The sequence below is a fragment of the Diadema setosum genome, chromosome 13 (assembly GCF_964275005.1).
Source record: "Diadema setosum chromosome 13, eeDiaSeto1, whole genome shotgun sequence".
NCBI lineage: Eukaryota > Metazoa > Echinodermata > Echinoidea > Diadematoida > Diadematidae > Diadema > Diadema setosum.
The window spans coordinates 32064768-32196165 of NC_092697.1; the positions used below are offsets into that span (position 1 = coordinate 32064768).

The 131398-nt window shown below is 38.4% G+C and overlaps 2 protein-coding genes and 1 long non-coding RNA gene across 3 annotated transcripts; 2 read left to right on the forward strand and 1 right to left on the reverse strand.

Moving 5' to 3' along the window:
• Positions 1-2504: 2504 nt before the first annotated feature.
• On the forward strand, positions 2505-100956 carry LOC140236591 (uncharacterized). Its single transcript, XM_072316517.1, has 56 exons — positions 2505-2596; positions 3518-3626; positions 4183-4192; positions 5058-5084; positions 16087-16215; positions 17897-18010; positions 19755-19880; positions 20866-21159; positions 21780-21968; positions 23772-23828; positions 25680-25787; positions 29884-30045; positions 31431-31560; positions 32400-32548; positions 33435-33518; positions 37610-37897; positions 38694-38713; positions 41018-41174; positions 42472-42492; positions 44235-44360; positions 44954-44965; positions 46425-46727; positions 48273-48467; positions 49488-49511; positions 50211-50372; positions 50758-51042; positions 51314-51575; positions 52192-52343; positions 53573-53760; positions 54789-54872; positions 59726-59849; positions 60970-60999; positions 61362-61838; positions 62835-62858; positions 63289-63626; positions 64256-64394; positions 66424-66543; positions 67031-67245; positions 69144-69251; positions 71067-71222; positions 71997-72135; positions 72959-73138; positions 74623-74825; positions 75738-75912; positions 77148-77701; positions 77810-77969; positions 79565-79779; positions 80421-80537; positions 87050-87202; positions 88422-88572; positions 89505-89684; positions 90139-90353; positions 90850-91027; positions 91680-91885; positions 96701-96913; positions 98719-100956. Exons 1-56 carry the CDS (start codon positions 2505-2507, stop codon positions 98923-98925), a joined length of 9036 nt encoding a protein of 3011 aa, XP_072172618.1. The 3' UTR covers positions 98926-100956.
• Positions 33523-36765, forward strand: LOC140236815 (uncharacterized). The gene is made up of 3 exons (XR_011901794.1): positions 33523-33593; positions 36039-36059; positions 36659-36765. It is a non-coding gene; the product is annotated as an uncharacterized lncRNA (long non-coding RNA).
• A 5163-nt stretch (positions 100957-106119) lies between the features above and the next one.
• LOC140236399 (uncharacterized) lies at positions 106120-116447 on the reverse strand. The gene is made up of 4 exons (XM_072316329.1): positions 116368-116447; positions 111283-111717; positions 108244-108343; positions 106120-106317 (listed from the first exon to the last, which is right to left on the reverse strand). Exons 1-4 carry the CDS (start codon positions 116426-116428, stop codon positions 106281-106283), a joined length of 633 nt encoding a protein of 210 aa, XP_072172430.1. The 5' UTR covers positions 116429-116447; the 3' UTR covers positions 106120-106280.
• Positions 116448-131398: the final 14951 nt, after the last annotated feature.

Sequence of the window (131398 nt, forward strand, 5' to 3'; positions counted from 1 at the left end):
CGAATTACTTTTTTCATCATTTTTCAAGCTCAAATTACGCTATGATATTTTTCATTCACAATAATTTGAGTAACATGTGACGATAGTTTACATATTTTCCTTGAATTTGATACCAAATTTGTGAACATAAGGTGTATTTTTGTTGCCGAAAGCCCAAGGACAAAATCCCCTTACGCAGCTCATTACGTATGCAAGCCTAGAGCGGGCTTGCATACGAGTTGAATAAATACGAGCGAATTATCGGGTGCTGCGGACTGACTGACCCACTCACGCACGTTTTACGATCTTCGATGCGTCGCTTACGCCTTTGGTCCTTTTTGTTTTTTTTTGACGCTTTTTATAGCCTTTATTCAGACCAATCAACATTGTTACATTGTAGTGACACAAAAATATCTATATTACACTGTTTGACCAACAACAAAAAGGTTTTGTGCAAAATATAGATTAAACATTAATAAATTGTACACACTTGACATGATTCAGTCACCAGTCTGAATAAAGATTTTATCTAAAACAAATACAAGAAACATGAGAGGTGATGGAATTACAAAATCTTTAAAATGTAATCTATTCACCAGTTATAAACATCATGAGAACTAATATCTCTCTGGGTCTTAGGCAAGTGGAGATTCATAACCAGATAATATTTGATTAAGCTTTAATAATGACGATCAGAGAAAAAGAACCAGTATATGGAGCGGGCAAAGCAAAACACAGGATATTCCATTCATTTTAAATAGATTGACTGAGATAAATACAAAAGATATGTCTTAACAGGATGCAATAATTAAACCCGGTATTTGTGAAGTATAATTTTCCCATTTCGCGTAATGTAATGTCAATTTATCCTTTAAAGTTGCTTTTTCATATTCAGACTGTTTTGAGGTGGCAATTGCCCTAGATATTTCTTTACAGGTTGGAACTCTTCCACTTTTACGGTTAGCATAAATCATATGCTTAATCAAAATTATTAACACATGATTCAACAAAGCATCGAGTTTGATATTTTCCCTGAATCCAAGTAAAACGTCAAGCCAATTTATATTAACAAACTGAGGAAATTTTAGTTTATTTCCTACCTCGTTCCATATTCGATAAACTAAAGGACAGTCATAAAATATATGATATGTTTCAACCTCTTCCCTACAAAAGGAGCACAGATTTTTTTTTATCTTTCAATTTTTTTTTTAATTAAAGAACATCAAACAAAATTACAGAGATCAAAAACATGATTGTACAAATAGAAATAAACAAAAAAAAAGAAAAAAATAAGAAAAAGCAGCATACAAAAACCAATCATGTCCATTATGAATTACTAACAGTATACATTCTATCAAATAAAACAGTGTTATAACGAGGTTTTTAGGAACATATTTTTACCATTAACCCTTTGCTTCATCAGGCCCGTAGTCTATCAAGATACAAAAACAAACAATAAAAGGGGACTAACAAAATAAGTGACACATCCGGGACTCCGGGTTCAACTACATAAATAAGTTAAAAATCCAGTCTCCATTTCCGAAAATGTAAAGCAAGCGTACCCTTTTTCTTTGCCAAAAAAGACTCTAAATCCTTGTTAGTCTTAAGACAAGCTTTCAATCCCATGAACTCTGGGTCAGTACCCTGAAATTTACAAATACAAATATAATGATTTTACGAGAAGAAAAATATAAGTTAAAAATTTATCCTCATGTATACCAAACATTTTTTCAAAATCTGAGACGATTCTATTTGTACCTTCTTTCTGATTAATAATACCTCATTCCAAATTGGCTTTATTTTCTCACAGTGAAGGAATAAATGAACAATCGTCTCTGGCGTCTTGTTACATAAAGAGCAATTTGGCGAATCTTTTCTTTTAATCTTAAACAAAAAATCATTCAACGCAATTGCTTTATGAAAAACTTTGAAATAAAAGGAACGAAGCCGTGTATTAATGGTAACACGTTACACTTAAAGTTTCTCAAGTGGATTTTCTCCCAATTCTACGCCTTTGGTCCTTCTCGCGCGATGATGATTAACCCTCGGTTGACTGGCGGATGTAGGCCTTTATAATGATCTAGAACCATAGTGCCGTCTTCAGGGATGCCAAGTTCAAAAACTTTTTATGAGTGAGATTTTCATGACTCGGCATCTCGGTGCGCAAATGTGTGCGCGAGCGAGGGTGTGGGATGGATTTTTTTCCCCCTCCCAGGGTAGGGAGCTTTTCAATTTTTAGCTTTTAATGGTGCAATCAGGTGCATACTTACAAGTAAGCGTCTATTTTTGACTTATTTTGAAAGACAAAAGGGAAATCCTTTGAGCTATGCTCATTATAGGCCCAAGTTGCAGACTTCACCCGATGCGTGAGAAAAATGGGTGTCGTGCGTGAGATCGTGAGACGGCCCCTAAATGCTTGAGTCTCACGCAGAATGCGTTAGACTTGGTAGCTCTGCGTCTTATGTCGATGTTGGATAACAAGGTGATATCCGAATGCGATGCAGGCTCTACAACCAAGGTGCAACATGAGTGCTAACACTCTACATACATCAGACATCAGTGCCATGCCAGCGTCAGGGTTTGACGGAGCACTCGGCACGGGACCCCGCACCCCACGGTAAAAACCCGGCTAGTGTTCCCATAGATAGGGGCGAGTAAGTCTCATTGTATTAGTTAGGCCTAGGGACCCTATATGAAAGGTACTTTAACTTTAACTCGCTGAGACATGGTTTTCAGGTGGTAGAAATGTTTCTATAGGATTTTACAGTATTCATATGTAACACTACTAAGTGCTATCCAAGCAGGGTATCCATGGAAGGTTGTCTTTCAGCTAGCTGTTTCATTGAGCAAATACATAGTGGTGCAATGAAAGTTTATTGCACAGTCAACCTCAAGACATGGTGATGGTCATGTTCTAGCTGTTTTATCTGTAAGGGCGTAATAGTATTTATGTTGCTGTTTACCAGGGGTGATAGTGGATGGTGAGTCTCCTGTAGTCCTAAATATCACATTGCTTATAAATACACAGTCTTCAAGGCATGTGAGTACGGTATCATCGTATAAGCAGGGCTGCTTGATCACTACCCAGTAACCCATATTTTCTACTGGTCCAACCTTTCTGTCAGACCAGTAGGCATGGCCGGCACCACGTTCAAAAGTATGTATGTGGGGGGCACTTTAGACTTCTGGCGCCACTTCCTGTTCCGGCTTTCATCAGCTAGCTAACAAGCAAAAAAAAAAAGTCTTCATCGCAACAGAGGGTGCCACAGTGTACTTCTGGGTTTCTTCAGATGCCAGGAAAAAGAAAGAAAGAAAGAAAAAAAAAAAAAAACCGTCTTCAGCGCAAAAACAAAGCCTGACCGCGCTCATACTTCCAGCTTCTATCTATACTTTCTAGTACCATTTCCGCACTTCCGGGGTAAAAAAAGTTTTTTGGGGGGGGCCAAAGTTGTGACACCTTGCGTATTGCTTTGTATGCCGCCGGCCCTGTGTAGGTACCCAGTTTTTTCCATTTTTTACTGTCCCATTCCTCAAAAAGTTACTGGTCCAATACTGGTACTGCATGGTCAGGGACCGTCGGACCAGTACCAGTGTGCAGCATTGTCCTAGGAGTGTTTGAGGGAGAGGGCTGCCGCCAGAGGGGAAGGGTAATTTCATTTAGCAACCCCTACGACAAATTCTCCATGGCATCTGTAGATGCGCATAAAATGTATTCATGTATTTGTCATGACTGATCGAGCTGTTCGGTCTTCTTGCAGTAGGTTGAGATGACCAGTGGTTCTCTTGTCCATTAAAGTTATTTTATGTCATGTCTGTTATGCCTGCAATGAACAAACAAGAAATCTATAAGATAGACCTACCCTTGCAGCATCATGATTGTTTTTCATTTTTCCTATTGAGCTTGATCAAGCTATAACCCTCACACTTCTCTTTCATGACTGGTATTCAATTTCTGCTGTTTGGTGTCATTTTCTGTCTCTTTGCTGAGTAGGAACGAGCAATCTTGGACACAGTGATGTATCTACAGGTAAGACAAAGAGCTCTTAGGAATTCCCATGATATTTCTTGAATTGTGAGTCGATAAATGAACCCTGTGTACGAGATGAGTACTGTCAGTGTTAGCTGTGTAATGGTAGTGATGATACCAAACCTTTTCATAACTGAAATGCTTTAGTTATTCAACCTTTTTGTCTCTCAAAGCAGGTTGACAGAGGTATCCATCTTTTACATCATATGCGCTCTAATAGCGCGTGCTCTGCTCCACGGAAATGTAAACTGATGGCAAATAGCTTCTAAACTGGGAGATCTGGCAATTTTCACCATTATGGGTGGAAATGAGTTGCTTGTCAGAGGTCTGTGCTCTGCAAGTAGACCCCTGTACTATTCTAGTTGAAATGATGTACCGGTAATGGTCTTACTTTCATCACTTTGATCTATATTCTAATAAAAGAGTGACCTTTTTCTACAGCATGACAGTGGATGTGGAAAGTTTTTTTTGTTTTTTATTTTTATTTTTTTTTGGGGGGGGGGGCAGTAGGTCAATGTAATCCTCCCCTGGTTTCACAGCCTGTGCATGAACTAGGTCATTGTTTTTGGTTTGTTTGTTTGTTTGTTTTTCTCTCTTTTTATGATAAAAATCCAGCACATGAATATGAGAATAGTTGCAAGCTTTTGGGGGGCTTTCTTTCAAAGAAAGAATTGTGTTTTAAGTAAAATCAATAACACGATATCTCAGGTAAATGTGCACCTCCACTGTGTGTGTGTGTGTGTGTGTGTGTGTGTGTGCCATCACAATTGTGCTAGAAAGAAGCTTAATCTGACACTGCAGTGTGTGTGACTGGGTTCTGGAGGGGTTTGGGGTTTGCGTAGTTCCTTCACATTTGTTTGAATGTATTTTGGAGTGGTGGATTGTAATCGAACCTGGTCCCCTCCCTGGTCCCACGGCACCCCACCACCCACCCCAACCCTCTCAAAGAAAGGAAAGTATTCTGTGACCCCTGTAAACTGCTTGTTGAGTGTAATACTAAATTCGCTATTGACCATTAGTAGTGTAATTCTTCATTTTTTTCCCCCAATAGGTGTGAGGACGAAAGTCAGAACTCAAGGTGAGATTTCTTTTTATATCAATTTTAAAGTACAGTCAAACCTGTCAATAGCGGCCACCCAAGGGAGAAAGTGGCCATTATAGACAGGTGGCCATTATAGACAGGTTATCCGACTTTGTTTGCATTATGAACATGTATCATCGTTGTATAATCTGTAAGTACACATGTAGGCCCTACATATTATAATGTGTATGTACACACATGGCTTTCATGCATTGAACAATGCCGCAACGATGCTTACCGTCTTCGGTAACCGAGGAGCGGTTGAATCTTGTTATCATGGTATCCGTAGAATTCAGAGAAAAAAAAGAAATATAGCCGATCTTCGAGGAATTTTGTCATTTTATGTGAGCAAAGAGGTTGAGATCTTCGCGTGCGTAGGTGAGGGGTTGTAATCAAATACCGGAGTGTGCGCATGGAGCTCTTGGGTTGTAATTATAGGGGGCGTGCAGGAGCGCGCATTGAGGACATATTTGCGCGTGTAAGATCATTTTGGCTTCTAACAACGCGTCTGATTGGATGGAATAACAATTAGATGGGAGGGACCTAAGATAATTACAGGGGACTTAATCATACCTTAATTACGTCCTCAGAATACCGATTTTGCCCATGATTAAGGGCCTATTAACTTCACTACTTAATCACGAAGTTAATGACAGACTTAATTACGACCTCAGAATACCACCCCAAGTTGTTGCACATTAAGTAGCATGTGTACAGTCATGAAGAAAGCTTTACACTAGTGCATTATTATGACTGTATGAGTGATGAATGCAGCGGCGGCGATCACTGAACGTTACCCATGAATGACTGGCATGGCAACAGAGTAGAAAAACACGTTGAATTACCGCCTTGGCTACGGCTCTGTGTGGGTCTGTGGCCACTATAGACAGGTTAAAATCTACCACGGGAAACAAAATTTGTGGCCACTGGCCACTTTAGACAGGTGGCTGCTATACACAGGCCCTTTTACAGGGCTTTTCTCTCGGGGGGGGGGGGGGATTTTTCAGTGGCTGCTATCGACAGGTGGCCGCTTACTGTGGCGCTAAGGCAGGTTTGACTGTACATACAAAATTTATATCATTTATATTATTTCTATTATTTATATTATTTATATTACACAGTTATTGTAAGGATGATTAAGAAAAAAAAAAACCTTGGTGCCTTCATAAAACTGGAAATTGAGCAAAAGTAAAATGTGGCCTTTAAAAAAAAAAAAAAAAGCAGCTTTCTATGAATCCAACTGTCTACTTGCTCAGTATAACTGAAGTTCACTGTTTGACAAATTATATAAATGGACACTTCTCTGTCCAACATATGAGGCTGTTGCCCTAGTGTCCATCTGGGCAAGTGGGTGAAATGTCTTTTGTTATGCCCTGCAAAAAAAGGGGGGCGGGGGAGGTTACATCCATAGTAGGAGTAGTGCAATAAAGACAATCCTCTAGAAATATACATAGTACACTCTCTTCTCCATATGTGTGGTATATGTGACCGTGCATCTCAAAACCAACAAAAAGTCACACGCTGATTTTGTGTGAGAACTCTTTTTTTTTTTTTTTGGTCCCATTCATTGCACGGAGCGCAGCTCTGTAGAAGATTGAACGCTTTGTTATGGAGGAGAGGAAAAGATGGTGAGAACTCAACAACACATCACACATATCCTCAGTGACACCAAACAGATCACCACCAAACTTTCTTGGAGTAACAGCAACTGAACTTTATTCCTCTCCTCGAGCGCCATAGTCAGTCCAAAAGGTCTCCAAACTTTTTGCCCCACTTGGGCTGAATATGTAACACTAATTTACATAAATACATACTCATCACAACAGCTTGAATAGACTCTATATGTCAGAGCCTCTCTTGTAAGCACACACGTATCCAGAATGTATCCTTTCTTTCTAATATTTAGATTAGGAGAGTCCATTTAATTGAGTTGCATTTTAAAGCTTAAAGTCTGCTCTTTCAGAATCTGCTCTTAACTAAAAAATCCCCGACAGGCGACTTTTTGTTGGTTTTGTGATGCAAGATCACATGTGTCATTGTCTGTCCCTGTTGCAGAATTTCTTCAAAGTTCTCAAAATTGCTTGATTTTCTACTGATTCTCAAATTGGCAAAACATTTACTAAAGCAGATAAAAAAAAATTGATTTACTTCAAAATTGTCAAAATTGTTTCTTGATAATTTTGGAAATCATCTAGTTCCATGTAATCTTTCTCCAGTTATAGGTACATACAGTAGTTGCATAAAGATTTGCCAGTTAATGAAAACGAGACAACACATTCTGCATCAAAATTATCCCAGGGTTGGATGGGATAAGGTTTTGTTGCTCTGTTAAAGGGATGTATTACAAATTTTAGTGGGTCTTTTTCTTTTATCCAGTATGAAGATGTAACAGTTTTGATTAATGTACATTCTGTAGCAATAAGAGAAACTAGAGAAGCAGTTGTTGGGTAACTTGAATAAATGATTCAGATATATCTGTTTTGTCTTTGCTTTTCTTCTTTACTTGAGCAGGTCAATCCAGCCAAATTGGCCAAAGTGGTACAATAAGGACAATTAATTTGAGACGAGGTGAGATTTTGAGGTTCAAGTAGAATACAATGTACCTTAAGTATTACGTTTTTGTTGGAAACTGGTTGAAAAAAAAATGGATCCTGACGCTATGAGCAATCAAACTGTTAATCGGCGTGTAATGGAGCAAGTTAGATTTGGTAATCTCTTTGACTTAATTCACCCATTTATTAAATCTGTCTTTCAATCTATTTTGTTTTGCATACTTGTATAATACTGGTATGTGTGTCTTGATGTAATTTGTGCGTACAGTGCACTCCCGCAATAATGAACACTTTCATAACGAAACTCAGTAGAATATGGTAAACGTTTAGGCCCCAAAATTATTGTCTTTATATTTTTTACATACTTTATTATTCAGCTACGACAAAATTTTGATATGACAATAGAAAATTGCTTTTCTTGAAGAATTTGTTATAATGAGAGTCACCTGTATTGGTTTCTGCATGGTAAAGTAGTACAGAAGAAATCTGTATATAAATGGTACAATTTTAAATGCCTTACTTGAATCAAAAGAGCTTACATCACAAATTTGAGGGGAAAAAGAATTTTGTATGTCGGCCAGCATATACGGGTATGTGTATGTAATAGATTTATGTGTCAGAAGGATTTTGCCGTTTGTTATTAAATTCTGGTTATGTTTAATGACTTTGATTGGTGTTTGAAGATTTTTATGTATGATTGGGAATGCACATTCAATGACAATCAGCAATGTGCTGTAATGAGTATGCTGTAGTGAGAATGAAACCATGCGAAACACAAACTCATGCTTAATTATATTAATCAAGAATTATCATAAAATCATTGCATGTCCATGTCATAATAGCGATTTCTCATAAAATCACTGCATGTCCATGTCACATAATATTCTTTGTGTTTGCCCTTATCATGCCGAGACAATGAATTTCTTTGCAGCCTCTCGTTACTTCCCTTATCGTATAATCTCAAATTATTCATATTTTGGAAAAGTCACGTCATCTGTTTCTTATTTCAGGACAATCCACAATACACCATGCAGCGAAGGCTTCCTTAATAAGTAAGTAGCACAATTATTCCTCCCTGCCCCCTTTCCAGTGGGAAGAGCAGGGATTTCAGTGCAGTTCAATCCTATACCTACATTCCATTGTCAATACGCCATACCAAACTTTGATAGTGTGATCAGCATCGTGATATCTTGTGAATTATGTGTATCAATATTCTTTATGGTATGATATGATATTGTGGTATGTTATATTGTATTATATCAAATTATGTTTTATGATAATAGGCCTATATTGTAATGTGGTGTACTACATTAATATAATATGGACTGGCCTTGAGGGGGATATGACGTCTATTGTCTGAACCTGAATTGTAGTAAATGAAACTGTGTTATATATCATTGTTGTAAGCTGATGATGAGAGGGTTACGCTATACACATATTACACACGCACGTGCGGTTTCTATGATGGATGCAGTCGTTTAATTGCAGCTAAATCCAGATATATATCAGACAGGGTATAATCCCTGCGATTTCAACTGGAGACTGGCAGCATAAGCATTATCAATTAACCACCCAAGTCCAGCTTACAACACTTTTGTAATGAGGGCAGTTTATGTTGTATCCCCCAAAAGTGGCCATTCCATATCATTATTATTAGCTAATTATTACAATGTGAATTTCACCACTTCCCAATGACAAATTTCCACTTGGCACCAGCTTGAGCTCTACACCTCTGCATTACAATAAACCTACATGATACTTGCCATGCATGCATGCATGCACAGCTCACGCAAGTAGCGCGCGTTATACAGCCAGAGTCATAATATGGCTCTGTACAGTGTGCAGAGTCACCTACACGTGTACACACTGAAGGCGGCTGCACCAATTGTCGTCTATTTTTAAATTCACATGTAAATGTATGGGAATTTGCCCATTGCCACAAAACTCTCATCCACAGTAAACTTTTTTCACGGGGTGCTCAAGTGCCAGATGCTATATACCGGTACCCCTCTTTCGTAACATTCAAACCCCAAGTGTTTATAAAAGAGGGGAATATGAGAAATTTACCCATCTTTTCCCTGCTGGCACTTAGAATGAGGGGAATACAATTTCATAGAACACATGTTTGTATTTGAGATGTCTGATGGGTAATGATATTGTACATTGTACTACATATCATGTACAATTGCAGGAAAAGATATGAATTAAAGGTATAAAGCATTGTCATGTGAAGTGCTCACCAGCATAGCAAGCCTGGCCTGCAACCATTGAAACATAAAGATGAAAGATTTGCTTTTCTATTAAATCTTCAATATTAAAGGTTTGAAGCAGTATCTTAGATGCACTGTAGTTGTATGATAAATTCTAATCATGAACACAAGAATTGCCCCAACCCTTTTGGGTTGGGATGTATTCATCCAGTTTTAAGCTGCTGCAGTGTGTGCATGAATTAATTAATGACCATGAAACAGAAATTTGCCTGTATAGTTTTTTTTTTTTTTATACTATTTATCATATGACAATGTGTATATCAGACAAACAGTTTAACATCTAAAGAAGATGAATGAAGTTGGCATGAATTACATACCATGGTATGTATCAGTATACAAAGTATTACAATTGTAGGAAAAATTTATAAATCAAAGAAATATAGCAATGGCATGTTAAAAGTTCACTAGCATAGGAGGTACTTCCAACCACTGGAACATAAGGAATCAATTATAAGACTCTTTGTTTCGTTTTGTTTTCATCAAAAAGAAAATGAAGTTTAAAGGCTAGTATACATGTATTCAAGATGCACTGTAGTTGTGTGATGAATTTTAGTAAGCCAGCAAAGTTACTATATCCTGAAAAATGTTGAAATCCTTTTGGATTTATTGTTCCAAATTCTGCTGTGAATTCTTTGATGACCATGACATAGAAATGTGTGTGTAATGCTCTTTACTATTAACTATTATGACAACGTATCAAGCGAATATCTTAAAACTAGGCTTGGATATATACAAACTAGGTAGATGATAGAGGCGCTCAACCCCCACCCCTGCGGATCTGGGCCGTCGACAATGCAAAATCGACACACTCACTACCTGTGACATAATCTTTTAAAAAAAAAATGTAAAGGTGATTTTTCAAAAAAAAAAAATGCTAAATTATACTAATTTATGCTTAACGTGTGAGTGAAATAAGACTATTTGCAATATCATTAAATGAAGCTCCAGACAGGCACATTTGTTATGTAGATATTCTTTCTACACCTGTAGTGTCCTTAACAGATGTGAGTATTTTATTGTTTTTCAGAATTTCTTATGTATTTCTTTGCTCTTGCCTTTGACTGTTGGTTTTCCATTGTTTTTTCCAATGAAATTTGTCCACGGTATTGTTGCAAGCATGAAAATATGTTATTAATTGATTTTGATCTATAAAACCCACAAATAATTATGCTTTTATGAAATTTTACTATAAGCAATATTTGTATTGAATTTGTACAAGAATTCATGTTTTTGAGCATTTTTTTGTCTGACATGTGTTATACATATTTATGCGTAACTTCGAAACTGCGTACCCGGGGAGCGCAAATTTGGTGTCAAAAGATGTGGGAGACTCAAAAGAAAAGGTCGTGAAACATCATGACGTTTTTGTTACGACACACCAAGCAGAATGTGGGGGGGGGGGGGGGGAGTCCGAGGCCTTCTCCCTCCCGCCCCCAGCCTAGTTAGGGTGAATATCTAAACAATATGAAGGAAATGATTGTATGCTGAGCTGATGTTTAATTAGGATGTACAAAGTCTTTCCATTAGATTTAAGTAACTACATGTGTACTTTCAGTCAGACATGAGGCAGGAGTCTATATTTGAGCATACATTATTCATCAAGCATTTACAATGTATGTCTTGTGTGATTTATTTGTTTAAGTCAATATTACACAGTGTATCCATGTAATTCTCATGTGCTTTTCTATGTGTAATGTAATCTGTAGTTTTGATCCCAGAAATTGCGCTGTACCACGTGTCATGTCTGCGAAACGTACTGTAAATTTGTTTGCCTCCATTGCCCCTACGTGTAAAGATGCTGATACTTTTATCTGTACGAACCTCATTGGGTATTTCAGGCGGAGGAAGTTTTCTTCGACTAAAGGGTAATTTCAGAACACAACATCATAATCCAGGATCTGGTCTACTGAGAAGTAAGTTCTGAGTAGAATAAAACTTTGAATTTTTTTTTTTGTTCTTTGTTGTTGTTTTTTGTTGTGACATTTAGTCAGCCCAGCTGACAAGAAAAGTGTGCAGTCAGCTGTAAAGGTTACTTTTCAGCAAGGGCATAGCATGAAGCAGGACACAATACAAGAAATATTATGCAGGTATATAAATCAAGAACAATTAAAAAGACTGAAACAATATGTATGTCAGAACACATTGGAGAAATATATTGAAAATTAAAATAGAAACAAAACATCAGATAGTTTGCAAATGTATGATTTTGCCTAATAAATCACGAATAGCCATCACACAGTAATCGAAATCCAAAATATGTTGCTGGATGTGAGTAGAATTTAAACAGGAAAAATCAAATTTAATAGTGTTTGGTGTTTGTTTTTTAGAGCCCTAGTATTATTATGGTTGAGGACATGAGAAAGATTGTCTTTCCAAATCTTAGGGGAGAAAATCCCGTAGAAGAAAGATGTAGCAACAGAGATAAAGCATATTGGCAGTAAATAGGAAAATGATAACTTTTTTTCTTTTGGTTTGTTTGTTTGGTGGCCTGTTTAGGCCACTAAAATCTTTGAACATGAAATTTTGTGGGCCTGAAAATGAAATGTAGCTGGCCAAAAGAAAAAGAATTATGAAAATTCCTTTTTTCAGTTATAGATGCCCGATTGGGCCATGTAGAAGGAAATTTGGGTGCACGTCACGAGACCAACACCCACCAGTCATGCAGCCCACAAGTTAAACAGCTCAGGAGTTATACAGCCCATGAGTAATACAGCCCATGATTTTGACACTAAGCAAGCAAGGCCCACGAGACTGACACATTAAGCCCTGTGTTGTATCTGTCAATCTCATGGGCTGCTTCTACCTGGTGTCAATCTCATGGGCTTTATTTGCCTGGTGTGAAACTCATAGGCATGAGCTGTATGACTCATGATCCTGTTTTCAATGTTGAACTCGTGGGCTGTATGACTCATGGCTGTTGGTCTCGTGAGATGACCCCTGAAATTTGGTGGCCCAACGTCAACTTTTAATTGACCCTCAGCCACTGGGCCACTGCTACTGTCAAGCCCAGCTTGGAACCAAATGTCCCTAAATCATCTAATTTGTTTTCCAGATAGTACATGGACAATGTTATGATCTTGTGACGTGTAGGCATACATGTATTACATTTGCTTTGTTTGCACAATTCATGAAAAAGCAAAACTGTGATTTATCTGGATCATTTCTCACTAAGGAAAATCTTGTCTGTCATTTAGATGTGAAAGGATGTGCTGATGATATCTGTGTGACCCAGATCAGTCATGGCAAATCATCGGTAGAGCTTTGTAACAAACTACAGAATGTTGGCATTTTGTGTAATCAGTGAAATCAGGGCTTCAGCTCAACATGTGATTTGAGGGAAGGTTGACCTTTCACAAGATTTCTCTGTTCAGAGACCTTTTGTCATCATAGTCCATGACAAGTATAACAATGAAATGGTGTTTAATACTCAGTAGTATTACCAATTTTTTTTTTTTTCATTCCTGTCTGCGCTAACCGATGAAGTGCTTTCATAAACATTGAAAACATACTTCTAGAAGATTTTCCTTGGAACCTTGAAAATGAATGATAGAACAGCCAATTTCCGATAATGCCAGTTCAGTTGTCAAGCTGCCTGAATGAAAGACTAACAATGCAAGTCAAACATAAAGGATGAATTCTTACTTTGCACTGTCGAAGAAATGGATTGTTTAAACTCAAAGATTGATTGTCTATGGTTACTATTATTCCATCTCATTTTCTTTGTTTCAGTGGGTGACTTTGTTTATGCCGATCTTGGCATCATGAATAGAGAGAGTAAGTATGGTTTATCCACATTCACTTTTTTTTACATTGATTGTTTGTGTAGATGGTTTTCATTTTTGAGGCACATTTTGACAAGATAAAGCACTTTCAGCTAGCTTTTTTAAATTGTACATCACACATAGTTATTGCATGAACTTTTTTTTACAATACCCAAGTTTCCTGACCTTAAATACGATATACGCATGATTATGCATAGGTGAGTCCACAAACGAAGTATCTGCATAATATGTTTAGAATTTTGTTTATCTCATATCAGTTGCTTAATGCTTTTTCATCTTTTTTTTTTCAATTCTGAATACCACAGGGACATTTAGCTAGCAGAAATGACTTAAAGGTTTTGTTAATCTGTCTCTCGAGACCCACTGTGCAGTGATGCAGGTTTCACTATGTTCCCCGTTTGTATGAAATGCCTGAAGTTACGGGTATTTTCTTGAAACTTAGTGTATTACCAGACAAAGCTTCTCTATTGGGACAGAGGTCAAAGGTCAAGTGAAAATCCTAAAATGTCACTCTTTTTCTCCGTATATCGGAAATGGCAAAAGATATTTTTAATGAAACTTAATATGCATATGTACTGCCTGATAGTGATTCTTGTGGGAGTTTTGGGGACATGGGGTAAAAGGTCAAGTTCAGTTCTCAAAATTTCACTATTTCCCCCATATGCAATGTGTGAAGGTACTTTCTTTAAGCTTTGTGTATACCGGTACATGTTCTACCAGATAGAGCTTATCATTTTAGAAAGTTTTGGGCTGTGGAGTCAGAGGTCAAATGCCAAAGGTCAAGTGAAAATGCTAGAATTTTACTTTTTCACCACATCTCGGAAATAGATCATGGTATCATCATGAAACTTAGTATATATGCATGCAACACCTGACAGTGATTCTCTTGGGAATTTGGGGGCTATGTGGTCAAAGGTCAAGGGTCATAGATCAATTTAAAATGCTAAAATTCTACTTATTCTAATCACATTTTTATGCCTCCGCCACGAAGTGTCGCGGGAGGCATTATGTTTTCGGGTTGTCCCGTCTTTCCGTCCGTCCTTCTGTCCTTCCGTCCCTCCGTAATGAATTTTGTGGACAGCATAACTAAAAAAACGTTTAAGGTATCCTAAAGAGACTTGGTATGTGTATGCATGAGTGGACAAAGTTGTGCCTATTAACTTTTGGTGCTCATACTCAAGGTCAAAGTTCAAGGTCAAATGCTCAAAATTTCACTATTTCCCCCATGTCTATGCAATGCCTGGAGGTTTTTTCTTGAAACTTGGTGTATACATGTAATACCAAATAAAGATTCTCCAGAGAGAGTTTTGAGTCATGAGGTCAAAGGTCAAAGGTCAGAGATTAAGTGAAAGTGTTGGAATTTCACTTTTTTTCTCCATATCTTGGAAATGGAAAAAAAAAGAACCATGCATTATGGAGGCATACCAGTCGCGGCGACATTTCTAGCTTTCTTCATACCTTGGAGATTGCTCAACGCATTAACTTAATAATTAATTCACTCAAAGGTCCTGTTTACCTTTGGGAGCAGTGATTCTAAAAATGTTCAAGATATCTTATTTGATGCATATGCGTAGGTCTGTCGTATCACAAAACCTCCTACCATATAAAACTTGTGCAATAAATCCTAAAGTATAAAGGAGATATCAGTATTTTTCTCTGTTGACAGTTTAGTCTGGAAACATTTTTGTTGTAACTATTGTTCACATTTTGCATATTAAGCAATACTTAACATTGATTATACTACACTGTAATTCAAATTTTTACAGTGGTTGTTTCTATCCCTAACTCACATTTTAGAACCATTTTAAAGCACTAATGCAGAGTTTTTGTTTCATCTGCAAATTGTAGATTATGCCTTTAATTACTGCACTATGACTCTGTAGGGAAAGGTTTTTCGCCATGGGGTCAGAGGTCAAAGGAAAATGTTCAAATGCCACAAATTTATTTCATATTTTGAAAAGAGCTCAAAGTATTGTCATGAAAATGGATGTTTGATACCAATAAGTTATTATCTGAAGAATTATTGACCATGGGGTCAAAGGGCAAGGGTCAAAGGTCAGGTGAAGATGCTATAATCCCCAATACCCGCTCACTTAAACAGTTTAGCCATCCATCCAAATGAAACTACGTAGTTCAAGGAAAGAAAACACTCAACACAGTCATTTTGATTTTATGCTAGTTGTCTGAAATTGTCATCTTACTGTTCTAACATTGTCAAGACATACTCTAGACCTATCTGGAGAACTATGCATTATGGTGGAGGAATACATGTCAATTCTACAAGTTGCCATAGCGACATTTCTACTTCTTTTTTTCAATCTGTGAATAAAAATGTTTTGTTCATGGTTGTCATTGTTACTTGTTTGCTAATAATTGAGTTTGTGTTTCACTGCAGAGACTGATTGTCAGGAATCTGTGATGGGCACCAATGTGAGCTCAACTTTCGATGTTGATTTAAATCTGGAGTCAGAGCTCTTGGCAGCCTTGTCTGATGAGGAAAACATGGAAAACATCCACAAGTTGTGTAAGCTGCCTTAAAGTGCCTCAAATATATAATGTGTATCTTGTATTTCTTTTAGAGGGGATGGGTTTGAAGGAGAAGAAGTTGAGCTCGTATGTCAATTTTTCTTTATAGTTGAAACACGAGTGTTTGTCCTATGATGTTCTTTAGGTTGTGCATGGTTTAGAGAAGTTTCCACATAGGCCTACTGGGTTTCCTATTGGGTGGTTTGCATGGGCCAATACTGCCATGGCTTAAAGATACTGTTTACCCTTGGGAACAGTGATTTAGGAAGTGTTTGAGATATTACATTTGATACATGTGGGTATAGTCACTTGTATCACAAAACATCCTACCATATAAAAATTTTGCATGAAAGCCTATAATATAAGGAGATATCACAATTTTTTTCAATAAACCATAACTGTAGACAGTTTAGTCTACAAGTAGTTTTATTATAACTATTGTTCACATTTTTTATATCCAACAATACAATGTACTTAACATTATGCTGATTCAGATTTTTACACTGGTCGTTTCTATCCTTCGAACTCGCATTTTAGAACTATTTTGAAGCACTAAAGCTGGGTTTTTCTTTCATCTGCGAATGGTAAATACTGCCTCTAAGTGGGAGTACCGCTGAAATAGATTCTAAGAAACACTTGTCTCCCAGACCCCTCCAGATTAAGCAGCAACTGCTTCATTACAATATTATTTCTGTCGTTATAAATTGATTATGCCAAATATGTTTTTGATAGGCTGATGCTGTTTTCCAATAATTAGGTATGATCAGTTTCAATTTTCTATCATCAATATCATCATCATCACCATCATCACCATCATCAAATTCATCATCATCATTCAAGGTATGGTATAAGTTTGGTTGGGATTCATGAGGATTCAGGTTCTAACTTTTGTGAGATACTTACAAACCTCTATATGAAATGCTGAAGAGTATACAATTCTAAGAATAATTAAAAGTTTATGAAATGAAACTCGGTTTTGAAATGGCTGACATATCCAAAAACATAGTGGTCCTAACAGAAGGTGGGACCCATCTTTTATTGGGACCACTTGGTTTTACTTTTTATACATATATATCTCAGGCATTCTAAGACCGATTTTCATAAAATAAGTTTTAATACCTTTTCGAATTGCTCTTAAAGGGATGGTACAGTATTGGTAGAGATGAGAATTGAGCTTCTAACTTTTTGTGAGATATCAAGAAAACACCTGTGAAATAGTACAGAGCATACCATTTTAAGAGGAATTCAAAGTTTATTGGATGAAAATCAGGTTTGAAATGACTGAAACATCCAAAAACAAAGTAAAACAAAGTGATCAAAATATTAACGGCGGGTCCCACACTTTATTAGAATCGCTCTGATTTGGATATCTCAGCCATTTCAAAACCAATTTTCATCGAATAAGTGTTGAATTCCTCATGGAATTACATGCTCTTTCATATTTCATAAAAGGCTTCTCATTATCTCACAAAAAAAATGTTAGGAACCTGAAATTAGGTCTCAACCAAAACTTTATGATTCCTTTTTAAGTATTTAATAAGTGGTATCTAATTATCTCACAAAGTTAAATCAGAATTCTCCATCTCAACCAAAACTATATCATCCCCTTAACATTGTCCTACAAGTGCTGTATGGATAGATTCACTTTCCATCAAACTTGTTTTTCCTTACTCTGCCAGTCCCACAAGACAAGAGTGAATCCAGTTACGAGTGTGTTCAGTTGGGTGGGAAGTGGACCGCGCTTCCATTTATTGCAACTAGTGAAGACGGAGCAACTCTGCGATCACTCTTAGGTGAGCTGGACTATATCTTCCCATATCTTCCGCCGTTAAATTTAGCCTGTTAAAAAAAAAGAAGAAAAAAGAATGGACGCAAGTTACCTCGCACTTGGCCAGTAAAGAATTTGCTGGTGTCCTAATTGAGGGTGATGAGTTTAAAGAGAATAGGAGTGGCACATAGGCAATGATCTGTCGCTGAAAATGTGATTGCTGCAAATCATCCCTATCAGTGTACGTGGTAGATTAATTGTCCTAGCAACATGATGGGACAACACACGCCCCCACACAAATGAGTTTAAAGACTTTAATAATAGCAGATCCTCTCATACCGTAATGAAATAGACAATAGAAAGAGGGTATGGTGGTATCAATAAACAAATTAAAGATATTCAACTGAAATGTAAGAAACAGGAACAGAAACAAGTAACTTTAATAGACTAAAAACAAAACTTCATTATATACACACATATTACATTTGTACATACATACTCATCGTGTATGTATATGTGTGTGTGTATATATATGTACATGTACATAATATATATATATATATATATATATATATATATATATATATATATATATATATATATATATGTATACATATATATTTAGATATATAGATAGATATTTAGAGAGAGAGAGAGAGAAAGGGATATGTATCTACATATGTTCATGATGTTTGTATACATGTATGTAGGGTATTTACATTTGATTTTGACACTGACCTTTAAAACCTAATTATTATCAATGCTCATTATCTATGTTTAAATCATGACTATATCTTCCTCCCACCCCCCCCCCCCCACCAAAAAAAAAAATAGCTGCAAATGAAGCGACCATACAGCAGTTCAGTGTGATTAAGTCCAACGTTACCGCATCTGGGTCACTACAGGAGCAATACAGGTTACCATATGTCCTCATCAAAATGGGGGCTAATTACTACCTCTTACTAGGTAGGTAATCTCTCTGTCGGAGCTTCTTTATTTTCTCCAAATAATCCATGATTGCCACCACCACTTAATGGTGCATATGTGTATTTGTGAACTTGTGCAAACATGTTTTTTGTGTGTTTGCTTGTTTGTATGATTTTTCTTTTTTTTTCTCTTTTGAGGACCATTTTGTTGCTTCTCATTGCAAACTACATGTATTTGCCATTTGAAGTAGAGTTAAGCACCTAACTGGTCGTTTCGAAACTAACTTTGGGTGTAGGCATCACGAATTAAATGTAGTAAGCGACTAAATTGCATTAATTTGTTTGATGTAAGTGATGTAAGGGAAGCATTATCCATTCTTTCTTTCATTCTTAAATTTTCTATTTCCCACAGAAACATATGTATAAACTCATCTGTTGAACAATGCATACTGTGTTTGAATTTTGTGTGTGAGAATAAAGTACCTGGCATAGGGGCACAACCTCGACAGCCATGGACTTGAACCAGGGACCTCATGGTTGATAGTCTGTTAGTCTATCCACTGTGCCATAACAGCTCTCCTAGGTTGATAATGCAGTGGAAGCATTGTTAATTACATGCCATTAGAAAGGGTCATTTGCGCCACACAGTGAAAGTTTAGCACCTAGGTGTCACAAATTTATCATGAATTTGGGGAGAAAGCATTAGCGAGACATACTTGAAATATTCTAGGATCAGTGCAAGGAAAAGAACAAACTTTTTGGCACCTACATAGAAAGGACGGGTGCTCATTTATGTCATTGTTTGTTTGATTGTGCGTCTGTTGTTTTGGTTGCCCTTGGTAGCTCTTAGCTCTTGCAACGCCTACTCCTATCTTGGCCTCAAGAAGTCTGGTCTGTACGTCGTAGATCCCGATGGTGCTTCTGGGGTGCTGAAACCATTCCTAGCCCAGTGTGATTTCAGTAATAACGGTAAGAACAAAGATTTCACTCATGCACAACATGAGCGAGCAAATGGTCTCCTTACCCAGGGTATACCATCTTTAGTATCAGCATATTCTCTTTTAAGAGCCTGATATTTAATTGTTAGTTGTAGGCCTACTTATAGCACAACATGCCCTTTGGTACATTTGCCGCATGAGTACTGCAGTGAGTATTAAAACCTGTCTTGTTCAAAGATGTATGCTCCCGAAAAAATTTAACCCACAACTTTGTGTTTCAAGGTCTAAATTTAAAAGCACTTGTTTAGCATTCTACAGTATATCCATGCTTTCTGTGTTTTTGTTTTGTTGTTCTGTTCTTATAGGCCTAGGCACTACTAAAGCCTTAACTCAGGGATGGAGCAGATACAGGGTTGCAAACTCTCGCGCAATTCACCAAATTTTAACTGTCTCACTCTCATGAAAGAATTCTCACGATAAACCCCAAAACAGAAGTTAAAAAAAAAAAAAAGAAATGTCCCCAAAATCCCTTACAATCCAAACATTCAATATGCCCAAGCCCAAATTTTCGAGATTTTCCCACAGGCACACTCTCTCTCTATGTATGTGTTGAAGTCTTTACTAAAGTATGCACCAGAGTGCACCATTTAAAACAAAAAATTGTCAATGGCTCCCACAAGTGGAAGGGGAGGGGATGGGGTATAGAAGACACTCCCCATCCACACCATCCCCGACCACCCCCACCCGCATTGTTGCTTATTGATTGATTGATTGATTGATCAAGTTTGATCGCTCACTCTACCCTCAGAATGTCACACTCCAAACTTTCACTCAAGGTTGGCAGCCCAGTGTGAGATAGGTACTTTGAATATGATACACCAGCAATATGGTTTAGTCCTTTTAGCCCATTCCATATGGGAACCTGGTGGCCTGCATATTAAGCCTGTCGGCATTCCAGATTTCAGTATGGAATGGGTTAATCATCACTCTTCACACTGGTTGCCTGTTATCTGTAGGTGGATATACCATCGTCCACCATAACAAAGAGGCCCGCGGTGAGGTGAAGATGATGGAGGATGCGGGCACCTTCCAGGTCTTGGTTGGCTACAATCACCTCAGCATGGACCAGATCCGGGGCATCATAGAAATGGCGGAGGGTTGCGAACAACGGTTTGAGTACCAGTGCTACAGTTCGGTGCTGAACAAGGGCGATGAGCATATTGGTTTCTGGATCTCCCACAATGACCGAGAGATGTACAACTGGGGTAGAGCCAGCGGGGCTTCTGGCTGCACATGTGCAGATACTAAAGGTAGTGAGGGGCAATTTTCTGTCTTCATTATCCTAAATGACCAGCTTTCATTCTCTGGACAACTTACAAGGATCTGAGTGGTTTATATATGCTCATCCTCCATCTGTTAATTGTCCATTTTCTGTCTTTCATCTTTTTAATATGCTACAATTCACCTGTAAGGCAGTAAGGTATTGATGTTGATGATGACATTGTTGAAAGTGGTTATGATGATGTCAGTGATGGTGGTTTTGATAGTGATGATGGCGACACTAATGTATGACAATAAAGTTTGTAATGATTAAATGATAATATTAGTGATGATAATGTTTATGATAATGATGTTGATGGTGATAATGAGGTTAATGTGATATTCTTCATTTAATAGTACACATGAATTCTGTATTGTTCTCATTAGACGACAATAGCTGCAAATTTCCCGTGTCGATCATTGAACTTGTGGTTCCATTTAAATCTTCAGCATTTTTCCTTTAATATGTGAGTGGGATTTCATACAATTTCAGTCACGTAGTGTGATTGCAACATACATGTACATAAACATTTAATTACTATGACGAGGTACGGGTCACTCAAGCATACTACCACTGTCATTATTGTTGGTCTTCATTCTGCCTTCATAGAATGTGGCAGTCCCGATTTGCTGTGCAAGTGTGACTCCAACAAACCAATGTGGCAGAGTGATGAGGGTGTGCTGACGGACAAGAACGCGCTGCCAGTGAAGGAACTCCGCTTCGGCGACGCCAGCAGTGACAGCGGCAAAGAGATGGCAAATTACACACTGGGTGCACTCAAGTGCACAGGAGACACAAGTGAGATATTAACCCGTTCCATAATATGTGAACCTAGTGACATGCGTATTAGGTCTACGTGCACGGCAGAATTCAGTATGGAACAGGTTAAGATGATATTGAGTGCTTTTGAAAGGGGGGGGGGGATACTGTGATATATTGCCCCAGTTATCTGGGACCATGTGGCACTCGATCATGTTTGAAGGAAAGGAAACCCAAACCCAAAGAGAAATGTGGATTGAGTGTAAGCAGCAACGTTAGTAGAACGCATTACTAATGGTAGTGAAAGTTTAAAGGACAAGTTCACCTTCATAAACAAGGATTGAGAGAATGCAGCAATATTAGTAGAACACATCAGTGAAAGTTTGAGGAAAATTGGACAATCGATGCAAAAGTTATGAATTTTTACAATTTTGTGTTGGAACCACTGGCTGAGGAGACTACTACAGCTCGTGATGTCATATGGGTACAACAGTATAAAGAAAATGTAAAGAAAATTCAACATATTTTCACTTTTTTTGCATAATAAAAGAGCACTTGACTTGCCTCTTTCTAAAGGCAGGGGTAATAATATTACCTATAACATATGTCGGTAATGAGTCAAGGGAATGTGTACTTTTTTCAAAAGATGAAATTTTGTGAAATTCTCTTTATATTTTCCTTATATTGTTGTACACATGTGACTTCATACACTGCAGTAGTCTTCTCATCCAGCGGTTACCATACAAAAACTTCAAAAATTCATAACTTTTGAACGGATTGTCCGATTTTCCTCAAACTTTCAATGATGTGTTCTACTAATATTGTTACATTCTCTCAATCCTTATGTTTTAGAAGGTGAACTTGTCCTTTAAGGAATATTAGACAATCGATGCAAAAGTTATGAATTTTTAAAGTTTTGGTGTTGTAACTGCTGGATGAGGAGACTACTAGAGGTTATGACATATTTGTGGACAACAATATAAAGAAATATAAAGGGAACGCCACAAAAATTCATTTTCCATGAAAATTACACATTCCATCAACTTGATACTGACATATGTTAAGGGTAGCAATTATTCCTCCTGCTTTCTGAAAGCGGTTAGTCAAGTACTCTTTCATTATGCTAGAAAAGTGAATTTTTTTGGAATAATGAATTCCTTTTGTATTTTCTTTATATTGTTGTCTACACATATGTCATAATACGTAATAATACGTCAAATTTTGTCAGATGGCATTTGTATCACTAGCACAAGAACAAATATTCATACATTGCATTATTCACACACTCTTCATCCTTTTCCTAAGGCTGCGTTCACATAGAACTTGTATTCGGTATACGCTATTCGCTATTCGCTATTCGGGCCCCGAATACACCATCACCCGCACCGTCAACTCACCATCCCATGCAGTGAGGATTTCTCCCTCCTACATCCTAGCAAATCTTATTAACAATTTCTAAACTGCATCAGAATGTCAGTCTACATGCTTATTTTTGCTAAAGGGCAAATCCAGACCAAAATTGTCATTATTTCATAAACGAGAGACGGTATACGCTGCAAGAAAATCGAACAAGTTCGATTCCCACTTTGCTCTACTTTTCGCAGCTATTCGGTACTTTCGAATAGTGCCCTCCTATGTGAACCGGTGTGAGGAAATCCTATCGTTCGATTCAAGCTATTCGCGTGCCCTCGAAAAATGAGCCCGAATACCCGAATAGTATACTTCTATGTGAACGCAGCCTTAATGGCATGTTGTTTCTTCTCTTCGCAGCTTTTGAGGGGTGAATGTACACATGTATGGATGCTCTTAGCTCTTTCCAATTTCTTTAATGTTTGCTATCAGGTAGCTGGTTCAAAGATTTCATTGACCATATCAAGATACCACGGGCCATCCCAAAGGGTGAGTATCCATTACAATATTTATTTTTTATTTTTTATACTTTTATTTTCTGAATTATTTTTGATTTGGTATGTGTAGTGATTTACAGGTGTAGTTTATTAAGATACATTTTGTGTTTGTAGGTGCTTCCATGGTAATGGTTTTTTGGGGGGAGGATTTTTTTGTAGTGAATCATTTCCATAATTTTGAAATAATTGAATTTGAATTTGGTGTATATAATGATATTGAGGTGTAGATGTGTGAGATATGTTTTTTGTGTTTGTAGAGAAAGTGTTGTTATGGTAATCATAATTATTATTAAATTATATTATGATGTGGTGTTTTATTAAAAGATGTTAGATAAGTTTTGTTATTTGGTGAAAACAGATAAGGTTAAAAGTTATGAGGTTAGTGAAAATTATATATTGAAAGATAATTATGAATTGGGATGTGTAGGTGAGATATTGTTTGATGTATAGTGATGTTGCAGGAAAGGATATTAATGAATATATTTATGAGTTGGATAATTGTATAAAACTGATATATATTGATAGTTTTTGTATAGTTGTAAATGTCAAGCTAATGTATTATGTTGTTATGGTGGGTATTTAATTGTATTTTAATATAAGTTAGTTTCATTCACATTTCGTGATATGTCTGTGGTGTCCCTGTGATGTACAAGTTCTGTATATGTAATGTTTTATGGGGGTTTTTTTGTGATATCCAATGTACAAAGAATTTCCAGAGTGGACAATAAAGTAATCAGTCAATCAATCAATGACTGTTTTTATGGTATCACATCGAAAAAATACCCCCAAAAGACATAGGTATGGAATGAAGACTACATTTACCTCCGCCATCACTATTTGTTTGTTTGTCCATACGTGCAAAATAATACAAAAAGTTGTGAATAGATTTGGATGAAGAACTTGCAGGAAAGGTTGAGAGTGACTCAAGGAACAGATGATTAAATTTTGGTAGTGATCCCAAAATCTTTATGGATTTTACAAAGGATTTTCGATATTTTGGCAGGTGGGGTCAATGAACTTGGGAGTTCAAGCCGCATATTTTGAGGTTTTCATATGCGCACTAAAGTGTGTGCTGTAGTTTCTGCTAGGGTGAGGTGCGCTGTGCAGCTGGAAGTTGGTGACATAACAAAAGGCTTCTATAATGGAAAATATGCGATTTTCAGTATACTGAATTATGCATACTTATGGGTGGAAATCACTGGAAGAAAAAGATCATTTGTGGAAATTAGCTGCTTTGGCAGAGGTCTTAGCTCTGAGAGTGCTTCTCTAGTTTCTTCCTGGAAATATAATTGAAATCAAGAGATTATCATGCAGAGGGCTGGAGGTACGAGGTATGAGTTTTCGTCAACTTTATTTGCTCTCTGTATGAATGAAATTTGTCAGATTGCAACTGTTGAACTTCATTTTAACAAACATGTTGGGAAAGAAAGGTACTAGCAAGAAGCGAACCTGTCATCTACTTTTTTCAGAACAATGAAACTGCCACCAGACTATCCCCGGTTGCCGGCAGTGACACGATGAACCTCAAACAAATACCCAAGCTCCAAAATTCCAACATTATTATGTTTTAAAGTACTACCACGCAGACAATTCACAGTAAATGAAGTCAAGAGGTTATTAAGCAGCGAGGGGTAAAGATATGAGCTATGAGCTTTCTTCAATTTTGTCAGCCCTCTGCACAAATGAAATTTGTAAAACTTTAGATCAGCCGTTGCGATCTTGCAAACTTCATTTGTACAGAGGGCAGACAGAATCACGAAAAAAAGAAATCATACCTCAGAAATATGACCGCTTCAATAGGTGCAAATGTTAGATCACTTCTTGCTCCTCTCTGTTTCTTTAGTATTATCTGCAGCCGCTGCATCTTCAAACACAGTGATAGGGAGGAGTCCATTCTCCTCCTTTTTTAAAAAATGGAAAAGGCTGGTGCCAAGACATACAGCTACTGGCAGTAAGTATGATTGTAATGTAAAATTCCCTCCATGTTCTATATTAGGGAGCTTTAGATTTGCGGCGCGGTCGTTTGAGACGATGAGTGCCTTGGACGTTCTCCTCTCTCCCTGCTTCGTGCTGAAAAGTAGCTTTATATTACGTGGAGACGCAACCTGTAAAAAATAAAATGGCGCCCCCATATGATCGGTGCATGAAGTAGCTCTCTACGTCATGAATTGAGTGGACGTGAAAATAGCCAAGAACGCGTAGTGAAAACTCAGATGACGCAAAGCTATAAATGGATCAAGTTTGATAAGCGATTTTGCTCATGCTCAGAACAGGGTTTTTCCCCTCTGAATGTCCCGTTGCAAAAATCTAAAGCTCCCTGTTGGCCTGGTCAGATAAAGTAATGATATCAGATGAACAGAATGCATGAGGTTTCATTGATTATAGTGGACATAGCATAAGACAATTACAGCATTTGAAGTTCTGTATTCCAGATTAACATAGGCTGAGCTGTTGCTTGATTTTTTCTTTCTCATTTTTGAGTAAATGTTTGTATACATCTTTATTACATTGATTTTTTTTTTCCAAATGCACCCTTTGTTGTTTCAGTTCCAAATGTGATTTCATTCTATCTCTTCAATTCATCTTTATTGAATACAACTCAATAAAGGTCAATCATGCCAAAAAATTTGACCTGTCCAAGTGAAAGGATTGAAATTACCAAATTAGAGAATGTGTGTGTGTTTGTGTGTCTGATTGCTGTGCTGGACCTTGCCTTGGATAATTGCACCACAAACAAATGTCTGGCCATTGTGTGGTTGGTCAGAAACTGAACAATAATCACTGTGGAAACAGCAATTATTATTTGATGCAAAATTTGAAGTTGGGGTAAAATGAGAATAGATGAGTGTATGTTGTTGTTATGTAGAGTGGAATTATGTCAGCAGGATTCTGAAGTATTCTCTCCCACTTCAAAGTGACTTGCAATTTCTATACAAACTGAATGGTAACCATATCATGATGTTCCTTCGTCCAATGTGGTATTGACTGGCGCATAGCACATGATGATCACTTTGAAAAGATAAAGAGGTTTCATACAAGAGATTGTGCGTGTTTTATACTGAAAATCCACCTCCATGCTACGATTGAACAAGCTCAACTCCTGCAAAATACAGCTAAGATGTTATATTTTAAGACCCTGAAGTACAGTGTAGCATTTAGGTGGTTAAATTATATTGAAAGTTATCAATGTGAACATCCAACTGAAATTTTTTGGGGGACATACTGTATTTCGTGATACTTCTGTTGGGTCACTATGAGGTGCTGCGGTTTAATTCTGTAATTGCCTTCCTTTTTAGCTATGTGGTATACATTGTAAATTCTGACTCTTGAAATATGATTCCAGTTGACTCCACTGTTCCTGGAACCCTCACAGTTTTCGTCATGATGTATGTATAATACAGTGAAACATTCAACACATGAATGAACAAACAAAAGTAAAAGTGATAACTTTTCCTTTTGAATAAATTCATTGAAACCAAAATCTTTTATGGCAGAGAAAAAGTTTACACTGAAGCATCTCTAATATCAAGAGAAACAGTGTTTGTTTGTTTTTTTTAATTCGTAGTTTGTAATGTCTGTAATTTTTAATTTAGTCATGCTGATTTAGGAATTTGCTGTTTTCATGTTTGTACCGAAGTGTGCTGGCCTGTATACAGTGTTTTTTAAGTTACATGGCCATTTTAAGGGAGATGTGATATTCTTCTTTCTCTCTTTTTATTTCTTTTTTTCTGTTTTGTCCCACAAGCAGCCTCTTCGAAGCGTAGACGGCGAAGGAGAAGAGCAGGTATGACATTCTTTTTTCTTTTTTTTTTTTTTACTTTCCTCCTCAAAGTCTCTGTGCTTTGATCATTTCCCCCCGCCCCCAATTGAATGAATACATTGTAGCTGCCATAATGTAGAGTTTTAAGAATGCAAATTGAATGATGGATGGAAAGAAGACGTCTCAAGAAGTATTTGCTTTATTTAGCTTACAATAATTGATTATCATTATTTCATATATCGTCGCTGGGGCGACAAGACCTCGTATCTACAAAATGTCAAATGTTCGGGAGAGCCAAAAAATGTGGCGGCCAGAGCACTGTGGCGAATGGGATAGCCTTTCCTTTGACATGCCATGGTGGCTTCATTTTTGGAGTAAGACAGTTGGGATTTGGACAGGACATCACTTAACCTATTATTTGACCATAAATCCAAAAAAGTCATTTTCATAAAAATTGTAGATACAAGGTCTTGTCACCCCAGCGACGATATATGTCCTGAACTGTTTCACTTTGTCGTTTTTTTTCTCAAATACACCTGTATGCTATTGGTATCTTGCACATGGTTACACCTAGAGCATTCGATTATTAGATGGATTTGGCCCCTTGTAAGTCCCATGTATTATTATTATTTTGTGCATGTTTCTGGAGTCATCCAGGGATTCAAATTCAATTTCAAATTTGTTTCTTTTTTCCACAGTAACAATATACAGATGTACATCTCACTTTCTTCAGGGACGGAAATGACAATGATAATGAGAATGGCAATGAATAACACTTATATAGCGCAAGTGCATCAATCCAGAAAAAAAAAAAATATTGAAATAAGATACAGCATTATGTCCATATGATATAACTACAACGAAAATAAGATTGAGTAAATAGATAAGTTTTCAGCAATGATTTGAAATAATGCATGTAAATTTGAACAGAGTAAACAATAATTGAAACCTTAAAGTAATGAAACATTGCAATAAGTGCTGAGGAGATAAAAGTGAAATATCAGTATGCACTGTGTAAAAAACAGAGGAACCCACTGAAAAGACAATACTTGTAGAGTGTGAGCTCCTCTTGGGAAAAAAAATGATATATTGATGTTATTTACAAGAACATCCCAGGTAACCTTGAAATGATATTTAAAAGTGATTTCTCCCCAGGTCATGAAAAATTTGTTGGAAATAATAATTGAATTGAATCGAATAATCTCTTCTCATTTACAAATATTGCAATTTTGTCCCATATGTAAATATATATACTTTTGTATCTTACATAAAGTGTAAGCAGCTAGTGTAACATTGTTGTGTAATGATTAGACAGGTGGTTTAATAGAATATCATGTTTTCTTTTTCTTCTGTGTGTTCATGCTACCATACTCCACTCACCCAAGTTACCCAACTTTCCAAGAGGGTGATGACATCAATCCTCAGTGGAAAAATTCGTAAGTTAATGCGTCCACATGAATTATTAAGTTTTTGTCATGTGCTGCCCTCTAATAAAATGGGAACTGCAAATCATCATGTCACAAAGAAGAATGCAATAAAGAAATATAAAACTATGAATACTGCTTTGCTGGGATAATCTGAGATACGTTGTACCCGCTGTTTATAACATATTTACTTCAAAACTTGCATTTTAACATTTTCCAACTACGTAAACTTTTGAAACTTCTCTTCACACTTATTTGCAGCCATATGATTAATCCTGCACTCGCCATGATATTTTGAGACCGATGAACAAATTACCTTTAAGATCCACGAAGGGCAAATTTGTCAATCAATTTCAATTAAAATATTAAACTCGACAAGACAATCCTTTGTTTGAACAAAGGATGAAATGATTGTTGGAAATTATGTGCTTAGTGTGTTTTATTAAAGGTCCTGTTTACCTTTGGGAGCAGTGATTTTAAAAATGTTCAAGATATCACTTTTGATGCATACAATTGTGTAGGACAGTTGTATCACAAAACATCCTATCATATAATGCAATAAAGCCTAAAATGTAAGGAGATATCGCTATTATTTTCATTAAACCATAACTGTAGACAGTTTAGTCTGGAAGCATTTTTATCATAACTATTGTTCACATTTTGTATATTAACAATACCTAACATTCATTATACTGGTTCAAACTTTTACACTGGTTGTTTCCATCCCTAACTCACATTTTAGAACTATTTCAAAGCAATAATGCTGGGTTGTTGTTTTATCTGCAAATGGTAAATTATGCCTTTAAGTACATATCTCTCCTCCCTGCCCCCTCTTTCTCTCCCTGCTCCATACCTACCTAAAGTCAAGAGGAGCCAAATTAAATTCTACTCATATCAGAGTGTGGCCACCCAGACCAATGAAGTTCTTGGCTTTTCCAGCGGCAGTGACAGTCCTCGACAGAGACCTCGAAGAAGACCAGAGGTCAAAGAATACGAGGAGACAGATGACGGAGAAGTTTTTTATGGTAATTTTGATGGATGCAAAATATTGCAAAGTGTGTTTTTAGCATGCCGTAACTAAGTGTATTAACCACACTCTTTCCCCCCGCTAGCAGATGTAGCGGGTCAAAATTCACAATGCGGTTTTATACATCATTGTAGCCAAAGACCTACCGCATCTCTGCGTATAGTATGCAGACAGTGTTCACCAATGTGTACAATGTACCATTCTCAACTTGCCTGTGGATGGTTAGGATAGTTGAATGTTCAAAAAGAACACATTGGAGACATTCTAATCAGTTGAAATTTAATAGCACATGGGTCTATTGCCAAGCAAAGGAAAATTAATCAATGACTAAATAATCAAGAGCAAAAAATCCTTCTTTTCTATTTGGTTAATTCTATCTTATTCTGTCATTCCTGAAAGTTCCCGGAAGTTGGTGAAATAATTTCCTTTTCGTTGGCCATTCTACTGCATATTTTCTTCCGTTTTTGTGGCACAAAAATCAATAATTTTCTCCCCAAACATTTCGTTTAATTCAACCAACATGTCAGCAGTATCTCCACCCACTGCATGACAGAATCCCGTTGCACGTTGGCGGGCTGTCATTTTATTTTCAACCCCCGATGGCCGCAAAAAGGGAATTCGGTTTTTACATGGGTGCGGATAATACACCATTATTTATGGTAGTGCTTTTACAACTTGCTTTACATAAAACCTTGAAGTTATACTTTTTTCCGTATTAAGCATATCTTTCTTCATCCAAAATAAAACATATTTTTGAAATAAAAATAGGATGCTTCATATGATGTCAAATTTTTCCTACTTTTTGACCAAGCTACATGTTTTTGCCTTCAGAATATGTTCTTTTTTCTTTGAATTCAGAATATTTCATTTTTTCTCAGAATAAATTTGTCTTTTGTTATGCACTGGTTAGCATCCTTTGTTCACTTGAGTCAAATTCAAAATTGTCTTGAAATATTTGGACAGAAACAATTATAGTGCTACACAGTATGATAAACATACATGTACAAAAATTTACTGTACCACTATCTGATGCACACAAATGCAGGTTAAAAAGTGAATTTTGGAAAGTCATCTGTGACATGCTAAAAGTTCACGGATTTTACCTCATCTACAATATTCTTTCTTTCTTGCTATTTATTTCCACATGCAAATAATGCAAAATTAGTGGAAAGTAACATACATGATTTGTACAAGAAGCTGAAATGGCCTGAAGCAAATACAAATGCAAACAGTTGTGTAACAAAAGTATGATACACCCCTGCACATTCATGCACATAATATTACAGTCTGTGACAAGGATTGAAGAAATGGATGCCAGAATATAGTTACATTTTCATTTGTTCATTTTTCTTTTCTTTTTTTCTTTTTTGATCTGGTTACCAGTGGCTACATCGTGCGAAGCGGCATATGAAGAAAATGGCCGATTAGACGAGTACCAGCTGATCGATCCGGATGTGGAGGGCCCATTGGAGCCCTTCAGAGCAGAGTGTTATCAGAGAGAGAGTGACCGTGAGTAACTGTAGACATCAATGTTTGGAAAGAATTTCATTTATTTCCCCAATTACTTGCAAATAAAAAAATAATGATTTGTATTCACAGTATATATATTTATGTATAATCTGATTTGCAGCAAAAGAAGTTTGCTAAGGTGTAGTAGTGGTAGGGTTAAAAAAAATGATGGTAGTATTGTGAGTAGTAGTAAAGAAGTAAAAAATAGTAGTAGTTGTAGTAGAAGTAGTTTCAGTATGTATTAGTAGGAGAAGGAGCAGTATTTGAAAAGGAATGATTGTTTAAAAGTAGACAGGGTTTCTCACTTTATTAACCAAGGGACAAACCAAAAAGATACCTGGATTTGTTCATAGTGTCTCAGTTGTTTGCTGCTTCTGGGGTAACTAAAAAAAATTGAAGGTAAAAAAAAACAAACAAACAAACTTCCAAATTATATCGCCAAGTTCTGAAATGTTTCCAAGACCTGATAGTGATTGCCTGTTTGTTTGTTTTTTTCTTGGGGGGGGGGGGGAAGGGGTGGGAAAAGAATTTGAGATTTAGAACTACTACTGATCAACAATGATGGCATGAAGTTAATTTTGATAAATGTGAATTCAGACATTAATTCAAAAACTGGAACTTAATCTTTCAAAAAGTATTCATGAAAGCAAACTGATTTTTCAATGATGTAATGTTTCTAATGTTTCCTTTTTCCCCCTCCCCCCCCCCCCAAAAAAAAAATGAAGAAAAAATTATTACAGAGGTAAAAAGTAGGAACGGATTCATCGACGCGAGTGTTAGTGATGGTGGGCCATTTTCTGCCACTATCTCATACGGCAACGCCACCGCTTCCTCGCACGGCAGTGCCAGCATCGCGCAGCTGCGAGCTATGGTGGCAAATTTCTACAACTGCTCGCAGACGGTTGAGTTCCTGTGCCGCAGGACCGCTCCGACGAATGGCGGCCATGTCAATGCTTTCCTGCAATCTCCAGATGGTAAAGAGCAAACTGCAGGTAAGGAGCAACTCCCAGTTTGAAAAGACAACTGATAGAGACAGATCATATTAAGACAGAAGAACAGAAATCTTCAAAATGGTTGACATGTAAATGTTGGCCATGTGCTCAACTCACAGTAAATTTCTGAAGCAATTCTGATTCAGTGAGTCAGTAGGAATCCTGTGATACAGACGCTCAGACATTTTACAATGCCCCCCCCCCCCCCCTGCCCGCAGATACATACATACATGCATGCACATATGTGCAAAATAGTGGCAGTTAGTACCACAGCTCAAAATGAGCAAATCAAGAGAAAAGAGGACTTGGCAACAAATAATGTGCAAGGTTATTTAAGCCCATTTTTTCAGGGGGACAGAGGCTTAATAAAGGTCTTGCAAATGTTCATATCAAGATTAGATTACCGGGTAATATATCAAGTTTTGTCAAGGACTCAATGTCATTTTCCCAAGATTGCTCGCAACAGAATGCCTAAATTATTTTTCTGTCTATTACTTGTTACTGTATACACCATATATTTCGCGAATCTAAATTTCCGCGAATCGGGAATTCCCTACGTTTCCGTGAGTGGTTAAATTTGCGATCGTGGAGTCCTGTACTGAGCGGAGAAGTGTACACGCATACGTCACATTCACATCGGGATCAGAGTCAATATTTTCGCGTGTCTTTAATTTTGCGAATAGCACCTGACTGTGCAAAATTTGCGAAACTAAAAACCTCGCGAAATATTCGGTGTATACAGTAAGTTAAGGGTGGCGATTTGATCACATTATGCATCTACAGAATTCACAACTTTGCACTATCAATGTGATGTACACGGCTTGTCAGAATGTGTGCATGGCAACTGAGTGATAGCATTGTTTCCTTTCTCTTTCTTCCCCTGCAGGGGACATCTGTGAGGATGCCACCACCACCAAAAGTGACGTCCATGTAGTTACCTTTTCGGACAGGGCATCTCTGCCCCTCAGCGGTGTTACCCTCTCTACAGTTACGGGGGTAGATGCTAAAGTCGTTGTCGGGCCCGTTCAGTGTTACAATGACAAGAGTAAGTACAGGTGTTATCTTTCTGACATGTTTTGGTACACTTGCTTCTTGTTCTCTTTTAGAACTTTTTCTATCAAAGAGTAAGTACAGGTGTTGTCCTTGTGACATGTTTCGGTACATTTGCTTCTTATTCTCTTTTAGAACTTTTTCGACTCAGTTCAATGCAAGCCATCTTTTAATAAGGACAGAATTTCCACCACTGAACATTGATGCTGTACAGCTCAGGATGATTTATTTTATGACATCATTTCCGTGCTATATCATTCTTGCAAAATACGGGTATTCCAGCATCATGACTGAGATAATTTAATTTTTTTTTTTTAACACCCAAGAGAAACATTAACTGGTATAATGTGCTCCAGTGCTACACTTATCAAGCAATCCTAACCCAATGACAAAAATGTGAAGTAATGAGCCATGTATTATACATGTTTAGATATTTGTACTAATGTACAGCTGTAAATGGCTACATAGATATACAGACAGATTCATAAATACACTCAGCAAAAAAAAAAAAGAAGAGAAAGTTACGAACACTTTTCCATTGCATATTTTTCATAGAATATTTGGATAAAAATCTATGAGTCTTATACTGTCTTAAAGATTATTCAGCTGACTGTCAACATGGTAGGTTAATACAAGGGGAAATTTTACGTATGATTGAACACATTAGTTTTTGTCTTCCAAGGCACAAAAGTAAAAATGACAGAAATCAACATTTTGTCATTCATTTGCAAAAATCTGCGCTTGAATGTTATGTTTTGTTATGAATGAAATGTTAAGCGCTTAGAAACTACTGTAATAAGCGCTATATAAATGTACATTATTATTATTATTATTATTGAAGATAGCATTGATCACAAAAAAAACACAATTTAACAAAATGATAGACATGAATGAATAGCAAAAATAAGTTTTTATTCCCTTGTATCTCTTTATACCCTCAAACAAAAACAGGTGGGAAACTAAAGGGGAAAATAAGATTTATTTTTTTTTGTCAACTCAAAGGACAGATGGAATAAGCTGCAAAGGAGATAAAATGAATTTGAAAGAATTTCTGTATTTTTGTCCCCGCCGAACGAGTTCGAGCAGGGGACTATGAAACGGGCTCCGTACGTGTGTGTGTCTGTGCGTCCGTGCGTCCGTCCGTTCGTGTGTGCGTCCGTGTGTGATCAAAATGTTAAATTTGCTACTTCTCTGTCATTTATGAGCCAACTTTGATTCTGTTTGCTTTATATGATAGCACTACATGGGAGCTTTGAAACTTCTACACAGAATTTCAGTTATGACCTTTGACCTTGACCTTTGACCTATATTGTACATTTTGCTACAAAATGCTACTCCTTCGCCATTTCTAACCCGATTTCGATTCCGTTTGCTTTATGTGATGGCACTAGGTGAGGGCTTCAAAACTTCTACACAGAATTTTGACCTTTGACTTCTTTGACCTTTGACCTTGATTTTTTACCTATATTGTACATTTTGCTACTCCTTCGCCATTTCTAACCCGATTTCGATTCTGTTTGCTTTATGTGATGGCACTAGGTGAGGGCTTCAAAACTTCTACACAGAATTTTGACCTTTGACTTCTTTGACCTTTGACCTTGATTTTTTACCTATATTGCACATTTTGCTACAAAATGCTACTTCCGGCGGGGACATATATTACGCACCGCGTAATTTCTACTTTTCCTTGTATTTTTTAATTTGGGAATTTAAGAATTCATGAGACAAATTTAAGAACTAAAAATCGTTTTCAATTTTCTGAATTTGAAATAACATTTCAAATTTTAACCATATTTGTTAATATTGTTCTGAATTTGAAATAACATTTCAAATTTTAACCATATTTGTTAATATTGCTCTTTTCTAATGCCACTTAAACTTGGATTTGACAGAAGATTCTTCATTCTCTCCATTATTTTTGCCTTTTTTATCTTTGCAGCTACAAAAACATTGAAAAGATCAGTGGGTAATTTTTTCAAATTTGTGGGTTTTTTTATTGTGTTAAATTTGTCTTTTGTTCTCATTGTTATATGGAAGAGCACATGTGATTGAATGAGAACTTCTCCATTTTTGCAATGTTTACTTTGTTGTGCCTTGGTAGAGAAAAAATGAATGTACTCACTCATGCGTAAAATTCCCCATTTTAATGACCTACCAGGTTGATAGCCAATTAGATAACCCTTAACATGGTATATAAAACATCAATATTTAGCCAAATATTCCATCAGAAATATGATCTTGAAAAGTGTTTACTTTTTTTGCTGATTGTACACAGGAAGAAGATGATGATGTTGCATTTATTTTGTGGTAAAACAACTCATACTACAAATAAAGTGCATTCATGTGACAACAATCACTGCTATGTATAGGATATGAGGTGAAAATAGAAACAAACTTACAACTTTGTGGTCAATTTTCTTCTTAATGCTCTCACAATCAGATGTGAAGGTGATACCTCCAGGTAAGTTTTCAGTTTTGATTCCTCTTGTATTTAACATGTTGTGTTTTAAAAAGTATGTGTAGTTTGAAGTACCAGATATATCCTCTTGAAATTTGAAAATGTCAGTTGAATATACAGCTCACATAACTTTGAGGCACACTGTAAAACGTGAAATACTTTGCATTTTTTGAAATATTTTCACGTTTCTTGCTCTACTGAATCACAGCAAAAGTAACAAATTGACATTTCTTATTAAATATCGAAATAATGTTTTCAAAAAAAAAAAAACATTATCACTGAGAATTTGATCATGATCTATTGGTTGAAATTGACTCAGCATAGGAAAATAATCATATGCAAGTTTCTACTTTTACAGTATGACTTGCTAATGTGGATACATTGTGTTTAGTCATGTAGCAGAGGAGTGATAACATTGGAATTGCACCAAAAAGAAAAAAAAAATATCTTAACTGATGCTTTTTAATTGTCATGAAGCTGACTTTCAAGGTTTATTGACCATCCTTGTGGGAAGTGCCCCATATAAACCCTGAGCGAGTTCTGGCAATCTGTAGCCTTACCAATGCCTACTATCATGAAATGTCCCGCTCATTACCTTGCAGTAATCCTTAGGTCTTGCTATGAGTTAAAGAGAGAGGGCTACCTGAGGGAAAACACCACCGACCGGTACCTGATTGACCCCAATCCCGATGATGCCGCGCCTGCTGAGTGGGTCGAGTGCAATGGAGACGGTAAAATACAAATTTGGCGCATCGTAAGCTATTCTCAGATCAAGCCATGACAATCTGTGTCGTGTCATTTCAATTTTTCCAGCTGGTTTTTGGTTCCTGATTCTTATCGGCATGCCACTGAAGGGGCCAAGCAGTATCATTTTATTCAGACTGTCTGTTCATCAGCCCAAGAGCTTATTAATAGAATAGGTCTACATTGCAAGAAAAAGAATGGCCTCCTTGCTAGATATTTAGCCCTGGAAAGTTCAATGAAGTGTAAATGTGCTCGTATCAGGGCACTTACCCCCCCCCCCCCCCCCCCCCCCCCCCCCCCCGCCTAAATACTGGTTAGTGATAAGGTTAGAGGAAAGATTAGGATTAGGGTTAGGTTTAGAGTTAGAGTTTGGGTTGGGATTGGGAATATAGGGTTAGGGTCAGGGGAAGGGTCTGGGGTAATTGTCTAGGGGGTGATTGTCCTAGACCTGTATTGAATGCGGTAAACCCTCCCAACCCAAATGGTCACGATTGATAAACTTGTATACATTTATTTTGGAGTCGTACCTTTAGAATATGGGTAATAGCATATGAAGGAGCAATGGTCAGTGTGTGGCACATATAGTCAAAGTTTCTAGTTTTTCACTGTGCCATTGATTACATTGCAACACAGACCATATGTACACCTTGATTCTGCTGGTTGTGGAACATAATTTCGCTGTACAAATTTGTTGATAATTTCAAGTGATGTAAATGGATAACAAATGCTAACACTGACATTTTTACATGTACTCTCACATTTTACATTCACTTCTATGTTTGACTCTTTGTGTGTGTGCGTGCATACAGGAACCACAATCATTGCCCATGACCGGATGGGCAGCAACATGGTGCCTGCAGGAACCAACGTCTCGATGGAGCTCGCATACGATGCCTCGATGAAGCTGATGATGGACCTTATACAGGTGTCCCAAACCTGCCACCTGCAGCTCACGGCCTCCTGCTTCAACATGCCCTTCTTCAATGGCCAGGAGGCCCTGGCCCACTGGACGCCATTTAACGACACCGAGATGTACCGCTGGTTTGTGGGAAACGCGACGGAGGGCCGACAAGGGTGCCCCTGCTCCATCAGGGAGGGTATCTAAAAAAACACAAAATTACTACCGTACTTACTGTAAAAGCAGAAATTCTTGCGGTGTGGAAAATTTTGCCCATTTCGCTCAAGCCGAAACTAGCACGAAAATAAAGGCACGCAAATAGTTTTGCGTGTCATATCTTTCAGTAGTTAATGTCCTGATTCCACAGAATTAAAAACACACTAAATTCATCTCATCAGGCCGAGAGTGAAAAATTACTCATGTGGAAATATCCACTTCTACAGTAATCCTTAAAGTTTCATGTCTATGCTCTGTGTCTGTTATGCTATGCATGTCTTGTACGCAATGTCTTATGCCTTATGCCATGGTATATGCTTCATGTCCTATGCCTTATCTCTTTTGCAAGATGTCTTATGCCTTATGTTTAACCTGATGTGTTACATAGTCTGACTTGTTTTGTTTTTAAGGCCATCACAAATGTAGATGAACAGAAATTGACTCTGATATAAATATTCATATATTGGAGGGATGTTAAAGATGTTCAGGAGAAGTCCTCTTAATCAGTGACGCAGTGAAATAAACAGACGTTAACATAGTTCAACAAGGCAAGAGATTGTTTTCCTTCGTAGGAGTCTCGATAATTTTTTTTAAAGGAAATAATTGTAAAATTCATTTTTTGTCAGTGTATCTGTCCTGTAGCATAAGCAGAGTCTTTGCCAGTTGGTTCCCTGAAGTCGGTCATTTAATCAGTAGTAAATGATGTCTGTCCACCTGAAGTATCTATTTCTTATGTGCTTGTTCTCTGACCAAATTTTCCAATTTGGATCATCGTACAGCAGGCTGTGACACCGAAGGGGTATGCGTTCCTATTCCTCTGTGCATGTGCAAACCTCAACAGTTCTTGTAGTTAGGATTGTCACCCCAGCCTTTTGTTGGTTGACTATGAGCTCCGTTGACAGGATCCCTAATATAAAACTAGCCGCTCCTACATGTATCATTGCAGTTAGTCAACTATGTGTTAACTCATAGTTGGGAAGTGCTGCATGGATTAATCATCTAAAGATGATAACACCCATGCGAAGTAATATGCCTATCCTGTGATTTAGCCATTCAAATTGTGGTTCAGCCATCCTGGTATCTCTTCTTCAACCTGCCATCAATGCATCCATTACATTGTCAGTGTTAGGTGCTCAGGCTGCTTGACAAGTTAGAAAGTGTCATGTATGCATCCACCCTCTATGGGAGATGGAAGCATTTTACTCTGGGGGTCATTAGTTCAACTCCAGCAATGTTTTCTTTAAGCAGCTATTTGTAGTGACTTAATTCCTCTTTTAGCAAAGTTTTCTCTTTGCAGCTTGTGGTGACTGCCTCTTTCAGCAAAGTTTTCCATGAGCATATGCAGTATATTCTGACTCATTGTCCCCGCCGAACGAGTTCGAGCAGGGGACTATGAAACGGGCTCCGTACGTGTTTGTGTCCGTGTGTGTGTCCATCTGTCGTTGTGTGCGTCTGTGTGTGATCAAAATGTTCAATTTGCTACTTCTCTGTCATTTATGAGCCAATTTTGATTCTGTTTGCTTTATATGATAGCACTACATGGGAGCTTTGAAACTTCTACACAGAATTTCAGTTGTGACCTTTGACCTTGACCTTTGACCTGTATTGTACATTTTGCTACAAAATGCTACTCCTTCGCCATTTCTAACCCGATTTCGATTCCGTTTGCTTTATGTGATGGCACTAGGTGAGGGCTTCAAAACTTGTACACAGAATTTTGACCTTTGACTTCTTTGACCTTTGACCTTGATTTTTACCTATATTGTACAATTTGTACATTGGCTACAAAATGCTACCCCTTCGCCATTTCTAACCCGATTTTGATTCCGTTTGCTTTATGTGATGGCACTAGGTGAGGGCTTCAAAACTTCTACACAGAATTTTGACCTTTGACTTCTTTGACCTTTGACCTTGATTTTTACCTATATTGTACAATTTGTACATTGGCTACAAAATGCTACCCCTTCGCCATTTCTAACCCGATTTTGATTCCGTTTGCTTTATGTGATAGCACTAGGTGAGGGCTTCAAAACTTCTACACAGAATTTTGACCTTTGACTTCTTTGACCTTTGACCTTGATTTTTGACCTATATTGTACATTTTGTTACAAAATGCTACTTCCGGCGGGGAGATATATTACGCACCGCGTAATTTCTACTTTTCCTTTTTCTTTCTGCAAAGCTTTCCATCATTACCACTTATTCTGACTCCTTTCAGCAAAAATTTCCTTTGACATCTTGTCATAGTAACTCTTTTAGCAGATATTCTTTCTGTATCTCATAGTTACTCCCTATTTCACTAAAGCTTATTACCTCCACCAAGGGAGGAGGTTATGTTTTTATTGCCGTTGGTTTGTTTATCTGTGTGCAAATCGGGCAATTTAAATACGTGCATTAAAGTGCATGCTCTGGTTTCTGCTAGGGCGAGGCGCGCTGCCCAGCTGAGGGTTGATGATGCAACAAAAGGCTTCTATTTTGGGAAATTGGACGATTTTCAGCATGCGTACATATAGGTAGAAATCACTGATCTCTATGGAAGAACAAGATCATTGGTGGAAATTAGCTGCTCAGCGGAGGTCTACGCTCTCAGAGTGCTTCTCTAGTTTAGCATCTTATTTTGGCGACTCTCTTTCAGAAAAGTCTCCTTATGGCATTTTCTTGTGGTGAATCCCTCTTTTTAGCAAAGGTGTATTTTCTTTTTTTTGGGGGGGGGATCTTGGGATTCTGTCTTTCAGCAAAGTTTTCTTTGGCATCTTCTTGTGGTGATTCCTTCTTTCAACAAAGTTTTCTTTGGGCGTCTTCTTGACATTTCTAGTTTATCAATAAGCATCATAATCCATGGCAACAAATTTGAGCCATGGGACATAAACAAGGAGTTTGAAATGAAAGAATGCTCTCTGAGCTTGCCTGGAAAAGGACAAGAGTAATATTGAATTGCTGTGACCATGTATAAACCATAAATTTCAGTATTCATGCAGGCCTTCTTCATACCATATTCATCTCAACTTAAATTATGGAGGGAGGAGGCAGACACTCTTATTCTCTTTTTGGTAGGTCGCATCTTGAAGCTCCTGAGTTTTCATGATATCCCTTTTTGATGCAGAACTTGTGCAACTGTGACACCGCTGATGGACACGAAGCAATCGACCAGCTCACACTGCCAGTGCCTGCCGTCAAGATCTTTGTCCAAAATGTGGTCGGGACAGGCAACAAACTTGAGATCAGAGGGTTTGAGTGCAAAGGTTCTCGGTCTAGTGGAGGTACGATACAGAACCACATACTAGATAGTTTTCAAGAATTTTTTTTTTTTTGGGGGGGGGGGGGTGAGAACAGAGCCAGGAAACTACAAATATATTGAATTTTCACTTGAGATATTTGACCCATATCAAGTCATCGAATTGTTTAGAGCTCTGTCTTTTTTTCCTTTACTTTTTTGTCTCACAATGTTTTGTACTTTTAATATACAATGTATGCACTGTTAGTGTTTCAGTAGGTAACATCAGAAGATAATTTGGGTCAACTTGTTCTCTGAAAGTATTGTTTGTTATGGTTGCACAATTTCATAAGTTTTTCGAAGTGCTAAATTCATATGTCGCTTCTTAAATTGGCCTCACATTGTAGAAGTGTAGAGTTAAATCCTGTTTCTCTTTCATTTTGGTAAATTGTTGAAAGTTTCCCTTGATTTCATGCAGACTTGATAAATTTCACTAGTTTCACTTATCCTGTGTCCGATTTGAGATATGCAGTGACAACATTAGAGTTGCCATTTTAATGATGAATAAGATTATAATCTCCACAGAAAAATTCCCCAAGGAATGAAAGAGTAAAAAAGGTCACAAAGTCTTGATATTTTTCTTACCTCTATCCTACAGATGCAATGTAGTGAAAACAGTGAGCATTGAGGCTCTCTATCAATCTTTTGTTATTGTGTTTTGTTACCATGGTTACTTGAAGACTTCTTGTGGGTTTCATTACTATAATCTGTGATAAATGTATGTGTATATGAAGGGTTTGTTTGCAAAAACTGATAAGTCCATTTTTGAAGATTTTGAAGTACGGTCTCTGTCATAAAGTACAAAATAATACCTTTTAAATGATATATTGGTCACTACTTATAAAGGTACATTTTTGAAGTTATGGTCAAAAGAAGCAAACATTTTCTTATTATTCTTTTTATTTTTCTTGATCTTTAATCGCAAATATCTCCATTTGGCAAATATGGACTTATCGGTTTTTGCGAACAAACTCTTCATATGCAATGCCAAATCCGCCCAGTGTTAAAGTACATTGTAAATCAGTCAATGGTCATTGCTGAAGGTAACATTGTGCAACTTAAGAGGTTTTGCTGTAACTATTTAATGGAATTCAGTGTGACTGAAGTACAAAGAAATATTTTTGGTTGTTCTTTTGTTTTATTTAATTTGGTTCTTGACATGTTTCATGGTGTTCCGGACCTGGTATAGGCAGTAAACGTAATCTGTTATGGCCATCATTGATATTCTTATTTTCCATTTGATGTAAATTTTCTGTATTCTGCATTTCTGTCACTGCTTTCAGGAGAGCTTCCAAGTGTTCCAGGTATGTCATTATCACATTTTTTTCCTTTCAAAGAACACTCAAAAGATACCTTGTCTACTCCTGTGTTGTAATGGGAAATTGCTTGCACCATTATTGGTTAGCAATAATGATAATACTCATCAAGTAGCCTGGAGATTAGTTTATGGCTGGCAGGACCAATGTCAGAGGAGTATTAATTTTAAAAATGCAAACAGAAGGAAACTGACCAGAAAAGAATATAATTTATTAGTGGAAAAATGAGCAAAGAAAATGGGATTCCATTGGGATTCAAACCCCGAGACCTCCGGATTGCTAGCCTGGTGCTCTACGGACTGAGCTATAGAAAGCCCTAGTTCAGTGTTCGTCCCAGAAACCCTAAATTCTCAATTGCTTGGATGGTCAGAAGCTATAGCAGTGTGTTTGTGTGTGACACACACACACACACACACACACACACACACTTAAACCTGGCATAAAGTAGGGCACATTTCTCTGAGGGAAAGGGGAAAGGGCTGTTCTGTGCAACAAATGACACTGAACAATTATTTTGACATAAGACCAGGGGGGGGGGGGGGAATCAACAAAAACCATATCAAGAGTTGAACAAGTAATCCAGTTTCCTTGTTCATACTCATACAGCCAACATTATTCAACACCTAGAAAGATTAGTGTTTAATGTGAAATAAATGTTCGTGTGCATTTTAATTTCACAAATTCTGTGAGAGCCAAGATTCGCAAAATTGAAATGCATGTGAAAGTTCTTGTCTACACTATAGGCATTAATTGTTAGAGGCAACTCACAAAAATTTCATGCTGCGAAAATTTCATGCCGCAAAAATATCATGTTTTACAGTATCTGACTGGTCGATAGGTCATCACTTGACATGCAATTAAAAATACCATTGCACTCTCAACAGCAATCAGTGTGCAATTTTTGTCAATCAATACTGGATATTGCACACTAATTTCACCATTTACATTTACTTCCGTAATATGTCTAATATGTCTATATGTCATAATGAATGTCTATGAGTGCAATGGACGGATTATTTCATGAGGTGAAAGATGAAATGATCCAATCAACCAAGTGCAGCCGAGTTAAATGGATCAGTAGTTTCATCTCTCACCAACTGAAATATACCGTCCATTGCACAAATGAACAAAAGCTTATTGTATGTTTTATATAACATCTAAAAATATGTAGGTCCTTGTCATTTGATGTTTAATGAATTAAGACATGAGAGAATGTGTGAGATCTGAGATCTATAGAGTATTGAGTGCTATACGTTAGTGCTTCTATACTCTTTGGTGGTAACTCTGAAGAGGCTACCCTGAATAAAGAAGACAATATTTATAATCATAATTAATAATATTGGTATTATTATTATCATTATTTTATTATTATTATTATTATTATTATTACTACTACTACTATTATGTTATCATTATTATTAATACAATTGTTATAATTATTATTATTATTATCATCATTATTATTATTATTATTATTATTATTATTATTATTATTATTATTATTATTATCATTATTATTATTATTATTATTATTATTATTATTATTATTATTATTATTATTATTATTATTATTATTATTATTATTATTATTATTATTATTATTATTATTATTATTATTATTATTATTATTATTATTATTATTATTATTATTATTATTATTATTATTATTATTATTATTATTATTATTATTATTATTATTATTATTACTATCTTCCTCCTTTATGCCTCAGTGGTGTCCACCTGTGAGGATCTGGTGCCTTTCAATCTGCCGTCTGGGTACTATACCATCGATCCCGACGGTCTCAGCAGTGGACTAGATCCGTTCGTCGTCTTCTGCAATTTCACCTACGAAAACGGTAAGGGTATAAGTCTGTGTCCGTATTGGTTAGCTGTCACATGAGAGTTTCTATCAAAATGCCATGTCTTTTATATGATAATTAAAAAAAAGGATTTCATTTGATCAGCTGAAGTATGCTTAAATAGATATTACCTTACTGGAGACTTTCATGTTATGCTGTCCTTTCATTTGTGTATTTTGTGTGATAAAGCAGAAGTTTTTTAGTTTGATTGAATTGATGAAGGTGAATTTTGTATTGTAAGACTCAGTTACAAATTGTATGTCTTAGCTTGTATTGTAACAATGTTGTTTGCTTGTATGAATCGACATGGAATCATGATATCAAACCAAATTGAAATAAAAAACATTAAAAAACCGTGTGTATGTTTGTGTATCTAAAAAAAAAAATACTTATTCTCTGTTGTTTTGTAGCTAAAACATTATGAAGGAAGTGACTAGAAGAAAAAAAAAATCACATCACTCCTGTAGTTGTCACTTGAAGCAGTCCGACTTGTAAATTTGTCATTGTTAGTTGCATCTTGCACCTGTTTTAAGATTTATCAGTTGACTCTTCAGCCTCTAAATTGCTACACTGTCTTTGTTTTATTACAGGTGTGGCAGATGGTGAGAATGTCGTCATGGTATTTGATACAAGACTCATTTGGAAAGCTTTGGGGGATTGATTCAAAAGCAGCCTCCTGCTAATTTTGATCCTATGGAACGGGGGCTACAAAAGCACCCCCACCACATTATTCGCAATCATTTTTTTTTTTTTAAGCAACATTGTTTTATGCTGAAATTTCGTGCCTTTCTTTCCCACGTCTTTCACATCTTGCACATATTTTGAGACCCAATTAGCAAAAATCAGGGATACGCTTGCCAAGATATGTGGCACATTTTTGTGACCAATGTCACCGAAAATGGCAGTTTTCAATGACTTTTATGTGTACAATGTCTGTAAAATGCATTGGATTTGCAAGAAGTGTGAGATCTATGTTTTCCCCTGGTTTTTCTCATATAGCATCCTTTTTGGTTATCATCAACTGTTCTAGGTAAAGAGAAACAATGAACAGAGAAATGCATAACAATTAAAAAGCAAAGAAATTCATAAGGAATTTAATAAAAAAACAGTGAAATACAGAGATTGATTTTGATACAAGTTTTTTTCAGAGTTTATTCATTAACGATACTACAAAAATATTTAGAGAAAAAATAGCCCATTTGAAGCTTTCTGTAGGGATTGAGAGCTTAGAATCTGATGCACAAAAACATGCATTTATTTGCATAATTAGCATAATTTAGAGAAAACAACCATTTTTTTTTCTTGGAGATTACGTGATAGCAATGTGCATGTTGATTTTAGCCACAATCACATGATTGATGGCCAAAGTCTTGTGGGGGCCACAGAAGCCCCTTTAGGACATCAGGGCATGGAGTTTAACTTTAAAGGGGTTAGAGTTTATAGTTTCTGTCATGTTATGTTTGTGTGTGTTTATAGAGATACCGTTATATGAATTGCTATTTGGGCGACAAGACCTCATATCTCAAAAACATCAAATGCTCAAGAGAGCCAACGCGCAAAAAAAACGTGGCAACCAAAGCACTATGTGGTATCACCTTTCTTTTGACAAGCTGTGGTGGCTTCATTTTGTTGGGTAAGACAGCTAGGATTTTGACAGGATGTTTTGAACAGGGATTGTCTGACAATGGTCCCGAAAAAGTGATTGATTTTCACCCAAATTTGAGGTACAAGTTATTGTCACCCCAGTAACAGCATATTCATCACACTATCGCTTGATTTTTAATCTACGTAGGGTGTCCTACTGTAATTATGATCAAGCGGAGCTGAAAAGTGGTTTGGAATTTTACCTGCAACCCTTTAATTGAAAGCAGTAACAGAAAAGACTTAGAGCAGAAATCCTAGCAAAATATCTTGGTACAGTGTAGAAATCTTGTCTCTTTCAATGAAATAGATACATAAAAAAGGTACATTTGTAAGGCTTATGAGGGCCATAGTGGCATGTCTACAAACTTGTGATATTGATACCATCACATCGATCATGCCTTTGAATGTTGGTATCAGTTGATACCATCATCAGCCACGAGACGAACGGTCGCGTCCCCATCGACGACAACATGGACAACGTCAGAGGCTACTATGAGGAGATCCTGTACAACCACGGCGCGTCCATCGCCCAGCTTAGAGGCCTGGTGGCGCTCTCCGACGAATGCGAGCAGGGCATCGCCTACCACTGTAACGGCGCGGTCATCTGGAAGGGTGACCAGCAGGTCACCTGGTGGAATAACCGGCGGGGTGAGAGGATGCCCAACTGGGGCGATGTTCCATCAAACCAGCAAGGTTGCGCCTGTCGTTACTCTCAAGAAGGTTAGTCCGTGTGCAATAGTCATAATGTGGTTGTAGTAAATTAAATTTAAGTTATAGTTTGGCATCCATTCACATAATGCTGCAACAAGCAGCAAAGAGTAAAATGTTTATTACCCTTTTATGGGCTTCACATGCATACATGTTGGCCAAGGTAAAATGTTTATTATACCCTTTGTATGCCCCACGCGCATACATGTTGGCCCGTTAGGGACGAGCTAAATTTGCTATAACACACATTTCTCATATACAAAATTGTACACCTGCTTAAGCATACTCTGACTAGTCTTAACAGTTTAACTTGACAAACTTTTTCGTCAGCATTGAATAGTCCTCACAAACTTCATCTACTCAGTGGTTGTGAAGTTCAAGATTAAGGAGATATCTCTAGAAGAACCATTTATTTTCTGAGCAACTCCTACTGTGAGGTATTAATATTCATTTGCTGATGTATCAGTGGGCCCCATTTGAGTGTATTTACTCTTATGTTCAGATTTTCATTATGAAAAAAAAAAAGGCAGAGTTAAATTAAATACAATGTATGTGTTAGACTGGAGGGGGTACTTAATTTCAAATGTTGACCAATTTGGGAGGGAATATCTATAGGACCCTGAAATAGCAGGTACATGTGTATATATGTGTCTTGGCTAGCTAGTGATAATATATACCTCACCATCATCATCATCATAAATCTCTTAATTACTAGTATAGCTGTGGTAATTCGTGTGGTAGATGTAGTATTGTATTACTGATCATAGTAGTGTAACGGAAACTTTATTGTCAACGTCATTGTTTTCATCACCACCACCAATATCACCTCAGTCATTTCATGCTAACTACTGCCAGGATGAGTGTTGTCTCATTTTCTTTATTGGCAATCATATTATTAGTGTCATCATATTCCCCACACCAAACATATTTTGTGTTTGTGTATGATTCACAAGTTCCTCTCTATCACTTCATCATGCATCATTAGTGTTATCATAAACATGCTTCTTGCCATTATCATTACTGTTATGATACGGCATCATTATATTTGATTTGATCTGATTTGTATTTATTTCCACTTTGTGTTTACAAAAGTATGAAACAAGACAGAACTAATTTACAAGTATTATTGCAATTATTACTCTACAATAACATGTTGTCTATCTTTATGTACAAAATAATCTTAACAATCATACTAATAACATCAGAAGTAATTGCTTAAGTTACCCCAGACCAAAGTCCATACTAATGTATATGCACCACATTATCAATGTCATCATGCTCATCATTATCATCATCATCATCATCATCGCCATCATCATCATCACTCCTTGGCATCATTGTCGCCATTATCATTACCATTGTCATTATCATTGTGATCCGCATGGCATCACCTTCATCAACATCATCATCATCATCATCATCATCCCATGGCATGGCCTTCTTCACCGCTGTCGCATTATCACCGTCATCGTTATTGTCTTCACCATCATTGCCATGCTTCGTCATCATCATTGTGATTGTCACCCTTTTTGTCATCACACTTTCGCTGGCTCCTAGGCTGTGAGGTGAATGGCACATTATGCAACTGTGATGCCAACAAGGAGACTGCACTGATAGACATGGGTCTCCTTAGCGACAAGGCCCACCTTCCCGTCTGGACGGTACGCGTTGGAGACGTTTCGGCTGTCGAGGAGGAGGGGAAGGAGAGGGGATTTTATGAACTATCCCCTCTGGTTTGCCGTGGGAAAATTGGTGAGTGTAACTCGCAGTAGTCTTTCCTCATTCACTAGTTGGACTTTCTTGAGACATTTTTCACACTTTTTTTTTCTTCATGTTCTATATTGTATAAATGATAACGGTGGTATTGGTTGATATATGAATGCAGGAAATGCAAAGAAAACTAGAAAAGCACCCAGAGAGCACAGACCTTCACCAAGCAGCTCATTTCTACCCACACGCATGCTGGAAATCTCCTAATTTCCATATGGCCACATCCGTACATACAGAGTAACGACTGGGATCCACATCTTGAAATTTGTGAAGATTGAAGCCTCGTGTTTACCTTATCAGCTTCCTTGGACAGAGAGCAGGCTTTATTGTGCACATGCAAACCTCAGTTACATTCGGCTTGAACTCCAAAATTAATTGACCATATTTGCCAAAAAATAAAAAATCCTTCAAGAATTCATAAAAATTCTCTGATCACTGCAAGAATTTATTGGTAATCTGTTCCTTGTTGACATTTCCTGCAAGTTTCATCAAATTCCGTTCTCAACTTTTTGATTTATTTTGACAAACAAACAACAAACAAGCCAATGCAGACAAAAACATCAACTCCTTGGTGGAGGTAATAATCAAATTGTATAACATGAATATGTCTGTACTTTGTAGAAAACATTGCATAGACTGGAGTATTAATGCATACAGCTCTTAGAAAAATGTTCTCCCAGCAACTGAGGAATTGCAACAGTATGTTGTGACTGCTTAGATAAGTGAATGTTGAGGATGTGTTCTGCCAGATGACTAACCCAAAGTGGTTCCTAATCCTCCTTTGACGAAAAAGAAGTCAAGATTATTGAAAATCTGACATCAGTTTTTCATTGAAGGGCATATCTTTGTTGTTCATTTTTCAATACACCAAATGAGGAAAAATGGACTTTACAGTGTAAATTTGTGTAAACCACTGTATTAGCTTAGAGATAGAGTGACTTTACATGAGGAGGATATATTTGATTAATTGATGTAATTTTTCTTCTTTTTTGTACAATATAGGAGCCACAGCTGTTGGATTTGAAGGTGAGAAATTGTCACATTACAACAGATGTAGTTGAAGAACTAATCAGCACTAACCAAGTCATTTGTGGAAGAATCCCTTTAGCCTGATGTGGAGACAAGCAACCAGCAACAATTGAAACACCAATTTTGATATCAGCAGCATCTAACCTTATGTCTCATGCAGAGCTTCAAAATAATATGATAATAGAAACCATAAGAGATAAGTCATTGCCTCAAATTGAAACATTTGATTAATAACATTCTTTAAAACTTAGCACTATATACCCAGACCACACTGAGAATCTTATCATGGTTCATTTGTGACAGAAGTTCAAGCAGATTCTAAAGGAACAAAAAAGAATTTCTGTTCATCGGGACTTTACATATTTTTGAAGACACCCATTGAATGTCATGCAAGGTAACTGAATCACAGCTAAATCGCTGATATTATGTTGATATATATATATATATATATATATATATATATATATATATATATATATATATACATCTGTATGCATGCAGCCTTGAATCCACTCTGCACAGTTTCTTGTTTAATATAATAATCATGATAATGCAACAAGGTTTAGTTCTAGAGAGACTGAAGTTTAAAACTCTAGTTTAAAACAAGTGGTACAGCCAGAGGATCAGAAGAACATGTGACATGAAGACTCTTTGATATGCACTGGCTTCATAAAGCATTTATCTTTCATTTTTAAGGTGAGACGTACGAGACTGAAGGCATCTTCGACGACCTTCTCTACCCCCTCCCCCCATTACCCTTTGGCATGGATTGGCTGGAGTTCACCGTTGAGGCAACGGAAAACGCCACCCTCGCACTGGCCAGCGAAACGGGCATGGAGGATCCAGAATATGAAATAGGCAAGTTTTGTTGTGGGCTCTTTGATTTGAGTCTCCCCCGCAATTCTGTCTCTCAAATTGTCATGCATGTGCAGTACTGTTTCATTGCATTGTGTGCCAGCACAGTTCATGTGTCACGGTCAAGGACAAGAATGCTATGACAGAGTGTAATGAAAATATGAATCTCTCAGCCACAGGCATCACGACATATTTTAGCCGGATTGAATTTAACTTTAGTAGAGTTCAGAATCAATTCCTTTGCTTGTGTTGAAGAGAGCTGCCTAATGTTCAACATCCGGAGTTTTGCCATTGACGTACAACGTTAGTAGATGTTTCCTTGAGGGCTACCACCCACACTACCCTCTCCATAAATAGACAAGTGCAATCATTCTTCTTTCTCGAACAGTGTTTGGTGCCAATGGTAATGAGGACACCATCATCTATACGGAAGGCAGGGAGCGCGATCGGTTCAGAAGTCCGAGGGTCCTGAACTCGGATGGCCCCACCCGCTTCCGCGTCGGCTTCAGGAATGGCATGCTCCAGCTGACAAAACCAACAGCAGCAGGAGATGAGGTCGTTGGTGTTGTTGATTTTGCATCACCAGAGTCCTTGGACGACATCTACGTCGGTTTTGGGACGACGGCCCCCAGTGTCAGAGGAAGATGGACTTTCCCCGTCCTTTCAGCTACAGGTAATTTCCTCTCCGGTTGTATATGGTGCATTTATTTATTTCTTTATCACTTGTACTCATCAGTCAACCATTTTTCTTTTTGTGATTGCTAGTGACATCATTATCACACTTGAGTTGAAATTAGAACTTATGAAAAAAATATTTGAGCATAGTTTATTGTATTTTTGTGGGGAAAAAAAATACTGCCAGCACCTGTGGTGGCATTACACTAGAAAATACTCATTGTTACATCTTTCCCATTCTCTAACCTTAATCCAATTTGTGATCGCAGATTCATTCGCCTGTGAAAATGAGGCCCTGGACCTGATGTGCCCCAACGACGGGTACATCAACGTCGTGTACGCCAGCTTTGGCCAGCACTTTGATGGTCGGTGCTCAGGCACGATCACGGAGGAGACAGAGGAGTGCCACTCGGACATGAGCTACGACAAGGTCGTTGAGCTCTGCCAGGAGAAGCAGTCCTGCACCCTTACGGCCAGCCCAGATATCTTCGGGAATCCCTGTCCGGGCACTCCGAGATATCTGCATGTGAAGTAAGCAGCATGAGCACACATTACTCGAGCTGTCTTTTTGTTCGTCCACATTATTTCGAAGAGTTTACTCATGTCCACTCTTCAAAGATTGGCTTAGAGTGAAAAAAAAAAACAATCTGCTCTGTGGTCAAAAATAATTTTGAGTACCACCAAAATCAAGCAGCCAAAGCAGTGAAGATTTCATAAAAATTCAACCAGTGATCCAAGTGTTATTGAAATGTATACCCTCACTTAGCTTTGCAAAATATGCCCTGTTGTCACACTTTCAAGCAAATTAATGATGTGCTTACACCGATGCATGCAACTTAGGTATAGCTTTACGATACGTGCGTCTGTACTGTAATCCTCGTTTTAGCTTTTGAGCTGTTTCACACCCGTTTGCGTTTTTTGTGTCAAAATGTTTGTGTGAAAAACTGGTGTCCGAAACAGCTGCCTCTGGTACTTGATCTCAGAATGGGTACTAGGAGATCTGTATTGGCATAGAAGAGGTGCTGGACAACTAGCAACTTTTCTGTTTGGTATTATGTTGATAAAATTAGGCCCTATTATTTTCTTACACATACAAATATAACGATGTTTGGCATAACACAGTATAGCAACATTCTCATTACCACAGGTATATATGCAGTGACACCAGGGTGCAGAAAAGAACCCCAACAGGACCGTGTTTGACAAAGGATTGTAAGAATGGAGGGCACTGCGTCCACAGTGGTTACTCAGCGGTTTGCGTATGCCCAAAGGGATGGACAGGGGATTCCTGCCAAACAGGTAAGGTCACATGACAGAAGAATCAGGGATTGCAGTAGGGGCTGTGGGATGATTGGGGGGGGGGGGGGAATGGGGTTAGGATGATAGCTATCACCAAATACTGTGTACATGTACGCCAAATATTTTGTGCATCACTTCAGTGATCCCTTGCATTTATCCCCAAGTTGAATTATATTTTGGGTTTATGTCAGGTTCAAAAGTGCATATGTGTGTCATAAACATACACACTGCTGTTTCTTCTGACCATCTGAGCATTGAGAATTAAGGCTTTCTGGGACGAACACAGTACCAGGGCTTTCTATAATAGCTCATTCGGTAGAGTACAAGGCTAGCAATCCGGAGGTCTCGGGTTCAAATCGCAATGGAATCCCATTTTCTTTGCTCATTTTTCCACTAATAGGTTTTTATTTTTGCAAATTTCGCACATCGGGTGCTAGTCATGAAATTAAAAAGACATGAAAATATTAACTCTCATCCTGACATGACTGTGCCATGCATGTACACATTTCTCCATTCAAGACTGTACACCACGATGACAAATTCAACCACTCCTGAAATTGCCAGGAAGTCCTGATTCGTTAAAATTTAGACTTGCTAAATGTAATGTATTCCCTATATGACGTATACAGTACTTGATGCAGAGTTGGGGGGGGGGGGGATAAATGGATCCTAATATGTGATTTGTCAATTCTCGTAATAAGCCAAAAGGAAGTTCAGAGTTTCTTTTCTATTTGTGAACCACAGATTTTGATGAATTGGGATGTTCTGTGTCTTCTGGCCTTTATCTATCCAGATATTCTTGCCTTGGTATAGTACCCATGATATGCAATATTCAGAAATATGTCCGTTTTTGTGTATATAATACCAAAAAAGAAGCATTGAGTTTCTTAATGTGCCCTCTTTACTTCCATAAAAAGTAAGTGTTGCCCGTATAGTTTCTTGTGTCAAATAGGCAAATGTCAATTTCAAAGATAAGATGCAGAGAGAGATAAGTTTGGTAAGATAAGTAAGGACTCATTGCATGCTGAAAAAAAAAGAATTCACTAGCTGAAGAAGTGTGCATTTATTATGACTGTACGTTTGATTTTGGCAACACAAGGCTGAGTGATTTTAGCACAATGACACAATCAAGTGAAGGGTCTCGCATAAAGAAGAGTTACTACAGGCTGTAGATTCAGTAACCCGGCCCACTTCACCACCTTTACAATCAGTACGAATACATTTTGCAGAGTATGACATGACAACTTGTCTGTACTGGGACGGCGTGCACGTTGTGACGTTCGACGGCAAACACTACGTCATGCCGGGCAGCGAGACGTGCGAGAAGGTCGTCGTGCAGCATCAGCCGTCACTCGGGGGAGAGATCCTGAAAGTGCTGTCCAAGGGTGGAGAGGTCCTGATCCAGCAGGGGTCAAAGGTCAGAAGTCAATAATCTTTCTATGTTTACGTTCAGAAGTACACACGCTGTCCGGTAGAGATCAACACCTTGAGAATTAAGCCCAATCCTTCTTTACTCTGTATGATCTTAGTGAAATTGTGTTTATTTTGTGGCCTTCAGTTTTACTTGATAGCAAGGAGTTACAATTGTACTATTGATTGAAATGTGGTACTTCTTTACGGTTAAAGTACATGTAGGGTTAGGTACTCCTTTAGGGATCTAGGTTGTTTGAAACCCACTGATACTGATTCCACCCAGCTGTAGTGTTAGAAACAAAAATTCTTGAAATTAGTATAGTTTAGAAATAAAGTGTAGGTCAAATCTTTTTTCCATAAGCTTACATTAAGATCACTTACCATCTGTCATCATTTTCACTGCCTTTTATTACTTTCTTGGCTTTAATGGGGCATTCCAGATGATTTTCATAATTTCACATCGTGTAGTACATAAATCGACAGCTCTATATTATAGATTTGTGGAATTTATTGTAGTCTTTGAACAGAGAAATTAATAATCTGAAAATCTTAAACAAATTACACTGAACAGTGTTGATGACATAGGAGCCTCACATATTTCAGAAATGTAGCAGTGCTTTTCCATTGCAATACCGCTAGGGTGATAAGTTCAGCTGTGCAGAATGTACATTGCATACCTTCTTCATTTGTTCTGTTTCCATGCATTCATATGGTGAGGTTAACCATGTCATCATCCTTGTTCATTGTAATTTGTTAAAATTTTTGAATACATTATTATTGCTCATCCCAATCATTATAAATTCTGAAACTCTATACTCACTGGAAGTAATTTATCGTTGTTCAAATGCAAAAATCTGAAAATCATCCGGAGGTCTCCTTTAAATCTAAATCCTCACACAGTTTAGTCCCACCCATGTGTTAGGTACAAAAAGTAAGTAGAAACACATGCAATCCATACGTGTAGTTGCTTGACCCTGTCCAGACTGCTGAATTGCCACTTGAAGCCGAAATATATCTGTTTGCTGCCCTCAGGACCCGATTACGTTGAACCAGGCCATGTTCTCGAGATCAGATTTACCTGATGGTATCCAGAGGAGATATCCCGGCGATGAACTGGTAAGCATAGCGCCCTCCTCGTCGGCAGATGAGCAATTTCTGTATTATTATTGTTTGATTTCTGTGGAACTAATCTGTAATATATGATCTTTAAAACACAAAGGCTCAGATAGAATTTTGGCAACAAAAAAGTAACCAAATTCTTTTGCTACTAGTTTCACATCTACTCCTGATTTTGGTTTCTGTTATTTTTGGTATTGTTAATATAGTTATTATTATTATTATTATTATTATTATTATTACTATTACTATTACTATTATTATACCCCCGCCAAACGAAGTTTGAAGGGGGTATATAGGAATCAGCGGGCGGTCGGGCGGGTGGTCGGTCGGGCGGTTGGTCGGTTGCAAATCTTGCGTCGCGAACTACTTCCTCAGTTTTCAACCGATTCCCATAAAACTTGGCACAGATGTGTGCCTTGGGTTGTAGATGTGCAAGACGTATTTTTTGACAGTACCCAAAAGTACGTTGCCATGGTAACGGCATATTATGGGCAAAAATGGGTACAAATCTTGCGTCGCGAACTCCTCCCACAGTTTTTGATCAATTTTTATGAAATTAGGTACAGATGTTCATCTGAATATGTTAATGTGCAAGACACATATTTCCGCAGTGGCAGAAAGTGCGTTGCCATGGTAACGGCATGTTATTGGTAAAATATAGGGCAAAATGCTTCATGGCAAAACTGCTTCATTAGTGTTCTTCCAATTCTCATGGAATTCACATTGAATGTTTGTCTTAGGATATAGGTCAGCATGACACATTTCTTGACAGTGACAAAAAGTATGTTGCCATGGTAACAGCTCACATATTATGAGCCAAAATCATGGAAAATTTTGTGTTGCAAACTACTTCCTCAGTTTTTGCCCAATTTCCATGAAACTTGGTACAGATGTGTGCCTTTGGTTGTAGATGTGCAAGACGCATTTTTCGACAGTACCCGAAAGTACGTTGCCATGGTAACAGCATATTAATGGCAGAAGATCAAGGAAAGATCTTGCGGATTTAACTGCTTCCTCAGTTTTTTGACCAAAGCTTATGAAATGTTGTTTTGACCAAAGCTTATGAAATGTTGTTTGGCGGGGGTATAACCAGTCGCTGTAGCGACATTTCTAGTTATTATTATTATTATTATCATCATCATCATCATCATCATCATCATCATCATCATCATTGGTGTCATTATTGCTGGAGTACTATTTGGCAGAAGTATTACTTAGGTTACAAGAATTGTCAGCAGTAATACACATTGTCATTGAATTCAAAATGGACTGGTGTAAGATTAGCAATTTTTGCTATTACTTCTTCCATGGAGGTTTTGTTTTTGCCAGCGTTGGTTTGTCTGTCTGTTTGCAAACTAACTCAAAATGTTGTCAGCGGATATAAATGAATCTTACAGGATAAGTTGATAATGACACAAGGAACAGATGATTACATATGGATAGTGACCTGGACTGCCGTGTGGATCCAGGAATTTGAAAAAAAAAAAAAAATTTAAGGATTATCATTGGCAAATAGGACTGACAAATGAGAGAGTTCAAGCTGTGTGTAGGCCTATATGAGGTGTGATTTATACAAGCACTGAATGCACTCTCAAGGTAAGCATGCAGAAAGCTAATAAGGTAGACTCTTAGACACTAGAAAGGCGTCTGTATAAGTGTTGTGTCACCCGGCTCTAATATCACTTAAGTGGTATCGTAATTGTATTCTTTTTCCTGTGTAGAAACTGTTTACGAAAAGAATTGAATCAAGATGTAAAATGAGCACTTATACCTGAAACTTAACCCTTTGAGGACTAGTCCCGAGTTTACTTGGGCAGGTGTCTATGGGAAATGTGTGTTGTAGCAAAATCAGTCCGTCCTCAACGGGTTAAGTTTAAGACTGTACCTGTGGTGAAAAAACGTTCATGGTCAGTGTCGCAATCTTTTACCTTTAGAAAGTGAGCTTTGCAGATTATGGTATAGCTGTACTGAATTGTTAATCACTTACCCATGTATACTGAAATTCACTATATACATATCTGTTTAATGTCATAAGGCAAAGGAAAAAGATAATGGTCAAGAATGAACCATGGTCATCAAAACATATTGCTTTATCTTTGCGATGCAGATTGTGGAACTCGACTTTGGAGGTACAATTGAGCTGACCAAGGCTGGTCTCTTGCGGGTCGAGGTGAAGAAGGGACTGGCAGTCAGTGGACTGTGCGGAAACATGGACGGCAACATGGCCAATGACCAGCCTAGTGCAGACCAGGTGCATGATAGAACATGATTGCTTTTTGCTTTACTTTATGAAATGCTAGTACTGTAAGAAATGGAATAAGAAATATACTACAAAAATGTGATTTCTGGGACTTTGTGGAAAAGGGCTATGGTCTGAAGAACTAGTAGGTAGATTTTAGGACACCTCTAATGATTACAAAGTTTCATCTGTTCATTAATGTTAAATCTGTCCGTGGAGTAAAAAGAGCTTTCTTTAAAATGGCAGTGGATTCTCACTCCAAAATGATCAATGTTTACTCACTCATCAGTCTATTTCTCTCTTTATTCTTTCGACAACTTTTTTTCTATACTTTTATAAACAATAAGATATCCTGGCCACACATTAATTTATAGGGTGACTTTTCTTTTGAAGGGATCAAAGTTTTCAAGCAGCCCTTAGATAAGTCGACATTTGAATATCTTTTTGGTATGTTTATGTGTCAAATGATTATTAAACCATGACAATGAGTCATACCAAGGTACAGAGTCTCTTTCTTTTTATTAATTCCTCTCCATTATGAATTACATTTTTTTTCTATCGAAGGATTTAGATTCCCAGTGTGACAAGGTCTTAACCCCCCCCCCCCCCTTTTATCTCTTTGGAAGGACTCAATATTCCCCATCGGATGCCCAAGTTTCAATTCATCGACCACCTCATCCTGCACGATGGCTGACAGTGCGACCATGGAACAGGCAGAGCAGGCCTGCCAGTTTCTTTTAAAGGATTCCCCAAAATATAGTAAGTAGTTGATACAAATAAAGACCAATTATTTATAGATTTATGGCCTACTTGTTATCATCCTTACCAACAACATTGTAGAGTGATGCTATTGCTTAACTCTTCATGTGTCACGTTTGCACACCCGACTCAGTCAACGTGCCAACGTGCCAACTTTGCATATTCTGCTCAAAGGCATAAAGCCGCCCAAACCAATTGATAAATTGCCAAATATATGCCACGTTGCGATGAAAGCGTTTCTTGCGATTCCATTCCTGTCAAATCAAGCTTGCATTTTATGTGGTGATTGGCTATCAAGCAGTGCTCCCTACTGGAATTGCGAATAAATTCTGCATTTCTGGCACTGTTTTGTGTGCAAAAGTCACGCCTCTGCAATATTGTAGCAACTGGTCATTTGAAAGAAAAATGATCATGGATTTGTCATACAATTTACATGAAAGCAAAGCCTAGCATTTTCTCTATAATGTTTCTCATTTCATGTCCAGGGTAACAAAATTCTATTTACCCTCCATAGATTTGAAAAGCAGAATGTTTCCCTAAAGCATGACCATGTTGCTGTTTCAGAATAATGTGGCATACAGGAGGTTTACATAAGGGCACATAAAGATTTAAAGAAAGAACTATTCTATGCCGCAACTTCTTAAAGGAGGCTGGAGGCATTACATTACCCTGTATTCTGGTCTTCTGTCCATGTGTTCCACCTCTCTTAAAATGATTAAAGAAAAAATGGGCTTATTAGGTTTTGGGTAAAATCATCGAATGTCTAAAGATACTGTACGAGCTGAAATTTTCGCGGTGGTTTTAATTTCGCGAATCGCCTTTGAACCGCGAAAATAACAACACTCGAAAATAACAACGTGCATATACTTGCGTTCAGTTAGACCGTCGCAACCGCGAAATTAACAACACGCGCAAATGTCCTCCAAGTAGCAATTCGCGAAAATATCTGTACGCGAAAATTTCAGCTCGTACAGTAGAGGGTAACTGGAGTCTGGCTTAGAGGGTTACATGTATTTTCCAATTAAAAATGTCATGGGCATCCCAGTCAATTGTGTACTGTAGTCATATTGCTAAAGTTCTTTTTGTTTTACATTATTTCTTCTGGCATCATTGTGCAAAACTGCAAATTACACCTTTTTGTGTATATGAAAAGAACAATGCTGAATTACTTAATTTTGAATAATACATTAAACATATATGAGGGACCTTGATGAGAGCTGTACTGAGCCTGTGGAGATCTCATTGTCTACGCGGCAATGATTTTATAAGGTAATTCTCTGTAAAGTTCATTTGCGTTCGCCTGTATCCTTGTATGTAGCCTGTGGGAAGGTTAGAATTCCCATTGAAGGTCCGGTTTACCTTTTGGAACAGCAATTTTCAAAAAATTCAAGATATGACATTTAATGCATATATGTAGGTTTGTTGTACCACAAAACATCCTATCATATAAAATGTTTGTGATAAAGCCTGAAATATAAAGAGATATCTGCATTTTTCTCAATAAACTGTAACTGTAGACAGTTTAGTCTTGAAATATTTTTTATTATAACTATTGTTCACATTTTGTATATTTAACAATACTTAAAACATCAATTTTACCAATTACAATTCTTATAGTGGTTGTTTTTGTCTCTAGCTCACATTTTAGAACTATTTCAAAGCACTAATGCTGGGTTTTTGTTTCATCTGCAAATGGTAAATTATGATTTTAACAGCAGGTCAATCACATACCTCTGTCCATCTTTTTCCTCCCCCTCTTCCCCCTACCCCCCCCCCCCCCCCCCCCCCGCTTCCTTCAGGAGGCGTGTTCCAGGAATGTGAATCCAAAGTCGACCCTGCATCTTACTACCAGCTCTGCAAGTCCAGTGTGTGCTACCAGGGCGAGGACCGGCACTGCTGGTGGATCGAGATGTACGCCCGAGAGTGCCAGGAGCAGCTCATCAACATCCCATCATGGAAAGAGCAGACGGAATGCTGTGAGTCCTTTTTTATGTTTTTGTTTTTTCTCTCTTTCTCTCTCTCTCTCTTTTTCTTTTTTTCTTTTTTTTTTTTGTAGTTCCCACACAGCAATCATATATCGTCACTGGGGTGACAAGACCTTGTATATATCTGCAATTTTGGTGAAAGTGACTTTTGGATTAATGGTCAGATAATCAGTTAAGTGATGTCCTGTCCATAGATGTCTTACCCCAAAAATGAAGCCACCACGGCATGTCAAAGGAATGTCTATCCCATTGGATACAGTGCTTTGGCTGCCAAGTGTTTTTGCTCTCCTGAACATTTGACATTTTGTAGATACGAGGTCTTGTCGCCCCAGCGACGATATGCATACCTGCCAACTGTTCAGTTTTAATCTGAATATTTAGATTTTTTACTGAAAGAAAACGCATTAATTTCAGTGTGTTCTGATTTTTTGGAAATATCTGTAATAGTAAAGTATATGAAATTTATGAGCGTTCAGATTTTTGAATAATTTTTCTTTGTTTGTTCAGATTTATTAAGTCTCAGGGTTGGCAGGTATGTATATGATTGCTGTGTGGGAACTACAAAAAAAGAATATACAGCTGCAGTGTTTGAATTGTTCATCATAATCCAGGGCCCCGTTTTATCAAAAGATAGAATCGATTTTAAATTTCCTTACCACACAGGCTGCCATAGACTTACAGTTGAAACCAACTATTTAATCAGTTTTAACTCTTCATAAAACAGGACCCGGGCCTGTAACAAGGAGGGGGAGGGGGAATGATCCCCGGCTTGCAATCAGGGGCCATTTGAGCAGAACAGAAACAAAAACAGAACTTCAAAGCTTTTCTCCAAACTCCTAACTGCAATAGAACTATTATCCACTTTTACCCCCCTCCCCAAACCCCCATCCCCACCATAAAAATCCTTGGTACAGACCTGATTAAATAATAGTATAAATGGTTGTTGTACACCTTTGTTAAACAACATGCATTTCAGCCTTTCCCAGTGTCTAATATTCTCGGGATGCTTTTTAGTCGTAACAGAAATCCAAGTTCAGTGCACATTTCTGGGTCAGCTCTATATTGATAGTCCAGCCCCTGATTAAAGGTTTTTCCCTCCTCTTCAATACAGGTGTTGTGAATCAGCCGTCATCGAACCTAGGTGAGATTTGATATTTCCAATCCTGCAGTCATTGTTCTCCTTACATTCACAACATGCAACTATAAATGTTTAATTTTGCTGAATTAATCAATAGACAAGCAAGCCTTGCTGCTCCAGCAGGACAGCGAACTTGTGTAAGTGTGATTTGGAGATTTTGCTAGAAAAATACCATGCAGGTGTTATGTGTTTGTATTCAGTGCAGCAGTTAAGCATACATTTATGATGCATGGACACATTGAAATGTATCAGATGATTCTTAAGAATACAAAAATACAAAAAACAATTCTTAAAAAATACAAGGCTAAATGGTTTACCTGAAAATTTACTACAAGGCAATCGTCCCCCACCCGCCACGTCTCAAGAATGTGACAAGGAATATGGCTTTGACGTCTTCGAGCGACCAGAGTTGGACAGTGACGGGGTCACAGTCCTCTTCATTGGCGATATCCTGAAGTGCCACGGCATGACAGCCGAGATCAATTTCAGGGCAGAGACGGCGGAGCCGTTCGACGTGCGCTTCTACCGGCCAGTGAAGTCCACTCAACTCCTGCTGGTGGGTAGCGAGACCATCACGCCCACGTCCCCGGGGAGGGCGGAGGTCCATCTCCTGGGCCAGGCCAGGCCCATCCCGTATCGCCGTGGCGACATCCTCGCCATCAGCTCGGAGAGGAGCGCGATCTCGTTCACCCACGGAGGGCCGACCAGCGGTGATGTGGTGGTGGTCAAGAACGTAGATAACCCGGAGATTGCGTCCGTTCGACCGGGAACGCTGGCCCGTGTTTATGAGCCAGTAAAGAAACGGGAATACTCCATATCAGCCCTGCTCAGTTGCTCTTGTGGTGAGATATTTATACCACTTTCATCACTTCCCTCTTCCCTCTTCCTCCTCCATCCCCCCTCCCCCCCCCCCAAAAAAAAAAAACAAAACAAAACAAACATTATCATGTCATGTGTCATGTAGAGAACTAGGAGGCATTCACACTGTAGAAGATATGCTATGTTCACCCTTCAGCAACTGAAGATTCTGGAAGGTACAGCAATATTGCTCTCATTTCGACAACTTTCTAAATAGTGTAAAATAGTTCACTGCATGTTTATTTTTGTCTATTATGAGTTATGTTTATTTGAAAGCCTAAGACTTTACCAAGAGAATGATGTGTCACAGAAATAATTCTGACATTTTTTTGTTGACTTTTGACCTCTTTCAAATTACATAATTATATACTAGTATTCTAAATGAAAACATAAAAATGGTAATGCATAAAATTATTTTTTTTTTAAAGTAGATGGGCGGTGTCAGGCATTTGAGTTGCTAATGGGTTAATGCTCGTGTGAACATTTGTGTGTAATTATGTGTATGATTGTGTTTGTCTGAGTCAAGACACTGAATGCGATGAGTGTGATGAGCATGAATGCAAGGAAGAGATACCATTATCTTATGAGAAGCACACAATTAAGGATTGCCAAATGCCATGAGGTGTATGCAAATTCCAGTTTGATAACTGAGTCTAATGTTGAGATTCTGATGAGATTGGTTTCAATATCCTTCATGAAAACTGAAATTTTTATCATAAGTGACAGCACAGTAAACCCTAAACATATGAAACTGACAAGTATGCAAAATTGAGGATTTATTTTCATCATCAAAAGGCACAGAAAAGCGTCGACAATCCCAGCAGCTAATCTCTCCCTCAGCATCTCTTCCTCATCATAATCTTTGCTTTATCAACTGTGTTTTCATATCACCATATATTTCAGGTATGCTCCATTATAATCTTTGTGTTTTGCTCATTTGTGATTTCATTTGACACTTCTTTGTTTTGCTATTTACACAGATGGGGAACCTCAAGGGCCTCCAAGTAAGTTCAGAAAAAAAAAATTGTCACAGTAACCTGGTTATATTACTACAATTAATTCCTTATTTTCCTCATTACTTATGTTGTGTTTCAATGTAACTTGTTAACAAGTCTCCAAACAAGCTGTCATCAGTTTATAGAGTTGTATCCTGTGTTTCTGTCTTTTTCAGGTCATTGATGATGGATTGATTATATGGAGACTAGAGCCCATCAAAGTATGAAAAAAAAAAATCAGTCTGCTGGAAATGGAGCCACCAGAAAAACTAAAAAATCATTTTATTTCATTTCATTTTAATCATTTATTGTCCATATAATAGATAATGGTTTTGTCCAAAAAAAAAAAAAAATAATATAATGTTTTCATGGGTAAGAGTGAAGGGTACTCCATCATCATGTGTGTCAAATAACTTTTCCTTCATTTTTCTTTTCAAAGTTGCGTGCAACGACCCACTGGGAATGGAGAGCGGGAGTATCCCGGATGGCGCCCTCACAGCCTCAAGCTCTCTCCCCGAGCACGGAGCAAGCGAGGGCAGGCTCGACTCCAGCGCAGCGCTGACCTTTGACGCGACCGGCGGCGCTTGGGTGGCGCAAGTGTCCGACCAGGACCAGTGGATCGAGGTGCAGCTGCCCCGCCCAACGACGATCGTCGGGGTGCAGACACAGGGGCGAGGGGGAGACCAGAATGAAGAGTGGGTGTCGTCCTTCGATGTCCGGTACCGGCGGGAGGGTCCTATCTTGCAGTATGTCAACAATGCCGACGGAATTGCCCAGGTCAGTGGATAGCTTTCATGCAAGCATGATAACAGTAGCTACAAATATATCTATATATATCTATATATATATATATATATATATATATATATATATATATATATATATATATACACATATTTTATATATTCATATCATTTTTCATATGAATATGTATTCATATGTTCATGTATTGTATTTTTCATACAAACTTTTGTTTCTAGTTGTTCACACATTAATTTTTTCATGTCCGATTGTCATTATTCCTGGGAAAAGAATTGTATGAAACTATTGACAGTAGGATACAGTTGCTGTTGTTGTATACAAACACTTTAGCTTAAAGAAAAAACTCTTGTTGCAACAAAGTAATGTTTTTCTTAGTCCACAGCTTTAAATGTATTTCTCTATGTTATTATTCAAATCCTGGTCTAACAAGCTTTCTATGTAACAAATGAAGTTCACTTGTCGCTAGATATCTAATAGAACATGAATGTATTGCATTTATGTTCAATGATTTATTTGTGTGCATTAAAGAGGGAAACACTCCTTCATACTGGGTTGTTTTTTTGTTGAGTTGTAATAGAGTGGAACACCAGTGACAGTGCTTTTCCTGTCTCTCTTTCTTTTTTTCTTCTCTCTATCTCGATCAGACATTTGAGGGCAACAGTGACAAGAATACCATCAAGACAAACTACTTTGCTCAACCTGTCGAAGCAGAGCTGATAAGGATACAGCCCAAGAAGTGGAACAGAAGGATAGCCCTACGCTTTGAGCTGCTGGGATGTCGAGGTGACTCTGAGGAGAATCATTCTCTCCCTCTTATGATATATTTCTATTCCTCTCCTTCTTATAATGTATTTCTATTCCTCTCCATATCTTCTTCTGCTATTCTCTTTGGTTAAAAGGTCCTTTCTCTAAGTGCTATCTCTCACTCGCCAGTTTCTTTATCTCTCCATGCACATATACTCATTACTGTATATCTTTCACTCAATATGTAATATATATGTGGGTACACACTAGCCCGACCAGACACTGTTACGCTATGCGAAAACAGCGTCTGACGAGCACGGTATGCAGCCTCGAAGTTAAATGCATGTTTCTATTACAGAAGAATAGTTCGCCACACTGGGTCCATGGAGACCACTTGCGATAAGTCCGTGGAACAAATAAATGACACTTTCTGGCGCAATTCCTGACCGTCGGGCTTCGTCGTTGCAGGATTCAAAATGGCGCCTTGACTTATGCGCATGCGTGACCGGATGTGCTCCAGAGCGAGCACGTGTGCGTTGAAAGTGTCGAACAAACCTTGGCGTCTGCTACACAATAACCGTGGTATGGAGCTCAATGTTCCTCGCCCGACCAGACGCCAGCCGCCGCCAAGCCCAGTACAGTTTATAGCTGTATACTAGTAACCGTGCATACGCTGCTTGAGTGTAGCAGCACGGTTGACAGCGCGACCTTTTGAAAGGGCATTCACATCACGTGACCACCCGATATCTAAACTTGGCCTGGCGTGAAAGATTGTGTACGGTGTGGACATGCTGGATATGATGATCAATTTCGGTAAGTTTCATTACGTACATTTGAATACTGATAGTATCAGATGTAGAGTAAATATTGAAGAGTATACTCGATGAGTTTGAGGTGACAAAAATGATCGTAAGTATCAAAAGTCAAAGCTATCGTGATACGATTACGTCGCTCTCCTAGTGGTTGGTGGTCGCGCTCGTACAGCCCTGTCGCGACGTACCATGTACAGCGACTGGGCTGTGTATAGTTAGGTATACACATGCACACACACACAAAAAAAAATGTATATACATGTATACATATTATATATATGTGTATAAATATGAACAACACCTAAATAGGTCCTTGTCATTTGATTGGTTGTTTGATATTGATCATTTGTCCCATTTTACTTTTACGTCATCATTCATGCAATTGTGGCTCCATTTACCGTGCAATTTTGGATCGATGCGATTTGCTTCATTTGCACGCACGCAGAGATCCCGGCACACTACCTACATAAAATGCTTGCGTTTGCAGTCGTGTGTGCATGCGTTCAAGCATATTTACCAACAGCAAGCTAGCATATAGCGCTCAGCACTCTCTCGATCTCAGATCTCGCACATTCTCTGTGGTGTCTAAATTCATCAAATATGAAATGACAAGGATCTATTTTTAGGTGTGATATAAAACACATAATAAATGTCTTTCATTTATCCAATGGACAGAATATTTCATTTGGTGAAAGATGAAATCATTGAATCATTGAATGGATCATTTCATCTTTCACCTCGGGGAAATATCTTGTTCTGTCCATTGTGCTCATAAACAGTCATTATTTGTATCATATATGTTTTCAGGTATGTAGTCTTTCTATGATTCTGAACATTTTTTTAGTTCTCTTCAGTTTTCTTTCTTTCACAGTTCATGTTTTATCCTTTTCTTTGTATTTACCATCTCTCTAGTGCATTATAATATGTAAATATACTTGTAAAACGCGGAATGCATTTTAATTTTGCGAACGCCAAGGTTCGCGAAATAAAATGCATGCGAAAGTTCTTGTTCACACTATATGCACTGAATGCCAGTGGCAATTTGCAAAAATTTCATGCTGCAAATAAGGCTGTTGGGTCCAATTCGCGAAAAATTTCATGCCGCGAATATATCATGTTTTACAGTATATATATCTTCTGTTGCCATTGTTTTTGGTGTGTTTTGGGGGGATTTCAACACGCATATACACATATCTAGGTTATCCCTTTAGATAGAGCTGTATGTTTTGATTCTCCCGTTTCTTTACCGATCCCAGACAACAACCCGTGTGCATCTAACCCCTGCCAGAACGGAGGAAGCTGCATCCACGACGAGATACGCAACACACACGTCTGTCGCTGCCCGGAGGCCTACAGCGGTCAGAACTGTGACGAAGGTATGAACGGTGGAACCTCATCATAAAAGAGGTCCTCAAAGTTGAGTGGAGATTTCCTAGCTGAAAAGTATTCCGAGGGTTTGAAGATCAATGATAACGACAAGTGTCATCCTCATATTGTGGTATTTTACATGTATTCAAACATACAGGCAGATCATTTATAAAATATTCAACACAAATAATCGTGGCCTTAGGTTAGACCCCTGTGGTATTCCACATTGCATCATCTGTGGGCTGGATTGAACCCTATTTAAACAAGTATATTGCATTTCTTCTAAAATATGATACAATATCTCAATATTAAAGAAATGATTTCAATATCTGACACTCTCTATCATTTCATTTTGTGTACTATACATTTCAGTCAAAATGTCTTAAAGGTCAAAGATGTAAATATGTTTAATAGTAGGAAGTAGTAAAATCATCTACGTTGTTCAAATATTTTTCTCTTTCATCACCCCTTTCCATCCCCCCCCCCCCCCCCAAGCCATTGGAACTTGTGTGGTGTACCCTGGGTCTACCATCAGGACCTACGACCTGCGATATTACCGCTTCCCAGGGGAGTGCGAGTACGTGCTGTCGCAGACCTGCGCCAGCGACGCCCAGCAAAATTTCTCCGTCTCCATGACAACCATCCCTTCATCGAAAAATTCATCCCACGTCCCCGAGAGGAGGGAAGTCAAGCTTACTCTAGGAGGCAAGGTATTGTTCTAGAAGTCGGAGGCAGAAGGGAGTAAAGACCATATACTCCTACAGTCTGCTGCAATTCCATCACCCATCTCGTCAAGGGAAACTGAAACTTATGAGGCAAAAATGAGGCCCTTTGCTTGAAGTAGTTGCCCTCTTTTCTGTTGGGTCAAGTACAAAAAGAGTATTGATCAAAAGTGCCCTGCCATAAGATCATTACACCCCCGCCAAACAAAGTTTGAAGGGGGTATATAGGAATCAGCGGAAGGTCGGGCGGTCGGTCCGTTGCAAATCTTGCGTCGCGAACTACTTCCTCAGTTTTCAACCGATTCCCATAAAACTTGGCACAGATGTGTACCTTGGGTTGTAGATGTGCAGGACGTATTTTTTGACAGTACCCAAAAGTACGTTGCCATGGTAACGGCATATTATGGGCAAAAATGGGTACAAATCTTGCGTCGCGAACTCCTCCCACAGTTTTTGATCAATTTTTATGAAATTAGGTACAGAAGTTCATCTGAATATGTTAATGTGCAAGACACATATTTCCGCAGTGGCAAAAAGTGCGTTGCCATGGTAACGGCATGTTATTGGTAAAATATAGGGCAAAATGCTTCATGGCAAAACTGCTTCATCAGTGTTCTTCCAATTCTCATGGAATTCATATTGAATGTTTGTCTTAGGATATAGGTCAGCATGACACATTTCTTGACAGTGACAAAAAGTATGTTGCCATGGTAACAGCTCACATATTATGAGCCAAAATGATGGAAAATTTTGTGTTGCAAACTACTTCCTCAGTTTTTGCCCAATTTCCATGAAACTTGGTACAGATGTGTGCCTTTGGTTGTAGATGTGCAAGACGCATTTTTCGACAGTACCCGAAAGTACGTTGCCATGGTAACGGCATATTAATGGCAGATCAAGGAAAGATCTTGTGGATTTAACTACTTCTTCAGTTTTTTGACCAAAGCTTATGAAATGTTGTTTTGACCAAAGCTTATGAAATGTTGTTTGGCGGGGGTATAACCAGTCGCTGTAGCGACATTTCTAGTTTCTTCTGTTACTATCTTGTCAGGATTTTCATTGAGTTTAATATCGTAGTAATCACAGAAACAGTCTATCTCTTATTATACCTTGTCGAAATGAATACATCAGCTATTATTGGAATTCATAACTTGTATAAGTCTTTTTAAAATGTAGATTCATCACCCTGCAATTTTTCTTTGCTTCCAGATGAGTTAAGTGTTTGTTTGTTAGTATGCAAATAGTGGATGGTCAAAAGTGCAATGGTACAAGATTTCGAACGAGGTGAAAGATAGAAGCCCTCTTCGCCTCGTTGAATAGTGCTCCTCATCTTTCAATGAGTCTGAAATCTTGTTCCATTGCAGTAGTAACGACCATACATTATTTGTTTTATACAACACCTTTGACATCAACAGATGTGGTCCACACAGATTCTTGAATTTAGCACAAAATGGCAGCCATTTTCCTTGAAAGGTTGCTGAGTAGCACAGTCACAGTCAGCCATGTATATGCACATACATAGTGAAACTGATTGGTTGAAGCTGTTTACAAAACTGAATGACAAAATATGCACCTGTAATTATTGAGTGCATGTGGCAAATGTTCATTTATTGCGACATCAGAGCCATGCAGTGAACAAAAACTTTGAGTCAATCGTGAGTTTAATGCAGGAGTCAATGGAAATTCATGACGTCAGCAATGCAATATCCATTTTCGCTTGCACAAAAATGCATGGCTGACAGCCGCAGCGTGCAATGGTACTTTTAATTGAATGTCATGTGATGGGCAATCAACCAATCAGATAGCTACATTCTTTTTAGGTGTTGTATAAGTGTGAATCAATCCTACTGCAGTGGACACCTCATGCTTATGTTTTCTGTTGTCAGACCTACGAGTTGCGTGGAGACAAAGAACTCTATGTGGACGGGGAGAAGATACGGATACCTTACATCACTCACGACATTCAGATCATTCTTGCTGGTAACCGGAAGCCAGTGAGTACTGTTCACCCTTTATGTTCCTACTGTCTTAGCTGTAATATGTCATCATTTTGTTGGTTTCTCCAAACTTCACCTGATTTCCTCCAAACTTAACCTGATAAATCAGTGTACTAACTTGTACAAATTTTATGCGTATATTAAAATGTATGTGCATATTAAAATATTCTATGCATAACTTTAGAACAAAAAATATTTCCTGACAGCCAGAATAGTTTACCTAAGGCTTGCCCAACATACCAACAACTAAATTAATGTAAGCTTTGAGTGTACACAGGTGATTTTAATAGATTGCTACCAGGTCCTTAGAGGAAAATGTATTCGTAAATTTGAAAACAGTAAGTAAGTGGTCTGTTTTAAGTTAGCCAGCACACTAGAGTATGGCTACAAATGTATGTCTAACAGGAAGGCCATGGTGTACAGTAGGGATTAATGTGATTACGTGATCTGCATATTGTATTGGCAGTTAGTTTTGAGACATCTGTGCTAATCAGAACAAGGCAAGATTTCCAGCAGACACACCAATATGCAAACAAAGCAATACATTCACATTCAACTTTTCTTAGTGACCCTATTGCTGGAAAATGACATTTCAGCTGAAGTGCAGTGATTATTGACTTTTCATTATTTTTCGTTAAAATATTTGTAAATTTGTTTTCCTTCCAACCAAATATATAGGGTCACCTCTTGTGCTATGGTAGCCCATTCAAGTCCCGTATAGAACCCATATAAGCCCATTTAAGTCCTTTATGGTATCCTTATAAGCCCATTTAAGTCCTGTATGGTACCCATATGGGCATTTCCATCGTACATAGTATAACCAGGATTTTTTGCTTGTGTAATGCCTAGATGAACATTTTCATATCTTATCTAGATAAGTTTGCACAGGTAATTCCCATATGTTACCCATATGGGTATTTCCATATCTACCTAGATATGTTTACCAAGATCATTGTCATATATGACACCTACATAGGCATTACATATCTTTCCCAGATGGGTTTGCCCAGTTCATCCTGTTATGATACCCATGCATGTATTAACATTATCTTACCCACATTAGTCAGGTATGTGATTCCAGTATGGTACCCATATGGACATTTTGTTTGTTACTGTGATAAGTTTGCCCATTTTATTCCCTTATGGTACCCATATGGGCATTTCTATCTTACACATGTAGGCCTACTTTAGGTTTGCCCATTGCATTCTCATGTGATACCTATATTGACATTTTCATATCTTACCCAGATGGATTTGCCCGAGTCATATTCATACGGTACCCATATAGATATTTACATGTCTTGCCCATATAGGTTGCCCAGTTCATTTCCATATATGACACCCATGTGTGCATTTTCATTTGTCCACATGGGTCTGCCCATTTTATTCCCATATTTTTCCCTTGTGGATATCTGCTTAAAAAATATAAGTCTGTCCACATCATTCCCATCATGTGGACATTTGCACATTTTAGAAATTAAGTTTGCCCATTTCATTATCATATTTTACCCATGTGGACGTTAACACATCTTAAAAATCTAAGTTTGCTCATATCATTCCCGTATGAAACTTGCATGGGTTAACCCATATGGGTCCCATAAGCTATACATATGGGATTCTGCCTAGCCAAGATGGCCCATTCATTTCCACAATTTGATACAAACAATTTTCCTCCTGTCAGTTTGTTATATCTTTAGAACTGTTTTTTTGGCCCACCATAAGATTAATAAGAATATTACTTACACTTAATTGTTCTTTTTGAGTTGTTAGAAGCGATGGCCTAATGCAGAATTATGTTATGTTGGGTCAAAGGTCATGAAGACAGACTTTGGTCTACGCGTGTGGTGGGACGGAGAGAGCAGCGTCCGGGTCGAGGTGCCGGACCACTTCCAGGGCAGGATGTGTGGGTTGTGCGGCAACTTCAACGGGAAAGGAGAAGATGAATTCATGGAGAGAGGTGGCAGTTTGGTAAGATCTTTTTGTTTCATTGTACCGTATGTCCAACAAAAAAAATTACAGTGGGACCCTCTGCAACGATAACTATAATAGAAATAGTAAATCAATCCAAATACAATTTCAGGGTATGAAACTATGAATTACTTATTACCAACATCTTACAGAAAACCTCATCCGATTTGCTTCAGTGGTGAAAGAGAAATGATGATCTTTGTAGAGCATGTCAGGAATGCCTTCCCTCTAAGTTCTGTCCATTGTATTCACACATTAATATGCAGTTCCCAGAGCATCCAAGTGCTTAACTTGATACGATGACGTGCTTTATAACGATCCACATTTCTTTGTGACTGCTTAACCAAATCAAATGGGGTTTTCTGCAAAATATTGGTAAGATGTTATAATTTTAGACCCTGAAATAGCATTCAGAATTTATAATCATATTAAAAGTTATCAATGCAGAAATGCAGTTATATATATATATATATTTTTTTTTTTTTTTTTGGGGGGGGGGTGGGGGAGGGGAAGCATATTGTATCATAGTCGGCAGAAAGGCCTTGTGATAACTTTTAGTCAAGTTGCCTGTAGCAACATTGACATTTGAGGTATGGCGTGTACGTATATGAATGAATACAAACACAAGCTTTCGCTCGCTGGGTGCAAAGCACTTCATTGTATTGTTCTGTACTAAAGTTTGCCTTGTTTCATCACCAAAGCACATATTAGGATTGAACCAACTAGTAGTCTTGAGATATCCTATTCTTTTCTTTCTTTCTCGCTTTTCTCCAGACTGCCTCTGCAACAGAATTTGGCCTGAGCTGGGCAGTCTCTAGTGACTGCAAACGTTGCCCGCTCTGTGATAACGAGCCGGCGTGTAATGATGCGAGCCACGCAGCAAGGCAGTGTGCTGTGCTGAACGATGAAAATGGTGAGGGCACCCTTGGTTATAACTGCTCTTGATCACACTGGTAGCTTTGGTAATGTTTTGATCTATAATTAAATGTAATACAAAATTCTTGTTACTTGTAAGATCAATTTTATTTCACTATTTATTGTTATCAATTTGTTTTGATATTATCACATAGTAGCAATAGTGGCACAGTGTAGTAGAATTAGTTTTCACTATCGCTATCATTGCATCACTATTCAACATTCATGTACATATTCACTATATAAAGTTTCCACACAAATTACATTTGTGACAAATATCTACAGATCAATTAATAGTGACACATTTTTGAGTATTCAGTGTGTACAGACCGAGTTTGAAGTAAGACAATGTATTTCACATTGTTCTAGAGTAAGTCATATTCATATTGGAAAATAAAGAAATGTGCGGAAGAATCTACAGAAAGTAGAGGCGTATGGGGATAGGTCTCCATAATGTTCATTACTTTCATTATTAAACACGATTGTCATTATTTTAACCAGGATGAATATTTCAGATAACATCATGGTTGTTAGCTTTGTAATCATTGTCTGATTACTAGTATCATCATCACTTCTCTTAAGATCATCACTTTCCAAAGTGTTAAGCTTTTCTCTGGGGGAAGGGGGGTATTTTCTAAAATTGAGTAGCATCAGTAGTTTTAGAGGTTTGACAGGATGACGCAATAATTGAATCTTTTGTATCAGCTATGTCCAACTGTACTTTTATCCAAGACACATTCGATCTTCATGAATATGTTCTTTGACTAATGAATCCATCATCATCTCTGTTGCCATGACGACACATCTGACCCGTCTCCCAGGGCCATTCTCGAGCTGTATGGAGGTGAACGAGAGGGAGATGCTATACAACTACTGCGTGTCCGACGTGTGTGCCGCGCCGGGCGACGAGATCCTGTGCGAGACACTGGATGCCCTGGACCAGGAGTGCCGCAGTCGGTCAGCAGCAGTCAGCGACGCACGTGACCTCTTCAGCAGCTGTGGTGAGATTTCGGGCTGTCCCTTCCTTCTTACCGTAATAACCATAACTGGTATTCTAATTGACTTCTCTACACTTATACCTTATGTCCTCCCCCCCCCCCCCCAAAAAAAAAAAAAAAAAAAAAGTGACAATGGGACAGGGTATGAAACTACGCTGTATAACTTATTACCCACATCTTACAGAAAAACCCATCTGGGGGGTGTTTCATCAACGCTTTTCAGCACCAACAACTGTCGGCACCGACCAATTTCAGCAGAATCCTCGACTTTGATTGGCTGAGATGCTCTGGTCACCGACTGTTACTATGGTGATTCAAGTTGTCGGCGCCGACAAACGATGAAACACCCCCCTGATTTGCTTCAGTGGTCAAAGAGAAATGAGGACCTTTATAGAGTATGTCAGGAATCCCTTTGCTCCAAGTTCTGTCCATTGTGTTCACACATTAATTTGCAGTTCCAAGAGCATCCAAGTGCTAAACTTGGAAGAAGCAGACCCATGACATGCTTTACAACAATCCACATTTCTCTGTGACCACTTAACCAAATCAAATAGGGTTTGCAAAATATAAGTAAGATGTTATATTTTCAGACCCTGAAATAGCATTCAGACAGTTTAATCATATTTTTAAAGTTATTAATGCAGAAATCTGATTTTATTTTTGGGGGGAATGTACTGTGCTCTGCTGGAGAGGTGCTGATTCTTTTGCTGTAGATTCCATTTTTGCATCTATGCATTTTGCCAGTAATTTCTGTAGAATGGGGTACTACCTCTTGGGGCATGCTCTTTTTAGATGTGTAAGATTTTTTGATAAAAAATTACATTTCTTATGAATGTGACCTGTCAATTCAGGGCTGTGGCTTCTGTCGTTGGGTAAAAGTTACTCTCATCAACCCTATCAGGGGAGAATACTCTATTTCTTGAAAAAAAAATCCTAACTTCAGCTGAGGAAAAACTTGGTACTTATTGCATGTTTTGATGATCATACTAAGTCGAAGCATTCATATTTTGAGTGATGGGTTAAAAGTCATTGTGAGAGATCTATTGCCAAAATTTCCTGTGTCAGTCAAAAATCAGAAGGTGTATTCAGTGAAATTCAGTCAAACTATAGGAGTGGTGACAAAATTTTCATGGCAGTTCACATCTTTGATCATTAGAAACATCTCGCACGTTCAAAGATTCAAGGCTGACTTATGGAAGCTTACATTTTTTTTTTCAACTTTTGATATAATGAAAGGAACTTCATACTTGCATTGAAGAACCTCCAATTACGAAAGAAAAAAGAGAAAAGAAAAAAAACGAAAGAAGATGATCAACGTTAGTGAAAGTCGCTTAGAGATTATTCCATACCACAGATGGAATATGCCTATATTTTGCCTGAGTGTATTTTTCATTTTTAATGAAGCGCATTGGTTTGAAAGCATGCAATTGCATTTATAAAGATGAAGACAGGAAAGTTATATGGTGTCAAACCCCGTTTCTATCCAGTTGGTACTCCGTTGCCAGGCACCACCTTCGAGCCGTGCCTCCTCCCCTGTACTCCAACGTGTGTCGCACCCCGCGCCGAAGACAACTGTGACATCCTTACCTGCGTGCCGGGCCTGGCCTGCTCCCCGGGGCTAGTCTTCAACGGGGAGACCTGCGTCAGGCACGACCAGTGCGGTTGCCTTGACGACGGGAGGCAGTATGAAGTGAGTGGTAGGAGGAAGGGGTCTGTGGTCACCCGTTGGAATCCTCTGGAATATTCCCAGCTGGAGTTTTAATATGGAAGCATGCACTGGAGGATAGAGGGGGATACAGGTGTTTGAATTTGAACTCAGAAAGATAACAGTGTTTAATTAACACAGGTCTCAAGTGTTTGTAGGAAGTGTTATAGATGATTTGTTCGATCAGGGAGAGGTGATACATACTAATAATCATCCATGAATTCCATAATTGTAAAAAAAATTTTTTTTTTTTTTTAAATTCTGTCAATTAGATTAGATTTCTTTCTTGCTTTCCATATCAGTATCAACTCTCACTCTTTCATAGTAACAGAGGCAACTTGTAAGACATTGTAGACTAACTTTATGATCAAAGTTTGTCTCAGCTTTCATGACCTCATGAGCCAAAGAGACCTGTCCCTCATATTAAAACAGGCTCCATGAGCAAAAGGGTTGGATTATAGTAATAGCCATAATGACAATATTCATGAAAATAGTCATCATTATCATCATCATATTCCAAGTAATTATAAAAAAATGATAATGATGATCATCGTCAACATCATTAATGTAAGAGTAATAGTAGCTGTAGTTTAGTATGTAACACCTTTATCACAGTGTGTAGTGCTCAAAGTACTATACAGAATAATATTTCCCACTCACTGGAATCACACCCACACCTGTAGTACACTAACTCTACTCAATGGGAAGCAGAGGGATAAGGAAACTGCAAAATGTAGCGGCAGTGGATTCAAATTCTACTGTTAACTGGTAGTACAGCTAGTCAAATCAAATGATGGATCTTCGATGAATGAGGCGATTAATTTCCAGATGTTCATTACTTCTACACATAACTTTTGGCTTTTCGTTTTCCTATTTTTGTTTGATATTAAACCTCAGGTTGGGGAGACGTTTACGAAGCGTGGCTGCAACCTCCTCTGCACATGCCAGGAAGACGGAAAGGAATCCTGCCAACAGATAACGTGCCACCAGGATGCGACGTGCGGCGTCCACGAAGGCGTTTACGGCTGTCACTGCAAGGACGGTTTCTCCGGCGATGGTCAAGAGTGCGTCGGTGAGTCCCGACTTCACCAGCAGTGTGCCAGCCTTTGTCATCTGAGGGGATAGTGGGGGGGGGGGCACAGGATGGTGTGGGCAAATTGCGGTGAAAGTGTCATCTTGTTCTACTGTCATGCAATTATTATGTAATGTGTTACTGTAACTTAGTTCCACATTACATATAAAAGCCTGATTTGAGTGTGGAAATACTAACTTCTGCAGATCTCATTTCAGTTTATGTGTGATATTGTCAGATATTGCATGGCAAAGGTACTATAATCTCAGTGCTGGCAAACCCACTCAGCAGTTCCTCTACCTGTTGAATATTTCATGCTGCAACTTTTGTGAACAAGAGAAACACTTTATAACTTACCTCTAAACAATATCCAGTTAGTTTCTTTCTGTCCCATAAACCACTATAGAAATTCTATGGGATTCCCATATGCATACCGTTTTCCACATTGAAACCAATAGGCCTATTGGTTAAGACAAATAGCTTACATATATGTTCTTGGGGGTTTTTTGACATGGAAAAGGATGTAAGAAATTTACCTTCAGAGTCCATGAGGTGTCAAAACTTAATTTTCTTGACTTCATCTGTCATTTAAACGTGAATGTGTTTACTTCTTGTTATTGTGGGTCATTTTTGTCAGGGGGAGTAGGGTTGTGAACCCCCCCCCCCAAAAAAAAAACAAAACAAAACAAAAACAACAACAACAACAAATAAACAAACAAAGGCTGCATGAAGTTACTCATTAAAATGGACTTGATAAGCCTCAGCTCTCAGTGTGTAGACTTTGAGATAAAGGGGTAAAAATTAATTTGTTTCTGAGACAAATCAGAGGGGATAGTAAGGGAACTCACGCTAGCTTAATTTAGGGTATATAACTTGTTTGTGTTATCAAGGTGGAAACTTTTGCACACTTAATTTTCACACAGGGCCCATTTCAGTTGGGTCTACTTGTTTATGAATTTGCAAATGAGAGAATGTTCACACAAATTCATGTTAATTTCCCCCACTTTTCCAGAAATCCACAAAAGTTTTTGCACTCCAAAATATTTATTTACTGTTCCTTAACTGTTTGCTATTGTAAAAACAGCTTCTGACTATGTCAAGCTTGATGAAAGGGATGATGATCATCACTGTTATCGTTGTTATTGTTAGTAGTAGAATCTTATTCATTTATCTTTTGAGGAAAAAAGTGAGGTTTTGTACCATTGTAAAGGATGTTGCTTGATCCTTCCCTCCAGCCATCAATAACCCCGTTGACACCTTGGAGTGTCAAGACGCTACTGTCACCCTTTCCTGTGAGAATGGCACCATCGACATCCTGTCTGTCTTCTACGGCCAGGACGGTGCCAGCAGTGCTTGCCAGCCGACATCGCCCCTCGCTGGTGAGACCTGCTCTACAGAGGCCGCCACGCTCAGCGTCCAAGCCCTCTGTCAGGGCCGCAGGACTTGCACCTTCGTCGCGGGCGTGGCCACGTTCGGTGAGCCCTGCGCGGGCATTGCCAAGTATGTGCGGACCGAGCACCACTGCTCTGAGACGGTGCTGGCACACAGTGTTCCAGACCAAGCTGTGGCCAGGGGGGTGGAAGAAGGCAGCACGTTGAACCTGAGGTGCTCCAATGGCACCGTTCTCATCATTGAAGCTGTCCGCTATGGTCGCCGCTCAGAGGGCTGCTTTGCAGCCACGGCGGAAGTGATCGTCAAAGAGGCTTGCCATGGGAAGGCAGCTTGCCAGCTGCCGGCAACCAGTGAAGTCTTTGGCCAACCTTGCAAGGAGACGCCAAGCAGATTGCAGGTACACACATCATCCCTATAAATTCAGACTAATCCAGTACTGTCATATGTTCTGCCACATCATAATCTGCCTCTTTCCCTCACTTTTGTCCCTTTTTGCTGTTTGCAGGTGGCAGCCAAGTGTACGTCGCAGCCTGTCGATCCCGACATTGAGGTACATCCCTGTAATACGAAGCCATGTAACAATGGTCGCTGCATCGCCACCAACGACGAGGCGGGATTCAGGTGTTGCTGCCACGAAGGTTTCACGGGACAATTCTGTGACCGAGGTATGTCATGGAATACTGTAAAAACTGTTATTTTTGTTAAGGTTTCATTTTTGTGATTTGCAAATCACTGTTGGACCACAAAGTTAACAACACATGAAAATGTCACCACCTGATCCTGATCGCAATGAATTTACGGACAGGCACTAATACGCTTAAAATAGCCCTGGTGTCAAATCATGAAAACAACATCTTGCGAAAACGTCCAGGACCTCCTCAGTCGCGAAAAAATCTTTACGTTTGAATAATTTTTTTTTTTTTTATTGCTTTCACGGTAGTGGAGATGTAAGGTATGTAATGATATCTTGTGAATCTTAATTGGTCAAACATTTTGCAAGTGGTCGAATTTAGGTTTGAGAACTGCCATGACAAAAATGAGAGATAGGTACACGTACTTATCCTTTACAAGTGAAAACCTATTAATATTTCTCTCTGGAGACAATACTGATTGCTTATCTGTTGCCAGAGGCAGTATGTTCTGCGAGTTGGTAATTTTTAGAATATTGGTTGACTCTCAGAGTCCATGAGAAGAATGGTGCAGAAGAATATATACCATATATTTTATATGTTTCTGTGTCATTGTCATATTATTATATTTGATGTGTGAAATCGTAGTGGGTGTGCTTGATGTGTATAAAAAGCTTGATACAAATAGGTTTCTTTTCTACACCTTTTCACCTGTGGCGTATGTTTGAAATCACATGCAAACAATAGAATTTTCAAGTAACAATAAACGTCCTGTAATGCTAGATATTGTTAAGTCCAATTAGAAGTTATTTGAGAATTTGAAACTTGCATTGCCACAGAGCTTTTTCATCTATACAAAGTCGGTGTACATGTAGGTGCACTTTGACATGCATGGTGATGTTTGAAATCGGAAAAAATAAAATCAGCTCTGATAAACATTTCAGTTTACCCATCATCTTCATCGTAGATGTTTGGATTTTTTTTAAGAAGCTTTTAACTCTATTCCAAAGCATTTGCTCTATTATTTGTCCACTTCTTCTTACTGATGTGCAAAATGTTATGGGACCTTGTGACTTCTTATCCTGATTAATCGTATGGAATGGAAAGGAGTGCATAGAATGGTTACAGCTCGTTATCCCGAATGTTCGTTATTCCGAAGGCTCTTTATTCCTAGGATTCGTTATTCCGAAGGTTCATTGTTCCGAATTTCATTTTCGGATTAACCAATCTTCGGAATAACGAACCTTCGGAATAACGCCACAAATTTTCGGATTAACGAACCCTTTTTCATTTTCGGATTAACGAACCTCTAGGTACAGGGAATTGCGCGTTTCGGATTAACGACCCTTCGGAATAACGACCCTTCGGAATAGCGAACCTTCGGAATAATGAACAGCACCCGCATAGAATATGGTGTTATGTTCCACGGTTTTCCCTTACCTTCTTTTCTGCATCACATTTGCTATAATCTTTCACCTTGCCAACCATTCTCAATTCTCAAGTTTTTGAATTAGCAAAGTTTTTGTTTTTAATGCAGATTTGCACTGAAAAAAAATATATATATATATAAATATATATATATAATTGAATATTAAAAGAATGTCATGGCTTGTATCTCAATGATCTTTTAGTCGAGGGACACTGTCGGGTCTTCGGCGGATCGCAAGTCATCACTTTCGACAACGACCACTACCGTTTCTACGGCGACTGCTTCTACACCCTATTCAAGGACTGCACAGAGGGTGCAGGCAAGTTGCCAATCGAAGTCCGGGTCAAGGGTCAGAAGTTCCAGGGTCTGATGAGGATCTCCTTCATTACAGAGGTTCAGGTTCTACTCGGAGATAGGGTGAGGCACAGGATCGATAGATGTTCTCCTTTTTTTGTGATGCCAAGTAAGACTCTAGATTTTTGTCGTTTTCATGTAGAAGTGTGAAAAGTTGAAGTGAATCAGTGAAAGTTGGTTCAGCAAAGGAGTAAGGAAGTTTGCAGCTTGCTTAACATACAGTGAGCACAGCACTGAAGATCCTATGAAGCAACTCTCTGCAAAAAAGAAAAAAAATGTAGAAAAGAGGATTGTTTGGACCTAGAAATGTCAGGAAGTACATCTCTGATCTAACATTTTGAATGGAAATTACTTCAACTATCTTTTTTCCCCTGAAACTACTTGTACTGTAAAAGTGGATATTTTGGTAAAAGTCGGTATTTTTGTGAAAGTCATTTTTCACACTCAGCCAGGTAAGATGAATGTCACATGTTTTTAATTTCACGGAATCAGGGCATAAACTACTGGAAAACATGACATGCAAAAATATTCATGTGCTTTTAGCTTTTGCGCTCGCTTCTTGGTGCGCAAAATGCATGAACATTTTACACAGCAAAATTGTCCACTTTTACAGTAATTTTCCACTGAATTCACAACCAAAGGGATAGTGGGACTTTAAGGTTACATTGATCTTTGACCTCCCACCCCTTCTCTTTCCCATCCAGAAAGTGTCACTGACTCATGGTAATGAGTATATCGTTGATGGATTCTTGACTGAGCTTCCATTCACCGTAGCCCACGACAATATCACCCTGTCCGTCAGGCGAGCTGGCAACACCTTGGTATGTGCAGTGCTTCATTTCATATATCATTTATTTCACTCAAAAGTGCTTCATCTTCACAAAATTGTAAAAACAAAATGCCCTCAAGATTTGTTATCATAGTTGATTCCTTCTCGTAGATGTATGATGAGAAAGAACAGCTGTAAATGTCTTAATTCCATTTTCAGGCATGCTACTTCAACTAAAGTTAGTAACACTTTGGATGATGTATTCTGGCAGGTGGGTTTTAGTCCTCTAAATACAGATGACATTTTTCAGTCACCTTCAAATGACTGTATCAAGTTTCTCATGTTGAACGGTAAGCAAACAATGAACATAGTATTGTTCAAAAGACACCATTTTGTGCAAAGGATGAACCCATATATGTCCCATTTTGAAAGTGGGCTTCTGCTGCTAGTATGTCATTGTTTAGAGGTAAGTATAGAGTCTCTCTTTTCATTGCATGTATGTTTTATACCAAATTAAAAGTCACAGTTAGTGGGGGGAGGAGTTGAAGTTATGGCTCAAACATCTAAACACTCTTCAGTATCCATCTTATACAGGTATCAGCATTTATGACTCCCAAATCTAGAATAGCCATATGTTTGTTCCTTGACTTCTGTTATGTGTGAACAGGGTCATCTGTTGCACCCTAGTGTACTTAGTCTCTGCCCCCAGAGTGTTTCTTGCAACAATGTCTCAGCACCTCAAGAAGTGGAAATGATAACTTTTTTTTTTCCCCACCTAACTTGGGCACTAGTCTTTGAATCATTCTTGATGTATATCCAACACGTGGCAATGTTGGAAACTTTCTAATAATGAGAATAGTGTTCTTCTCTAAAAGAAGACTTGATGGAAAACCATGCAAAGAAAATTCAATAGGAAGTCAACTTATCAGTTTTCTTGCGTAATGAAAGAGCACTTACCTTACCTCTTTCAGAAGGCAGGGGGAATAATATTATTATACCCTCAACATATGTAAATAACAAGTGGAAGGAATGAGTACTTTCAAAAAATACGAGATATGAAACTCGTCAGACTGACGAGTTAGGTGATACGCTTGGGGTCATCAGATGTTGGTCATCTGTGATCGACAAAGAAAAGAATATGATATAGGCACATTGAAGTTATATTGAGCGTGCATGCAAAACCGTTTCTCTAACCTCTCGGCCACGGGACATCCACGGAAATGGTAAGGCAAAAAAGAAATGTATAGATATTACAGGGAGAAAAGTCAATGCCCACTCAACCAACGTGGCCGCGTGAACATGTATTGCATTGCTAGACGGAAATGCGGCCTTGTAACTACTGATGTCGCTATGCCATTTCTGGCAACTTGGGAAAAATACGTGCCGTAAACATAAAACCTATAATCGGCTGGTTTTGATACCTTGCCTTTAATCACAATTTTCAGTGTGATGACGTCATCAAAGTACAATACAATGACATGGTCTTGAAAGACAATTGTTCAAAGTACAACACCCCCGTCGTCGTCATTACATACTATGATCGGTTTGACAAAGTCAGCCTGCAAAATTTTGCAGCAGTCGAAGCAATATGGTCTCCAACACAAAGAGGGATATGGTGTGTGTGTGTGTGTGTGTGTGTGTCTGTGTGTGTGTATAGGTGCGTTTATATACGAATGTGATTTCTACATGGACGAATATGTAATACAAAATTGAAGAAAAGAAAGTAAAATAGCTCAGTATTTTGTTTCGTGATCTTGTGGGGTTCGAACCCGCACGTGTGCAACCTCACGTCTCTGAGGCGTCGCCTTTAACCACTCGGCCATACGTCTCGACGAGAAAATATGAGGAACGTAAAGTTATGTATGTGAAAGATGAATCAGAAATCGTTTTGTCCACATTCCATTCTCATTTTCAGTTTTAAACTGCAAAATTGTCAAACTGATGAGGAGATTTCAAAGAATAAAATGCATGATTACTGCAGCTTATTGTCTCAGTTACCACATACTTAAGTTACAGAGGAAATGGAGCAAAATCAGCTGAGATAAAGGTGCATAAACGTTGTCAAGTCAATGCACATTAAAAAAAAATCACCTCCCATAGACATAACACGTAAACTTGTCTGATTTTGAGTCTTTACCTTTAATAACAATTTGAAGTATGATGGTAAGTCTTCTCGAACCAAGAGTGTGGAACATAAGCTTCTACGTGAAAGATGAATCATGACGATCACCCGTGACCGACACATCTTCAAAGGGATCAGTTATTAGAAGTGGAAGCCCCCGTGCCAAGCATATTGTCTCAGCAATTCCAAAGCAATGATACCCTTACATTTAGGCATACCATAATTTCCCTCTGAAATCAATGGTAGGTATTATTCATGTACAATTGCTTGCCTTGTCCATAAACTTTACTTTACAAACTTTCAGTGAAACGTGTCATAACATAATTCTGTAACTCCATTAGCAGGGATTGACTACATAAAGAAAGATATATCAAATTGAACGCTTAGCGCGTATAACTAAGGGGGATTTTAGCCTGATGCTCTGTTCTTCACTGCTCAGATACCAACAACACTCATTACATACGGCTACGTATAGAGAAACAGCCATGACGAAAATAAGTTTTTCCTTTTCTTTGGCAGATAGACACACAACCCCTTTAAACCACACTATAATTGACATGGAGGGACATGAAAAAGTTCATTACTACTACTAAACAGTGATGCCTTCTACTCATGTGGCACAAGATACCTCTATAGCAACATAAAACCTGTCTACAACTCCGTTATTGCGTCAAACAATAACATCCTGGAATTTCAAAGAGATGAGCGAGACGCCATACACCTGGCCTAGAGTTAATTCATTCAGTTGCCATTCCTGCTCCAGTTGAGTTATGTGAATTATTTTCCGACCTGTCTTGTGACAGTGTAACAGGAACAAACGTAGAGAAAAGGAAAGAGAAAAGGAAAGGTGGCAAGCGGGGCACTGTACCAAGGGCAATTTAATACGTATGATAAATGAAGCAAATCCAACCTCCAGCCTCCGACAAAAAAAAAAGGAACTTGAGTGACTGTGTGTCGTGGGGTAGTATAATTGATAAGATAATACGATAAATGACATCGATCGGAATAAAGCTGAACTGCCAAAAGAAAAACAAAGAAAGAGAGAGAGAAAAAAATGATGGCGTCCTGCGGGTCTCGAACATCTCGTCCTAAGGTAGTGCATAATGACCATGCAGCGCGCTAAGCGACTATAAAGCCACACGGCTGTCCCGAAGATTGGATATGAAATTCATATCTTTATATCATTTACAACATGAAAAAGTTCATTACTACTACTAAACAGCGATGCCTTCTATTCATGTGGCACAAGATACCTCTATAGCAACATAATCAACCTGTCTACAACTCCGTTATTGGGTCAAACAATAACAACCTGGAATTTCAAAGAGATGAGCGAGACGCCATACACCTGGACTAGAGTTAATCAATTCAGCTCCCATTCCTGCAAGTTATTTAAACGTACATGTTCCTACCTATCCTGTTACAGTATAACAATAACCAATGAAGAGAAAAGGAAAGAGCAAACGAAAGGTGGCAAGCGGGACACTGTAACAAGGGGCAATTTACAACATTAAGTGTGACAAAATTAATGAAGCAAACCCAATCTCCAAACTCCAATACAAAACAAGGGAAATAGAGCAGCCGTGTTCACGGGTTACGTACACTTGATAAAATAATACGATAAATGACATCGGAGTAAAGCTGAACTGCAGAAAAAAAGAGAAAAAAAGAAATAACGGATAAAAGTCCTGCGGGAGTCGAACCTCTCGCCTTCCGGTATGGCGTTATGAACAACCAGCGCGCTAACTGATTATGCCACATGGCTGTCCTGAAGATCGAGTGCGAAGCTTAAATCTAAATACTATCGTGACAGTGTTGACTTGTGATGGCGCTATTCAACTTCCCACAAGTGGCAGCTTGGATTCGATCAATATACAGTTGCAAAGAAAAATTGGGAATCGTTCCGTACAGATTGCATTCTCATTTTCAGTTTTAAACTACAAAATTATCAACCTGATGAGGAGATTTGAAAACATAAAATGCATGATTACTAAAGCTTATTGTCTCAGCTACAACATATTTATGTTTCAGAGGAAATGGAGCAAAATCAGATGAGGTAAAGGTGCTTAAACGTTGTCAAGTCAATGCATGGTTTGAAAAAAAATCACCTCCCATAGACATAACATGTAAACTTGTCCGATTTTGAGTCTTTACCTTTAATCACAATTTCTAGTATGATGACGTCATCATATTTCAAAACCATCACATGGACTTGAGAGGCAAATGTTCAAAGTACAACATATCTGAATTTGGGATAATATTGAGGTTAAACAACAAAGATACGAGCAAATGAATGTCAGAAACAGTACCTCAAAAAAATCAATTCCACTTTTTCTATATAAAATGACGATATGATGACGTCATCGAGTTTTCTGGCAATATTGATACTTGGAATGTTATTTACAATTCATATGCTTTTGTAATATGCAATAGAAATATAGGGTCAACGGACGATTTAAAGAGCTATGACGAAATAAACAAAGACATGTTTTTTGACTATATTTGCAGAAAGACGCGCGTGCGGAATTTCAACTTTGACGCCTGTGCATTCCTTTGTTATGGGTCGAAATCGATCGGAAATCAATGGATATTGTTACTCAAAGTATCAGGAATCCAAATCAGTCAAAAAAATTGCATTTCCATGTTGCTTACGCGCTCTGCGCGCGAAATTGCGCGGACGGACGCGCACGCGAGAAAATGTTTGAAACGCTTAAAATTGTCTGAAACTTCGAGATTTCCCATTGGGAAGTCGTTTTGAGCCTTTTAAAATTTTGACGCGCGCTTACGCGCGCCTAATGATGACCTGGGTAACTAGCGTTAAAAAGTAAGATAGAGCGTGACCTGAACTTTATGTCCAGCGAAAATGATACAGAAATGACATCTAGTTATGAAGTTATGATCGATCATGTGACAAGGTCCGAAAATCACAAAATGGCGCCTAGATGACGTCATAGATATGTTACTGTCATGAAAACCTTATTGTGGCTAGATTTTGTCATGAGACATGTTGACTGAAAATGTCATGTTATTCCGTAATGTCATTCTTGAGATATTGACGACACAAAATTGTCCAGAAAGAAAGAAGAATAAAAAAAAATAAAGAGAGATTTTGACAATCACAATAGGTGATACGCTGATAGCGTATCACCTAATTAAGTTTTGTGGAATTTTTAAAATATTTTCTCAGTATCATTGTTCTGCATTGATGCCATGGACTGGTGAAGTAGTCTCGTCCAGCTATGGCTTTGCCGTAACTTTAATATTCATAACTTTTGAACGGATTGTCCAATTTTCCTCAAATTTCACTGATGTATTGTACTATTCTATGTTCTATATCCCTGCATTCACTCCACATTTATATATTTTGATTTCATTCCTTTTTATGCCTCCGCAACGAAGTGGCCTGAGGCATTATGTTTTCGGGTCGTCCGTCCGTACGTCCGTACGTCCGTCCGTCCGTCCGTCCCGTTTTGTTTTTGTCGATATCTCAAGAACCGTGTGGTAGTTTTACATCAAACTTGGTATGCGGGTATATCCTTCAGGGATAATACTTTATGTGGATTTTAGGGTCACAGGGTCAAAGGTCAAAGGTCACAGGTTATTTTGTGAAAAAAAATTGAAATTTCATGTTTTTCTCCATATCTGGCAAATGGATCAAGGTATCGTCATGGAACTTAGTATATATGCTTGTACCGATGGGCAGTGATTATCTAGGGAAGTTGGGGTCATGGGTCAAAGGTCAGGGGGTCAAAGGTCAAGGTCAACTCCTCAAAATATCACTACTTTCCTTATATTTATGCAATGCCTGAAGGTTTTTGTTTTTTTTTTAACTTGATGTATGTATGTATTACCCAATATAAATTCTGTGGGAAGTTTCTTGCCAAAAGGTCAAAGGTCAAAGGTCAAGTGAAAGTGCTGAATTGCACTTTTTCCTCCATATCTCAAAAGTAACTCAAGGTATCATCATGAAACTTACATATTTATGCATGTTCAACCTAACAGTGATTCTCTTTGGAACTGTGAGGTCAGAGGTCAAAGGCCAGGTTTAGATAATGCTATTTTCCCTTTTGATACTGAAATTATACTTTTTCTCAATACCTTGAAAATTACTCAATGCATAAACTTATAAAAGGGTCAAAAGTCAAGTAAAAATCATCAGTTCCCCAAATACCTGCACTCTGACATTTTAATCATTCATCCAATTGAACCTAGTTCTAGGAAAGTGAACATTCAGCACATTTGTGTCAAACCTGTCATTTTAATATTTTGCCAATTGTGTGAAACTGTCATCACACATTGTCAAGACATTGTACTATAGACCTATTAGGAGAACCATGCATTATGGCGGAGGCATATCAGTCGCCGTAGCGATATATCTAGTTAGTGATATGCTTGGAAATAATCTTACCTCGATCAGCACGTTGTGTTTGATGCCCTCATAGGTGGCCTCCACTAATCGCGGGGTCTCTGTTCAGTGGGACGGCAAGCGGCACGTTGTGGTTAGCGTTGCCAAGGGGGCCTACAAGCCATGTGGTATGTGTGGAAACTTTGACAACAACCCAGACAATGACGCCCAGGACCAAAGTGGAAAACAGGTATATATGATCAATCACCCCAGTTACTTCTTGAAAATGGAGCATGCTTCCATCCTCTTAGTATTGCTATCAGTAGACACTGTATATGCCAGTATATCATGCAACCTTCTCCTCCACATGTTGTACCAGAGCTCAAGTTGATAATCCCACTAATACAGGGCATTGTCATGTTTACGGCCCAATAGCAGGATCGATTTCATGAATTTATTCTGCTCCTTCTCCTTGTAAAGCACTGTAGATTTATGTAAGAGTATTATATACAGTTGTAGGTGAGTATGGCATTCAACTGTTAAAGGCCTAGTCCCAAGTACACAATTGTACTTGGGTAGGTACATGTATCTATGGGAAATGCGTGTTGTAGCAAAATCAACTCGTCCTCAGTGGCTTGAGATATTATTTTCAATCAAAATAGAGTATCTGTAGATTCTAAGTTGAGAGATGAGAGGGATTCTAATTTGTTTGTGTCAGTTGAAAAACAGTAATTTCATATACTACACGTATGTCTTGACTATCATCATAAGATATGAACTCATTTGGGTAAATAGTGTTCACCTTTTTTAGAATAGAAATTACCAGGCTTGATAGAAGTGTTTGCCAATCAGAAGACTCAAAATTCTTTTTCCACCATTTGGAATTTACTGTTGATATTGAAAAGATCTACCAAGAAACTTGTCTTGCTGATCTGATTTGCCAGGATAGTGAGTTGTGTTTGAAGTATTTTGAGATCAAAATAGAAAAAAAAATGATCATAGTACACAGCTTTCATTCCTGAAGCACCCTCCCTGTTCTGTAATGGGTAGATGCGAATACGAATATTATGTGATGATTGAACATGCCTTAGCAGTAATATTTCCCAGCGAGCTGCAAACGATTCTCCCTTGTATGAAAGGGTAATGGATACTGCTATGGCCTCATTCGTAAGTGATCGCAAAACATTACGTAGCTACCGTGGTCAGGTATGCTCTGAGATTGTAATACTTCCAACATACCTTTTGGGCTAATATTACTCATTTTCGTTGTTACTGTAGTGAAATCATGTATTCACAGCATTATTTCACACATTTCTTATGCATATATGTTTCTATTTTTAGAGCACAAGTAGACAGTTTCTGCAGGCATATGAATTATGAGGACCAAAGTGTTGCCTTAAATATGCAGTAGCTATCTTGGCACGTCACACTACCACTAGTCTCAATCTGACCGTCTTCCACCCCATTAGGTGGCAACCACTGGCCAGCTGGCAGAAGCCTGGTCTCATGGAACTGACTGCAGTGGTTGTGCCACTTGCCAGAATCAAGATCCGTGCGTCCGCCGTGCCTCGTACAACCAACAGGCCTATGAAATCTGCTCTGTCCTCACAAACAAGAATGGTAAGTGAACTCTTGACCCCTAGTAAAAAAAAATATATATATATAATAATAAACTAGAAAAGCACTCTGAGTGCGCAGACCTCCGCCAAGCAGCTACTTTCCACCGATGATCTTCCTCTTCCAAAAGAGATTTTTCTCCTCTCCACCAATGGGGAAAAGTTCTTCGGGCTCTTCTAAAAATCGCCCGATTTCCCAATATAGAAGCCTTTGTTACATCATAAACCCTCAGCTGCACGGCCGCTTGGGCCTAGCAGAAACTAGAGCACGCACTTCAGTGGGCGCATACAAACCTCAAATACGCGCAGCCTGAATTCCCAAGTTCATTGACCCTACCTTCCAAAATATCAAAAATCCTTCATAAATTCCCCAAAAATTCTCGGATCACTGCCAAAATTTAATCATCTGTTACTTGTATCATTTTAAACCTTTTCTGCAAGTCTCATTCAAATCCGTAGACTACTTTTTGAGTTATTTTGCACACGGACAAACTAATTAACAAACTAACGAATAAACCAACAGTAACGAAAAAATAACCTCCTCCCTTGGCGGAGGTAATAAATAAAATAAAATAGAAAAGGACTTGAATAAGGTGACTGTCATCACAAATCAGAATGATGAATTGATCCTTGATTGAATCAAAGGACCAGGTGTAAAGTGAGAGTAGTCCTTTAAAACCAGAATTGTAAGTAGACCCAAGACTGGATGGGGAGTGTGGATGGATGATATTCACAATCCAGTTTTTAGTGTGTGGATTACAATCAGCTTGGTGTGTTCACGAAGAAAACTTGAATCCAAACCATTGTCTAAATCAGGAGTGCATAACCAGTGGTTAGATACAAGTCACCTCTGAGAATTCTGTGAACTAGACACTGTCATGACACCCCAAAAATAGCTTCAGCATCAAGCATCATCATCTCATTCATCACTACCAGGTACGTTCTCGGCCTGCCACGCCACTGTGGACCCGGAGCCCTTCTTCAAGGCCTGCATGCAGGACCAGTGCTCCATTCTACCAGCCACGGACTTGGTGTGTGCTGACCTGGAGGCCTATGCCGATGCCTGCCTGGGTGAAGGGGTCAAGCTCCCCAACTGGAGAGCAGCAACAGGATGTGGTAAGTTTGTAAGGTTTTCTTTTCCTTCCTTTAGAGAGATGTGATTTGAAAACACCATACACTGCAACTTTCATTCATCAAAGAGTATGTGTCATTTTTGCAGACCTCCAGCTTTTGTTTCAGTAGGAGTTCCCTAATTTTCTTGATGATTTCACCACACACTCCTATCTGAACTACTCTTTACAAATCCATATTTTTTAGTCCCAATAGGACAGGCGAGTCAAAGTCAGGTCAAACTTTGAGACTCATGCATGCACATCACTTGAACCAGTGTGCTGTTGGTTGCTATTTTTCTTTGTGAAGTGGTGTAATTTGAATCGCAATTTTTTTCCCATACACATGTGAATAAAGAAATACTGGAAAAGTGATTTGAATCTCACTTTTTCTGAGTGTATGAATGGGCCTGATATTAAGCGCAACATTGTATGTTTGATATCACATTACATCACTGCAGGCTTAAGCTGTCCACCCGACATGGTCTACACGTCCTGTTCGGACGGATTCGTCCAGCACTGTGGCCTGGACGAGTTGGAAACGACGTGCAGCAACCGTTGCTACGAGGGCTGCGAGTGCCGGCTGGGCAAGGTTCTGTCGGGCCGCGGCCGGTGCGTGAGTCCTCACGAATGCGGCTGCACCATGTCACACGACCACGACCGCTTCTACGTGTCGGTAAGTCCAGATAACTCTTGACAATGCCATCACTCTTACTGTATTGAAATTGAAACGTATTATGATTTGTTCATTGTTTGATGTGTTGAATTTTCAACGACAATTTGACACCCCCTCCCCCCCCCCCCCACCAAAAAAAAAGTCTATTAATGTCAAATGATTACTGTGAAAGATAAGCCAAATACTGCAGTGTGGATTCAGGACTGCTAGGTGCAGATGTTCCATCCAAGGTGTTCTTGATAAACAATTTGCCAGTATAATTGTTTTGGTTTTTGTGATAAAACTGGAAATAATGGTAATACTTTTCAGAGAAACACAAAATCTCATTCTCATTTCAAAATACACCTGGCAAAAGGAATAACTCATTAAATCATCATATATTCTATGTAAATGTTGAACGTCGGTCAAAAGAAACCTTTTTCGTGTATCAGTGGTAACCACTTTATTATCAAAACACATTTCCTCCCACCCACGCCCCCCCCCCCCCCTCCATCAGCCGGGCATGAGTATCACCCAGTACGGTTGCCAGAAGTACTGCGAGTGTTCAGCTGGCAATATCCTGGAGTGTCAAGATTATCGCTGCAGTGACCAAGGCACCTGTGGGGCAGGCAAGGACCTCCGCTACGGCTGCCACTGCATGAGCGGTTACTCCGGCAACGGACACTACTGCCAAAGTAAGACATCTATAATAATCACCCCCCCCCCCCCCCCTTCCAAGTGTTTAATAGGAATAACATTGGGATAGGGAAGGGGTGAGCGGTAAATTTGCATTGATACATGTATAGTTCAGATTTTATGTGAGAATCAGACCCTGGAATATTGATTAAAGTGATATTGATTTGTTGTTTTTTGTCACTGCTGAAAAAGTCATGAATGCTTTGGAATAGCAAGCAACCATATGGACCATTGGCTTTGAGTCCCCTCGGAAAGATTACACAATGAGGATAGAGTGCCTAGCCTAAGGGCACAGCCACTGATACCAGGAGACTTGAACAGTTTACTCGCGTTTCTCAATTGTTGGGATGTAAACCTCTCACAGGTGGGCTGCAATGTCAGCCAAAAACAGAATAAAAATCATTTGCATTCAATCTAACTGGGCCTCTAATTTAGTAGGGGCCAATTAAAGCGGGCCTCTGGTTCAAAAAGGCTGAGAAGTGCAGCAGTTAACAAATTTGTGTTCTGAATATCTTTTCCGGTAGTTGGCTTGCAAAATTCCCAAAAATAAAAGCACCCAGAAAGATATTGTGTGTATTGTGCACTAAAGGGTGGTCAAGTATGATCTTGTTATCATATTGGTGTGAAACTCTCCCCCCCCCCCCCCTGCAGAGGAAGTGATTGAGTATCCCAGAATGCACGCTGTGGTCACCGAGGGCCAGGTGATGAAGCTGGACTGTGGCGACTACATGCTGGACATCCTGGACGTCGGCTACGGCAGCCTGGAGCTGGTGTGCGAGGGGGAGGACGAGGTCTGCGACGCACTGAGCTCCCGGGCCATGGTCCTGGAGATGTGCCAGGGGTACCAGAAGTGTGCGGTGAGTAGGTGCCCAGAAAAGGGGGTGCAGTTGATTCCCCTGTAATTGTTTCTACCCATCACACTGCAATGTTGCAGGTTGATGGGATTCAAAGCTGCAAACTACCAGTAGTAAACATTAGCTAGAATAATATGTAATGCAGATTTTCTTTATCAGAAACTGGAAAAAAATACATATTCATATATGTTTTTGAAATGACATATTCTTATTTAAATTTGATTCAAACTGCTAGATATGTACAATTTCCACACTTTTGAGCCATGACATGATTTTGCCTCTAAAATACCTTTTTAATTGTGCATCAGTGTCTTAATAGATCCACAAAGTTTGGCAGCCCTGTAGGTAATTACACTGTGATAGTACTGTAATATGGTCTCACTACCAGCGGTGTACATTGTATGAAGCTCCACTTTCGTCTATTGATACTGATCTTCTAGAGTGGAGAACCTAATTTTCTTTTTAACCCCGTGCATTTCAAGGTATACATTTTCACACCAGAGCCAAGTGGGATATCCGGGCATGCATGAGCTTAAGTCAGAATCTCAGTTGATGAGTTTGGAGTATTCTATATCCCCTGTGCTACAGCAGTCCTACAATTATGACTGATATTAAGTGAAATTCATATGCACATGTATTTCTCTTGCTGTGGTTTTGTTGTGCCTTCATCAGAATTGACCAGACCTTTGTTTGGAAATTGTGTGCATTATGACTGTTGCAAAAAGATAGCACATTTTCTAGTGTATCATATTTATATGATGTGTGTTTGTGTGTGTATGTGTGTTTGTATGTCTGTATTTTATATATATACATATATATATATATATATATATATATATATATATATATATATATATATACAATGTATATAGAATATACTGGTATAATTCTTGCTGTGTTCATGTTGTGTCTCCAGCATGTCCTTTGCAGAATCAACTTGACATATGAGAGATAAATGCAGGTCATGGCTGTTGCAAAGTGGTGACATGCTTTGTATTGTATTACAATTTACATGTTTTTTTGTATCCTGCATGGAAATCTAAAATATAACGTTTGACTGATTTAACTGCTTTTCGTTTGCTGTTGGAAAGGGATCGGATAGCATACTTTGTGTTGGCAGTTGGAGCTTGAGTATGTGTGTCGTGTCACTACAAAGCTGTGTAAACATACTTGCAGACATCACTCCAGTGAAGTGAGGGCTACATCAGCTTTTTCTCAGATTTTCAGATTCTTTACTGCCTAGATAAAAATGTGCTCCCATATGTTCAATACTAGGTAGATGTTTTGGATGTGATTAAGTATACCTCATGTGTGAGTATGTGCAGAGGAAAATTATTTTGAAAATAGAGATTACTATTTCAAAAGTAGGGAAGATTATAAATGGGCTCTTACGATATCATCTTTAAGCTTTAGCAAACCCATATAAGACGCTGTTGATTTAGATTGCTTAACCATGCAACCAGATACAAATAATCATCCTGCCACAAGGAGGATGTGGTTAAAGTGGTCTGGATTAGTAGCTGCAATCACATGTGAGGCGGGGATGTCCCCGAAACCTCCCCGAAACCTCCAAAAGAACAGACAGTGTGCAGGTACAGCACATCTGCCATAGGTCCGACGATACCTGTTCCCGTGCCAACAGTTGAGGTGAACCACTCTGGAACCATCATAGTATCCAGAGTTTCATTGATGGATTCAACACTTTTCTAGACATTGTCAACTAGACCAACTTGGAGTAGGGAAACCCCCTCTCACTGAAAGTGCAATTCCAGACCGCGTTCAAGTTGGTTTGTAAATAGTTAAGTGTTAGTTTTCAGTTTCAGTTGTGTGGTTTTTTTTTTACTTCTCCACTTGTACATATGAAATTATTTTGACAAACTCAGCAATTTTCACATCAAAGTGTAAATGAGAGAATGATATTATCATGTGTGTAATATACATACATATATATTTCATCATATCGTAACCCTAATCTGGCTGGGCTTTTTAATGTAGCTGTGCTATATCCAGGGCCCCGTTTTATCAAAAGATTAAATCGATTTTAAATTTCCTTACCACACAGGCTGCCATAGACTTACAGTTGAAATCAACTATATAATCAACTTTAACTCTTCATAGAATAGAGCCCAGGTAAGGCAGATTTTATCCCCAATTGGTTTCTTACAATTCTTTCTTACTTTCAATTGAAGGAACAAAACACATAAAAACAGATACAGTAAAACGAAGAATGTTCACGTGCATTTTAATTTCCAAGCGCCAACATTCGCGAAATTAAAATGCATGCGAAAATTCTTGCCTACACAGTATGCATTAGATGCCAGTTGCAATTCGTGAAAATTTCATGCTGCAAGAAAGGCCATCGGCTGCAATTCGCGAAATTTTCTTGCCGCGAATGGATCATGTTTTACAGTAAACAACTTTAACTTCTCAGTATTTTCAACATCATTTGATCGAGAAGGACAACTCGGGGTAATATATGACCAGACAGAAACAAATTTGAAGGGACAAAGAAAGGGATATGTACCTGCATGAATAGGAAAAAGTTGAAGGAAGAGAAGTAATAGTATACAGTATTTCTGAGTTTGGAGCTACAAGTCATACAGAAAAAAACAACATCAACAACTAAGTTTTCTTGAGATTTTGTATGTAAAAAAAGAAAAAGAGAATTTAGGATAAAATCAGTCAAACAAAATTGCAGAGGGCTTATCAAAATTAGATCTAAAATAGGAAAGTTGTGGAATCTTAGATGTACCGTGTTTTCACAAAACAACGATAATAGTCACAACCACATACAAGTACTCAAATTGGCAGCAGTGATGATGTTATCACGTCACAAGTCTTTCATTGAACTGTATGCAAATCTTCAATAGATTTTCCGTCTTGACATGAAATATAGGAGTATGGTGTATCCTTCGCATCAAATTTATGTGGTTTTGTATAATTATACAAAACCACATAAATTTTTACAACTGCAACCTCTTGCCTCTTAAAAGTCATTATCCTAAGGATAATGACTTTTAAGAGGCAAGAGGTTGCAGTTGTAAAATCATCAAAAGAAAAAAAATCTGTATTTTGATATGACTCTTGTCCCACTGTATGTGTATTTGGTAAAAGTTGTGGAATTTTAGGTGTACCACGTTTTCACAAAACAGTGATAATAATTCTTTCTTCTTTTAAGGCTTTTTTACAATTTTATTTTTTTGCTTGTATCCGGTTTTGATAAAACTTCTTCAGTTCTATTCATCTGGTTTCACTCTATCAAAGTCAACCTGATGCATATGGTTTTGGAATGGCACTTTGAAGAGGAAGGGGTTTTCCCTACTACGAGCTGGCCTGGAATGATGTCTGTAGGAAAGTGTGGAATCCATTAAGGAAATTCTGGAGAAATTCTGGCACATGAGGGTCGACTAGAGAACCCCCCCCCCCCCCCCCCCCCACAGATTCTCTTGCAAGTCAGGATATATGAGAGGAGGCCCTGACTGCTAGAAAAAAGAGAAATGGTCTGGATTTTAGCTCAAAGGTGGCAACCCTCCCTTCCCCCCCCCCCCCCCTGTAATTAGGAACCTCCCTTTCCCTGGAATGACTTCTAGAGAATTGTGTCAAGCAGAAGTTTCATTGTCAAAAATTTGGATTTCAACACCATAAATTCTCTGCACAGACACGAGTAGGAAGGTGTGCAAGTCTCTCGATCACTTTGTACCTGGGGGGGGGGGGAGGGAGGGGGGTAGTGCTGCTGAATTCAGGTCCTTGGTGTTATTCAGTGCTTGGGAGTTTATTAACACGTTGAGGACGGACTGATTTTGCTATAACGCGCATTTCCCATAGACGCCTGCCCGAGTATTCTCGGAACTCGTCTTCAATGAGTTAAAGTGAAACTTCGATCAAGAGGAGACTCAGCCAAACATCACATGTAAGGGAAGTTCAAGACAACTTTTGAAAGCCTTTACTCTCACAACATACAAGCACCAAACATGATGGCATTCAGTACCGGTACATTTAAAGACATGCATACACTTCTAACAACCATTCATGGTGCAGGAGCAAACTGCCTAACTGTAAGCTTGCATGTAAATGCCTTGGCAAGAAGCTCAAAGAGTTATCAACATTTGTGGGCGTGTCTCCTTGGACAGCAAGCCACACCCAGGGGTGTGGCTTGCTGTCCAGGGGAGTGATAGGCTAGTGCTCCGAATATCCAATGAGGTACACGTTTAAGGTGATAGGGATCAATTAATTTCAGATGCAGAAAAATTAATTTGAGCGAGCAGCTATATCAAAACATATCTTAATGAATGAGGTTTATATCAGTCAGTGTATTCATACAAATGATGGCATGTTATATGCCGTTTCAGTACTTACTGGAATAAACCTGAAGATTGCGAATTAAATGTCAGAGAGATATTGGAAAGATAGAGCTGAGTTTACCCATTGATCTAGCAGAGACCTAATGTTGGATTTTGTGATATTGCTTGGTGGTTGATGTTTTTAACCATTGTCTCCTTATCCTTTTTTCTCTGATTTTTTTTTCAGTCAATATTTCCAGATCACCTCCGGCTGGTTCCTGCTATTTTAACAACAATGTCTATGCCAGGCATGTATGTAACGAAGGCCAAGAAAAGTATCAAGGGTTGAAGAATTCAAGAGCAGTAACCATGGTAGTGGAGGCTGTATAGAATGGTGCTCAGGATGCTTGGAAATTGATGATTCTTCGTTATTCCCTCCCCTTTCCTTCCAACAATTCCTCTTTTTTCCCCACAATCCCTTCATCCTTCCCACTCCACATCTCCCCTTCCCACAATGCCCTCCTACATCCTCACCCAGATACCAGCCTGTGACCGTCTCTTCGGAGACCCCTGCTTCACACGCCGCCACTACCTCTCCGTCTACTACACCTGTCGGCGGCACCCGGCGGTCAAGCACCCCCGCCTGCCCTACAGGAAGGTCATCTGCCAGGACCATCCGGTCATGCTCAACTGCAGGGGCGGCTACATCAACGTCCTGACCGCCAGCTACGGACGGTCAGCTGGACGAGAGGTGAGACAGGGGAAGGATCTGGGTCTTGACGGGGGGTGGGGATTTTGAAGTTATCTTTTTGATGATGGAAACAGGGTTCAAGTAAGGGAACTTACAGAAACTGTTGTTGTCATGGAAACATCTCATCAAATTAGTTCACTTTGTCACAGCCAGTAATATCATCACAATTTCGACAAGATTGAATCAAGGTCGATGGAGGCTGCAAATGCCGTCATTATGATTCTTATTCAATTCACCAATGAATAAGCAATGATCAAATCTGGGTGAGGTGCTTAGGATCAGAAATAAATAACTTGACTGCAGTCAGGGCACAGTGCCTGTGTATTTTGTTTTTTCCTGACACAAGATGCTGCAGTCAGAACACAGAAATCATATTCAGAGATGAAGTTGTGCTGAACGAATGATCACAAGGATTTCTATGCAACAAATCAACAAAAGTTAGAGCAAAGAGAAGTAAATGTAAAGAAAACTGGGCGACTACTGGTAATGGCAATAATTCAAACATGTTATCCTATGCTGGAGACATTAAATATGAATCTCCGAAATCCAAGGAAAGACCAGTACATGAGGGAATTTTGAAGTTTCTAATGATTTGCACACATCTAAAACATACTAGGAAAAGTTTTGGACAGATTCTAACTCAGATATAACTCAGTATAAAAATATTTTTGTTCTGATTTGATGTTGATTAACCCTATTCTAACTGGGCTATTTGAGACCAAGTTTTTACTGAGGGGGGGTCAATTTGACCCCCCCTTCAGATCTCGGCCGCCGATCGTGCGATCGCCGTGAAATTTTGCCTGAAGATAGAGCTGGATGTAAACTACAAGATAACATGGTCATACAATAGAAGAATATTGCCTTTCTATTTTTAATAAATAAATTATGCAAATTTGTGCATGAAATCATATTTTCACCTATAACTCCATTAAAAAGACTGGAGGATTGCTAAATTTTTGTGTCAGAATTCCTCAAGACACATCAAACAATTTTCTTGAAAAAAATTAGCACAATCGAAATCAATTTCTTATGTTTTTTATTGTTTTGTTAATTTCTTATATATTTTATTGTTTTTTCGACCTTTTGTTTTCTATTGTTTTTTTGCCAAAATTTGTTGTAGGCACTTTTTCAGGCTTATCTACACTAGAATTGATTAATTTCAATGGTTAAAAGTTGAAATAATCTAATTTATATAAATTTAACCAAAAAACACAATTTGCATTGGATTTGCACACGATATCATGAATTTGAACTGTTTTTTGGTTGACATGCATATGCAAAACATTACGTAACTTCAAAACGGTGTACCCCGACGTCGCAAGTTTGGTCTCAAAATATGCGGGAGACTTCAATGAAAAAAGTCGTGAAACGACGCGGCAAAATCTTTGCGCGTTGCGAAATCGTGGCGCGAAACGTCGAGGGGGGGGTCAATTTGACCCCCCCCCCAGTTAGAATAGGGTTAACAGAGTCCTAGCTTTCGATCTTGGCAGAATCTTTGTCAGAGGCAAAAGCTAAAGTTTACCTTTTCATTTTATCATTTATGTGTGTAATCATACCTCTGATTAAGATTCTATAAGGATTGATGATCTCATGCCCCCTTTGACTCAATTGTAGTCTAATGGCTCGCTATTTACGCTAGATAAAAAGGTCTCAGCAGCTTGGGTTTTTTTTCTGAAATGTGATTTTATGGCAGCATTTTACAGTAGTATCCTTTCTTGTTACAGGACATACAATCTTGACCTACCAGTATTCATGATGGATGATTTACATACATTCATCAATCTCTGTCTCTCTCTCTGCAATAGATATGTGCCCATGACAACATTGCCGATCAGTCGTGCCACGAGCCAACCTCGAGGGCGGTTGTCATGAAGCTCTGCCAGGGTCACGAGAAGTGTGAGATCTGGGCTAACGCGCGAACCTTCCCCGACCCCTGCCCCAACACCTACAAGTACCTGGAGGTGCAGTACGAGTGTCTTGACTCCAAGCTCCTGTACTACACTGGTGCCTAGATGCCAGTGGATTCGCTCCAACAAATCATACTCCTACCTTCCCCTTTTATCATCCTGTACAAAGCACACAAAAAATAAACATATACCAACATAACTACCCATCACTACTTGGCATATCTATATGGCTGTAGGCAGTTTGGCTTCTTGCATATAATTTCCCATAAAGCAGAGTCTTCCATTCCATCTTTCAAGAGAAGCTGTTCTTTCTGATATCTCATGTCATAATGTAAACTGTAAAAGCTGTTATTTTTGCAATTTGACGCCAAGGCTATCTTGTAAGGGTACTATAATGCCCGTCCGTTCACGATATTATCATGTGTTATACGGCCCAGCGATGATTCACGAAATTCATCAATATTAAACCCTCGTGAAAATAACAGTTTTCACAGTATCCATTTTCTTCTTGCCTATTATCAGTTGTGCCTCACATTGCATGCAGACTAATGTGTTTCACATTTCACTTAATCAATTAAACAGGCATTTAATTCTCACATATGTGACTGATGTGCTAAATTCACAGAGCCACCAATGAATTTCCTCTCATAACATGGTTTCAATAGGCAATTGCCATTAATATTTCAATCTATTTTCCATCTTTCTTTTTATAGAGGTTTACGAGTACCTTTGAGTGATTCGACTCTCACATTGGCCAAGTCTCTTTGCTCTCTATCAATTGTGAAACACCATGAGTCGTTGAGTAATTCTAAACTTATTTCCATCTGTACATCCAGTTTCACCAAGGAGGTAGTACCTCCTTGGTTTCACACACTTCAAACAGTTTTCTACGTGTGTTAGATTTGTCAAGGATTCATTGATCACCACGCAGAGTACCTGATCTACCTACCCCAGGCGTAGTGTCATCATGCACGGGGATCCCTAGGCCTTATTTAATGGCTGCTTGCAGATTGGAGAAGCCTATCTGACGGGTAGATCGCAGATGGCAGGGTTCAACTCGCAGATGGCAGAGTTCAACTCGCAGATTAATTTCTCAACCATGCAGGGGTGGGGAGAATGTACCATTTGAGCTTTCAATTCAGAGCAAAAAGAATTGATGGATACAGAAATAGAATGATATCAGACAATTTTCTTAACCTCATCCATCAATTTCATAGTTATGTATCACATAAAGAGAGCTATCAGTCCCTTGTGTGTAACTTGTACATTTAACCCTACAATACTGGAACTTGCAGTGTACAATGTACATAATTGTACCTGCATAATGATCATTTAGAATCATAGGCAAGTTGTATATGTGCACTTTTTAAGTCACTTGGGGTACATGTACCAAGACTGTAGAACCCTGCATACATGAATATTTTATCTCTTCACAGTAACATGAAGTCTGCTAGATAACTTGTACAGGCAAAGAAAGTGCACTGACATTGTTTACATACTGGAGAGCTGGAAAGCAGGAAGGAGAAATCTTCAAGTTAAATAAAAGTTTCCAGAGGGGTGTTTCGTAAAGCTGTTCTTAAAGTTACGAATGACTTAAGAACGACTGGTGTTCAGTTCTTTTGCTGAATTATTGAAATTCTGATAAGTATAGCACATCAGAACGTGTTCCAGTCTTTCTTGAGTCGTAAGTAACTTTAAGAACAGCTTCATGAAACACCCCCAGAGAGTAAAACACCTTTGCTGGATAAAAATTCAAATCCCCGTTTCTGCAGTTATCAGTGGCGGATCCAGAGGGGGGTTCACCAGGCGCACGAGCCCTCTTTATTTTTTTGTTAAAACAAAAGAAATAAAAAGAAAAAAATGGGGGGGGGGGGGGACTCATCTGCGCTCCTTTAATTTTGCAAAGGCGCCTCCCCTTTACGGAATTCCTGGATCTGCCCCTGAATTATGTCTGCATGCTTGCAATTATTATTGTCTGTCTATGGCTCATTCATACTCCCCCACTCAGTGTAAGATATTTTTTCATCAAAGTGTGTAACATCTGCTTCTATATCAATACTAGTAATAATTGTATAACCAAGTTAGGCACATTGTGCAATAAAGACATATGCCACAGTGCATATTGGTTCAAACGGATATGTGGTTCAGTGTTTGACTCTTCATAGTTTGGTTATATACTGTAAAAGTGGAAATTTTTTGTGCAAAAATATTTGTGTGCTTTTATTTTTGCGCCTGTATAACACAGTATAATGTTACAATATTTAATAAGTTTTCTCTTACCCTCTCTGTCCACCTCTATCCCACCCCCCCCCCCTCTCTCTCTCTACCATTGTTATCTGACTCGCTGATCAGGTTTTGTTTAGATTATCGAACAATTCTCCCCCCCCCCCCTCCCCAACACGCATACACCGATACACACATCCCGCATGGCATTTCTTTCTTGCCATATCCACATTCTGACAGAAACAAAAACTTGAAAACTCATCCCAAGGTCAAGTCACTTGTGACTCATGTGTCACTGTTGATTATTGATGCAAAGTTGTGATGAGAAAGAGTATGAGTTAGAAGCAAAGCAAAGACAGATAAACAAGGAAGGAAAGAAGGCGAGCAAAATAAAGGGGGAAAAGAGCTATGCTTTTAAAGGGTGTGTACAGTTCTGGTTGAGGTAAGGATTTAGCTTTTAATGTATTGCAAGATATTCAGAAACCACTCTGAGATGTCAAAGAGCATGCAATTTTAAGGGGTATCAAAAGTTTATCTGATGAAAATCGGTTTTGAAATGGCTGAGATATCCAAAAACAAGATGAAACAAAGAGATCCTAATAGAAGGCGTGGCCTGTCGCCTTTTATTATTATCACTTTTTTTTTTTTTAGATATCTCGGCCATTTGAAAACCAATTTTCATCAAATAAACATTGAATCCTTCTTAAAATTACATGCTCTTTCATATTTCATAAGAGGTTTCTCATTATCTCACTTAGGAATGTTATAAACCTGAATCCCCACCTCAACCAGTACTGTACAGTCCCTTTAAGCTCCAATCATATAGTATACGCATACTAAATGATATTGTGGTTTATTCTGATAAAACTGTCCATCTCAAAATGTGAGTTTTTTTATGGTTGAAAAATCTAGTTTTGTTTGTTTTTGTTTTTTTGAGGGGGTTGTGTGTGTTGTTGTTTTGTTTTGTTCTGTTTTGTTTTTGTTTTTGTTTTTGTTTTTTGAGATGTGGGAAACAGCATGTCAGACATGTGGGCTTGAGAAAGACCCAATGTGTGAGACTTGGTAGGTGTCTTATTTGTGTGTTGTCTGTGTGCGTGACTGTGTGTGTGTCTGTGTGTATGTCTGTCTCTCTGTGTCTGTGTTGTGTGTGTCTGTGTGTGTTAATCTGCCAGCATAAAAACAAAGAAGTCAGTAAAAGAATATGATAGATGCAAGAAACTGTTCTTACCATTGGTACCAGGTATATGTAGGTCCCTACATGTAATAATAGTGCAGTTACCTGTGGGTAACTACAGTAATCAGTAGGTAATATACTGATTGCAGGTAACTATTATCACCGTTGATTTGTTAAAGGACCTAGGCCCAACCAGTTACTCGTGCACCAAGTATTACTTATGAGACAACCACATTCCATAAAAATACAAACAAAGAAAACATCTGTAACTTTCAAAATTTAATCAACATTAACATGTTCACTATAGTACTGCCATGCTCAAGAGTGTAAAAGGTCAATTACTTTTGAACATGTGCACTTATGAATGGAGATCAATGAAAATACATAGTAGATACATCATGTACTTCATGCGAAAGAGTTTTCTACTGTATCATCAGAATTTAATAAAAGCCCAAATATTGTCTGGTATCTTTACACATACACCCAACTATAATGTCTGTATGTCTACATGTACTTAAAATACGAGTGGAAAACGGTTCCTTTGTGGACCCAAATTGATTAGATCAACATGATTATTCTTGACCATCAATTTTGGTTATGCAACCATTTTTGTGTCTAGCCCGTATTCGGGAACGTAGAATAATCTAATGGCATCTGTTACGTAAATATGAAGGGGAAATTGATTATAAAAATGTTGTTTTTTTAGCATTCTCCAAAAGCTACCTTCGGGCTTTTATTCACTATTATAATTATCACTATAGTTACAAGATCTATTACTTTGAAAGACTGAGAAAGAAGGGGGGAAGCAGTGATCTAAAATATGGGAATACATACCATGTTTTACTATGATTAAAATCTTGATATCATGTGATAATCCTACACTTAGTACTACGCGTAAACTCCTGAGCGACATGGCACTGGACGAACGACAAAGGAGAAGAAAAAAAAAGAAATAATTGAGAACACTCTATAATCATCGATATACACTCTCTCTCTACAAGTACCATTGCCTATACTGCTGGAAAAGGGATTCATTTTGAGCCGCAGCTCAAAAGTGAACAACTTTTGTGTTTGCCGTCTTTGATAATATAAAAGCAAAGATAGTTGTTAACACACGCAGAATCACGCTCCTACATGAAAACATCCTAAACCGATATGCACACATCATCTCTGAGAGGCAGTTGGCTCACACTTTGTATTATTTGCTTGCTTTCCGCCTATTTTAGTGAGGCGAATGTATAGGCACTTCCGGTATCTCTCGAGTTACCCTCACGGAAACACTTATCAAGTTTTGAAGCTATATGACAACAGCGTGGCTGCCAACACTCACACAGACCGACGAGGAAGAATGCGTGTGCTTTACGACTTTTGTCTCAATGGGCGAAGAATATTCCTGCACTAGACAGACGTGTGCATTTCCTTGCCACAACATACAATGATATCCAAATTCAATGAAGCACCCAACAAAATAGCTGACCAGTAACTGTGTGAAGGAGCGCCACGGGGTTACCTACAGACAGGATACTCCACAGCTTTTTATCAGCCTCGGGAGGAAATCAATGCGACACGTCGGAGCACACATTCGTAAGTATTAAATTTTGTGCAAGAAACAATAAGTGATAGGCAGAATATGATTCGCAAGCATGGGAAATACCCTAAGGTTAAAACTTGATACATGTACTTGATTCAAGGACAACGAGTAGAGTTAACATTTCCCATTGCTCAACTTGATACATGTACCAGATTCAAGGACTACGAGTAGATGTTACATTTCCCATTGCTCGAGCCCAGTGACACTTCAGAGTAATCTTTTCCACGCCAACGGTGGGTGTGGGACGGTTATCAATTTTGTATGGAATGCCCAAACCGCCTCACCATTCGATGTAAAGTTATATTTTACCGCGAGACGAGAGCGAATAAATATTCACGGACATACACTTTGTCACATCATAAAATGTTTTCTGTGCGTACAATATGAGAGTAAAAAAAGAAATGCATAATGTAAACTTACCCTGTTTGTGCTTTTTGTATCAGCTTCGAATCGTTATAGATACAATTCATTTATGCATATGAATATGTTTCAAATATAATTGTGGATTCCAAATAATATTGCAGACTAGAGATTTTTTTCCCAGATCATGGTTGAACTTTTATCTTGGCAAGAGAACTCACATGTGCGATATGACAAGCCAGTGATTATTTCTGTGAGGAGTTTACATACCCTGCCAGATTTTTGTTGTTTTTTTTTCACTTTTTTCTGAATGTTATAAAGTGTGCTACGATATAATGAAATATGGTTACATACAATGTACATAATTCAGGGCGTTTTTGTTATCTACCAAACATGCTTTTGTGATAAGTTTTTTTTTTTTTTTTCATTTCTGTAATTGAATATCAAATTGTGAACTTTATTTATAACTCTATCATTTAAATGCATGTGCTTTTTATTAAACACACATATCTTTGAGCAACTCACCAATTATATTTCCGCTTTCACTTTGCACACATATCATGTCTCTTAATAACTCAAGAGTACTATTGAGTACTCTTGAGTTATTGAGTAACTCAAGAGTACTATTGTCGGGATGTTACAAAATAATGTTCGTGAAGACCAATTCCAATCAAATCATTAACAATCAGACAAGATAGCTACCAAGGTCAAAACTTCCTCAATATATCTACAAAATATCTATTACTAAATGATACGAAATTAGGCCACACACTATCACAAGAAGAAGACACAATTATTTGTTGTTTTCTTCTGCATACTAAGTTTAGAATGAGGTCAGCGTTAACTCCAAAATAATTGATGTTCTCTAAGCGATGAAAAATCGGCTAACCATTCATACGTCGTGTATAGTTTTCCTTGGGATCTTAGCGCAGTAAATAAAAGCGAAAAATCACAGGTACTTTTTCGTTCTTATTCCTCTTCTCTATCATAATACTCGCAAATGAGCCATCTGCGAAAACAAAAATTATATGGTTTTCCTTTTTTTCTGGCTTATAAGTTTCTCAGGAAACTGCTGATTGGGTGCGCAAGCAGACAAATTGTAAATACAATTGTACTTAACTTTGGTCCTTGTAAGTATTTTCACAGGTATTTCACATTATTTGAGAAAATTGTGCGGATGATTTTTTTTTTTTGTGCATTTCGTTTGACAAGACTCATGATTCCACCATGAAAGCGTTATTATACCTCTTTGCCATCTTAATCACGTGGACATGCTCAACATTCACTTCTACGCTACGATGTTTCTCACACACAGACTGTACTCTTTTTAAATGATTTTAACCAGGAATTCTAGTTTTCATCGTCATTAATATACATCAAATCAAGAGAAAGCATAATCTTCCACCTCAAATGTTCTCATATTTTTTTACAATAAAAGTCTAAGTACATGTTGAATGCAAGGTTGCTCCAAAAATTATCAGTTTGTCCCAGGAAAACTATTTGAAACGGTCAATTTCACTCTCGCAAAAACAGTAAAAATAAAGAAAATGCCCGCGTAATTTAGGATGTTTTTGCTTGTGTGTATGTGTGAAAGTCGCGAAAATATTGTCGCTCGAAAACTTCCCTATATCGCAGTGGTATGATATGGTGTTGCTTTTTTGAATTTTTGGCATGTTGAAATGCAGACGAATCCCGATTATTGGCCATTAACTATTGGAGAATCTCGTTTCACGATATATCAATTTCACTTCCTTCCTCTCTCTCTCGCTCTTTCTCTCTCCCTCTCTCACTCTAACACTAACACACGCGCGTGTGCGCACACGCACGCACACACACACACACACACACACACACGGTCTGACTCCTTCACTCGTTAGCACGCTAGCTCCCACGACTAATTCGTGCGTCCCCTTACTGTGTGTTGTTGTTGTTTTTTTCTCTCTTTCTATCGTTGTCGTCTGCCCATTCACACATTATTTTGCTCTCTATTTTTTTTTTCACAGCAACAATTTACAGGAAGTATAGACTCGATGGTAATCCTGAGAAATTCCCTGTTGAAAGACGGCCACAGCAGACGACGCCGATTGATTTATGTCAGGTGACCGAGCAGCGTTACGCATGACTGACGTCAACCTCCACGTAAGATGTTCTGTGGAAAGGAAAGGAAAATCAGAACATAAACTTCATATTCTGATGTCACGATTGTATCGGCAACTCTTCATAGGAATGTTACCGTAAACTCGGGCTTCAACTTGATAATGGCGACAATAATAATAATTAATACGAATCACAACAGACATTTATGAAAATAACAATCGTCTTCATCATTATAGAAATATTCAAATAATGAATACATTTTACCTACTCATTTTATTCATGCATTATACTTCAGTGGCGGATCCGCAGGGAGCACACCGGGCGCCCCGCCCCCCCCTTTTTTTTTTTGTTTTGTTAAAACAAAAGTTTGGGGAGGGGTGCGTGAGCCGCCCCCCCCCCCCCTTTAATTTTTTGTAAAGGCGCCCCCTCTTTACGGAATTCCTGGATCCGCCCCTATACTTAGTTCCTTCTTTCTAAATAGCACTGATGGTTACTTGGCTAGACACTGAAATAGCAATGTATATTTTCCTTGGAATGCCCCCAACTTATCTGCCCGTTTCTTGTAAATGAAAATGAGACTGTGTGCACATTCGATATTGACAGTTGTACATACTGGTACATTTCCACAAAAGTGAAATGACACCAAAAAAAAAGCATCACCTCGTGACTAAAACCAAACTGTTTTGCCACGTTTGCAACATCACTTCCTCAATTGGCAATGTTGCAGATTTATACTTCCTTCAGAAACAAACCGCAACGAAGACTTGATACGTTGTTTATACCTTAATTGACATCACTTTCAAAACACATTGATATCTAAGTGAATACGCAGAAAAGAATGTACCCACGTGGCAGAATGAGATTGAGAAAAAAACACCCCGTCCATTAATTACTAGTATACGATTTTCTTTGCGGTTAGCATTGTTGGGCTACTACGTTATGTTACGAATCACTCAAAGTTAAACATTGTCATTTTTTTTTTGTCAAAACGGCAACACCATTAATGAGGATCAAAATATAATCAGTGGATGGTTTCCGATTCGTTACCACGTAAATCCTCTCTTTAATGAACAAAGTATAGACCACGGCGAATCTCTTAAGGGATAATCATCAGTCTCTACACACATCGAAGACAGCCATAAGAGTTGCCCATGATCAGGGGCGGATCCAGGTATTCTGTAAAGGGGGGGGGGGGCGTGACTAATATTTCTAGTGCCACTTCCGGGTTTCATTTCATTGATTTTCTTTTTATTTCTTTTCTTTTTTACGAAAAATAAAGGGGGGCGTGCGCCGGTTGCGCCCCCCTCTGGATCCGCCACTGATGATTAGAAGTGAAATCAAGAAACATTGTACAGTGTACAAGTATGTGACCTTTTCAAGATTTAAACTGGCAAATCTCCGATTGCTTCCGAATGATATTATCTGCCGAATAAACAATAACAATTTCGCTTGTATTATTATTATAAGGAGTTTCTTTTTGTACTGCTCTACATACATTTTGTCAGTAAACTTCATCAATGCCCAGTTAAAAAAAAAAATAAATAAATAAATCTCTGGGACTTTGCTCAAGATGTGATATTAGGACATTGCGATCTTGCAGGTTTTTAGAAAAAGAACGATATAATTATTCTTGAATTAGTTCCGTGAAAAAAAAAAATACTTCTGACAATTTCAGCGCAAGACAAACGCATTGATATTTGACTACCTTAATCTTCTAGCGAAATAATACCCGTCAGCAACTGTGACGTTTATGAGATCTGCTGACAAAAGAGCTTTTGTTATCATTTTTGCAAAATACACTTACCCGATGCCTTAAGGTGAAAATAACTTGCTAACTGTGTTTTGGACTTTACTTTATAATCAATTACAGGGGCTTAGATCTCACCAAATTTTGAAGTGGGGGAGAAGGAATGACGGAGGGAATGCAAATCAAGAGAAGGTCAAGGTGAAAACTAGTGACCCGGAAGTTATTCCTCACCCGTGGTACTTCCACCAGAGAAGAGCTCCGAAGGCGGTGATGGTCATCAATATAAGCAGCGTGGCCAGAATGGTCAGCGCCACTTGACCGCGGGATAAACCTGGAGTGGGAAACGAACAAACAAAGTTAAGATAATAGACCTTTTTCATAATGAATACATGTAGCAAAGACTTTGAACAAGACATAACCCCAATCGGGATTGAGTGTCAACCTGAAATGGGTGACGAAAGTGGCTATAAACACGTTCCTGGGAGCTAGGAAGGTGCGGGAGGATGCGACCGTTGGGAAAAGGGCGGGGAAAGGAGAAACAAGGGTCTACATACGTCTAAAATGATGAGATAACGAGATAATTTAATAATAATTGTACATTTTATTAACCATCTTATTACCATACTCGGAGCTCAGATACACGCATACACACACAAAATGGAAAGAAATGACATACTCGGAAAGAAAAAGACACGAGACAAACCCGTAAAAAGTACAAAGAAAGACAAAGATAAGGAGGAGAAAGCATAGAAAAGGATAAAGAAGAAAACTAGAAATGTCGCTATGGCGACTGATGCCTCCGCCATAATGCATTATTCTCCCAATAGGTGTATAGTACAATGTCTTCACAATGTGTAATGACAGTTTCACATAACTGGCAGAAATATCTGGAATGTTCACTTTCCACGAACTGGGTTTGCTATAATTGTCTGTTAAAGAGTGCAGGTACGCATATTTGGGGAATTGACAATTTTTACTTGACTTCTGACCGATCGTATTATAAGTTTATGCATTGAGTATAATTTTCAAGGTATGAAGAAAGAGTGTAATTACAGCACAAAATATATCTTCTTTTTTTTTTGCATTTAAACCTGACCTTTGACCCTTCATATTTTACCTTTGACCTTCTGGCTAGAAATTTCAAAGAGAATCTCCATTAAGTAATACATGTACATTTATATTAAATTTTAAAACTAATAATGCAATCATTGCATATACTAGTATATGAGGAAAATAGTAACATTTTGAGGAGTTGAACTTGACCTTTGACCCCTGACTATTGACCCATGACCCCTAAATTCCCTAGATAATCCCTGCCAGTCAGTACATGCATATGTACCAAGTTCCATGAAGATACATTGAACTATTTGCGAGAAAAGTGATATTGCAACATTTTCACCTAACCTTTGACCTTTTGACCTTTGACATTATGACATGAAACTCTCTCTGGATAATCTTTACGCAGTAGTACATGTCTACACAAAGTTTCAAGAAAATAACTGCGGGCATTGCACAGATATGGGGGAAATAGCAACATTTTTAGCATTTGACCTTGACCTTTTGACCTTTGACCTCTTGCCAATGTCACTAAAATCTACTCAACTAATTGTCCCATCATACATCATCCTTGGACCAAGTTTGGTGAAAGCTGCTTCATCCAGTTTTGAGTTATCACGTAAACAGATAAATTTTAGGATTTGACCTTGATCTTTGACCTTTGACCTCTGTCCGATTTCACTGAAAAACTAATCAAGTAATTGTCCCATCATACATCATCCTCCAAGAAAGTTTGGGGAAATTTGCTCCATCAAGTCTTGAGTTATCGCGTAAACGGATACAATTTCATGATTTGACCTTGACCTTTGACCTTTGACCTTTAGCCGATTTCACCCAAAATCTAATCAAATCATTGCCCCATCATACTTCATACTTGGACCAAGTTTGGTAAAATTCCATTAAATATTACTCAAGTTATCGCGTAAACGAAAGCAGACGGACGCACGTACAGACGTACGGACGTACGGACGGACGGACGGACGGACGGACGGACGGACAACCCGAAAACCAGGGAGGTGGAAGAATGCCTCCGGCACCACTTCGTGGCGGAGGCATAAAAAGATGACGTATAAGTGATGTGTTAAAATGCTAGAAGAGGAAGAAAAAGAAAAAGAATAAGTCGTGGCACCATATCAATAGTAACAGAACTAGTAGTACGGTGGTGCGATCGCGATGAAATTTTGCATGCGTGAGACCCGCGTCATAATCTACAAGATTGTGTCATAAGATTTTTTGAAACAATCAATTTCTAATTTTAATTAATTAATTATGCAAATTAAGCTCAAGATGATATTTTAGCCTAATCAAAAGCATTCAGAGTCTAATTTTTGATCTGTAAATCTGTTTTAGCATATTCAACAATTGTACATCACAAAAACTTCCAAAACTCATTTCAATTCTTATGTATTTTATTGTTTTCAGAATTTCTTATGTATTTCTTTGTTTTTCAACCTTTGTTTTCTCTTTGTTTTTTCATTGGAAATTGTCACTGACCACTTTTCTACCATAATTAGCACAAAGTTAATCAATGAAAGTGATTAATTGTAAAAATAATCAGGTTTTTATGACTTTCATGACAGAGCACTGTTTTCCACAGGAAATGTACACAAAATCACAAAATTGTGCCCGTTTTGGGGTGACATTCCGTTACAAAAATGGGCGTGGCTTCGCAAAAGTATGCGCGGACGTTGCAAATTTGGTCTCAAAAGTTGCGCGAGACTTGAACGAAGAAAGTCAAGAAGCCTCGCAACGAGGCCTTCTCGCGTTGCAGAATTATAGCGAGAAACGTCGAGGGGGGGGGGCGGATTCCGCCGCCCCCCCCCCCCGGCCCTTTTAGGGTTAAAAGTAGTATAGTAATAGAAGTAGGAGTAATGGTAGTAGTAGTAGCAGTAGTAGTAGTAGTAGTAGCAGCAGTAGTAGTAGTAATAGTAGTAGTAGTAGTAGTAGTAGCAGCAGTAGTAGTAGTAGTAGCAGCAGTAGTAGTAGTAATAGTAGTAGTAGTAGTAGTAGTAGTAGTAGCAGCAGTAGTAGTAGTAGTAGTAGTGGTGGTAGTAGTAGTGGTAAAGCAGTAGTAGCAATAGTTGTAAAAGATGCAGGTTGGAAAAAAAAAAAGAAATCTAAACAAATCAATTAGAGAGGGACAGAATATAACCAAGAAACCATAGGAGAGTTGTCTGAAAGTATACATTCATACAGACAGACAGATAGACGTACCTTCATCTATAACATCTTCATCTTCATCATCATCACCTCCCATGTGTGTGTCGTTATCACCACCTTCATTACCGCCTTCGTGACCGTCACCGTCACCGTCCCCCATCGGAGTGGTGGCCGGGCCCTCGCTTCCCATCATGGCTGTCACGGTCGAACCGCCAGCGGCCATGGTGGAGCCATCGGCACCATCCATCGGCATCGACGGGCTCTGGGTTGGGGCCATACTCGGCGTCGCACCGGCAGGAGTAGGGGTAGGTGTGGGGTCGCATCTTGTCTCGGTCCCCGACCAAGTGCCGGACTCGCAGGTGCGCACTTCGCTGCCACTGAGGGTGAAACCTGGGTCGCAGCTGTACGTGGCTGTGGTCTCGACAATATCCACGGCTCCGTTTGCCGGAGGAGGTAGGGCGGGGCAGGTCGCCGGCTGTTGCGTAGTTGCTACAGAAGAAATAGTCAAAGGGTCTTTCAGTTGAATCTTAACTTTATTACTAGTATTTAAAGAAATAAACACAAAATGTTGACTGCATGAACACAAGCAAGAAGAGCAAAGAGCCAGAACTAGTATAACACTCGAGTCTCGCACCTCTATCAGTGTATGATTTCATTCAGAAAATTATTTCAGCCACAATATACAGTATTATTGGTGTGTAATATTATACTGGTACAGCCTTGTACGTTATAAAATTTTAATGAGCAAAGTACATACAAAAAACAACAGTGACGTACCTAAAATTCGTATAATGGACCCCGAGACTGCATGCGATGGGTAGACCAAAATTCATCTAGTTTACAAACTACAAATCATAACGAACTGTCTATAGGAAAGTTTAATCACATTTCAGACATTCCATACAAGGTCTATATAATTATGGAGAAGGACGCTTGGTGATGATCCCTTCCTTACAACGATCGAGTTTGTTGAAATGAATATTATCTGCTTATCCAACAGAAATATATTTCCTGTCAGAGATTCTATTTCTACATTTGGGCACCTTTTCGTCATTAATTCTCTCGCCGGATCAGTACGAGGAATGCACAAGAATAAGAACATTCAGCATTTCAAACAGTAGTCCCGTCACCCAAACTACGATGAGTTTAATCATTAATCTCGTTTGAAGGTCATGACTGATTTAAGTTAATTAGTTGGTCAGGTGGTTGAGGACAAAAACTTGGCCTTTGGCTTGCTCCGAGCATGGACCTACTGTATGGACCTACTGTATGTCCATGCTCCGGGAGGTAGAACCCGATTATCCATATATTAGGGACCCTTGGTATAGTTTTGGTTGATATGGGCATTCGGGTTTTTCCTTTTTGCAAAATATACTGTAATTAGAAACCTCTTATATGAAATATTAAAGAGCCGACAATTCTAAGACGAATTAAAAGTTTATTTGATGAAAATTGGTTTTGAAATGGCTGAGATATTAAAAAACAAAGTGGTCTTAAAAGGTGGGTAACATCCTTTTATCAAGACGACTTTATTTTGCTTTGTTTTGTTTGTTTGTTTGTTGTTGTTTTTTTGATATTACATCCATTCCAAAGCCGATTTTCATCGAATAAACTTTTATTTTCTCTTAGAATCGTCTGCTCTTTAATATTTCATAAGAGATGTTTCTAATTATCTCGCAAAAAGAGTTAAAATCTGAACCCCCATCTGAAGTAAAACTATAACGCCCTGTTACGCTACTCATAGGTTCGTAAAATCACTACAAAAGACATAGCATATGCAAAGAGGTATCACACTACACCTCCTCAGTGCAAATCCCCCGATTTCTGTTTTGTTTCGTTTTGTTCTGTTTTATTTTATTATTTTTTTTTTTTTTTTGGGGGGGGGGGTCACATGATATCAACTTACAAAGGTGTTGACACGTAAATTAGTTCCTGATTCTAATTTCCCAAAATACAAAAATATGTGGCGGTTTGCACCTCTATTAGTGCAAATTCTCTTGAAAAGTTGAGTACCCCTCCCCATCCTTTCTTATGGCACTTGATATCACTATCAACTTAAAAGAAATGTATTTAATTCAATTTTCATATTTTCAAAATGTCCCTCAATTCAGTTCGAGCTATCGCCACGTGGATTATTGACTAATCAAATTAGCCGGGTTTTGTAATGCTATATATTTTGTAAATGTTTATAGGTCGTCCTGCTGTCGCCGTACGATTGAATTATCAGATTATGGTGTAAATGATGTAAATGAAATGCATGCGACTTGATTCCAAAACACTTTTCCCAAAACATAGAAGTTGACAAATGGAGACATTCTGAAAGACATATTCAGAATGAAATAATCAATTTTTCCTAAGTCTTTACTTTAGCAACATGAAGTCACTGTATCAAAAGAGTTTTCAAATCTGACTTCACTTTAGCAACATGAAGTCACTGGATCAAACGAGTTTTTAAATCTGACTTCACTTTTAATAGCAACATGAAGTCACTGTATCAAAAGGGTTTTTAAATCTGACTTCACTTCAGCAACATGAAGTCACTGTATCAAAAGGGTTTTTAAATCTGACTTCACTTCAGCAACATGAAGTCACTGTATCAAAAGAGATTTCAAATCTGACTCTGAAAAATTCTTCAAGTCAACCCACGTGTCCCTCGAGCACTCCAACCGCACAGTTTACTATTGCAGGTGCTCTTGAAAGGACTTATGTGTGCATCCCTACCCTTCAATTTACCGGCGTAGGCTACATTATTTGGTTGTGTGCTGAAAGAATTAGCAAGCGCTGATTATCACAGCCATTGATATCTTGAAATCTCCATGCCTTCTTGCACCGACGTCCAAGTCGTTTGATTGGACTTTGTACCTAGTGAATGACCCCGTGCTATAGCATTGTCCACTCGGAAAGGTTTTCAATTTAAGAATCTGACCAAGAAGACACCGAAGTCAACTCGAAGTGATCAAACATGTCCCGTATTAAGATCGACATACGTAGTCATCTCGCACTAGCAGATATGCAGTGGGCCGTTTCATAAAGATTGATCGTAAGATTGATCTTACGACTGACGGATTCTAAAAAGTTACACTCGATCTACTATCAATTTTATGCTTTCAATCAAGCGTATAAGTATCTTTATAGAACAGACTTACGATCAGTATTGTATCTCACGCTCGATTAACTGAGTTACTCTCAATAAATCAGGCGTAAAAATCAATCGTAAGTATTTATGAAACAGGCCCTAAAATCCATTTTTTTTTTTCTTTCTTTCGCTCTTTCTAAGAGGAGGGGTCATTCTCTCCACGACTGGAATAACTTAGTAATTAAATTTTATAAAAAGTCTGTATAAGTTTGAGATGGGATGAGATGAGACGGTTTAAGGTAAAATTGAAACCAAACTATATTTTATGTGGATCAAATTTAGTGAATGAGGAATAATATAGTAGAAAACATCAGTGAGAGTTTGAGGAAAATCCGACAATCTGTTAAAAAGAACTTAGTGATTTTCTTTTAAGTTTCGCGTGCGGCAATCGCTGCATGGATGGGAAGACTCCAACGGAAATTCAAAGTCAGTAAGCTGATGCCTCTGGTGACCACCCCGTTTCCTTCCGAAATTTTGGCATCCTCGCAGAATGTGCACAACACCACATCGGGTGTTTTTCTGTTTTTCACAGCAGCACTGTCAATGAGAATAGGTGGTATTGGGATAGGCGGCCCATGTTTATTAATGAGTTAGTTCCTAACGTCACACTGCAACAAGGAGAAAAGTCGAATTGCGTTACTTTTTTTGATTCCTCAACACCAAAAGTGACGAAAATTGAACTGTTAATTACCAGCCATTCGTCACAAATTACAGAACAATAAACTGCTAATCAGAACCATGAAATGAAGTCATGGAAAACAAAAATAAGACCACTGATATGCATTTCCTTCTTAGAAGTCTCGGAGTAGCCTTGACTATCTTTTTCCCTCCTTCCCGCCATCTCCTTAGAAAATACGTTGATAGTCAAGTATGTAGACTCTGTAGAGCCAGCAAGGAAATTGATGACTTCAGTGCATCCGTAGCGAAAGTATTGAACCTTTTCATGTACACTTCACATAACTTCACACTCCCCCCCCCCCCCCCCCCCACCACCACCACCACCATCCCCGGGAAAAAAGCAGCGTGTGAACGGAATCACATTTTAACACAGCCGGTGATCAGGATTGAATGGGAATACACAAGGGAAACTAGACCAATACTTAAGGCTGAGTTTCAGATAAGAGTTGTAGCAAAAGAATACAACCGGCTCATTACGTAACTTCATCTTAGATGTGCCTGGTAACATTACCCGTATTACAGCGGTCAAACTGGCGTTTATCTAATCAATGTATATGACTTTACCGATACCACAATTTGCATTCTTGCGCATGATTATCCCTGACTAGTACTACTTTTAAAACACCTTCTTTCGTACGATGAAGTTCTCATTTGCGACGGTCCATAGTTCATTGTGAATTCGTCAATCTTTGACATGTTTGACTCTTCTAATGCAAGAAATGATACGTGGTAAATATATTTTTAAAAATGGAAAATTTCGTCATAATACTTTCATTCACTATTATTCTACCATGGTGAAATACATCATGGCAGGGGAATACACAGACGAACAAGAGATAGATTATATAGTCAGCTGTACTTGTAAATTCAAACACGAAGGGGTTATCTTGGGAACGCACCGATATCACCCCCTAAAAAATCATAGAAACAAATGTATAAAATTGTGGCAGGAGCTCATGTTTCATTAAGAACGGATCACATTTATTGAATCGTGGTAAAAACAAAAACGTTGGAGGTCGGTGCACACGCTTGTTTGAAGGAGAAAAAAAAAACAGTAGGAGCTAACGCTGCTTCCGTGGTAGTGCAAATTAAACGTCAATTTTTACAAAATAATGATAACTACGTGTAGATTTCCTCACTATCGGACAAGACAGATGATATGCATGGGTCTCATACCATTCGCCCATAGTCGTCATCTATAAGAAATCGGGGGTTTCCCAGAAAATATAATGAGAGAATGTCGTATTCCCATCTTGACAAATACCACTTGGCACCGGACAGTATATACAATGTGCTTGCTCAAGGAATCATCAAACATTACGTACTTTGGGAGGCTGCTAATGATGCCAAGCAGACGACGAGGACGATCACGTGATGAAACTCCATCTTTGACTCAGTAAGGTGCTTCAACCTGAGCGATGGAGAGAGGGAAAAACAAGCAAACAAACATGAACGTAAATAAATCGAATACAAGACACTGCAAAAATCATGAATTGTATTGATGTATCTATTCTTCAGTCAAACAGACAGACGTGCGTGCGTGCTCATAGTACGTAGATTCATCAATGACCTTGCGACCTCCGCACGGGGAGAGCAATGGGTTCGGGGACCCTAAACATGTGGTACAGGCTCTTCAACGAAAATCATGCCTGATATGTCCTGGCACCTCGTCCCCATCTTGAATCGCTGAAAGCAGACAGCTGAAACACATCGGCTGAACGGTACATGATATTCACTATTGTAATGGTGCTTCTTCACCACCATTTCATCTTATCAACAAAACAAGGCCTAGTTTTCACCTAAAAGAAAACGAATGCATTCCCAAACATAGTATTTCATGTTGGAAGAGTGAAAAGCAGAATGGATCATGATCACTGATCACTTTTTGTCATAACTGTACAGATTGCATGGAGCTTTCTGTCATATCATATAACGATCACATCACGCGCTCCGATGAACACACACTTTCCCTCGGGTAACACGCCCATCATAATTATCATCATAATATCATCATGCACTTCACTTTTCTTTATGGGTCAGTGAAAGCATAAGCTACTTCCATTGTGTACATGCTTAAAGTACTGAGTTCTGAAGACAGTATAAACAGTAAGGTGTATACTCCTTATATCAAAGCAGAGGAGAGATAATGGCAAGAACAGTCCCATGACGCAATAATGTATGCATTAATCCAGTTTTCTAGCCTGAACAAATTCTGAAATCCACTTCATCGGGGCCTATACCTTCACAGATACGATGTATGGCAGATTCAGAAATCACACATTTTGGCGAATAATACACCCGTTTAGCTTCTGCGTGTGCAAGAGTGTGTGAAACAAATACAGGCGCTGATGATGTAAATCGAAAGCAAATTCTACGTACATTATTTGCGGACAACAAATACACCACATATACATGAGTTTCTTCCTTTCGCACGGTACACCGTACTCTCGCAGGATCCACTATCATACATGCGTAATACTGTGGCAAGGTAATCTCGTTTTATACTGAGAAGCCGAAGGAGAAATCCTCTTACACCGATCATGTTCATATCCGTGGTTCCGTGTGCAAACACTGGTTTATTTTCATTCCTTGTTCATTTCCGAGTTTCTCTTATAAACATCACGTCATATCGCGTAGACGTCACAATCCGTACTCTAACCACAAAACAAACGACATCGACGAAGACAAGAAATTGAGTATATTTTCTCCGAATAAGACTGATATTTTTGATGCTATATTATGTGGAGATGAGTTTCTACTGTAGTTCCTGGTAATAACTAATGATGGGCTGACGATCATTTTTTATTATTTCCTGAGAGAGTATATGCCTACTCTCCGCAGGTTCTGCATAAGACAGGAATTAGAAGAAAAAAGTGGATAATTCATGGTGTCAGCTGGAAAAGTTGAAAACGGAGTGAGACGATAAAAAAAACAAACAAACAAACAACGAAAAAGAACAAACTTTTCCGTGATTTCGTTTGTGTTCGTTTCTGCTCACTGGAACTCCTGGGGGACACTGTAAAACGTGATGCCACAAACGAGTCTTTTACATATCCATGCATAGAGAAAACATATTGAAGTGTTATCTTCTGAGACAGTTAAACTCTCACACATTTTACGTGGCAGTTCCGATATCAATTTCAAAATAGAGTCCCGTGTTTCCTTTTTCTTACGAGAAATACTAAAGCTATATTACATCTCGTTTCCTGTTTGCGATTTTTTTTTTCTTCAGACAAACTGGCAGGCAAACTCGGGCAAAACATGAAGACGTAAAAGTGGCATTCACATAACGCTCATTGGTATTCACATCTAGGAAGAAAGGAAAATATCGGAAATTGATAGCCTATATACTCTCAACCATGGGCTCTGCTTCATGAATGGTTTATAATGATAACCGCAAAATGAAATACCCTGCACTTGTGTTCCAATAAAAGGAAAGCATTTCCATTGTTCCACAAGCTGTACACTGCAATCGTCACTCCAGTTCGCCTTTCCAAATACTGTAAAGTCACTTTGTAAAACATCAACATAATGTCGAATACCATGGTATGTCATTTGGGCACTGAAGAGAGAGAGAGATCCTAAATGATTATATCCGCTTTAATCAGAATTACAAGTTGAGGAAGGAATTAAGATCACGTGGCCAAAGTTTCTCTTCACACAAGGTCATTCTATTTGGTTGTAACTTTGTCCGATACACTGTATTATGATCACCTATTTCCTTAGCCATACATTATAGGTTTCAGTTGTACCTTCTTTGATCAATGCAACTGTCAACAATGTTTCAGTAATAAATATTGGTCGCTTTAAAGTGGTATTAACCTCTTTTGTCCACTTTCCATCATATATTTCCGAAGTTGAGCGATGAAGATCGCAAAGGGTTGTTGTTGTTGTTGTTGTTGTTGTTGTTGTTGTTGTTGTTGTTTGTGTGTGTGTGTGTGTCTGTCTGTCTGTCTGTCTGTCTGTCTGTCTGTTTGTGAGGTCGTGTGTGAGTGTGTGAATAAAACAAGGCCTGATTCTAGAGTCGCGCTCATTTTCCTAACAAGTCTCTGCATACCGCATTAAAATAAGCCAGTTCGGGGTTCCACTTTGAGCATGAGCAGAAAAAGGTCATCTGTACCAGCAGAGCATGGTGGTTTTTAAATTCACTGAGATAAGCATCTGTGATGTAATGATTATTCAAGTGATCCCTATAAGTGGTGCTTGCCAGCACACCCACCTGACAGCAAAAGCGGTGTCTGACAATATCAATAGAAAGAGATTGTTAATACATTTAAAGCAAAATAATGAAATGGATGCTTTCCAAAATGCCAATGGAAGGATCATTCTGTTCACCTGGTCTATGCAAGTTCATCCTTTGTTTGAACATGACTGATGAATTCCATAAATTGTTATGTTGGGCAAGTTTATGCCTTCTGTCGCTTGAAACTAGTGGAGTGCCTAATCAACTGAGAAAGAAGCGTAGGTCATTTGTACCCATGTGCCCATGAGCTAACCCCGAACTGGCTTATTCTCGTCCGTCATTATAAAAATGTCTGCATCAGTAAGTGTAAATTTTGTGCATATTTGACTCACTGGCAGAGAAAGTGTTAAGCGACTGCATCAAGTAAAATTCACATGATAATGAGTGGGGGAAGCGATAATATTCTTCAGATGAGACTAATGATGCCACAACCAATATTGCTCAAAGAGTACAACATACAACCAGGGAGGTGGAAGAAATCCACCTCCCTGATACAACCACCTCCTGTTCGTGTGTTTTTATCCATTGTAAAGAAACTGTCCACGTTCATCGACGGTCGACAGGAAACTCGTTTACAGCTGGCCTCGTATGAGCACCTTGCTCATGGTCAGGCCTCAAGGGTCAGGTTTATATTCCACGCCGCATGACGTCTTTGAGACTAATTTGTCATGGTGGATGTTATGTCTGTAGAGCCTTTTGTTACTTAGCCACATATGGATTAATGACTCAGAAATCCGTTGCAAAACTTACGACAAACGAATCACTGTTGATGGCCAACTTATATAGGTCCTGCCGGAAAAACATGAAGAAATCCGAGCTAGTAACAGCCTATATAGCCTGCAAAGGAGGGAGTGTCTCAACCCAAGAGCAATATTAATACAAGATTCCCCTCAAGAAGGTATCGCTTATCTCCTTACTATTATGTATACTACTTGAAGAACACACAGGGTATTCAAAACGAATATATACAAATGCATGCGAGTGTCCATCGATAGATTTCGTCAACGAACCGGTAACGATATTTCACCATTATCTCAACGCCTTTCCAAGATATTCTCCACATGAACATGAAAAAAAAAATCAGAAATACTGAAAGAGTCTGGCATATTAAGCACTACCTCTTGGGAATTCTGCGTTTTCGATGAAGGAGGAACAATGTGAGGTTTATACACAGCTGCTGCTGAAAAAAAAATATATATATATATTCTGTGATTCGAAAATATTTTGCCTATTAACGAGTCCCGTGAGGGCGTAAAATTATTTTGAGGAATCCGAATCTTTGCGAATTTGAATTTATGACTTTTTCAGGATGAATGCCATGACGCAGGAGATCATCATGCAGTTCGTATATACCACCCCCCCCCCCCCCCGGAAAAGAAGAAAGGAATACAGATCCTAGTTGTAGTTCCTTTTTTTATTCGAGCGTCAGTGTCATAGCGCAAAAGTTGAATCATCATGCAGTTTTTAATTATGATTATGCAGGGTGGTCCATGAGGGGTATGAGCATGTCGCTGCAATTATGCTCGAGTTCTTGCGCAACATCCTCAAAAACCATGCAGCAACAAGCTCTGCCACATCCTCTAGAATTGGCAACATGCTCACAATAACATGTATTTAAACGTGTGGAAAAAAAAGTACAAACAGTGAGAAACATCAAACTACCTATATAGAAGTTTTGTGCACAAAACATGAGACAGAACATCGAACATACGCGGGACAACGAGAAGTAAGTCGCGAAATATTACATGCACGCTCTACGTGCTTGTGATGTCAGCTCTGCACAATTTAAACTTCCACAATATTCTCACATTCAGAGCTTGCAACATGCTCAAATTTCAAGTTGTGGACCACCCTGATTATGCACCCAGAAAAGCAGAAAGTTACACAGGCCCTTGCGGTTTCTGTATACAGTGACAATCATGCCGTCATTTGTCTGATCGAGTGCATGGTTGAACAGTTAAAGGGAAGGTCCAGTTTCGGTTGAGATGAGGCTTCAGGTTCCAACGTTTTTTGACGATGATTTTTAAAATGATGAGAAACCTTTTATGACATATGAAATAACATATAATTCTAAGAGGAATTCAAAGTTTTTTGATGAAAATTGGTTTTGAAATGGCTGAGGTACACAAAACAAAACGATCCAAATAAAAGGTGGGACCCATCTTTTACAAGGATCGCTTTGTTTTATCTTTTTTTTTAAATATATTTCTGCCATTTCAAAATCAATTTTCATCAACTAAAACGCTGAACTCCTCTTAGAATTGTATGCCCTCTAGCATTTCATTAAGTGGTTTCTAAGTATCTCGCAAACCGAATCCGAAAGCCGAATCCTCACCTCAACCAATACTAGTATGCCATTCCTTTAAACAATGATGGTTGGAAAAAAAAAAAAGAGTTTTGTAGGAATTGAAGGAAAATGTTGACCTTTCACTTCTGCGCATGTGTAAAAGTGGATACACGAAGTTTATCTCAATATTTCATGATACTTAATGTACACTTTTGTATTATCATAAAAAGATTAGATAAATCACGACATAATGTTTTTAAAAGATAGCCTCAGAACTTTTAATGGCACAGCTCCTGTATGAATTATGCGGCGTCAAGGCTGGACCAGCGTTCAGCTCGACTCGCATCCTGCAACATAATTATACGCAGTACCTCACAAACAACATCATCCGTAACCAACACCTTGCCCTTACCATGGTAGTTCTATACCCTTACCGAGGGTTATCTATTTACTGCACTGATGAAGTGCTCTCATCTATGCGGTTATGGCAAGGATTAAACCTAGTGCCATAATTGTATCACAGATAGAGAAACCCTGGAAAGCATGCATGCACAGCTTGGAAATGTCTCGGATCTTTTCTCCTTGGCATTATACGGCTCTGCGTCTCCGCAGTATATAGTGCCATCAGAATGAGATAATAGGTGCACCAATCAAAGAAGGCCACAAATAACAAAAGAGACATGTGCGCAAGTGTGTGTCGCCATATTGCAGAGGGGATAGCCTATATAGCGTGGTACGTTGGGCTTTTAATTAGACGCGACGGGATTCGGATAATTGGCCACGCAGACAGTGCTATAGTGTCCCAGCATGAAGTACATCCACGTCTGAGTATATGCCCTCCACTGTTGATATCTCATTTAATGTTATAAGTGGAAAATGTGACTTAAAAGGCGCCAGTGAATTTGTAAATTATCATCGTATTATACTAGCATCCAACCAATATTCAGCAATACTGCGAAGGGACAGTGATATATAGCTATATGAAACGCATAATATACAAACCTTGGCTAGAATGGGCACCATGCTATGCCAGATATGAAGTCATAAAAAGGAACACATTAGGAACAATACTAGTGTGTATAGGCCTTGCTTTAGATTAACAGTTTGACAGAAAGACAGATACATACATACGGTCCTATACATATAGGGCCTATACTGCATACGATGTACATAACAAGAATATAAGGTGAACTCAATAAAGGTATCATATAATGAATAAGTGGATAACTAAATTGATAGAAATGAAACTCGAAAGAGGGATTTGCATTTACACTTGTAACTTGTTATAATTTGATAGTGCGATAGATGAGTAGTAAGAAAGATAGGTAGATGTAAACGAAAAGAAAGATATAGATAGGAGAGAAAGAGATATGCACGTACACATAATTGATAATGGATAAACAGAGGTGCATATCATCGATTGATTGCTCTTTAATAAATATACAAATATAATTAGAAGGATTTGAATACTATAGACGTAGACAGGGAAACGGAGGGATAGATAATCATTGGGTATAGGTCCGTAAAAGTACAACTCCACATTAATATGTTTAGTATAAATAAACTGTGACTGTAAAACCAGGGAGGTGAGACGTTCTCCCCTCCCTGGTAAAACCAGATATATTTGTGACATGAACCTTTCGCGACTTGGAGCCGACGGCCTTTTTCGCGGCATGAAACTTTCGCGATTCGTCACTGGTATTAAATGCACTGTACATCACTGTAAATTGCAAGATAAACACATCCGCCTGTATTTTATGCTTTCACGAATCTTGGCTCTTCTCGAAATTCGCGAAAGATTCTGGTTTTACAGTCGTAGTGAATGGAGGAGAATCAGACGAATAAAGAGCGAGGGTTCATCAAAGTTGGACATAGAATAAAAACATTAAACAACGTCCACGAAGCACGTTTTGTGCAATACTAAATGAGTTTAAACGTACACCTATAAATCGTACGTATGTCAGTGTAGCGAAGTCAAACATTAAAATTACTACACATGTATACTCTCCTCAAATATCACTATGTCTCATCATACATTGTACGTTTAAGTACACTTTGAGTTGGTATAACCTAGCTAGAGTCACCATTTAATTTGATTAGTATATCGAATACATTCGATTACAAGCATATTACCTGAATGACATCATGCATGAAACAATTTCCGTTTAGAATCGACTCGGTGTCTTTCATAATAGTCTTTGTAAAATACGTGTCTCCATTTTAGGCAAACAAGATCTCCCTGCTGTACGTATAGACAAGAGTAAAAAGGTCACACTTGGACATGGTCAGAGAAAAAAAAAATCCAATCCGAATGATATACGCATTAAAATTAAAATAACAACAACGCCTGTGCTGCGGATATGATGGTCATTCGCGGAAGCTGACGTCGTAATGAGAGAGTGCAACTCATGCATCCTCCACTACAATACAACAGTCTACGACACAGTCTTTATAATCATGACGTACACTGTCTCTATAATCACGACGTATAGGTCATTAAAGGGCATTCTAGTGCAGTCGAAACTTAGTCTGGAAAGAAGGAATAAAATTTCCTCCGGGCGACTATGAAAATGTGATCAAAATCGAATGAAAATAAGGAAGTTATATCATTTTGATGTTTCACTTAATTTTTCAGGAAACAGTCGATATGAATTTCATATGCAAATAGTACATGAAATTTCCCTTTTTTTTTATTCAAACGCATTTCCGTCCTAGCATCAAATCCTGATATACAATTGTATCTAACTGATCATTTAATTCCGAAGTCACCATTGCACTCAATCAGGAATTCCATATCTTGCACTTTAATAACAGTAACATTGAATTCCGTATTTTTTGTTTACTCGAATCAAGTGAGAATTGTGAGGTTATCAGTGCACTCGTTTGCATATTCATATCAACTGTGAAATGAGCAGTAATTACCAAAGCGTCCCTAATGTGTTTATCTGCTTTTGATCAAATTTTCACTGTTATACTCGCACTATTTTACTCTTTTTTAGCAGACAAAATTATCACTGGACTGGAAAATTCCTCTGTAAATACACGTCATGCTTCTTAGCGCCGTCTGATTACAAGCCATCTCATCCCAACATCACTAGCAGCATCAGCACCCATGATGCATGCTGCTATAGTGATGTAAACAGGATATCTGCTACAGCGCCGCGGCGATATTCAAGGAATGATATGGACGATTATTAGATGAACGACAACGATAATGAGATGAAATTCATGGGTGAGAAAAGCGCGAAGACACGACCGACCTCATCACCGTGGGTATCCTGAGTATAGCTATACTCGTAACGTAAATAATTTTTGCACATAATGTACATAATTGTCAGTGCTGTGAAGACCTACGAGCTGTCCATGGACATAAGCATTCATATTCGAGCCTTCGAGAGTAGCTGACAAGGATGACCACGACATAAAGTATACTGTATAAGCTGTTATTTTCGCGAGGGTTTAATTTTCGCGAATTTCGCGAATCACAGTTGGATCGCGAATCTAACAACACGCGAAAATGTCTCCATGCGCTTTTAATAGAGCATTAACGTATAAGCCGTTTAAGCCTCGGCATCGATTCGCGAAAACAACATCCCGCGAAAATGTCTGTGACCTCGTCATTCGCGAAAGTATATGTACGTGAAATAACAGCGTATATATTATTCTTTAATGTGCATAGTGCATTGTATATCGGCAAAGCAAAACGAACAAATTCATCAACGAATCTCTGGTAATTCGCATCAGCCAAAGCTAAACTTCCAGACTCCACGGCAAAGTGGCAAATACACAATATTACTGGATGGATGCCGGCTTCATACACACACGTACAATGATTCAGTATACCAGTGAACAGATTCACTTTTAATTACTGAAGAGTATAGCTACAGTCATTTAATATCGTACAATATCTGTTTCCTAAGGCAAAGGGGTTCCCCGCCGTCCCTGGTGGAATACACTGTAGTTGCTTTTAAAAGCTTGACAGATACACTCTCACGGAGAATAATAACGTTTGGTGCTATAATGTAATCGCATTCATATGGTTAATTCACCATGAATGTAGACAGCGAAAATGGACGAATTCATTCATATTACTATCACCGAACACCAACGGATGCATCACGAGTATATTATAGACGCAACTGGGGAGTTTCCGATGAGAGAAAAAAGTGAACCGGCGAATCGGTATACGACCTCCTGGTAATATTCCACTATCATGACACATCCTGTCACTACAGTACAAGTGCGCATACAACGGTATAAAAAACGCTGCCTCCTGCATGTACAACTGCAACGCAATGCTTTTCACATTTTATACCAGAAAAGTGAAACCACAGTCCAGAATATGGTCGATTTTCACTTCATTTTTCAATGTGTAACAATGGAATGGAATGCTTACATCTCGTTCTACCTTTTAGAAATCGGCTAGAGAGAGAAGAGACCGTAGTCTACGTACCTTTACACGTACTTTGAACAGGAGCATGCAGAAGAATGCCGAAATTGGTATGATCACCACGCCTGTGCAACAGTGGATAACCGTACGCTGGTAGTGCTGAAGAGCAATTGAGCCTGCTTGTGCACACGGCGAAAACACGCGGTCCCCGTGTTCTCTTGCACAGCGCTTTCAGTACGCCCGCTCGCGCTCTGTACATTGACTGTGAGGTGTTCCGCCTCCATGCTCACACGCGGTTTTTTCATGATCCGATCGTTTCGAATACAATGGCGCATATGAACAGAAAAGTCGAAAAAGTCCTTTCATAAAACCTATTCATGCATCGCATAGAATGGCTCCAAATTGAAGCCACGAGTTCCCTCAATGAGTGTGTTTCGTTCCTCGTCAAACAACACAAAACAAAAAACATACTTTTTATCAGCGTGCGTGAGTTGGAAAAAAAAATCTGGTGGCCTGGAAAGTTTTGGTTCAGTGAATTAGTGGAGCGTTCAAGAAGATGAAGAAGCAAAAGCAAAGCTGCAGACCGATTGATTGTGCAGTGAGAACCCGCTAATTTCCTTTGAAAAATTATGTCACATCCTTTCGGTCACAAGTTCTGTAAATGAAAGTATGACTCTATAGTGTATTCTTAGGGGATGTTTACTTATTCATTAGCTGTACTCATTAGCTGTATAACTCTCGCTTTGAGCATTAAAATGTTTATCACCTCACGTTATAAAAAAAGTAGGATATAATAACACTGAATTAGGGGCTACCCTTGACAAAGAAGACCACCTTGCCTTTGTTAATCTGGCGGAATATGTGTTTAGGAAGAATTGTAATTACTTTTATTTTATGACTCAGTAATCTCAGGACAAAGCCATTTTGCGTATTTTTTTTTTAACTTCATTAGATTGAACGTTGAAAGAACAACCTTCCAATGTCAATATTGTAGGAACAGTATACTTGATGAAAGGAGGTAATTATAGTGAAGCGTGTAATGATGCTATGACCTCATTCCTCAGTCTCTTGTTGCTATTGTAATACATTCAAATATCAGTCAAAACTTCAAAGTTTATTCATTATTCTCTCTCCCTCCCACTTATTCCCTCTCTCTCACTCACTCACTCACTCACTCACTCACTCACTCACTATCTATCTATCTATCTATCTATCTATCTATCGATCGCTCGATCTATTAATCTTTCTATATCTTTCTATCTATTTATTTATCTATCTATCTATCTATCTATCTATTTATCTATCTATCTATCTATTTATCTATCTATTCTATCTATCTATATCTATCTATCTATATGATCTATCTATCTGTATCTATATATATATATTTATCTATCTATCTTTCTATCTATCTATCTATCTATCTATCTATCTATCTATCTTATCAATCTATCTTTCCATCTATCTCTCTGTCTATATCTCTCAGGATTCCCTCAATCCCCATTTATCTTCTTTTCAACTACTTCACTACACATATTACTATCTCTCTATCTCTCCCTCTCTATCTATACAATAATTCATCTCTGACTATATCCATCCTAAACACCGTCTACCTATCAACCAGTTTTTCTATTTTCTATACGTATATTGGCAAATACATCGGCTGTCTTGTAATCTGTCTTTCATCCTATATTCCATTCTCTTTCACCCTGGTCCTGATGTGTAATTTCTCGTTTTTATCCCGTATTTTCTCCAAAACTGTCAGTAAGAAGTCGATCATATTATAGCAAGGGGTATCATTCAGATCATACCTTCCTTTTGTCTTTATTTTATTTTATTTTTAGTGGTGCCCCGCTTGTTGCTTTCAGTTCGTTTTCTTTCTCTTAAATCATCTATCAACGTATAGATTTAAATCAACACGACACAATACCAGCATTTATAGTTTCTGTGTGTTTAACAGTTGCTTACAGGAGACTGGGGAGTCATTTATAGCTATAAAATGAGGATTTATAGTTTATTGTATTTCGGCAGTCGATTGTCTGCGGTTCTCCAGGCGTTTGCTCCCTCCTGAACTCGGATTTATAGAAGATAGCTTGACTAGAAGAAGAGTAGTAAAAGAGGGAAATGAAGATGCGTCGCACAGAGCTGAATGGTCTGCACTCGATCTTATATATAGGCAGTAACGTATAAAAGCTAAATAATTATGTGGGTCTGGGGAAGGCGGAGAAGGAACTAGAAATGTAAAATCAAATCTATCTATCAATCTCATGATCTATCCGTCCGACTGTATTCCTTCCATCAGTAGATTGTGCAGGCTTCCATAAATTGACATTGAGGAAACATTTCATTCTCTCAATGTCTTTCTATAGCCTTGCTATTAGTGCCCTCTTCCGTACGTGTTTGTCAAAATGAACTCTCTCCCGTCTGTGTAATTATACCAATTCACTATCTCCATATACGTCATATGCATTTCCCTGGTAACGCGGAATATGATTAATCGACGACATGTCATAAACGCTGAGCTTCCCTTTTGGGAGGGAAAAATAAAAACTAACGTGAGGATGCATATGGCATAGTCCTTGCAAAAGATACTATCGTCTGCTCACGGCCTGTGGTCCAAACTGCAAGATCCTAATTTTTTCATCGACTTAAAGATTTGTATTTTTTTGAACTTGGACAGTTTATGTTTAATTTCAACGCAAATGCACTTCCCTGTATATTCAATTCAATGTTTACAAGGAATCAGTTTTTCCATAATTATCCCACCAGGCAATCTTCTGAGTTTCATTTACCCCTTCTGAGAACATTATTGGCTCAGAATACATTTATATACACAGGCCCTAGATTCTGGAATTCATTAAGTTGCGAAATGAAAAATTCTCCTTCTTTGTACTCTTTTAAGCGGAAGTTGAAATCCTTTCTGTTAAACCCTCTCTGATTTTTCGCTTTTATTAACCAAGTCCCAACAACCACAGGGTTCATCATCCAACCATCAATCAATTAATCTCTGAATTTATTATAATGAAATAGCCATCATAATCTCTGCACGGCTGTATGCAGCCACCTGCTGTTTGAAGCACCTCTTCAATTCCCTCTTCAATTTCTTCTTTCGTTTCCCTCTTTTGTTTCCTTGATCAGCGTGTAGGCATTCTCTTTCTTCTTTCCTTCCTTCCTTCCTTTTTTCCATCTATTTTGTCGAGTCGTGTCATGTTGCTGTGTGTCTCCTATTTTGTTCCGTCTTGTCTTAAATTATACTTGGCTAAGCATATGCAAATAAGTATTTCATTAGATTTTTCTTGAGGGGTTCACAATCTACAAGCTTGCTTTTTAGTGGACCTCTCAGTTCTTTTTTTTTCCAACTGAAACATAACCTTGTATTTTTTTGCGTATACATGCATGTAACTTTATTATTGTATCATTTGATATCATTTGCAAGATGTATGTACACGATTGTGATATGATTCCTAATTTATACTGTGTTATGTTCTGTTGGAAAAAGGAGAAGAATATAATAAAATGAAATGAAATGAAATGAAATGGGTGATTTTTTTTTTTTTTTTTTACATGACGCTTTAAGATTAAAGAACGTGCACAGTATAAAGCAAAATTACAATAAAGATTTAAAAAAAAACTGAACGTAAAATGCCTTAGCCCGAGAGCTCCTCAAAAAACAAATATCCAAATAAAACTGCACAAACACACAAACACACACACACACACACACACACACACACGCACGCACACACAAACACAAGCACATACACACACAATGTAATCAACTCAAGTTGTTCATTAAGGCGTCCTTCAGCGTGTACAGTAACTCTGATTTCTTTATATACGAAATAAAAGACACAGTGTAAAAACTGAATTGAAACGTTACACTCTTTTGAATTTGTCCAGAAGTGAATTAGTTTATCAAGTTACGAATATCAATCTTGGAAAGATGTCATTTTATATGTCATATATCCTACCATGCTAACCCTCATTATGATAAAATACAGCACTAGTTCGTTTTCATTGTTGTTGTATCATTGTTGGTAAGTTTTTTTGTCATAAAACTGATAATGTAACAAAGAGAGAGAACAAGATGAAAGCATGACCATCAATCATTTTCTGGTCTACTGAGTAAGCACAGAAGTGTCAGGGTTCACGCATGAGGCTATTTGTACTGTTTAGTGACAGCAACTTAAGAAATTGTATGTTGTTGTTGTTGTTTTCTTTTCTTACTTGTGTGTTGATGATATCGATAGTTCATTTAAGGGGCACCAAAAGGCAGCAAACATATTGCAAATATGTCAAACAGAGTGTATATATACTAGTAATGTGCTTCCTTCTTTCTTGTCAATATGTTTACAGGATCTTGTTGTTGTTATTGCTGTTTTGTGTTTGTCGTGCTCCTATACTTGCTTGAAACCCGATACTGCTTTTGATTGGAACGTTATGCGTGATAATCAACTGCGCGCAATAACATAAATTTCAAGGGTTACAAGCACAGATCATTCTAATCACGTTGCAAGGTGTTACGACAATGATGCATTCAAGTTGTATATTTTGCCGATCACATATAGTGATACACCCAAGTGATATATTTTTAGTGGAGTACATGTATTCTAGTGATACATTCAAATGTTATATTTTGGTGGAGAGTTGTAGTGGTATATTCAAGTGTTATATTCCAGATGTCTATACTAGTATTCCAGTGGGCTATTCAAGTTATTATCTTCTTATAGTGATATATTCAAGTGTTATATTCCAGATGTCTATACTAGTATTCCAGTGGGCTATTCAAGTTATTATCTTCTTATAGTGATATAATCTAGTGGTATATTCCAGTTGGCTATTCAAGTTATTATCTTCTTATAGTGATATAATCTAGTGGTATATTCAAGTGGTACTTTTTAATGGCAGATACTTATGGTATATTCTGGCGATATATCAAAGTGGTATATTCTACTTGGTATATAATTGTAGCGGTCTAATCAAGTGCTATAGTCTTCTTGTACATACTACTGGTATAAAGTGGTATGCAAAACAGGTATGTCTAAGTGGTATATTCTAGTGGTGCATTCACGTGGTGTATCTACGTGGAATATCCATGTTATATTCTAGTAACAGAGTATCCATGTGGATGATGTTCCAATGGTATAGGCTTACTGTAGTAGACCTACGTTCACGCGATACATACAACTGGTATATTCCAGTCATAATGTTCTCGCACTATTATATACTATGATGTACAGTGCACATTCAAGTGGTTATATTCCAGTGATATAAGCATATTCTAGTGGTGTATTAGTGGAACAAGTGGTATAAAAAAATCTGGTCGAATGTTCTAGTGGTACATACATGCGGTGTATCCACATGGTATATTCCAGTGATATATTGTGGTCGTATATCTAAGTGTTAAATTCCATTTGTACATTCACGTGATATATC

What these genes read in the sequence shown, in the direction of transcription:
- LOC140236591 (XM_072316517.1), top strand. Translation starts at nt 2,505, where the DNA reads ATGAGTGCTAACACTCTACATACATCAGACATCAGTGCCATGCCAGCG. An exon ending in TGACGGAGAAGTTTTTTATG is followed by an intron (nt 30,046 to 31,430) that starts GTAATTTTGATG and finishes TCTGGTTACCAG; the next exon opens with TGGCTACATCGTGCGAAGCG. An exon ending in GGAACCTCAAGGGCCTCCAA is followed by an intron (nt 62,859 to 63,288) that starts GTAAGTTCAGAA and finishes TTCTTTTCAAAG; the next exon opens with TTGCGTGCAACGACCCACTG.
- LOC140236399 (XM_072316329.1), bottom strand. Translation starts at nt 116,428, where the DNA reads ATGGAGTTTCATCACGTGATCGTCCTCGTCGTCTGCTTGGCATCATTA. An exon ending in ATCATTAGCAGCCTCCCAAA is followed by an intron (nt 111,718 to 116,367) that starts GTACGTAATGTT and finishes TTTCTTCTGTAG; the next exon opens with CAACTACGCAACAGCCGGCG. An exon ending in CTCTGGTGGAAGTACCACGG is followed by an intron (nt 106,318 to 108,243) that starts GTGAGGAATAAC and finishes TCCTTTCCACAG; the next exon opens with AACATCTTACGTGGAGGTTG.